A 124431-nucleotide genomic window follows, 5' to 3' on the forward strand; every position below is an offset into this window, starting at 1 on the left:
TTCACTAGAAACATCTGTTGTAACAGTTACAATAATCAATAGAAACACCTGCTGTTGGAACAGTCAACGTTATCAAAAGTAATAATTGTAAGTATGACTCAGTTTACATTTTCGGTGCAAACAAACAAAAAGCAGAGGACGCTTACCCTTCCGGTGCACTTGGTCCATGCTTCTAGTATAAATGAAGTTCGGGTCGCTCATTTACATTTGTTTCTTTGTGTTGTTTGGTTAGTGTAGACCCTGCGTTGTGTGTGTCCATTTTGCTTTTTAAGTCTTTATCCTTGAAATGGAATTAATTCGTTTGTTTTCGCTTAAATCTGTTCACTTAATTATTATTTCAGTACAAAAACCATATAGATCTATACTTCCTAGTAATTTGTTGACTCATCTATCAAATAAATGAAGGATTTACTTGGCTTTAGTGCCTCAGGTCACTACATTAATTCAAACTCCAATTGTAGTTCTGTCAAGTTGTTGACTTGAAAACGACTATGATTGAAAAAGAGTCATCACATGAAAAATCAACGACATAACCAAAAGTTGACGAAATCGAAATTATGCACCATCGCAACATATCAAATGAACACTACTTCCTAACGACAACGAGTTAGTATTGGATATAAGATTCAACGTTATATTTTACTGTTAAATAATGTGTATAAATATTGTATCAATCAAATATGTATAGAAGAAACCAAGAAACTAGCGGAAATGAAATGAATGTAATCCAGGGACAAACTTCAGACATAGAAAACAGAAACACACGACAGAACATAAAACGACCGAAATGATACACACAAACTAAAAAAGGCAAATAAACAACTCAAAAAGTTACAATTCAACACAAATAAGCTAAATGATACATACAAAGTAACATGAGTAAATGAGCAACTCGGACTCCACTAAAACTGGGAGTATGGACCAGGTGCACCGGTAGGGTAAGCGTCCTCTGCTTTTCTTGAACCATCCACCGCATTGCTTATCAAACGTCTAACCCAGGACAGGCGAAAGAGGAACTGAATAACAAAAAAATATCGTATATTTTGACAGGGTAAACACAAATTAATACATTATACAAGTTTTCAATACATATACATCATACACATATGATAAAAAAATCTACCGTAACGATCCACGAGTTCATGATGACGACCACAAAACTTCTGTAGCGATGACTAAAATCGTATATCCTTTATATCAAGTTATTTGGGTGAGATGTGATCTATATACTCCCCGAAACTAGGATTGTTTAACAATAATACGTCATCTATATAGCGGAAACTTAAATTAAGGATCAAGCTGAACAAAGCTCTTTCTTGTCGATCAGATCAGCTATTAAGTCACCCTCATAAGAGTGACGATAAAGGTCAGCTAGTAGAGAATGTGTTCCCATTGTAATACTGATCATTTGTTGAATAACGCGCCCGCCATACTGGACATATATGTTTTTAGTCGTGATTTTAAATGAGAATGTTGAATAGAAGTATAAAGAATTGAAAAATCATAGGTTTTAATGCTATTGTGTTGTGATTAAAATCTTCAATTGAGGGTTTCCAAAAGATCTTTTAAATATTTCAGAATCCATAATGAATTATTACCAATAAGGTAGTACCAAGTGTCGTGATAGGTTTAGAGACCCTCCCGCTTTGACAGCTGTGAGTATAGAAGTTGAAAAGTTCGAAAGAGGTTTGGCGGTGCATTTGCAAATCAAGCTATGCAACGTTGTTTTTATAGATTATTGTGGAGTTTAGGAACTCATTACATAAACGATAGATCACTTTCATCGTCTTTGGTAGAGAGACCAAAAGAGGATAGCACAGATTTATGGTTTTCCACTGTCTCTTCTTTGGAGAGTGTTGTAACAGTAAAGGTCTTATTACTGCTATTATTTTCTACGTCTACCTCTGATAAAAAACAGTTGATGAAATACGTTTTTCAGACAAAAATCAATGTTGTTTTGGGCTTTGGCTGCTGGTAAGACAACATATGTGTCATTATATTAGACAATGTTTTTGTCACATCAGAGTCTTTTAAATCTAATGTAGCATGGGTACTCATAAAACTTTCATACGTTTCATAATGAAAGACCTCGCAACATTTGCCCACTCTGACTGTGAATAGCAAAGAAGGAGACCATAAATTGAGAAATTATGCATCTTAGGTAATGTATAGTGACGATTTTGGCCATGACTCCTTATCCGCTTTGGATTTTTGTCAAATAAATTCATCACATTTACGTTATTGTTATATTGGCTTGAACAATTTTCTATTCGTTTGATGTTGTCATTGTCAAGCAAGGTATTGCAATAACCAATCTGCGTTTCCAGCATCCCTCTCTTTTCCTACTATATTTTTCTTACGTAGAACAGAACTGTCCGTTGGATGGTATACTTTTTCAAGAATACAAAGTTGCATTGAATGATCTCGTTGGTTAAAATGCTTGTAAACTGTCGAGATTTGTTGGTATTCATTCCGAAACGGTGATATCAGATTCATTTGATTATTCGTTCATACGTTTCTCCAACATATACTAGACCGTATTAGTTGCACTTCAATCCGTAGATTAAATTCGTCGATAAGCAATTTGTCATCATGACTTCTTGGGTGAAAGGTTTTGTTCGTAAGAGTACTAATAAATGAAGAGTTGGTTCTAAGACGTTTTGCAATTTTTAATTTCTCGCTTTGATATAAAGTCGAAGTTCACTCACTCGATCACCCGGAATTTTTCGAACAAAATTCAAAGTACCAAACTTTTCTCCTGTATAATCAATAAAATAACCTTTGATTTCTCGAACTTCGATTTTTCGAACATGCAAACTGACTATTTGGTTCTTCTGATTATTCATCTTAGAGAATAACTCAATTTTTTTTATAAAATAGAAATACAGACATAATTGGGATTAAAACATGTTCTTGGTGAACCAGAAAGATTACTAACATGATTACTAATTAGGAAAGAAAAAAAAAACAAAAAACAAAACAAAACAAAACAAAAAAAAAGAAAAAAAAACTAGAATAAAGAGATATTGCAATACCTGTATGGGGTAAAGTTCCATTTAGATACGGCATAGAGCAATAAAGAATGAGGTATTTATAAGAATGAGTATATTAAGTGAAATTTGGACGGTTAAGGAGGGGTAGAGTGAGCGCTTTGAACGGGCCACCCTCTAAACCAGTAAAATGTTACTTAATTTACTCTAAATAGCTTAGACTGTAACATTTTTAATTGGCCTGCATTTTGAAGGCCAATTGCGACGTCACGACTTCACAACACAAACGTCAGGTAACATTGAATTTCGATCTCGGAGACTGAATGATTTGAAAAACCAGAAAGAAAATGCTACGTTGTCACAGTCGCTGGACATCCAAAAGCAACGATTTGTTGTGGAAGAAGTTACAACGACAAATAATCGTTTTGCAAAACCAGTAAGTAGTGCCGACACAAAAGATTAACAGGACCAGTGCATTCCTGAAAAGACACGACACGCGAACAACTGGGCACTAGAAGCATCGACAGACTGGGTCATGTATGGATACTCGCGACCGGCCACCATGATTGAATCCAATGGAACTTTAATTCCTGAAAACATTTGTGAACTAAACAAAATTCTGTATGCAAAGTTTATTGTTGAAGTGCGGAGAAAAGGTGGAATTGATTATCTGCCATCCACATTGAAATAAAAAAACAAATTTTTAGAAAATGTGTGACTTTTCTATTTTCATTTTCAGGTGTTTTTTTTTCTACTGTGACTGATTTTCAGAAACAGGGTTTGTCTGTTTTCCATGGTCCATGTCCCTGGATTACATTCTTTTGTTTTTCGCTACAATCTGTGATCCATTGATAAATATTTCCTTATTATTTGTTTGATTGTTTGTTTTCTTTTAATTCCATCGTTTTTATGTGTTTATGTGTATCAATACTAATTTTAATCTAAACTAATTCTTAGGTGTTATCCCTGTAAGAATCAGGCAGTGGGTGAAACATTTGAAAAACACCATTATGAAAATTTAATTAATGATGACAATTTGCACCATCAAAATCAAGGAAAACATCATATTTTCCATATCACTTCGGTAAATTGAGTTGATATTTGGTAGGCATTATCTAAATCATTGAGCACCGTGAGCTTTACCATACATGTACCGTCTGTGCGAGACTCGTAAAAATAATAAAGTACATTACAAATAGGGGGAGGATCTACCCAGATGAAAATTTTTGCTTCTCAAGCGCAATATTTTTATTTATATTTAAGCAGCAAGCAAAATCAATATTTCTATTTGAAAATCTATCTTGTTAATTAATGGGGGAGGTTTTTTTTTCAATAAATAATTTGAACATTCCGCCCCCCCCAAAAAAAAAATACAACCCAATACCCTCCTTTCCCCTCGCTCTCATAATGGTCAATGACGTTACAAAACTTTGCAATACTTCACATATTTTGTAAGGGCATCTCTAGCAATATCCATTTCAGTTTTGGCCTGTCAGATCAATCTGTAAAGATACCGGAAATACTACAGTTCTCCACGGATGGTGGGAATATTTTACACCTATCATGTGAGGTAAACAAATTTCAGACGACAGCTGCAAATTCAAAACTAGAAAATGATTGCCTTTCCTCCTTTCCTATCTTAGAAAAGCTATGCTTCGATTTTGATAATATAATCGGAGTTATTTTTTTCCGAGGTGGATTAGGTTCTTGGCAACAGCAACAGTTGAACAGCGGAGATACACGTACGCACATCCACATTTTTCCTGAAGTTTTTATAAACATAACATTCACTTCTTTAGATAAGTGAAACAAATTAGAAGAAGACTTGAAAGCTATAAGAAAAAATGAATTTATTTTTACTTAAACGAAACCTTAACCTATATTTTTTTTATTTGTTTGATTGAAGGAAATGATGAATTTTCGCCGTAAGGACAGTCACTTTTTGTTATTTCCGGGACATAACTTTTTTGTTAGTATATTGAGGAACCTTAAGGGAAATTTAGAACGTACACGTGATAACGGTAGAGCTCAGACCGCTTCGCGGTGCTCGCTATCATTTCCTTTCAATGCATTGCAAATGAATATTTCAAGCGTATATATTAACTGTGTCAACATCCTTATTTCTCTAACATTCTTTTCACAAAGTTTGATCAAATCCAGTGACCAGAGATCAAAAATGGTCATTTCACATCGATACATGTAGTTCATCCTTGAATGAAATCAAATTATCAAATGGTGTTTTTTTTCTGATTTTTCTAATTTTGTCTGAGTCTTACAAAATCTTAAACATACGAAATATGTAACGCACGCCATTTTGATTATCCCCACTTGCCATAACTTTGTATCTTCTCCATTAATGTCAAAATTAGAAAGAAAATGTCTGTTAAATACTTAAGCACAGAAAATTATATTTACACATATTTTACTCTCAAAATCTATACAAATGTAAATAACTAAATATTCGATTACCTGCTACTTAAACTCAAAAGGAACGTTATTTAAAACTGTGTTTAGTGATCCGCTCGTGATCAAAGTCGCTTTAACAATACATTTTGTTCATCGCTAGCGATTTCGAATACAAATGTGTTATGCTACAATTATTGTGTTATCACCTTAGACAACACAATAATTATAAGTTATTTAAAAGTTTCTATACATATAAACAGCAATGTTTGTCTAAATGCTGTAGTTTTTGTTCTCTTTTTATTGTATTCAATTTATTAATTTAAAATACAAAAAACATTATCAGTAATGCTATTCAAATATGGATGCTTTGCAGTTCTTGCATTTATGAAATACTCAGACGGTGAGTTTTATATTATATTTGTAAACATTATTGCAATGTTCAATGTCCCTTCCTTCAACACCATTCAATTTATTTTACATTTACAAGAAATTTTGGTCTAAAGACTGGCCAATCAAATTAATTCTCATAGATCCCATATTTTTTGGAGAAAATAAAAACAAATCAAATTCAAGATAAAAGTCAATTTGCACATAGTTTATAAATAAAAAAAAAAAAACATTTTTTATATTGTTAATTTTGATGTGGTGTACAGTGTACACGTGTCTCAATGATTAACATTAAAATTAAATATGTAGGAAAATCCTAATCAAAATATCAATTGTATACAAGAAGTATTCATAACCAACACTGTCGGAAGCCATCACCGAGAGGTTCTACTATATGTAATACAAGGGATGAAGCCCCGGTGTTTTACTTATTTTTAAATTTTGAATACTTTAAAAAAAAGATTTCGTAAATAGGGTAGATAAAATATGATATTATTCGGGGTCAGACAAGTCTGACTACTGGGTTGGTGACCTTGCCATCTCCTTAGATTCATTTCTCTTATAACGTTTGCGAACAAACTGTATTTAATCAACACTAACTTCAATGTTTTATCATGGAAGAAGTTAGTGCTGCTACAAAAGCAAAAAAATGAAAGTCAACCAAAATCTAGCATGTGATATTTCCTAAACACATTCTCTGTATTAGTCGAGAAGTTTCTAACTAACTCTAAGTGAATATAACATGTTATAATCTGAATTACATTACAAGACCAACGGGTAAATGGAGATCGAGGGTTGACACGGCTTGAAATACATATTTGGACATGTCGTTTTCATTTTATCATATATTTCAACTTCAACTCAACTGTATTCTAAGTATGGATAAAATTTAATACAATTATTTGTTATAACAAAGTTTTCATTATGTAGTTCTCTTTTACAAAATTGAAATACACACTTAATTGTGGTAAACAAATATGTTCGTGCTGAACGAGAAAGATTATTAATATGATTACTAATTCGCAAAAATATACTAGAATAAAAAGATATTACAATACCCGTCTTGGGTAGGGTTCATATTATAAACGATATAGAGCAATGATGAATTGGGTATCGGGCAATAGTGAATGAGGCATTGTACAAAAGCGATGGGAAGTATGTAATAGTTTATCACATATTCATGATTATCTCATTATAATTCTTATCATCAATTTAAAATTGTTTTCCATAAATTTATAAAATGAATTAATTTATAAATATGCAAGACCCAGATATATTACGTATTTGGCGATGGTGAATATGCATAGGGTGTGAGACATTGAGCATAGAGGATCGGGAAATTCATTATGGACAGAAAGTGGTAATGAAGTTGTGGGAAAAGGCGATTCGGCAAAAGGTGTTTGGTTGGGGCAGTTGGAAATAGAGAGAGTGGGAATTATAACCCATATAAGCGCTGTATACTAGAACAAATTTTCTAGCGTTTGCATATTAGAGCGTATAAATGTAAATAGATATTATAATGTAAAATACGCTCAGCTCAGCCAATAAAATTGCGAAAGATGTCACTGATGATCCCAGGTGTTTTTTTTTAAAGAATCTTATGGAACAGAAGCAGTACTCGTATATTCAGATTACACACCCAAAAGAGCTATGGGTAAGAATCATATGTATCCAGGACATTATCTGCATGATCTAATGAATCTTAATTATATTCAATATGACGCTTTTTGATATGTGGTGTGATGAAAAGTAAGAGATTTACCGCAACACTAACTCAGATAATAATGATTTGAAAATAAATGTAAAACTGAACAATATTTATAACTTCGTTTGTTGTTTAAATCTATTCTTTTTAGCCTTTTCACATTGCTCTGGACAAACAATAGGTGTTGGTACTCCGTCGTCGTATGCTTTCAACACAGACACTTCTGGAGTCGGGTATCTTTTAGAGGATGGAATATATCAGGTCACATGTTGTGGATATATTAGTCGCTGGGACGTTTTTACAAGCGCAACTGGGACTGTTAAGTTACAACTTTGGCGTAGAACAGGCACTAATTCGTACACTCTAATTGGTAAAAATGAACTAACAGCAAGTAAGTCACTATTTTATTAACTTTTTTAAACTGTTGCTGTATATTGAAAATTTGTTTTCATATCTTTATAATAATAAACTTATCAAATTATTTTGGAGCGTCTCTGAATGTGCCGTCGTCATTCAGTAAATTGGAAATATGATTTTTGGCTTTTCTGTTTACTTCATTTCATTGCAAATCTTATTAATAAAACATAAAAACGCTACAAAATATTAAAAAAAAAATGGTTACAAGATTTGTTAAAAAGTTTTCCATCTGTAACCTGTTTTCTTTTTATCCTGTTGACATTTTTTTCTATCCTTTGTATTTCGTTTGTTTTTTTTTGTACAGAACAAGATATTTGAAAAGAAATCCGTCAAAACATTGAGAGTAATCAGAAATGACGTCACGCATCAACAGTTTGTGCTTGTTCAATAAGTCCAAAAACTAAAAGTACATTAAATTGATCTAAAATACAATATTTATATTACCGATAACCAAAATAATTAATTACTTTCAATTTTGATCCTGACAAAATAATGTGGAATATCTCCACTTGTGCTCTCGCTCTCGTTGAGATATTTCACGTGATTGTGTCAAGATCAAAGTTGAAAGTAATAATATTTTATATGCATATCTTCTTCCTTTATTTATCTTTACTGCTTTAGCTGGTGGATTGGACTCAGTTGTTGTTGCTAGCACAGACAGAATTTATGTGAGACATGGCGATATGATAGGATGGTATGTAAATTTCGATAATGCAAATATTCAAAATGACTCAGGGATAAATACACTTAGCCTTAACAACTGCAGCAAAAACATAAGGCAAACAACAGTTGGCTTCGTATATCCAAATTGTTCAATAAAGTGAAAAACAAACAAAATTGACCAATGGACAGCAAAATAAAAATGCTTGTTATATAAAAACCCCATCTTAAGCTACATTCTAAATTAAAAAAAATACCCCTAAATGACCCATTATTTGGAAGTCAATATAGTTCAGACTAGATTGTAACACAGGGAACAATGAGCAATTTTCAGTGAGAATGTAATAAATGGCAGCTTCTCCGAATTAGTAGGTTAAGAATGCATTAGACTTTTGATATCAAACGAAAAATCAAGTATATTTTTCTCTTACTGCTTCTCTTAAGTTACTGCCCTGGATTTGGTGTAATCAGAACATACATCAAGATATTGGTCCTTTTATTGGATACGATACTATTTTCTACATTTTTGTTATTATCATGTATGTAAACGTGAATGAATTGATTTGTGCATTAATAGGTATGCCGCTACCAATTTAGTAATGCATAAAACATCTTCTGGATATCCTGCCACTAACAGGGTTTCCACAACTATCACGGACGTCATTATCGGAAGTATACATGACTGGAGTTCTGAACGAGTAGTCGGATCAGAAATGAAATTTGCAATAAATGCAATATTGTCTGAAAGTAAGTTATATTAGACACAACCACAGTGAAATTTGTCTTAACCAAACCCCGCACGAACAAAACAAAACAAAATAAAAAATATCAAATACAAAACAAAACAAAAACAATCTAAACAAGTGATTTGTGAATTTTAAATGAATTAGTAGAAAATACTTCGACTTTCAATGTGTAACGTCATCATATGTTTAAACTCGTCGTCGTTTTCAAAGACCCCGATGTAGCAAAAACATTGTCTACAATACATGACAAATATGCTGTCGTACCAGCAGACAAAGCCCAAAACAACATTGTTTTTGTCTGTTTTATATCCAATGTTTATTATCAGAGGTAGACGTAGAAAATAAAAGCAGTGATAAGACCTATACTGCTACCACTCTCTCCAAAGAAGAGATTGTGGAAAACCATAAATCTGTGCTATCCTCTTTTGGCCTCTCTACCAAGGACGATGATTGTGATTTCCAGTCTATGTACTGGATTCCTAAACTTCACAAGAATCCATACAAACAAAGTTTCATAGCTGGATCTGCAAAATGTACCACCAAACCTCTTTCAAAACTTCTATACTCACAACTGTCAAAGAGGGTCTGCAGTCCTACCACAACACTTGTTACTCCCGTAGTGGTATTAATCAATGAAAAATTCGAAAGATCTTTTGGAGACAATCAGTTCAAGACTATTATGTGAATATAATGGCATTAAAACCTATGATTTTTCAACACTGTATACTTTTATTCCCCATACTCGGTTAAAATCCCGACTTCAAAACATTATACATCGTTGTTTCCCCCCCCCCAAAAAAAAAAAAAAAAAAATGGTACACCTAGATACAAATATATAGTTCTTGGTAGAGATACTCTGTAAGAAATAATTCCAAATCATCTTCCAAATATACAGAGGAAGATGTTTACAAAATGCTGAAATTTTTAATCTACAAAATATTTGTCCAATGTGGTGGACGTGTTTTTCAACAAACGATCGGCATTCCATTAGGAACAGATTGTGCTCCTTTATTACTGACCTATTCCTTCACTCTTATGAGGCTGACTTTATAGCTGATCTGATCAGAAAGAAAGAATATCGTTTGGCTAGATCCTTCAATCTCAGTTTCCGCAATACAGATGACATATTATCTTTAAACAATCCTAATTTCGGGATTTGATACATTGCATCTACCCAAATGAACTTGAGATAAAAGATACTACAGACACTGTGAAGTCAGCCTCATATCTTGACATACACTTAGAAATTGATGGTAAAGGAAAACTATTGACCAAACTTTACGACAAACGTGATGAATTTTCATTCAGAATTGTCAACTTTCCTTTCATCTGTGGCAACATCCCTTCGGCTCCTGCGTATGGAGTGTTCATATCACAACTCATACGTTATGGCAGAGCTTGCCCAAACTACGCAGACTTTTTGTATCGCGCTAGAACTCTATCAAATAGGCTTCTGGAGCAGGGTTATGTTGCTACAAGATTGAAGTCATCACTACATTAGTTTTATGGTCGTCATCATGAACTCGTGGATCGTTATGGTGTATCAATCTGCTCCATGAAAATTGATTTGTATAACGTGTCATAATTTTCTTTTCTTCGTTTGTCTACCCCGGACTTGACTTTTTGTCAGCAACTCGGCGGGTGTTTTTAGAAAAAAACAGAGGACGCTTAGCATACCGGTGCACCAGGTCCATGCTCCCAGGTTTTAGTGGAGTCTGAGTTGCTCATTTGCTTTTGTGACTTTGTATTTATGATTTTAATTACTTTTGTTTTTTGTTGTGTATGTCTGTTTTCCATATCTGTTTTTTTTTTGTCCCTGGATTACATTCTGTTGATTACCGCTTTTACCTTGGCTCCCTTGATTAATCTTTAACTTACTAACTTTGTTATTGTAACATTAAATATGCTGTTATTTATTTATTTTTTTTTGGGTTTTTTTTTTTTTTATAAAAAAATAGAAAAAAAGAAAAACGTTTTCTTCATCAAAGTTAATAAAAGTCAGTTTTTGAATTAATGGATATAATACATGTAAGTCTTACATGCAAAGGAATTTGAAATAAGTCATAAAATATCCTTTACGTTAGAACCAAATTTTGCGGTTTATTATCCCACGAAAAACAAGAAAATTGGTACCAAAAAACAAAATAGTTGATATTTGTATGTTATTTACTTTATTATGTTTGATTTTGTTTATAATCTCATCAAAAATAAAGAAAACCAAACACCTAATGGTTTAGACACTGGTTAAATCACTGTTCTATTTTTTTTAAATATCTTATATTGATATCATATTCCTCCAGATCTTCCACCACAATTCACTTCGGCTTCACTTGTTTCCATTACTGAAGAGACAGCTTCTGACAAGAATATACTGACCTTGACCTTTAACGATGACCCCGGGGACACCATTGTTTTCTCAACATATGACAACAACAGTCCTTACTTGTACATTGACGCAGACAACGGTGAGTATACAGTGTGACCGAGATAAAAAAAATGTAAGACATAAACAAAACTGGTTGTTACAGAGGATTATCAATTCAAATGAATCATCTACAAAAGACGCTATGTAATTAACAGTAAATTTGGGAAAAAACACAATTTTCCAAGTACCAGTCCATCTTAAAATCAGACGACGCTGGAAGAGGTGATTCATGGTATAGAAAAAACCAAGGAACATACAATGCTTTTCCAGTATACATTTTCAAATAAGTATAGTACTTTCTGTATTCAAATTTGTATTTTTGAGAAAATCTGACATTCATCTTTTTGACAAAATTTGGGATTACCATTCAATCTAAACAAATTGACCGCTACAATCTCAATCACGGAAGAAAACAAGTCGTAGTAAAGAAAGTACAAATAACTACTATTCATGAAAGAGTAACCAAGGAAACCACGATTATAGCGGAAATCAAGAGAACGCAAAGCGAGATACGGATAACTGCCACAAACAACAAATAACATAACATACAATAACCACAGTATTACATACAAAATAGCAAAAGTAAATGAGAAACTCGAACTCCACTAAAAGTAGGTGCATGGGCCAGGTACCGGTAGGGTAAGCGTCCTGTGCATTTCTGGAATGAACGAAACAAAGCAGGAAAATCCAAATGTCAAAAGACGAAGAAAAAACACAAAACACAGGGAACTACTCTTGCAAACCAAAAACAAAATAAAACAACGAAAACAAACTACAAATATAGCAAGAACCCCTTACAAATGAGACTAAGTATAAACACTAAGATGTCTAAAGATTGTTATTACAACTTAATGGTGCTGGAAGAAGATCACTGTAAAAAAAAATGTACAACATAAGAAAAACCATAAGTCTGAGAAAATTACAAACTGTTTGTGACGACATCAGTTTCAAAGACTTTGATTGGTGTTACCATGGAATTTAACAATACTCTAAAACTAGAGTTTTTCTTTTGTTAAACTTTAATGGTGCTGGGGCAAAACATTTTAAAAGGTGGAGAAGATCTTCATGACCATTATATTAATAAATGATCACAAATACTTAATAATATTAACAATGCAATCATGTTGATTTAAACTGTGCATATTGTTTTTGTATTCCATAATGCACAAGAAATACATATTACTAAGCTCAAAGGGGTGATTACCCCGACGTTCAGCAATGCAAACAAATGCATTGAGTAGTTAGAAAATATCATAATACAAACTACAGGATCTCAATCAAAAACAAGAAAGACCAGTGTAAAATTTCCAACTAAGGATTTAATTAGAAAATAAAAGACGAATGTATACATTTCCCCACAGGACAAGTGAAAACATCTCAGTCCAACATACCAGAGGGATCATATTCAATTACACCTATGATAACTGACTCCTGCTACAGAACAGCTACGACTGTTATAACAGTCACTGTCACCAATGTAGTAAGTATAAAACAGTACAATTACCAAATCTGAAGCATTTATCCGGAGAATGTTTGTGGTTATTGCGCTTAAGTCAAATCATTACTCTGAATTCCAAACTGAAATTCTGCGTGATATTTCAACTGAAAACTAAAATGATCGAATGAAATCCATGAGGTGCCGAACCGCAATACTGTGTTCAATCTGATATAAGTATTGTTATATTTTGTCAGAAGCATTAGTACCTATTGACAAAACAATATTTCCAACATACTAAACCTTAAGAAGGCAGACCGAAGGTAAGGCACACAACTTTCTCAAATCATTAAAATGTTTGTATTTAGCATTTTGTATTAATCTCATGTAAGCATCAAAGTAACATGGATTGATTTCATTATGTTTTAAATGAAAGCTTGAACGACTTTGCTGAAATTAAATATGATACAAACATATCACTGATATCAGGAGTTATGCCCCTTATCCTAGATCTCCATCCATAAACACATTATCTTTTACTCTTTATGTGTACGATATACTTCCTCGAATATATATGCATTTATTAAGTGGGGTTGCTGTCACTTGCACAATGAGTGATAAACACATGTTTCTGTTTACATGTATACGCTAGAATTGCAAAACACGAAGTGACCCAATCTTCGATATTAAAAAGCAAAGTATGTAACAGTAATTATAATCGATCAATCTTTTTTATGTTTGGTGTCGTTTTAGATAACAAACATTCATTGTATTTGTTTCAAATGTTTCTTATGTGAGGTTACTCTTTGGAAAAAACGTGTACAGCATACCGTAATGTGTATTTTAAATATACAATTTGTTTAGTCTGCCTACCAATTTGATTCATTGCCATCCAGGATTTACTCGTTTCGTGCGAAAAATGACATTTCATTTGATAATACCGAAATTTACACTACCATATTCTGTTTATTGCTTGATTTGATACTTTCTTCCAGGCCATAATATACGATGGATTGTCGGAGACATCGGCAACAATATCGGTAGACGATTACCTAGAGAAGAATCTGACAGATGTTCTGATTACTGAAAACCAGGACGGATATTATTGTTATTTTACCAGTTCGTCTTCATTCCCCTTTGTCATAAGACAGGCCGACGTCCTTCATCCAGGTTTTTTGAATTGTTTATAACTTCTTCAATCCGTGAACGATATAACTAAATTTACTTATTTGGTCATTGTATCACATTGTAATGATACAGGCCAACATCCTTGATTATGGTATGTTTCATCGTTTTTTAGTTGGTCATCATATCCCTATGTTATGACACAGGCCAATGTCTTTTATAAAAGGAATATCACATCGTTTTAAGTTGGTCATCATATCCCTTTGTAATGATACAGGCAGACCAATGTCGTTTATTAAGGTATGTTTCTTCGTTTTTAGTTGGTCATAATGTCCCAATGTTATGAGACGAGCCAACGTCCTTTATAATGTCGTGTTTCATCGTTTTATTGGTTCATTAGGTACGAAACAAGCCAATGCTTTTAAAAAGACATATCTTATTGTTTTAAGTAGCACTCCAGCTAAGAACAACTTAATTACAAAAATAAAAATATGTAGCCTGTTTTCGGGTGTATCACATTTTTCATATTTTGCATGATTCTTAAAAAGACAGCTACTTAAGTCGTTTATTAAGATATGTATCATTGTTTTAAGTTGTTCATCATATTCCTATAATATGCCAATGTCCTATAAAAAAGGAATATCTCATCGTTTTAGTCGGTCATCATATCCCATTGTAATGATACAGGCACGCCGACGTCTGTAATTAAGCTATAATTCATCGTTTTTAGTTGTCATAATGTTTTAAGACAGACCAACGTTCTCTATCCAGGTATGTTACATTGTATCGTATTTGCGGAAATAATGAGGGACATTTCTGATAATTTCCTAGTTCGTCATCGTCAAGCTCCAAAACAGCGTCTGACGTTCGAAATTCACACCAGACGTTGCAGTCCAACCCCTCAGAAAATTCAAGAATCTTGCAAAGTCGGGAAATATGAAATGATTTTACGCGATGTTATCCGATTGTCATACAACATGTTATTTGAAAAGTGTCCGAGAATTTCAATAGGACTGTCTGAAGCGGTCAGTAAAAGATTGAACGAACGTCTTCCGCTTCGTGGAGTTTGCGTCATCGTAAGCCTTTGTAATAAGACAGGCAGACGTCTTTCATTCTGCCTCTATGATATTCTTTATTATCTCCGAGAGTCAAATCTAGGGTTGATTGATATTGGAAGTGATTGGGATTCGAATACGTCATCGAAAACCCATACCATGTCTTGTTGATGATGTTTACGAGTAATCAAGGGAACCAAGGTTATAGCGGTAATCAAAAGAATGTAATCCATAGACAAAGACCAGACATGGAAAATAGACATACACAAAAAGAACATAGAGTAACTAAAATCATACAAACAAAGTAACAAAAGCAAACGAGCAACTCGGACTCCACTAAAAACTTGGCACAGGTAGGGTAAGCGTCCTCTGTTTTTCTAGAAACACCCGCCGAGTTGCTCATAAAACGTCAAGGCCGGGTATAGACGAAAGAGGAAAGGAAAACTATGACACGTTGCACAAGTCACTTTTCATGGCGCAGATGGATATACCATAACGATTCACGAGTTCATAATGACGACCATAAAACTTTTGTAGTGATGACTTCAATCTTGTAGCAACATAACCCTGCTATGTTATAGGCAACTTTATGTTTTGAATCTTCAGTCGTTTTTTTTATTCGATTAAAACCGACTTGCAATGACTTGCTGCCTTGTTTTTTAGACTTTTATCATATAATACGCTTTTAGGTCACTTGTTGCAGTTTTTTAATGTTAGTGTCAGTCTTGCATTGCTTAGTAATATAATTTCAGGATATTCAATTTACCTACAAGATTGGCCAGAGTTACATGGCGGACCATCGAGTTATACTCTCAATATACAATGTGCTGAAGCATCTGGAACTTCGCCAGCGAGTGTTAGCGGAAGTTTCTCTGTTTCCGTTGCACCGAATAATGGTCCATCTATGGCTTTATCTACAGGTAAAATAAAACAAAAACTTGCAAAACATATAAGATTATTTATCCCCCAAATGTCATAAATAAATAAACAGTTTGATCGTAAATAATGATTTCACAATGCGTTTTATGTTATTACATTACTTCTTACGACAATTTTTACGGTTCCTTTTCATTCTTTGTTTACTTGTTTGATTTTGTTTGTTTGTTTGTTTGTTTATTTATTTTTTAAGGGGGGCTCAGAACTCTTCTGGTGGGTTTCCATTGAGATTAAGTTCTAAATGTGTTGTTTTATTGGCTTCCATTTTCTTAGTTTGATGTCGGTATATGCCCTTTGTAGCTACAGTTACGGTCGATGCTGAAACAGAGTGGGTCGGAAGTGATGTATACACAGTTGTAGCCAGTGATCCAGAGGATGATCCTCTAACAATGAGCTTGGCTGGTGGTGGGCCATTTTCAATAACAGATGGTAAAAACAATAAAACGTCCACACATTATTATATAAACGTTGCAGGTTTTAACAAAATGAGATGTAGGAAATGTGATTTACGAATTCTTACCGAACCATATAGGAAACAATCGTTAAACTTAAAACATTTTTAAGTGTCAAAAAGAGATTCGACAATCTCATATATGTAAATCTTAATATTAATACATGTATAAAAAAAGAAAAATACTAAACATGCGAACTCCATCATCACAAATGCAAATAATAACAGTTGTACTTTGTAAATGGACATACAATGACAATAACGATGTATTTACTTATAAAAAAAAACAAAGAAAACAACAACAACAACAACAACAACAAAACACAAAATAAAGCAAAACAAAACATAACAAAAACAGTATTATGAATGGTAGTAAAAGTCTTCATGCATTTTTACTTCACACATTATCTGTTTTTATCAATGTTAATTTACTTTAACGCAACGTGTTTATTTACAATCCGCACCACTTCTGTACATTGGTTTGATACTAAGTTAAGCATTGGTTGATACAGGGGTCGGAAATAGGGCACAGTTTTATAGACTGTTTATGACAGAAAATAATCCAAAAATATAATGTTGATTTGATGCATTTTGATTACTCAAGTGGAACAATTGAAGTTGAAACATACTAAAATATACAATACTGATAACAAATTAATCACGGGTTGAAAGGACAACTCATGAAAATTCGAAATTAAATGTACAACGGTAAAATCAGTTTACGCAAAAAAGTCAATAGTTGCCCATTGTCAAGTTATTGCAATAGGCGGCTATATAATAACGATTTCGTTAGAAACATTTAATATATATATATATATATATATACCCATATATATAAAAGTATGGGTATGCTTTAGTTCATCAAGGAGTTAAGATTGAAATATTCTTCAGTTTCAAGACTTTCAATTTATGGAGAATATAATTACAATTGTACAATATAAACACTTTTTCATTCAGCTGGAAGAATAATGCTAACGAGCAATATGATACGTGGATATTCTGCCAGTTACAGTCTAACTGCCACAGTAACAGATACGGTCTCAGGAGAAACTGATTCAATGACTGTCGCTGTTACCATTACAAGTGAGTTAAAACAGAATTAATGATCTAACAATTATTGGGAGTAGACATAATTCTTTAAGGAAATCGATAAATTTATTATTAGTTGGTAAACAAATTTAAGGAGAAATGTCATATTTTCATCAACAAAAACGAGCTACTTTTAGACTCGATCTTAATTCGTGAAATATCGTCGATTTTCATATTTGAAGTATACGTGTTCATGAAATAAAACATTCCAAACACAAAAAGATCAACAAAATGTTAAAATGTGGGAGACAATGACAAAGGATTACAAAATTGTGTATCCAAATTTTAATGGTAGTTCAATGAATATGTATATTTTTCAAAAAAGGTTGCGGGAAGTCTACAAAATCTACATGGAAGTTTTAAAATGCCTCGTAACTTTCTTTACATAAGATATTTTTTCGTTTCTTTGTATTTCAGCGAATATTAAAACAACCGCTACCGATATATAACTTCCCGCACCATTTTCATGTTAAATGAAATGAAGTGTAAATTAGGTAAATCGTAATAGAGCATGCCATTGCACTTTTGCATTTTCTAAACTATATATTTTTTCACTTAGCGACGACATTGAAACAGTCGCACTGGCGACCTCTGTGACGTGTGACGTGTGAATAATTGATTTAGTTGCGATAGCAGACTACGGTTTAAGTTTCTTGTTTTTTGAAAAATAAAAACATTTTTCATTGAATATTGTAGTAATTTATAATATAATTAGCAGAAAAGTTAATTACTTGTGTTTTTTTCTGCTGAACAAAACATGGTTACCCCCTCCTTCCTCTGTATGGTATCTTATAAAATATCCCATATCTAATAATATCTTGGCAATATTTCCTTTCATTAATAATTTGTTATGACTTGTCATTCTCCGAAATCTGCATAAATGAATACAGAATATTTTTTAGATAACTTAGTATGTAGCGGCGTAGCATTTGGTGTTAATTTTATATGTTTAAGACATTGCATTAGTGTACATGTACAATTTGAACTCTCTGAAGTATTTGTTTTATAAGGAAAATGAGGTATCATCATAGATATTTTAAGCTGATGTACAATTTGTCAGCTAAGAAGAGACAACATTGTGGTGCTTTGCTCCATACAAAATAAAATACTTAATTCAAATTTTGACATTACCCACCTCACACACACTTCACTATAGTACCAAATGAAGTATCAGCATTCAAGGAATACATGTATATAACAGTGTTTTTAAGAGGGGACATGATAAGCTCAATTTAGCATAATATATGTCTGTACATCACTAAATGAATATATGTTTTAAGATGTAAGAGCTAAGTGTTTATACATGTACATGTGTATTCATGGAACAGATCAATGATTTTCATTTATATGATATGGCTATTAACATACTTCAAGGTCTGTGTTAATGTTCATAGTTAACACGTGTATGATTAACAGGAAGAATCATGCTTCTTAAAATTTTCCAAGTTTTTTTTATTATTGTTCAGATTAAGATTGTAATATATATATATGAGTTATGTTTTTGTAACATTGTTTTTCAAAATAATTATGTATGCAAAACAATATTAAGTGTTATCACAATAACAGAAAGTTATCTTAATCACATTGATTACTGTACCTGTCCTATATGATATGATTCCACCAACACCATCATCCAGTCATTGGAATGCCTTTCAAACACAATTCGACAATTTTGTTTTTCAAATACACTTTCCAATGAACACATAACTACTTGTATTTCATTAATTCATCCAATTTCAATGTTTCAATGTATAATGTACACATGAATTTTAGCAAGTAAATGCTTCCTTCTGAAAATTTTGTTGCTCATTTGCTTTTGTTACTTTGTTTGTATGATTTTAGTTACTTTATGTTCTTTGTCGTGTATGTCTGTTTTCCATGTCTGATCTTTGTCCCTGGATTACATTCTTTCGATTACCACTATAACCTTGGTTCCCTTGACTACTCTTTGTAAACATTTCTTTGAAATCAAAATTGATTCATGCATCTAAGTTCCAGGTTATATTTATTCACAAATAAAAAGTCAAATTACTTGTCACTCTCAGTTGAAAACTGTTGAAGTTCGGTAATATTCTATACTAGAGATTCCATATTGACACCAAAGTGATATCAATCATAAGTAAGGTTAACCCTGCTGCCTATGGGTTTGAAGCATGGAGTTGGGAAATATTTCTGTAAAGACTATAAAATTCAAATTAGCATACCTACCTTTTTATGCAATAATATATCTGGTCAGTCTTTTAAAAAGCCACGCGTATGGCCACACGGGTGGAACAATTTGACATGTCATTGAAAATTATTAAAAAAAAACAATATTTGCATCCCTTGCTAGAAAGTATTTGTTTAAATGAAGTACAATTTGATTAAAACTATCAAAAGAAGATTATATAAACAGACATTTACTAGTATCAATTTACAAATTTGCGATCAGTTTGTAATTTTGGTTACTTAGGGAAAAAAATAATCCAACTTAAATCGTTACGTATTGTGTGCGTGATCAGACGTCAGCCAGATGTCCAAGAAAACTCCTTAATATACCCGCTTCAATATTTTCAGATTTAAAAATTTCAAAATACTTCAAACACTGAGGCTTTATTCCCTATTTTTCACATTGTAGAACCTCTTGAGATCACACTAAAAACAAGAAACAAGAAGTTGTACTTTTTGATATATTGTTAAATCGCTTACTCAACATATATTTCCCTTAAAAAAGGGAGATAACTCAACTTTTTGTGTATTCCAAAAATCAGGAACAATGCACCATTGAAAATTGTAGAAGCAAAACGGTTGTCTGCATTAATCAATAATGTGACATTTTCTCATGAACAAAATGCACATTGTAATACGGCTGACAAATAATTCACAACTGTAAGTATTATACCCCTCATATAACGAACGTCTTATTGTGAGTATGGTGTTTTTCCGATCCCAGATCTAATCCACAACTCCTCTGAAACCGCTTACTTTAATATAATGAAATTTTCATACATTTGTGCTAGAATATGCCAGTGTGAACTTCTCATTGTTTCTTCTTATCTAAATAATTATTTTGGTTTTCCTGGTGCAAAATATTGACTTCATCATTGGCTAGACTTATTGGGAAACATCTTTGATTCTACAACTCCTCCGAAACTGCTAAACGGAATTTGATGAAACTTTCACAATTTTGTATCACATGATGTTATTCTCTTATTTTTTTCCGTTCGAATGCATTTAATCATTAATAGGGTTTCGAATTTGTTTACTGGGGGAGTGGTGTTATTACTTTGCTTCTTGTTTTCTAGCTTATATTTGTTAATTTTGAATATGTATCGTTGTAGACATAAATGTAGAGCCAACGATAACGAACACTGTTGTTTCCTTTAATGTGAATGAAAACGAGGCTGTTGGTACTTCCGTTTTTCAAGTTAACGCTGTTGACACGGATCCAGTTGAATACTATGCGCAGTACAATCCTTCCTACGGTAGAAAACTATTTTCACTTAACTCCACAAGTAAGTGTAATAACATTGTTAATATTTAAATATTTTCATGTCACAAAACGTTGTAGTTTAATTGAACACCTACAACCATGTATTTATGTTCATCTAGACAATATTATTTGAACTAACATTTGGACAGACAATTGTTTTTTGAAATATGTAAAAATGCAAATATGTTTTACCTTACTTATGTTGATGAGATTTATCTTTTTTTCTGCTGATAAACATATACAACACAATTTTTGACAGGTGGCATACTGACAACATCAGCGCATATTGATTATGACGTAATAAACGATCACAGCTTTACAGTCTACGTCACAGTGTCTGATGGCAAATGGTACAGTAGGAAGACGTTTACAATCAATATTCTCAACCAAAACGAGACTCCCGTGCTTGGACAAACGTACTATAAAACTATAAGGGATGAGGGGGTGGTAAGTACAAACATGTTTGAATTTGAAATTGAGTTTATGGAATTATTAGAAGCATTTAGAATGAATTCGATATTCAACATAACCTCTGTAGATTAAAATGTTTGTAAGACTTTAAATATTACGACATTGACACGTGTATTTGTCATGCAACAAATTAATCTGAAATAAATAGGTAGTTATATATAATTCATAATCGACAAAAATTCTATGAACATATAAACATATCTATGACAACAATGCGAGTGAACTCCCCATCAAAACGTTACATACAAACAGAACTAAAGTGCAAATCAAGAACGTATTCTATTTCTTGATACAACATACACGTATAACCGTCATTTCTTAGGATTTAAAAGCAAAACACATGTCTTGACACTACTGTAGATAGCAGTTTTATATACTATTGGGTCAATTGTAATCTTTTTTACAAATTATTCGATATAACCAACTTGGGAATAGTCAATGAAAACAAGTTAACTGTTACAAAGTTTCGCACGCATTACCTGGTACATAGGTACATGTATTACTATATAATTCATTTTCAAAATATTTCCCGTCTCAGTTGAAGCTTTTTATAAAGATTTAAAAGTATACACGGTCTTTAGAGTACATGACAACGCGTGAACTTTTTTGTTCATACACCATAATCTTATACCGCCATTGTTGGATCAATTAATCAAGGATACTTTTTAATCCATATCTCACACGGCTAAAACATGACAGTTTTTATACTATTGGATCAATTTGTTTCGAAATAATGGGTTCTTAAGAACTTGGGACCAGTCAATTGAAAAACATTTACTGTCCATAAGTTGGATGCTCACGCACACCGATTAATACTGTATAACGTAAGTTCCAATAGTTTCCTGCCGAATTGAGACTTATTTTTCATCAAAACGGAAATGATATATAGCAGATTTGAGATACAGGAAAATTACTTAGTTTCAAAAACAGAGCAGACCCAGTAGAACTGGTTGTTCAAATCAAAACGCATCATTCTAGATTTATACATAGTCAATAAGTGTGAATTATCTACAGCAAATATAATCTACTGACTTCAGGTGTACGTGAATACTTTGTTCCTACATCGAGTTGAGTGCGATATTTTACTGCATTCCTATTGAAGTTGTTTGTTGATGTATCTTTTAGTCAGGAGCTACGTTTCCAGCGATTATTTATAACGTTGATGACCCGGATATTGCGTCAGTAAGTGATGTAATTACTTATACAAGAGACTGTGGTGCAAACGACTTTAGAGTTTCATTAAATCCATCGACAGGGAGGTTTTCCTTTGCTGCAGATTATGACCTTGAGAATCCAACGAATCCGACAGACTTCACGTGCACTGTTACCGTGACTGATCACGGAGGACTTACTGACACATGTATAGTGGATATCCATGTGGAATACGTGAACGAATTTTCTCCCGTGTTCACAGTCTCTTCACTTTCAGCAACAGTCCTATATACGGAAGTTGTTGGTAGTATCATTTCCAGTGTACATGCTACAGATGACGATTTAAGTGATCATGGGATATTCTACTACGAATTGGAAAATAGTAATAATGTCTTTTCTATCTTACAAAACGGAAGTATATTTGTAAGTGCTGATCTTTTACCATACTATCCTAACGGAGGTACGTTTAACATCGTCGTAAAGGCCATAGATACGGGTCAAAGGTCATCGACGGTCCCTTTTACAGTGACTATTCCCGCAACAACAATCGTTGCTGTTGAATATACGACAGAAAAACCGATGACCTTCTATGATTATCAGATGAATATGGCGTCCTATGAAATAGCGGCTCTAGTTGTGTTTTCTTGTCTCTGCATGTCTATCTTTCTTGTGATAAAATACTGCCGTTCTAAGTAAGTACATATGTTGACATTATTTGAAAACTATCAAAGAGGAAAAAGTAGTAATACCAAAGATTCAATCGAATGCCGGCAATCATGTGAAGAAAACAACACGTGTAACTCGAAAAACCGCATTTTACACAAGAAAAACAAAACTGACAACATAAAAGAGTCAAAATGTACATACAGAGGAACAAACAGAATGAAACCATACCCAATCGTGGTTAAACAGAATTACACATCTCCTCACTAAACAAAGTTTGAAATTTCTGAAAATGATTGCTTTATGTATATGTTGGTCTGTGAATCACGCAAATTATGATTCAGTCACAAATATATATAGTAACTGAAACATGTTACTAATTACATACAAACAATAAAAAAACATATTTATATATGTATGTGTAATTAGTTACATGTTTCAGTATAACTGAACGATTTTATCAGATTTTATCATCACTCTTTTAAATTTTTTTGGTTTTGCATTGGTATATACATTTCAAAATGAAAGATGGGTTTCATCACTCGTGGGTAATGGGACGATGATGAATATCTTCAAATAGACTCTCGGAAGGATGAAAGCGCTGTTCAAGTTAAATATATCAATTTTTGTCCCATAAACCTCCTTTTGCAATCGCACGTACATCGACAAAAATCTCAATAACATATCGATAAGTGAATATAATTGGTAATAAAAACGAGGGTCTAAAGTTCTCCTGGAATGTCTTTGTTGTTTATGCTCACTAAAGTATTATGTTCAAGTCTGATATTACATTCAGCATGATTGAAACAGATGTCTATATACAAAGTTGCAATTTCCAATATCTTAAACAATATATAATGTAAATCTAAACGCCTAAGTATTGATCATTGATTTTAGCAAATTTATAATCACTAAAAATTCCCTTGAAAACAAACAGTTCCGCCGTTTGTTTGATTGTTTGGTTGTTGGTTTGTTTGTTTTTCTTTCATTTTAACTCATTGGGTTTTTTGCTTTATTTTCCTTTTTTCCCTTGGTTGCTCTTTTTATTTTATTTCTTGAATGTGTTTTTTTTTTGTTCTTTCCATTCTTTGTTGTGTGTGTCTGTTTTCCTGATTAGTTTATTTTCGTATCTTGGCTCCGCATTGATTACCCATGATTGTATACCTACAACGTGGTGGCATACACTGATAGGAATGTCCATCCTTCCGTCCGTACTTCCTTCCTTCCGTTACACATGTTATACAGGAAGAACCCATCTTTAATCCGTTATTCCTCCTATAACAATACATTGAATATATGTATAACATGTTCTCATTGTACACCTCTTTTTGAAGACTTTTTATCTTTATCAATTTGGGGATTTCACATAGCAAAACCTGGACTTTATCATTTATGCATATGGGGCTTTGGGGGCATGTCTTTTCCGTTACTCCTCCTATACCGCTGAATTGAATTGAATGAAACTTTCGCAGAATCTTTATTACATCTGCCCATTGTGCAACTCTTATTTAAGATTTTGATCCAAATAAATATGGAGGTAAAAAAGTACTTGTTATTAAATTCAGGGTATGGGGGTATCAAGTTGGTGAAAATTTTTTTCTTGTTTTTTTTTTATCAGGAAATCGATATCAGATATACGGTTATTTATTCTAAATTTTAAAAAAAATTGTGATTCGGCAGGCAAAGGTTTTACATGGAATATATATGCGTCCTTACTTCTGAATAACATTGATACAGCCCTGTAATGGTAGGAACTTTCTGTTCACGCATTTATGGTAGAGAATTCTCTATGACTTATAGAAACGTTCTCACCCCCATATAATCTTTAAATCACTTATTACAATATCAAATTAAATTCTATATTTTTTTTATTTTCTTTTAACATTGAAACTGTTATTTTAATTAATTTTAAAATACTTTTCATATCAATAAGCATTTTGAAAAATCAAAGCACCATACTCTACATTCAAAATTTAGCTTCCCCATACACCATCCCCATATATACCATAGAAAGGGGGGTTAACCCATATTACATGCACTACTGTATTTCAGTTAATAAGTTACTAGGTTAACGCGTTGCTCTTTTACGTATGATTCCTAATGAATTTAAGTAATATACTTGAAATGTCACACAATCCCTTTCCAGTACGATTTTTTTATATTCTTCAACAGGTCTCCAGCAGTGCAAAATCCACAACCCGTCAGACCGGTCACTTTACCATCAATACCAAACTCGAATAAAGATCATCAAATATGTGATGCAATCTCACGACATAACCAACGAGGCACCCTAACTTCAAATATGGGTAAGCTTATGAAAGAAAATGTTAGGATATTTCCGCTTAACTTTTCATTTTCTGGAAACTCTGATTGGTACGTTTAATTGAATATTTGTTTATAAGGCAATATGAAAGAACATCAATTCTCACCTCAAAACAATTTAAGCCCTTGTGAGTATTTACATGACAGATAAATTATTAAATTTTACACTATTTTAATGTCTGTTCATGCTATCGGATCGGCCTTTGTTAAAGTATATGATAAAAAAGAAGATGACAAAGAATCTCACCCACTATTTAGCAAATATTTCATTTCCTAAAAAAATTTGTAAAACCTGGTCTCTGGAATCAGTTCCGCAAAAACAAAACTGAATATAAACGTATTCTGATTTGTATGAAGACTCTCTCTCCCCGTTCCGATAATAATGAAGACCATTTATCTTGCAATGTAGTACATAAATGCAAGACAGCTGATAAGGAGTTTCCGCTGAATAAATCATCTCTTACTTTAGTTATATCTAAGATCAGGAGCCGCGGATGTCATATTTAAAAAAAAAATATATCCCAAAAGTTTATGGGCTTCCGGAGAATTTCATGTCTAAGAATTAGCAAAATAATGCCAGGACTCGTAAGTAATGTATATATCACCCGATAAATAATTGACTCATAATTGACACATATACTTGTACTTGCATAAGATTAAGGTTCTTGCAGCTGTCGAGACGTTATGCTAATACTAAATGTGCATGCATATAACATGCTTATTTTTAAATGAAACATTTACAAAAGTCTTTTGTAAAGGAATATCTTTACACAAGTTCATTATCACAAAAGAATTTGTCCTTCAAATAAAGTTTTAAAACATAACGAGGTTCCAGGAAAGACATAGATAACATAATATACTGCTTATTGTTGACATTTACTTAAATGTCTACATATATTAATCCATTTTACTCACCTGAGATCGTTTAAAATATTACACGAGGATATGTCCTTACGTATAAAAATTTCAGTTCAGTCCCTCTGAAGGATTTTAAATTAAGTAATTGAAAAATACCAATCACATAACTTTGGTTTTCTGTTCATGTGTTTAAAGAAGTAAAATCTCATTAGCAGCATTATAACAAAATTGGCAGGTAGATGTAAACGTAAATAGATACAACAAAAACTGTAAACCAAACAAAAAATAAGAAAATTTAGTCAAATGCAGTTTTGACTTCGTATTATTGTTACAAACTGTCGCAGTAGAAAATGACAAGGTCGTTGCTAAGGGTCGTTTTAAGCTATTAATTCAAACATGCACAAGCGAAGTGTAATTTTTCTATCTTACTACTGCTGAAACCAGATGTGTTGTGCTAATATATAAACTATATATGACTCCCCGGTCGAATCGCGTATTTGTTTATTAATTTTCTTTTTTTTTTTTTGTTAATTTTGTTCAAGAAAATATCCTTGATATAAATTGTGTATGCAAAGGAACATATTGGCATACTGCATTTTTAAATAGCTAATGGCATTCCTTATGTGATATATCAAACACATTTGGCAGATTAAGTGTTTTTTCTAAGATACAAGAGCCTTTACAAACTTCTAACTCTTGGGTATTTATAGCGTTACAAACATAACATGAAAATATTTGCTTAGACTCTAGAAGATTGTTTGCCTGTCGTTGTGCTATGGGGTGTTTTTATGTGAAAGGTTCTAGTAAGTTGCAGTTATTGCAAGTATCATATTTGAATATTTGTATTAAAATGTGTGCAATTTTAGCCAATTAAACGGTGTTCAGAAAAAAATTCCAAACTATAATGTGTACGTGGTAATATAGGTGATGCTTGTTTTTTACTTTCACTAATTTTACTTCCGGTTCGTTGCCGTTAATCTGTGTCTCTACAAATCGAATGTATGTTTAACTAATTATGCATTACATTTATTATAAATATATAGTTAATACACTCGATAAAATGGAATATTGGATGGTAACTGATTTTTAGAAAGTGTCTCAATTATCTCTTCTTTATGTAAAGATTCTAGGGTTCCTACTACGGAAGATGAACATATTAAGGTCGACCAACTGTTCACCATAAGAGGACCAAAACCGACTGAATATAGTTCAAACATGCGGAGTCCATCTTAGTGATCTTGTACTGTAAATTCTGCAAACATTGTAAAATAAAAACTTGCAATAAAATGTCTTGTTTTATAGTCTCACAATTTGAAACTAGATTGGCTAAATCAATTACTTAAAATGTTTGCCTAAACCGATCTTTTACGAAGTTCAGTCTATGGTTCTGTCCAAAAATCCAGATGGTGGGTGATTCATCACATCTCCAGATAATCAATACCATTGGTCAAATACATTTGTTAAACTCTAAAAACAACTTTTTATATTCGTTTCTTTGGAACTGCTATATATTTTGAAATACTTTTTGACTGATTATAAAGTAAAAGTTTTGGCGGGAAATGTTTACGTATGTTTCTGTAGCACAACGTTACTAAATTTTAGATGCAAATATCTTCAGTGAGTAACATTCATTTGCATTTTCATTTCAAAACTGTCTATATAAGGTCTTCGTAAGGATTTCAGATCAAAGGGTATTTTGGGGTAATCATAAGCTTCTACCTGGTTCTAAGTCAAAGCTCTACTTAGAGGTCGAATGTACAAGATACTACATTATTAGCATTATAGTTATTTGACTTTTTGTTCAGTTTAAAAATACAAACAATAAATGATTTAACTGCCGATCCAGTGATGCATCATAATAAATAACTTAGTGCTTGAATGGATAAAATAATACTACAAGAAATTATACTGTTTTTGTTTTACTTTTCGCACATTTAAGTTGCATTGGATGCTGAAGAATATATATTGATACATTATAAACACCACCTTAAAGTGTCATTTCCGTCGCAATCAACGGGTGCTAGGTTAATAATAAAATGAAATACCCTCAATTAGACAATGGTATTTTACTATTCACATAAAGAAGACTTTCTTTAATCAAACATCGGTCGGTATTTACAGTGCACATGAACATGATGAATGTTTCAGAAGGTTTGACTTTTGACATATTGCGTGATTCTTAAATAGATAGACTTGTACTCCAAAGTATCTTCCTATTTCAGCCTTTATATTTGTGTAAATATTATTCTGAAGGTATTTTGAAATTATATTTGGTTTATTACAAACTGTACATGCATTATTGAAAATGCAAACCCTAGAGATAAGAACAATATCATTGTTACAGGTTTCAATATTGTTTAACAGAGAAATCTGGCGAAAGCAAATTCATTTTAGACTTTATTATTGAATTTGGTTAAGTCTCGTTCATAAATTATTTTCTGTGTGACATGACGAGTTAAATTACGGTTTGGGACTAAGTTTTTTGTCCGTGAAATGTTACCCTAGTCATTTTTTTTCAAACTGGCATACAAAATGCTGAATGTATCAGCATTTCTTGATTCTGTTGGTTTATAAAGGTTCAAAATAATTTAAAAACTGATAAAAAAAAAAAATTAAAATGTGGCTTTCGCAGTTTTTTCGATTTTTTCAGGATTTTATTTAGACAGGTTTTATCGTGTATATATCAAGGATCGTGTACATTTAAAGCTTTTTTTTAAATATTCGTCTATTTTTTGTCAAAGTGATTGTGTTTATGCTCTAACACAATCAGATGTTGGTGCTGATGCTCTAACACGATCAGATGTTGGTGTTGATGCTCTAACACGATCAGATGTTGGTGCTGATGCTCTAACACGATCTGATGTTGGTGCTGATGCTCTAACACAATCAGATGTTGGTGCTGATGCTCTAACACGATCTGATGTTGGTGCTGATGCTCTAACACGATCTGATGTTGGTGCTGATGCTCTAACACGATCTGATGTTGGTGCTGATGCTCTAACACGATCTGATGTTGGTGCTGATGCTCTAACACAATCAGATGTTGGTGCTGATGCTCTAACACGATCTGATGTCGGTGCTGATGCTCTAACACAATATGATGTCGGTGCTGATGCTCTAACACGATCAGATGTTGGTGCTGATGCTCCAACACGATCAGATGTTGGTGCTGATGCTCTAACACGATCTGATGTTGGTGCTGATGCTATAACACGATCTGATGTTGGTGCTGATGCTCTAACACGATCTGATGTTGATGCTGATGCTTTAACACAATCAGATGTTGGTGCTGATGCTCTAACACGATCTGATGTTGGTGCTGATGCTCTAACACGATCTGATGTCGGTGCTGATGCTCTAACACAATCAGATGTTGGTGCTGATGCTCTAACACGATCTGATGTTGGTGCTGATGCTCTAACACGATCTGATGTTGGTGCTGATGCTCTAACACGATCTGATGTTGGTGCTGATGCTCTAACACAATCAGATGTTGGTGCTGATGCTCCAACACGATCTGATGTTGGTGCTGATGCTCTAACACAATCAGATGTTGGTGCTGATGCTCCAACACGATCAGATGTTGGTGCTGATGCTCTAACACAATCAGATGTTGGTGCTGATGCTCCAACACGATCTGATGTTGGTGCTGATGCTCCAACACGATCTGATGTTGGTGCTGATGCTCTAACACAATCAGATGTTGGTGCTGATGCTCCAACACGATCTGATGTTGGTGCTGATGCTCCAACACAATCAGATGTTGGTGCTGATGCTCCAACACAATCAGATGTTGGTGCTGATACTCCAACACAATCAGATGTTGGTGCTGATGCTCTAAACACGATCTGATTTGAAGCTTCAGTAGCTCAATTAAACCGACAAATGTCATCAACTAAATACATTCATATCATTATCTCAATTAGTGAATATAAAATTCTTTTTCGTTTTTTTTCTAATAGTAATTTAAGCTTTATATTGGTTGGAATTCATAGCAAGAATACGGAATTAATGACAATGCGGGGGATAACATAGAGAGAAACGTATTGGTATGAATAACGACACTGTTACTACAAGTCAAGGAAAAATCAGGAACGACAAATCCGCATAAACATACGATATCCATGTCCGAGTTAAGTTTGACACAAACTAAGTTGTACAAGCATTTGGAATTAAAATACGTATTTATCATTGGTCATCATTGCTGTGCTTGCTTTTTCGTTTCAGTAGTGATATTGTTTTATACTGAATTAATAAGAAAATAATAAAAAATTGTTTCCTGTCCATCTCTTATGACTGTTAGGGAGATACAACAATAGACTCCCCCACTGCAACTTACAGGGGTTTTAAGTAAGGTTTGGATGGACCCTAGTTAACATTAATTCTAAACAGGTGTTTCAAAACGTATATAAATGATCTTACGTTAAGGCAGATTTATAATTTTCTATAACGTAAAGGGGTTTAACTATACTTTAAATCTTTAGATAATTCTTACAATATTGTGCAGGTATTGACACATTTCGCAATTAATCTAAAATTTGATACCCTGGAATTACCTAAACATTTATTTTTATGTATTAAGAGGAAGCGCCCATCTATTATATGATATCGAGATCTATTTTTATACTACCTGTTACTTCGTACAATCGAATGATAAAACAGATTTAAATTACCGATGTATTTAAAGTAACGCTACCCGGAAAACTGAAAATACGGTCACTGTGGTGACTCAATGGGACAGGGTTCTTTCTATTTTGTGGATCTGTTTTCTTTTCTAATTATATTTCACTACTTATAATAATGGAACAAACATACAAACATTATATTGTAGATACAGCACAAGACATCGTAAGTATATAATTCGTACCTACTTTAAGCTAATGATTGCCTTCTACTAAAAAACAAAAATAATTTAATAATATAGAAATAAGTAATCTTGACAATCCCATGTAAATTCATTAAGAGTTGTCTCTACTTAAACAGTTTTTTAAATCATTTGAATGCAACGTTTTAATGTAAATTCAGTTCGGGTGCAGCTATTTCAAAATAATATATTAAAATATTTTATTCTTCAGTAGCAGTTCTTGAAAGAATCATATATAAATTCTGAAGCATGTGATACACCCCAAAAAGACTATACATTTTTATTTTTCAATTGTTTTATGGGTCAATATGAAGACATGTATAATCATTCATTGCAATCTGTCTGTTATTATTAGATAATCGGTATTGAAAATCCAATCTGCTGTACTTCTGTGTCATTTTGAAAGTTGTTTTCTTTAAAGTTGAATTCTAAAGTATATTCCTTATATTTTATATCTCTCAAAAACATGGTTTATATAAAAAGCCACATGTCGTTTTCTGTATAGTATATAAATTAAATGAAATATCAAAATAAAAGTATGCAGGCCCTTCAACCATGAATAAAATTTTGCATGATTCGTACATGTAGCTGTAGTACTACAATAAAGAAGATAAGTAAGGTCCTTAATTAACAACAATTTACATTTATGTCGACAAAGGTATCTGACTTGATGTGCTTATCTCTGTTTAGGGTTCTGTCTGTTATAATAGTATTTTACTGCTTTAGAGTAATCAAGGGAACCAGGATTCAACCGGAAATCAAAAGAATGTAATCCAGGGACAAAGACCAGACATGGGAAACAGACAAACACAACAAGGAAAATAAAATATCAAAAATCAACAATGAATGAGCAACTCAGAAGCCACCACAAACTTGGAGCATTGACGATGTAGGGGTACTGTTCTCTGCCGTTCTAGAAACACCAGCCAAATGGCTCATATAAAAAGTCAAATTCGGGGTAGACGAAAGAGGAAAAGAAAACTATGACACCTTGAAAAAATTACTTTTCATGGTACAAATGGATACACCGTAACAATCCACATATTTAATATGGCGACCATTAAAATTCTGTAGTGATGACTTCGATCTTGTAACGACATAACCCTGTTTCAGTAGCCTAAACAATGCTTTCACTTTCTTTTTCATTTCTTAGCTTCAATAGAATTTTAAGAGAGATGTTCCATTCAATGTTCATTAGACTGATATCCTAACAGCAAAACTTTTTTGAAATAATGTTTAGATATTTGAAACAAAACTAAAAGTTCTGATTAGTTTTTTGTCTACTGGAATCGTTTTACTTTAGCAACTCAAATAGATTACAACTATTTTCAATTAAAGAATAACCGAGGAAAACGAGATTCGAGCGGAATTAAATTCTTAATTCATATCAAAAGTAACAATCCCTATTCCACTGTAGCATAAACTATACAAATCCTTTGAAGGAGAGATGAACATATGATGTAAAATATAGCCAAAATATTATACTCTTAAATGTTATATTTTTCTTGGAATTACCTCCCTGCGTTTGAATACAATTAGATATTAAACAAAAAGTATGTCCATAAAGATACAAAAAAATGTACACAAATTGTACAAGGTACAAGCGAATGTGAGTTCATTTAATATATGGGTATATTATTTAATCCAAAGATAAAATGTTTGATGGGTTTTAAATTTATCTTTTCCAGAAATTCAATTATGGTCAATTTGTGTTATATTGTTCTAATGTGTCTACTTTTTGTGATTTTCCAGAAAATTAAATGGTCGATTTTGATTTTTGGTTAGTCCGTCGTTCCATCTCAGTAAAAAAAAAAAGTGCACCCTTAAGAAGAAATGTTCAAATCAAAATTTCAATGTGATCAAGAATAGAATTTATGGCAATAATATTCCTTATGGTGTAAAATTCTACGCCAGGTTATTAAAAGCTCTGTTTTCGTCAATGGTTGTATCTGTTAAAATCTAAAAGAAGAGCTGAAATAAAAATTATAATCATATGTCTAAACCTGTAAATCTATCACCATTCTTTTATATTTATACAAGGATATTACTTCCTTTCAATTAAGTAAGGATCATGTAATTTCTGAAAAATATGATACATTCCTAAAGAGGCTACACATTTTTTTTATTTTCGTTATGAAGTTGCTTTATAGGTCTCTATGATGAAAGGTATAATTATTCTTTCCAACCTGTCTGCTCTTAGTAAACAGTCCACATGGAAATTTCAACAGTTTATTTTGTATTTTTTGTTTGTCATTGTTTGTTTATTTCTGCTTATTTTAAAATTTCATACAGAATATCAAGATAGAAATGTGTAGGCTTTCTAACAATGTATCACATTTTGCATGATTCTTAGCTGGAGTACCACTTAAATATCATATACAGTTTTCGTCGAAGATCGGGTTTTGTAAATAAAAAGTTAAAAAACGTTAAATAAGGTTCGACTGATAAATGATACTCAAGTTTGCAATTGAGTCCTCTTTCAAATTTGTAAATGTTATAATCATTTTACATTACGTTGTAAAACTGAAAACCCTTGAATTACTTTACTACATTATTGACTTCATTGAAATCTCCAGTCATTGAAAATATATAGTAATTGACGACAACAAGTAGCACAATTAGATCAACCAATGATTATTAGTATTCAGAATGTTCATTCTTTACAACTTGAAGAAATGATTACCGATGCTATCTTTTTTTAGCAATTAATCGCAAATATATTTCTAACTGATGTTATAATAAAAAGTCAAGGATCTTCCGGCTGTATAGTCTATAGAGTATGGTTAATGGGGCAGATAAGTAAAAGGTGTTTACATAAACGTCTAAGTGTAACTTAAAAGCCAGTAAAGGCGACAAATATGTGTGTGTTTTATAAGTCATTTTACGCGACAATCTTGTTTTAAAAGCATTTTTTAGCGACATTGAAACTATTGTGAATTTGTAATAACTGTGTATTGTGGATAACTTTATGTTCTACACGAATGTTTGTGAATTAATCTTTTAAATTTATCAGGAAAAAAAATTATCATTTAGATGAGTTATTTGAGGTAGAAGAAACATTAAATGATTTGATGAATGAAAGAAGGAAAAACTTTAAACTTTTGTCAAGTTTGTTTCCAAATCGTTTAGAAGGGATGCTGGGAACAGAACAACGACAGAAACATATTTTGTAATGACGTTACTTGAATCTTATTAAATACTTTTTACCACATTATTTTGACAACAAAATCAGTAGATTCTATGGATTGTTGTTTTCCCGATTCGCCTTAAAAATAAAATAGATCTAACATAACGACGGCATTCTAAATAAATTTTCACGTTCATGGACGTAACTGTATTTTTCCCTTAATAAACACAGCTAGAACAAATTATGTTTATTCCAATTATTACACCATTTACTTTTCGGGTTATAAAAAAACTTACTGTTTGGCAATCGAGCTTATGTCATAAGACTTATGTCTTCGTTGTTGTTTGTAGAAAACATCCATTCCGATAAAAGCCATTTGCTTGTTGTTTTTTTTTGTTTGTGATATGCCGTAATAAAGCTCAATCTTTTTTTTATTTACGAATATTTTTATACGCGCCTAGAAAAAGTAAGGTACATGTTGGAAATAAATACATACCTTTTGACCAATTCCCTCGTTCGAAATCAATTTCTCCTATCATTTTTTTATTTGCATTTTTAATCAGTTCAAACTCCTTTACCAAACCAAATACAAATAGAAATTTTACAAATGTAAATACAATACAATATTGACAAATTTTATGAGCAATAGAACATATTTGATTTAATGAAAAATTAGGTTTCGTCTAAATACGTACATGCATTTCAGGTTAACAATTATATCATTCATCTCTTTCTATGTAGCATTATTGATACAATGCGTGTGAATTTCGTCATTTTAGACCAAAAAGCGATGCTAACTACGCATGCTGTCTCTGGCTATAAAATTGATTAATGATATTTTCTGCTTTAAGACTTCTTGTCATTTAAATGACCACATGCAGATTATGACATAACATAATAAAAGAATGAAAATGGATCTTGTTTACAGTTTATTGATTTCAATGTGTGAAATGAATATTTACTAGCAATATAAAAAATGGACAAAATAGAATCCTCAAATCACAAGTACTTACATTTTGTATTTAAGTGGCATACTGAGAAAAACTTTTTGATACGATCTATTAGAAGTTAATAAATCAGTCTAGAATATCTAAAGCATATATACTGGCAACAAACAGTATAAATCATCCATTTTGATAAACTGTATTAACCATTAGTTAAGATATGCAAATGTGTATCCTGTCTTTGAATAAATCTAGTGTGCCCTTCTTCTCTATTGCGCAACCATTAATGCTATGGTGATATATCGGGAATGTGCATAAATCAGAAAAATATTTCAGAAAAGTCTTGTTCATTAAGGTTACAGACCACCAATTCAACCAATGAGCATTTGGAACGTAGGCAAAAATAGTCCTACGCAGAAATTACCCCTGTTCCTCATAGTGCTGTGAAAAAAGTTCTCATCTTATTTAAAAAATTTAAACAGTTTCTGAAAGGAAAAACATTTCTGTACATTTTATAGGTGCATTTTGCGTCTTGTGATGTGAGGCCTAATCTCCATAATGATTTTTAAATATACCCCTATCTTGTGAAAACACTGGTATTTCCCATGCTATTTATAGACCCTTCACTTCTGGTGACCAGTACTGCACTGCAAGTCTGCTAACCCCACATGCCATTCTGAGGATTGTGAGCTGACATATGTAGAATCATGCTGATATATAGTCCTCTGCAGGTTAAAGTTAAGGTAAAGTCCAGAGAAGCCATTGAATATTGTGAAATTAGCATAGAAGCCTATGGAAAGTGGAATTGGTGGTTTTTAGCCTTAAGTTGAAGCCATGGCAAAATGAAAAGTTTCTTGAAATAGCTTTAAACTACTTGAAGATCTTGTTAACTTTGCCATGAGAGGAATACACTACAAAAATCCTTCAAAATATGCATTTTTTTAAGTTATAGGTCCAAATTATGGAAAATTGGTCTTTTTGGCTGATTTTCATGTCCTATCTTGTAAAAAGTGTAGAAAATTTAGTAAAAATATCAAATATTAAACTTTGAGGGCTATATTTACCTAAATATGGTGGTAATAAGCACTTGAAATCAAGTTTTGTGTAGATTTGAGCAAACATTAGGTTAGAAATGAGGAAAAACTCACTTTCATTACTGCGGTTAAGGCCATATCAGCATTCCCCTATGGCAACATGGAAAATCCATTACTGAGTACTTTTTTTTGCTTTAGGTGCCCTTTACTGGTCATGTTTTAATGTGAAAACACTGTATTTACAAATGTAAAGCCAAATATATCACCTTTCGTGAAAATTTAAAGATTTAGGATTTTTGACATGTGATCAAGAAAAAGGGGGAGGCATGTCAGAAATAAATTTTTAAAAATAGACCAATTTCTCAGAAAATGATTACTTTTAAAACTATTTCTTCATTAATATTGTTAAAAAACAAGTTGTGATTGATATTTTTTATTTGAAAAGTCAGAAAAAGTTCTTTGCAAATATTTAATGCATTTATGTATGGTAGAATATTGTCACTTTTTTGCTCGCACAACTTGGTTACCCTATATTTAAAAATCAAATATTTAAAAAGTGCTTGTCACATTTCACTGAAACTTTGCAAATGCATTCAGTATGTGTGTAGGAAGATACCTGTATAGTTATTTATTTTTTCTAAGACAAAAAGTGACTCTTTAGGTTACAGACCACCAATTCAACCAATGAGCATTTGGAACGTAGGCAAAAATAGTCCTACGCAGAAATTACCCCTGTTCCTCATAGTGCTGTGAAAAAAGTTCTCATCTTATTTAAAAAATTTAAACAGTTTCTGAAAGGAAAAACATTTCTGTACATTTTATAGGTGCATTTTGCGTCTTGTGATGTGAGGCCTAATCTCCATAATGATTTTTAAATATACCCCTATCTTGTGAAAACACTGGGATTTCCCATGCTATTTATAGACCCTTCACTTCTGGTGACCAGTACTGCACTGCAAGTCTGCTAACCCCACATGCCATTCTGAGGATTGTGAGCTGACATATGTAGAATCATGCTGATATATAGTCCTCTGCAGGTTAAAGTTAAGGTAAAGTCCAGAGAAGCCATTGAATATTGTGAAATTAGCATAGAAGCCTATGGAAAGTGGAATTGGTGGTTTTTAGCCTTAACGGGTCGGTTTTGATTTCGATATTGCTTCTATAGAACAATTCTTGCAATAGTTGTTTTTTATATGAACGGAATGCAAGCCAATTAAGTAAATTTGTCAAATGGACGTAACTCAACAAAACACGACAACCATTGGGGAAAGTAGGAATAGTACTTATTTAGTTCTTTTAAACTTAAACGATTCGGTAAGTAGATCAAGGGTTTGAAATAAATCATTTAAAAGTATCCAAGTACTTACCTAAGTCCTAAAAAATCTAATTTGTTTACTTAAAATCTACTGCTGTCTATTGCTCCAACCAGAGAGTAAACCAGTCTGTCGGGTTGTAGAGTCACTTACCTTTGCTTTAAATTATAAAAATCTATGTTGTGAAAGAGTAATCAAGGGCACCAAGGTTATAGTGGTAATAAAAAAATACAATCCAGGGGCGAAGACCAGACATGGAAAACAGACATACACAACAAAGAACATGAAGTAATTAAAATCATACATGCAAAACAACAAAAGCAAATGAAAAACTCGGACTCCACTAAAAACTGGGAACATGGACCAGGTGCACTGGTAGGGTAAGCGTCCTCTGCTTTTCTAGAAACACCCGCCGAATTGCTCATAAAAAGTCGTCCGGGGTAGACAAACGAGGAAAGGAAAACTATGACCCCTTCAACAAATCAGTGTTCATGGTGCAGATAGATACACCATAACGATCCACGAGTTCATGATCACGACCATAAAGTTTCTGTAGTGATGACGTCAATCTTGTAGCAGCATAACCCTGTTTCAGAAGCCTATTTCTTAGAGTTCTAGCGCGATAGAAAAAGGCTACATAGTTTCGGCCAGCTCTGGCATAACTTATGAGTTGTGATATAAACATTCCATAATTAGGTGCTGAAGGGATATTGGCACAGATGAAAGGAAAGTTGACCATTCTGAATGAAAAGGCATCACGTTTGTCGTAAAATTTGGTCAATAGTTTTCCTTTACCATCGATTCCTAAGTGTAGGTCAAGATATAAAGCTGACTTCACAGTGTCTATAGTATCCTTTATCTCAAGTTCTTTTGGGTAGATGCGATGTATCAAATCCCCGAAATTAGGATTGTTTAAAAATAATACGTCATCTATATAGCGGAAACTGAGATTAAAAGATCTAGCCAAACGATATTCTATCTGTCGGATCAGATCAGCTATAAAGTGAACTGATATTCACTTAAAACAGTCCAACGTCAACAAACCTTCTTTGTACAATAAATTGAATATTAAGGTTATTTCTGACGTAATTATTTTGCATCGCATTTATGTTAAGTAACAGTCCGCATAAAATTCAGACACTGCAAATGGTTAACTGATTCATTGTGTAGAAAAAAAAAATGCTTTTTCAGTCTGCATATACTATACTTTCACATGACGGTAATCATTTCTGCATTCAGATCTGCACTTGTTAGAAATATAATATACATGTGTTCAACTCCTACTGAAATCAACTAAATAAAACCAAATCAACATCGATAACTCTTGAAAAATGCCAATATTATGTACAATCTATACATTGTTTATCTCAAAAGCGCAACAACCAAAGGAAAAACTATGACTTGTTATTTCCTCAATACATATTCATGATCAAGAAATAAAACCGAATTCGATTTGTGACATGTGCAAATCACCTTCCGTCTTTTTTATGAAGACTGCTACGTAAGTCTTTTATTTAACGACAAAGCAATTGTCTTTTGATTGATCGGTAATTCATAATAAAAACAATACACTACATCAAATACACTACATTACTTAACAATGTTCATACGATACTTGTAGCATGACAGTCTCACTAATAAATTAAATTTCTCATCAAAACATATTTAAAATCTTGAGTATACTCCAGGTATCAAAGTAATATGATTATATGCTATACCTATGATGGACTGAGCTCGTTCATTGTTTACGGTGTATCATTTCATCGATGAGGAGGTGAGGAATTTTTCTGGAAAACTTAATACATTTCTACACAGCCAATATATTTCCAAATTATTATTAAATAAATAGATATAAAATCGTATTCATCGATCAATATTTAGCCATTTATAGCTCTGGTTTCACAATCTACAAATATAGGAGGTCAATGAATTTGAGTGGCCTTATCATGTTGTCATGATGGCATATCGATATAATGTGCTAATATTAACTGTATCTTGATTGTATGTTGTTTTGCTATGTGTTTATCTTATACTATTTTTTTTTAATTTTCAAATCATGAATATATTATACATTATATTATATAATAATTGTGTTTGGGTTTTCTCACATCCACATAGTACTACGACAATAAGAGATATATAAGTTTTTTATAACGCATTATTAAATCTTTATATATTTTAATTTACATTCGAAATACATTAGTTTAGAAGTCTTCTCTATTTAATGATCAAGTCACTGCTATAAAAACAACACGATTTATCACACATAGATGACACATTATGTGCAGCTGTGTTAAGACATAATAGAAATTTACCACTTACATCATTTACAATACACCATCTCCCCTATTGAGCATCCAAAAACAGGAACTTACAAAAAACGTGTTTACTTATACATTCACGATCCGTCATAATATATCTACTTAAATGAAGTGGGTTTTCTTGTTTTTTTTTTTTTTTTTTTTTGTTTTTTTGTTTTGTTTTGTTTTGTTTTGTTTTGTTTTGTTTTTGTTTTTGTTTTTTTTTTTTTGGGGGGGGATGGTTGTATAAGGTATAAAATATAAGGGTATTAAAAAGGGAGATTCGTATTAGGAGATGTTGAGTGGGGTGATAAATACTTTACATATTTTTCAATATTTAAACTTTAAACACTATTTAAATGCTAGATGTTTCATAAATGTATTATTCAGATAGCCAATATACATTTAATAAGGAAAATATAATTTGTGGGTTTTTTTTGCCATCAGGCATGTTGATTTGATTTATGGTGTAAAGTGGATGCTTAAATCATTTAAACTGTGTACGTTGTAAATATGTATTTGCATCTAGATCTATATTTTAGAATTATCCACACTTATAAGGATCCAGTGATTTGTAAGAGTTGTGTCTCTTTCCCTAGGTCTACTTCCTTAAATCAACTAATAAAACCAAACTAAGAATGGCAACTCTCGCAAAATGCATAATTTATATAATCTAATGTCGAAAGGGACAAATTGGACTAGTTATGCGGTCTATAACTGCTTCCGAATAAAAGAAAATCAATGGGTTTTAGTATGCATGAACCCACCTCCGTCTTTTTCGTATAAAAACTGCTACTTAATCAGTATCTAAGTGCTTTTTTGTTTTCACAAAATAACATGAGTATCAATAAAATGCTGTGTCGAAACGGATATAATAATTTAACATTGTTAAAACACTCATCATTAAATGAATTGATAGGTAACTAATATAACTCAAGTGTTTTATTGTGATCAGTCGGATATTCCTGCATCTCGAGTCATAATTCATTGACCCGTGCACTAATATGCGGTCTTCTATGTAATCGGTGTAAATTTTCAAAACAACGGATTGGTATATACATTAACAACTACACCAAATTTGATGCGTTTGAATTTTTTTCAAAGATAGACGAATGGATGTATATAAACCACTAAAAGTTGTTGTTTAAACAGAAAAAAAATTGTAAGTCATTTCACAATACACATTAGTTTATTCAATATCAATAAGCGACATATTTTGTGAATTAATGATATCCGTTTATGAGGATATTGATTACTATATGTAACTACATGTATATGGTATGTAAGTCTCGTCACCTGACTCCGTGATTTCATGAAAATGGGTCCTCGTCTACTATTCAATTTCATTGAGATTCGTCATTAAAACATCAATGAGTTCAATACTAAAATACAAAAATCTTTTTTTGTAATGATACTGATAAAAAATGACAAATATCTAGTTCTGTAAGATAAAAATGTTAAGGAAAACATAAAACAGAAGGTCTTGCATTGTGATACAGCGTTTCGATTTCCCGGAAGTGAACAATCAAATGCAGATCGGTCTTCGGATTTTAATACGTTCTTCATCGGAAATTCCGGAAGGGGAATTGAAACTATAACGAAACTTACAAATCCCATTTGGATGAATGTACTTGATGTATTCGAAAATGCGCAATTTCGAAAAGAAATAATACTTTAATAAGAAAAAATATCATGGGTGTGAGCTCGAGAGACATAATTTAGAACATTCTTCCTCAGAATTTTGTTAAATTTACACCTTCGATTTTTACTTAAAGAATTCGAATTTCAACAGCATTTCGGGTAACACATGAGCCGAGCTATTGATACTTCCTATCATTGGCAAATGTTACTTGAATTATCAATTAATTAACGCATTCAGATAGAGTGAATATTATTTAGAGCGGCGAGCGTATCCCCGGAGGATAGCTACATTGCAGATTTGTAAAAAGCACTATATAATTTAAAAAAAAAACCGAAAAGATGTCTACACTAGACACTATTAAAATTAATGCGTTTCAGTTTAAATGTATTTCCAACCTTAGTTTACCGAATACAAGCCTAAAGCGAACAGGTTCCACAATAAGTTTAAAGATGCTTCGCTGTAAATAAAACTTATTAAATGCCAGGACATACTGACTGGCTTAATTTTGAATATGATTTTATGATTGAAATCGATGAGGTGTGTTTTATTCAAAAGCTATCGTGTTTTAAAAAGAACAATCTATAAACAAGGAAATTATTTTTTTCATTTTCTAGATAATTTACGAATCATAGTATGACCCCTCATGTAATTAGTCGTAAAAAGCAAATACTTGGATTTATCCTTTGACATATCACAATCGAGGATAAAAAAAACTGTAGGAGAAGGTCAGATGCCCGTTTCAAACAATGTTGTCAATTGTTTACATTGGATCTAGCTCTTGCAGGAATATGTCGGGAAATGTTAACAGAAGAAAATGTGAACTTTGTTGTAATGAAAATAATGTAATGCATGTGATGCTATGTTTTTCTAGGCATTTCTGCGTTTTGATTTTTTTCACGTTTTCGGGGCCATTCAGGGTTTGTTTGTTCAGGTTTTCGAGACAATTCAGGGTTTTGTTTAGACATTGTTTAATGCTACAATTTTTTTTAAAAATGAGGTTTGTATAAACTACATGACTATATAATTTGAATTAAATCTGTAAATACACTTCTGGTGGTTTTATTTGCTTTTGTCTGTGCGAACATTAAATCCCAAATGAAATATTTATTTCTATTGTTTGTAAGCGTGCAATACATGTACTACGGTTTCTCAATAGAATTGTGTTGACAATAAAGTGACTAAAAATGGCACCATAAAATCTTATATGCCCGAGCAATTGATTGAAACCTTACGCCTTCAACAATTGTGGACATTGTTACTGTTGTTAGAAGTTAAATATTTAAATGCATTTTAAAAGTAACTGATTTTCACGGTTACCACTTTACTGTAACTTGATAGCTTTAAAGATGTCCTTGTATGACGGGACATCAGGTAATCCGATAATGTAACCCTAAGTATCGTATTTTTCCAACCTACGTTCTGTAAAATAACATTGTGTTCATACAGATATTATTCCCCAAATGGTAAGTACATTTAATGCAATAGATATTTTTGGCCGTTTTGGAAAAGTTTTGTCATTTTTTGCGTCGTAATTCACCCTTTGTGCTATTAAGGTTTTAGATGTTTCATTAATTTCCTTACAGACAAACAAATGACGCTAACCCTTCCGGGGTACATGATACAAATTAGCTTGCCCTAAATTATTGGTGGAGTACAAGTTGATCATTTAGTTTTGTTTCTTTATTCCTGCAATTTTGGTTGTTTTATGTTCTTTGTTTTGTGAGTCTGTATTCCATACCTTGTCTTCCTCCGTGGATTATATTCTTTTGATTTCCTCTCGAATTTTGGAGCCCTGATTAGTAGTGTATATATACAAAATCGATCAGAACAATGTTATAATAGATGGTAAACTGATTGTTTTTTAACCAAATTTATCGTATTACAATGAATTAGATTTAGGTTTCTTTTTTCAAAAATTAATTTCCTGAATGTTGCCTCAAATGGCCTAGTATGGATTTTGTTTTCAATTAAGATACTAATTTTTGGAATTGATATTAAATTGATATATATTAATAACTTTTACAAATTAATTTATGTCATTGAAAACAATTAGTTCAAATTCTTAGCACTGAGTTACAAAACGCATTTATATAAGTAAATTGTAGTCGGTTGAAATTAATTGATTATTGAATCTATTGTAAGTTGACACATTTACAATTTTTACCTGCGTTTGCGTTTGTTCCATATTATCACGTGTAATGAATGATTGAACTCAAGGTCAGCTTGCAGTGTTTGTCTTAATGAATAGGAACATTAATTTATTGCACACGACTTGTGTTGCTTTTGTGATGTCACGGACCAAACCAAAGAACGGCCCCGTATTACTCTAAAATAGCTGTTAGAATATACCAAGAATGTTAATGACTGAAATATTTGCCAATGTTCAATTCGCCATCTCTCAAAACAGGTTTTTGTTAAAGTTATTTATGACAATTTCTAAAGTTACTGAATCAAAAAAGGAATTTGAAGCTTTGGGACTCGGTGACCGGTGATAAAAATCACACTGTAATGAATAAATTTTCTTTCAAATAATAAGTTTGAATTGAAAATGAAACCTGTCGACAAAAAAAAAACCCATTTAAACTGTAAAGGTACGGTTAAGTTAGTTGCAAGGTTTACCAAGACAATTGTACAAGGAAACTTATAAAAAGTGTCTGAAAAAGTGTCTGGTTGATACAGGGTTTATTCTGATTAAGGTTATGACATTCTTTACTCAATTTTTGCAGCAAGCATATAATGATGTAAGGAACTGTTCGCATTCCCCATCCCTTCATTTTCCACTCAACATCACTGTGTTTCATGTATAGGAATTTGTCCAATACAAGTATATTTATGTAATGTACATGTAATTTCCACGAGTGACAAAAATACATATTATGTAACAGACCGTATACATTGAATATATTTTAACAAGGAAGCGAAAATTTATATTGATGTAGAAATTCTGAAATAGGTTAAAATTAGTCACGTGTAACTGTGGAATATGTTTTAATCGAAACTGGAATATTTTGAAAACTCATTAAGTCTAAGCTAAACATTTTTGGTACCTAGTTCAGTTGAATCAATTCGCCCAAGTGTGAATAGTGCCTCAACAAATTTTACACTCCTTGTATGAGAATAACACTGAGAGATACAGTGAAACCTTTCAAAATCGGACACTGAATAATCTGAGATATTGTCCAAACAAAACTCGTTCAAGGTCATTTCATATCAGTTTAAATAAATTTTGAACATTATTGAATTGAGTACTGGTCTGCACCGAAAATAAAAATCCGATGTGTTTCGGTTTCGACAGGTTTTACTGCATCTTTCTTTTTTTTCATACACAAAAGAATTTCCATTTATGGGCCATTTCTACCTGTATCACTTCACTCGTTTTAAAATTTAAATTTACCTTCCGAGAGTGCAGAAATCTACTTTGGCAAGTAATGCGCAGTAAGATGTTTCTTTCAGAGACATTTTACATGTACTTCACGTGGAAGCAAATCTTAAAGTGTTGATCTACTAATTTTTAAGGTTATAAAGGAGAATCGTCGTTTTGATGTCAATGCAATTAAACATTTACAAGGTAGAATACATAAACAGAAAGAGGAACATCTTTTTTCAAAAATATGTATGCGAAAATACGCAGCAATTATCGAAATTATGTTGTAATATTTATAGTAGTTGAATACCATCATCGGCGATAATGCTTCATCAGAATACTTTATGGCAGTTCAGGGCATGCTTGCCCTTCTGAAGGGAAGTAGCGTCGTTTACACTTTTCGTGGGAGTTAATGGGTCTTCCATCTCTTTTACCTTTGGATGTGCTGTCTTGTTGTCTGTATGGTCCGTGTAATAAATATGAATATATATTTCCAGTTATAAACAATACAAAGAACATGACAATCTGCTTATTTTTTTAAAGACTTTAGATGTTTTTAAATCAAAAATACATGTATCAAACATATCTGGAAAATAAAAACATTACATAATGTAGCAATTGAATTCATTCGACTGGGCATAACCGAAATAGTACTTTCTAGATGTTTTAATATTTGAATTAGCATCATATATAAATCTATCAATTCACGCTTTCTTTTCTGTCCTATTTGTGTGCTGAATTCTTTCGGATGTCTATAACATAAACATAATACTACAATGTTCTCATTTACTTTTGTTACTTTGTACGTATTTTATTTGTTATTTTATGTTCTGTCTTTTGTGTGTCTGGTTTTTCCTGTCTGGTCTTTGTCCCTAAATTACATTCTTTTGATTTCGGCTATAATCTTCCCTCGATTTCTCTTTAAATAACGATTGCAAAAAGATTTACTAGTGTTTATCCATTATAAAATTATGAACGTTTCGATGCTAAAACTTCATTCATAGGCATTAGCCACCAATCGAATAGTTTTTTTTTACGGATTTAAATGCAGCGATTGAAAGATTCACAAAAACGATATTCCTGTGTGTACTTTTTGCATTTTAAGTTTTGCACAAAAAATAAGGAAGAAAAGCGTTACATAAGAAGCAGTTTTAACATAATAAAATTATATCGTTAAGTATTCATTTTAAAATTTGGTAATGATAAAAAAGCAGTTATATAATACAAGTGGATTTGATAGTGCATTACACTTGTTACTGCAAGGAATTAGGATACTGATAGAGTTTGCAAGATTTTTTCACCAACTATTTGCATAGGTATCAATAACCGATGAGTATGTTTACTAACAGTTAAAGTATTGCTCCGTCTAAAAGTCATGCAATGTATAATTCGCTGCATCATTGATCATTTGGTCTAAATAGATGCGTTTATCATAAGTTTTATAATTGAATACTAAGCTTAAAGTATTTTTGATCGCTTATGATGCTGTTTTATTTTATTTTGTTTTTTGTTGGGTACAAATCATTTGATTTAAAAAGTAACTTATTGATATTACTCACAATGCTGCAACGTCGTCAAATGGGTAAAATAAAAAAAAAAACAAGTATGACTGTATTGTAAGTCAAATTCGCCAAACCTCCAATTCCGATGTAGCACACGTAGAATAATCATACAGTCCTTTTAGTGCGACTCATGGGATTAGGGTAATATTGAACGATATTAACACCATATTCATTCTTTAGAATTTTAACAGAATTTTAACTTAACCATAGACAAAAGAAACAAAGGAATTTGAAAGCTGATGTCCATTATTGAGGTTTGTTATAACAAAGTCCTACAGCTCTTCCTCTGGCTAAGCATAGATCTTTTATATGTATAACACGGTATTTGAATTGAAAGGCTTGTAAGTTTAATTGGGAAGTTCATAATTAGCATGAGGAAGTGATATGATATAACGGCAAAAAGTACTTAAGCGTAAACAATTAGACTATTTAAATACGTCACATTCCAAGTACAGGGCCTGAACGTCACAACTATAGAAAACATAGACGATCTACATACATAGCGTTGCAAATCAAATAAAATGTATTCCATTTCAAGACTTAAGATAAAGAAACAAGACGTAACACAAAGCAATATGAACTCCATCAAAGTAGTAAGAGTGACATCAGGTGATACAGAAACGTAAGCATGTACTTCCTCATTTTGTCTTTTAGCAAAGGAGAATAATTTCATATAATTTGGGAATAGGAATATCATAAATCTGGTATTGGGACATTGGTTAGTGTCTACCGAAATGCGGTCAACTGTTCGTTGTATTGTCATTATATTGAGGAAGAATCGTTATCGAGGAAGTGGATCCGTGAAAATAACTTTGCTTCATTACCCGATTCTTGTTTTGACCAGAAAAAAAAAAAGAACTGAATCGACTTTAAGTGAAATTCGATATTTGTATCGCATGATGACATCAGTTTAATGTTTTATAAATTGTTTCAATGCTGAACGATATGGCGCCGAAGGTATCTTTTATTTGGAAATAGGATGCATAATCATGTACTAAAAAGGATTTTGACAATGCAAAATGAACTTTATAGGGATAGAGTTTCAAATAACAAAGAAAAAGAAAAAATACTGCAAATCAAATGTTCAAAACATTTTCGTAACATGCATTATATCCAATCAGGAAGTCGTTATTAGAGAATTTTTTATCAATACAATATTGGGAAAAACTTCCCATTCTATGGTATGGGGGAAGTGGGGAGTTGGGAATTCAATGGTGAATGGGGATGGGGACAATGAAGAATAGGGGGTTAGTATAATGTTGGGGACAATGGGAAATAGGGGGTAGGATATGGTATAAATGGATAGTTTATACCCTTCAAGAGCTGTAACTGGATTTTAATAAAAGAATGTAAAATAAAATGTTGAAAACGGAATCAATAAGAACAGTGTTCATGGTCTCTGCCTCGCAGCAAAAGTAATATTTCATGGAATTTAAGTAATGAAAAAAAAAACAACCTTTGGGTATAAAATATTTTTCATTAATATACGTGACCGTGAGCTTTGACCTTCTCCCGTCAAAATTAATAGGTGCCATTCGGTGGAAGTCTATTAAAGCCCTCAAAAGTTGTGCTCCGAAAACCATTTTTCGCCCATATATATATGACCTTGAAATTTGACGTACCGACATCCTCATTAGCCTTTAACCATGTAAGTTTGGTGAAAGTCAGCCTGGATGATCAAAAGAAATGCCTTGGAAACCAATTTTAAATCGTCTGCGATGTCACTTATAATCAGAATAACGTCATTGCTAAAGCACCCGACATATAATTTTTTCCGTATCATGCCAAATGTGACAATTTCTATTTCAATAAAAAAAACTGATGTTATTTTTATAGACTGGAGATTATTGCTATAAATATATTCTAACGACCATTTATTCTTTGAAAAATATCTAGATGAACATGTGAGTTATTTGCAATTTGATATTTTATTTTGTCATACAGTAAAACCTAACTAAATGAAACCCTGAATGATCCAAAAGCTCCAAGGCACTTTTTGAAGACCCTATGACTCAATTTTAATGTAATTTTACCATGGGTAAACCGAACTCTTTTCTCAACCCCCCCCCCAAAAAAAAAAATAAATAAATAAAAAATAAAAGTCCAAAAGAGGTTTGGTTTAGACAGGCTTAACTGTAAATGAAAGCGCAGACTAATGAAATATCAACCTGGAACAATTATTATAATGTCAAGCATTTGCTATGGTGTAGGAATATACCTCTTTCATTTTACCATAATTGTTAGTTGTTACAATTACACAAAAGGTTCGCTTTCTTCGTGTCGATTCATATTTGAATACACAATACAATAAACGTTTTAGATTAAAAACAAAGTCATTGTAACAATATCAGAAAATACAAATATATCTTTATACCATACGTAAAAACATATAAATACAAAAATAATTCAATTGCTCTTTCATCAATCTACCTGCCAAAAACCCTGATTAGCAGTTATGTGCCAAATTACGGTTCACAATCTATATTTCAAATTGATACATATTTCAGTTAACGATATTACCACTTTCACTATCAAACTGAATTCCACAGGAGCGTGAAATGTTTATGAGTTTGATAGCATTTCCTAGCAGGTGGTTTTATATATTATTTGACCGGGGCATTCCTTTGTTATTTCTTATCTAATTAGAAATAGTATATGTTTGGTTGGATGTAAGCAGTTATCAAAATCCTTTTTTTTTCTTTTTTTGTTTTTGTACGAAATTCCGTCAGCATTTATTGTTGACTACTGCACAAAGCTTACGGTAAGATAATGTTGATATATTCGCTGTAGCGCTGTAGTGTCTTCAAATTTAACATTCATTAGTTTTGTTAATTGCATGTACAAAACGTAAGACATGCATTTCGTTAATATAAAAAGACGTATATGAATTAATCAGACATTTCAATTTTACATTTTTTGTTTATATTTTGTTTATATCTTTTTCTACTTCAGATAGACTAAAACAGACGAAAATTCACGACCATGGCTACTACTAATAATAATTTATCATGCCCTGAGTGCAATGTTACAAACCTGACGGATTCCACTCAAGTTTGCCATCCATGGGTAGCCGAGGAATTTATCGGAAGGAACTACACTATTGATGAAGTCAATAGCGTCGTTATGCTAAGAAACATGGCGGGAATAGTTTATTTAGGAATTTGTATTGTCATTGGGACGATTGGAAACTGTCACGTGATACTTGTTTTCAGCAAACGTACATACAGTTCGAAGATAAACGTCGTGCAGCAACGTATCCATGTTAATTATAGAATATTTATTTTATGGCTTTCGATTTTAGGACTCGTCAGTTGCGTTGTTGTTGCTCCACTTTTGATTGTGTATTTAGTATACACAGTGACTTACCCTTCGGAACTTTTGTGTAAAATCTTCCGTTTTATTCTTTACTTTATTCCTGTTACCATGAATCTAACCTATATATCAATAGCAATAGACCGCTACTTTGTAATTTGTCGAACTTTCCAAAATAAGTTGACGGAAAGACATTCACTTCTTATGTGTTTAGCAACGGTGATAATTTCCGTTATACTAACGTGGCCTGCACCTATCCTATTTGGTAGAGGTCAAACTAAAACGGGAATACCTGGCCTAATTGGTTACCGCTGTTACAAAGGGGACGGAGATAGTGAATTAACACTGAAACTTCAAAACTACTTTCAAGCAATTTTAGTTGTATTTTTCTTCGTTGTGTTAATTGTTTTGTTTATTCTATACACGAAAGTAAAGAATACTTACAGAGGTATGTTGCGTTTTAGGAGAACTTCGCGTCGTTATTCAGCGTCTACTCCAGAAGCTTTCAAACAGGAGCAGGAAAAGCAGGAAAAACAGCGCCTTTGGATTTACGGTTCAGTAACAATTGGGTACGTGATTTGTGCACTACCCTATCACATCTTATCAATTTTATGGTTTGCAAAGGTCATAAATGATTGTGATTTGACTCTCCCGGAAGCGCAAGGTTTTTATCTATTCATTTGGTCTTACTTCCTCAGTCCCGTTTTAAACCCCTTTATTTATGGTTTCCAAGACGACGGATTTAGGAATTCTGTTAAGGCATTTTACCATAGCTATAGACGAGTTTCACTTAAAAAACATTTGTTTGAACGAAGTTCTGGTGATACTTCATCAGAGACAAACAGTGATAATATTCCATTCAAGCAAGGATTGGGTAACATAGCAGTTGAGAATACAGCCAATGTGGTAACCGCAGACATAAAACCCGGAAGTGAATTAGACGGAGTTCTCTCCGACATAGCATCAACAACTTTAGATATTGGAGGGCTGGTTATATCTGCCACGGGATTAGAACCTTCAAATCAAGTATAGTGAGCGACAGAAGTTAACGGAATAGAATTAAACACCGAAATCAACTCCACTATGTGAAGTAATGAAACTCGTTTTGGTATAAAATACTAAGAGTCCGAAAATTCCAGAAGTATTTTATTTAAAAGTGTAAAATGAGTTGTTTTTTTCCCTATTCAAACTATAGTAATATTTACTGGTTTCTTCCTGACAAAAATTACACTTTTTTATTATGTGAATTCTGAAAATAAAAATTATGGTCAACAAATTAATATGGTGTATTAACAATTTATTGTATGATATAACTTTTAACAATTTTCTGTTCTTTTAAATTATTTCAAGTAAGTAAAATTGAATATTTTTTATTGTATGTAAATAGGTTTTTGCATAACAACAAATTGTTAGATTTTTCCGATCGTTATAGATAAATAACAAAATCAAATGGTATTTCAACACGAACTTAAGCGCGATTTATCCATTGAATCGGATAAATCTGATAATCAAAGAGTTGTAATGTGAGGTACTCTCTCGTTTATTAAAAGACATAAAACTCAGATATAGTTTTTTTTTTTTTTATTCTCCAAACCTTTATAACGTCTTTTTGCGAAATAACATAATAATGTTGATACTGTTGCAGATCTTGAATGGTGAAAATATCCCATTTGCACCCTAAACCATCCCCCATCATTCCCCATAGAATAATCTCTATCCCCCATCATTCCCATTCCGCATAGAATAATCTCTATCCCCCATACCATCCTTACCAATTAAAACATTAATTTAAATTATATATTTTTCAATTCTTCAATATTTAAACAGTAATGTTTTATAATCACATTCAATATTAATAAGAACTAATTATTCCATCTTCCCAACACAAAAACCCCCATCCCTTACACTATCGGCATTCCCCATTCCTCAATTTACTTTATAATGGGAAATTTTCCCCAAACAAATACTATATCGATGTTTACACAATTGTTTTAATTTGTCGTAAAAAGGGATAACTTGTTGCAATGTTGATCGAGATTACAGTGACTAAATACAGATTAACAGCATTCTTAACATTTATAAACCAGTCACCCAACATTCAAAAACAGTTCACATGACATTAATGTGATTCCAGTTTTACGTAGCAGTCAGTATAAAACTCAGACCGGATAAAAATTATATATTAGTCTAATGTAAATGAAGGTGTCTCTTTGTAAGAGTTCTTGATTTGAAATAATTTGGTTGATATTTGTCCAAGATAGATGTATGGTTTTCTCAATAAGTGCAGACCAAAATTCAGAAAGGACCATCGTTACGTAAAAAAATAGTATATGTTGAATGAAAAAGTAATCAAAGGAACCAAGATTCTATGGGGACAAAGACCAGACATGGAAAACAGAGAAACACAACAAAGAACATAAAGTAACTAAAATAATACATACAAAGTAACGAAAGTAAAGCAGCAACTAGGACTCCACTAAAAACTTGGATCATGGGCCAGGTGCACCAGTATGGTATTTGCCCTTTGCTTTTCTAGAAACCCCGCCGAGTTGTTCATAAAAAGTCAAGTCCGGGGTAGACGAAGGAGGAATGGAAAACTATGACACTTCGTGCAAATTAGTTTTCATGATGCAGATGGATACACCGTAACGATCCACGAGTTCATGATGAAAACCATAAAACGGATGTAGTGATGACTTCAATCTTGTAGCAACATGACTCTGTATAGCAGAAACTGAGATTAAAGTATCTAGCTAAACGACGTTCTTTCTTTCGGATCAGATCAGCTATAAAGTCAGCCTCATAAAAAATCAGGAATTGATTAGCAAGTAGAGGAGTACAATTTGGTCCCGCTGAAAAGAATCATTTGTTCGGTGGGTTTCTACAACACAAATCACCCATACTTAAGGCAGTGTCTTAATTGTATATGGACGTCACAAAATTTATTTTCTCTAATAAGAAACACCATAAATTAATGCGAAATACGTATAAAAATGTTATAACACCATTCCCGAACTGATATATATATACTATATACAGTACTTGATGTTCCCATTTGTATAAAAAAATGGGAACATCAAGTAAAAACCGGAAAGTTGAAAACCATCGCAGTGAGCCAGATTTAGTACGGGCATTTTCGATGAAAATGGTTGGTTAAAGCTGGACTTGATTAACATGAAAACAAAATTGACTAAGAAATGATTTTATCATTTATGAGTAAAATACCTTAAAAGTGTAATACTCCTTTCAATATGACATGGGATTTTTGATTTATTAAATGTAAAAGTAAATAGAGTAACTCAGGCACACTTACTTATACTACGTGGTTGTTGCTTGGTACTCGGGCAGAAATTTATATTACACGACCTTTCCGGTAAAATTTATATTCTATGAGGGCTATTTTTCCCCAAATATACATGCAATTACAACTTCAGTTCATAGCAAATGATACAAATATATTACCACAATGTGATTTTGTTGTTGATGAGGTAATAATTTTGAAGAAATTGTGTATATTACAATATCAGAAAATATTTTACGGACCTAAATTTATACCTTGATAAACATGTATCTATGGAAAAAACACATACTGCTATAGCACAACTAGAGCTTCTTTTTACCTATATCAAAACATATCTTCCCCGTTCCAAAGTGTAAAGGGATATTACTCCCAAAACTTTCAGTGATTCATGTCCTAACAACTTCGAAGTTTCATTAAATTTGGTAAAGTAGTTTCTGAGGAGTTGCGCTTGCAAAATAGTAAACGAGAGACACACAGACAGGGAACAATGTTTGACACTGTGACATGTGTAATTCGTAATTGGTAGATATAAGGAGATAGTGAATATGGGAAATAGGAGAAGTGGAAAGTTTACATGTACCTCACAAAAGGGTATCAACATTAAAATTTTATAAAATGTTACAATATACAGAATGTTAATGTTGCCATAATTTCAACATAAAACAAATTACAAACAATCAACTTATGAATCGCCAAGTTCGATCGCAGTTTTCAAAATGGTTTTACAACAAGATAATAACTAGAATTCGTTCGTGTACAATGCAAATGAAAAACTACAAATATGAAAAAAAATTAACACAAATAACTCAACATAAAATGAATTAAGAGGCTTAAACCAACCAATCAATTAATTAAACATTCCGGTAGTCCGACTTGTCTGACCCCAAATTATATCAGATTATACTTATCATATTTATCCAAATTTGCAGTATTAAAATTGCAAAATGTATAGAACAATGAGGCTTCATTCCTGGTATTACATATATCAGAACCTCTCAGTGATGGATTTGGCTTCTTTTAGCGACAGTTTTTTTTTTATTTGAGTACTTCTTGTTTACAATTATTTTTTTTAACTGAGATCGTTCGACTTAGAATTACTAAGCAAAATCAAACTATCGAGGAGAGAGATAGGGATTTGTTTCGTCTGATCCTTGAAATCCCCGATTATCGTGCATAGTTTTAGAACTACTTGTTCCAAAAGAAACACCCGGTACCAATCGTTCTTGTGTAAACCTAGAGTCTTGTGTACTATTACTAATGGATTTCGGAGTAAGATACGGACTTTCACCACCGGTCGCTACTGTGTTATCCGGCTTAGGGGCCAGAAACTTAGGATTCAAATAAGGACTATTTCCTGGTCCGCTTCCGATGACGTCGATATAATCTGGCGGTGGGTCATTGGTTTGATCATCAATGGGCCATCGGCTATATCTATGAGATGCGCTGGATGAACTTATGTCCTGCGCAAATTGTGTTTTCTCGCGGAACAATTTGTTATCATCAATTTCTTCGTATGTCTCTTCACAATCACGTGTATTTAATATGTTCGAATATCCAGAAGCGCTCAAGTCTCTTAAATGATCACTGCTTGAACTTGCTTTGTATACGACTCTCATTTCGTTTCTGGTCTTTTTTGTCTCCTTCCTCATCCTGTTAAAATACATGCAAACCAGTAAGAATCATGCAAATTCTGTAATATGCGATACTCCAAAAAGGCTACATATTTTTAAATTTCGTTATCAAGTTGTTTTATAGGTCTTCTATGATGAAATGAATATTTATTCATTCCAATCTGTCAGCTCTTAGGAAATGATTCCCGAAAATCCAATAGCTTCTATTGTATTTAAGTGTCTTTACAGAGTTATCTCCCTTCATTTTGAATTCCACAGTACATTCTATATAATTTGTATCTCCTACGAACAAAGGTTATATGAAAACCCATATGCTGGTTTTTGTTTACTATAGTATTTTAAGCAACATATCAAACATAAAAATACGTAGGCTCTCTAACCATGAATCAAACTTTGCATGATTCTCATTTGGATTGTTACTTTAATGGAAACAAAGAGATAAGGTCATCAATCAAAACTAGTATCTGGAATTCCTTGAAGCAGTATAACATAGCACATACTTTTCCTTTCTTAGTGTTTTTTTCTTCTAAAACAATAAAAGAAGGAAATCAAAGGAATCAGGAATCTTATTGAAATCAAATTCATAGCTTATAAATATCTTAACTACGAAAAACCGCAAAACAAAAAAAAATCAAAACAATTCAATGAACGTAAAACAAAATTAAATAAGCAAGCGATCCTCACTAACATCCGGGAACCTTGACAAAGATAATAAAATATAAACAATACAATAAATCTATTATCGTATATATTAAACGGTGCACATTTTACGAGGTACGTGTATTTTGTCGCACATGTGTATCCTTAACGGCTTTTTCTAAAGTGGTTCTGAAATGTGCACTGTGGAATCCTCGTTGGAACTGCTTGCACTCCTTTTGGTATCATAACAGGGTATATGATGGGAATCATATGGATATAAGCAATGTGTAATGTAACTTGTAGGTCATTCAAAGTCATCTTTTTGGTACTCAGAACATTTTTTCATTAAAACAAATGAAGAAGTGGGGCATTTCGTGTACCTTTACAGTAGTTTGAAAAATGATTGTGTTAATGACAGGAAAAGAAAAAAAGGAGGTTTTTTTCTATACTTTGTTTGACAGTTATCAAATCCAAAATTACATCACGGCTAAATTGACGAGAAGCCGTGAAGTGAGACAGCCCGTTTTCAAGTTTAGATTAATCAACACAATTAAATAAGGAAGTGCAGTGGAAGTGTATTCAGTATAATAAAAATATTATTTGTCCATTTTTTTAAGTATAGCTTAATCAACAAAATGAAATAAGCATGCAAAACCAAGATTCGAGAGGAAACAAAAGAGAAATATTCCAAGGATAAAACATGACAGGGGCAATAGACACACACAACAAATAACAATAATAAACCAAGATTAAAGGACGGTTGTTGCAAGATTTTTCCCATTAATTTTACTTAATCCCAGTGTTTTTCAAAGTAAGAAATATCAAACTTTAAAGCGAAATGTAAAATAAAATAGAATAATAACAATAATAATAAACACATTTTCTCTTCTAAACTCTGAATCAAGTATTCATTCTTTTTGACGTCGTAACTTACACGTCCAGCTGTGTAAAACTTCAATTAAAATATGAAGTTTGTATCTTTTACGTCATGTGTACTCATGCTGTTCTTACTAAAATAGCTCCATTTAGTTAATATTAATGTAGAGATTTATCAGGATAAAAAAAACAAAACAGTTTCGATTATCAAGTACAGGATCGCCTGCATCACGTACAATTTAATGCAGTAGAATTTGCATTTCCGATTATCAAGTTCAAGGTCAACAATAAAACGTAAACATTAATTAATTACCATTATTATTATTATCTTTATAAGTTTTGACAATACCAACAATATGGATGTTTTGAAGGAAACCCAAAGGTGTATATTTGCCCCAACATAATAAAAAGTTTTATCAATATACATCAGAAATCGTATGAATAAAACCCCTAGAGGACATATTAGTATGTATAAAGTAACTCACCAGAATATAGTTACGGTCACAACATTCACATACCATTAGCCAGAGGTATGGGTTTATTATGATCCGAGGCGATCAAATACACGTAACATGTAACAATACGAATGAAGAACATTCATGAAGCAATCAGCACGAAATTTTGTATGCGAGTAGCACGACAAAACTATACTCAACGCATGAGTTTATCTGAAATACTGATATTTATATACATTTTTGAAAAACAGTATTATGCAACATTGGAACTAAATTATCTTTAATCTAAAGTTGTTGGAGGCTAATCAAGAAGAGAACCAAGATTCTAACAATCCAAGATTGTGTTCAGGTGCATAGACCAAGAAAGCTAATTTCTTTCGCTTAGTTATTACAGTATAACATTTTCCCCACGCATTCAACCAGTGATTATAGTGGGGAGGAGGTATTGAAATGAGTCACTAGAAATTCACATTCTGTACCACTCACAAAAGCTTTACCAACTAATAAGTAGTCGCATCAATACATTGTAAAAGGTGAAGTGCAAAATCGTTGAACATGTTAGTAATAACTTTTACTCTTACAAAGAATATCACTAATGATTTGCACAGTGATTTATTTTGATTGATTTTATTAATCCAAAAGAATCATTTACAACAGTATACGCTACTGTTTTCTGTAAACATCGTGAAAGGGAAGGGAGGTAACAAAATAAGTCACAACAGCAACAGAAGGCACTCAAATTGAAGAAAACAAAATTTCAAATTTAATGATCCTCATCTTGTAAAAACGGAAGCTAATCATGTCGAAAGAAAGAAAATAGCTTTTTTGCCCCGTGCAGGTCCCGGTGTCAAAAGAATAGGCCTGCAGCAGCGCTAAGCTTGTAAAAAGCGACTAAATAGTGCTCAGAACCCTAGTTGGGGGCTAGGGCGCTCTGCTCATAGAGCAATTGGGTTGTGTGCCCGAGATGGTGGAATGTGATACCCTTGGCGTGTTACATGCTGGGGTTGTCAGGCTACAATACGGAAAACCTGACCGCAAACCATAGTGGTGCACCACGTTCGGAAAGATGCTACGTTCCTCGAACCCTGATGTGGTACTCGACAGGAGTAGGAACGTTTGCACACCGACAAAGGAGGCTAAATTGTCTGACCCTGACCATCCCCCTTATATCTTATGGCAATCAAAATGAGTCAATTATATTATCCTTGTGTCCCATCCCATTTTTCATTTCATCACATCATCACTTCATGTTCATTTTATCACCCATATCAAGTTCATCGCCCCGACTCCATTATCTGTTTTTTTGTGCGTGAATCATATTTGCTTTATTCAAGGAGTTACATATTCAAAAATTTGTTTGCAAAAATTCAAAATCTACCTGGTTATTCAAAAAATGATTTGTACCGTGCAAAAAGTGTCTAAATTTAACTCTTTTTCGGTTTAGACAGTTTTTGACTTCTTAAGATTAAAATACATTTAAATTTATGTAAAGGAGCTTAAAAAGGAGCCTGGATAAGGCAAACTTTCGAATTAATCAGGATTCATAATATATTATTTTATTTTATATATTCAAACATGTTTCTCGGTTATGCAGTTTTGTTCGAGACATGTTACTACATCAATTACTCACTTTTGCAGTTGGAATACGACCACCATTGCTACGACAACCACCAAAATAACGATTCCTCCACCAGCAAGACCCACAATAGCTCCTATACCAAGGCCATCAGATGCTTTTTCTGTGTCAGTTGATTTTATTGCTGTGTGAAAAAGAATTAAGAAGGAGATATATTTTTGATACGAAAAAACTTTAAACCTACATCAGAATGAACACCAAGTAGCCCACCTTGTAGTGCTAGATTAACCAACGTCTTGTACTGCAAACTTACCGAACAAGTTGATATGGGAGAGCATTCAAAATAAATTCTTTCAATACGACCACCACCGGTACGAAACCACCAAAAAAAAACACGATGTCGTTATCCTATGGACATGACCTTTATGAGCAACTCGGTAGATGTTTCTAGAAAAACCAGAGAACGCTTAACCTACCAGTACAATACCCTTTTTTCTAATTTACGGAATGCAAGCCATTTTTTTTAAATGGACGCAACACATGCACCAGCACACGAGAAGAATCGGAACTCCTCAGCCTTTCTAGTTACAGAAAAGTAAAACCCCGATCGGAGGCATTTGCATTCTAGGAAAAACCTGTCCGGAATTTTACCGATTCGATTCTAAAATAATAATTTTACTGGTTAAACTTTTTACCATAACTTTTTTCCTAGCCCCTCGCTTCGCCCAAAATTCTTGAGAGAGTTATTGTTATTTATTTCTAGTGATATCTAACCATTTTCTTTAATCAAAATTGGATCGTCTGGGTGTATCCACCTGCGCCATGAAAGCTGATTTATTCAACGTGTCATAGTTTTCCATTCCTCTTTCGTCTACCCCGGACTTGACTTTTTATTAGCAACTCGGCGGGTGTTTCAAAAAAAGCAGAGGACGCTTACCCTACCGGTGCACCTGGTCAATGCTTCCAGTTCTTAGTGGAGTCCGAGTTGCTCATTTACTTTTGTTACTTTGTATGTATTACTTTGGTTATTTTATGTCCTTTGTTGTGTATGTCTGTTTCCATGTCTGGTCTTTGTCTATGCATTACCGTCTTTCGATTTGCCATAGGATCTTAGTCCTCTCGATTACTCTTACGCATGACCTATCTCGATGAAGGCATTTTTGCAATCAATTCACTCATTTTGAGGCAAGAAAACTGTAATGTGGACAAATAGAGGAACAGACAAAGAGGTTCCAGCATAAAAACAACTTGTTGAATTCAGGTATAATATACCACAAGTATGGAATTTTTGCTAAGAACGTTAACATCTTGAAAAACAATATTTTCAAATTGCAATCAAGTTGTTTTTAAACATTTTGATATCACTCCACATTCGAAGTTTATTGCCAGATATTTTAAGCATTAGAATGCATTTCGCTTTCCAAAAGAATATATCAATTAACTGCAAATTTTCTAAACTAAAGTTCTTCATTGATGAAGATATGTATGTTATGGTTTGCATTCTTTACTCCCCATGGAATCTACCTATATATTTATTATTTCCAGGCAAATAAATTTTGTTTTATATCAAGCATTTTTACTTATATCCTATATTAAATAATCAGCATCCTAAAATGTAAATAATGATAAATATGAAACCATCATTTTTCAAAAATGGCCTCATAAAATTATAAGCACATAATTTACACACTTTTCAAACTTCATGCTATTTTCCTTACTGGCAATTCAAAATAGTTACCTAAGAATAAAACATATACCTTGACATAATTTACCGCTCTCCACATCCCACTCTTCATTTTGCAGACAACTGATCAAAGAGTAGTCCGCTGATTTTGATGTTCCTGCCTTACATTCAAACGAGCAGGACGACCCTGCATATCGTGTACAAGATGAGCTCAGTATAACGTCACCAAACTGGTCAGGACACTGTACATCTGCACAAAAATATTTTATTGTTATTAATTACAATATCATGTCATATTATACTTCAAATAAAATTATACATTTTTCCATGGTTTACAAAAATGAGTTTTTCTGGTATACCACCTGCCTTCATGAATACCACCCGTTCCAACCGTAAGTCGTTATTACCTTAAGACAGACGTAATTATTAGAATTGGTTTTTGCAAATAGCCTTTTAATTATTTGCATGAAGAAAATATCAGTCATATATCGGCAAACAAGGACACAGAGTGAACACTTGGAAGTATGCATTGAGGACTGGGATCGTGCAGTTTTTTGTGTTTTCTTTTAAATACACGGTATATCAAATCGTTTTGATGAGTTATCCAAACACGAACTTTACGATATTTAGTATAATATGAAATATACTGCATGTAGTTGAGGTTAGTTTACTAGATCATCACACTTCGAAAAAAAAAACAATATTCCGAGACTCATCTTGAGAGATATTCTTCCTCAATTAAATGCCTGCATTATACGGTCATTTCTAACGGAATATCGTTCAGTTTTATATATTATTGTGTTTTTGTCATTTTGGTACGTTTAACAAAAAGGGATATTCTGATTTATTCCATATTACAAATTATCGACCTGTTAAAACCAAGGTAAAAGTCAAAAGGAGAAGTCAAAAAGAAAGTCCGTATAACAAATAACAATATCAAAGTTGGAATCTACCGCAATGACCCCGACTTAGTACAGGTTTTCCCAATATGACAAGTGGGTTACACCAGGTTCTATATTACGCTAAGTTCTTTCGTTCCATACAATTCAATATTTAAAAACAATTGGGCAGCATAACATTGCCGCTAGAATGATAAAATCAGTATTTATAACAGTACAGAAAATATGAACAATAGATAAGTGAAATAAACTAAACAGAATTAAATACAATAAAAATTACGTTAATCCAACTTAGATCTGCCTGGACTAAACTAAGCGTCGTACGACTTATTGCCTGATTCATTGCATCAAACAGTAATGTACACCATACAAAATCCTTTTACTAAAGTAACTTGCTCACATAAAACCAGTGCCGTTTATGTGGAACCAATGGAACTAACACGAACAGTAAATCGAAGTAAATAGTAAATAGTTACAGTATGCGAAAAAAATTAAAATTATGGAAAAATTGTCTATATTAGATGTATCGCCATTGTGCCGATACGGATGATGGGATATTGAAAACGCCAGAAGTTGATTTGCTCTAAGTGTCGCTGAAAAGTAACAAGAGGCTCCCAGGAGCTGAATCGCCACCTAGTAATATTTTTTTCACATTAACAAGGAGCTGTCGAACAATTTTGACTTAATGAAGACTTAATTAGGACTTGTTACAACGATCATTCCATCAATTGTATGTTTCTTTCTGTATATTACGGTATTGAAGATACTGTTTGAAAACTTCGAAAAAACATCATTTTTCGCCTTTCAAATAACTCTAACAAGGAGTTGTCCGATAACTTTGCTCCCTTCTAGACTTTTGTAGGACTTATAATAAGGATCATTTCGACAATTGAAAGGATTTTGCGAAACCTAACGGGTTGAAAAATATTTATGAAAAAATTCTGTCTGACCCCTATCTTCTATTTTGGTAACGGCAGCCATGTTTCTCGGCGGATCAAAAATCCGCATATCAGTTATATGTCGAATACCCAATAGAACATTGTTACCAAGTTTGGTTCTAATTGGTCAAGTTTTAGTGATATATGCGAAAAACTTCTTCATAACCTCTATGCTCTAATATAAGTAGCCATGCTATTAGACGGATCATAAATCCCTGAATCTTTTCTTGGCAGGACTACCCAAGGAACATTCAAACCAAGTTTGGTTCTAATTGGTCATGTAGTGTCAGAGGAGAAGAGGTTTGAAAAATTGTTAACGACAAATGATGGCCAAAGCTCGAGTAGCCTTCGACCAGGTGAGCTACAATGTACAAATGAACAAATTTATGATAAAACTAATCGTGGAAATTGAATACAAATGGAAACTAACCTCCGATACACTTTTTACCATCGTTCCCTAAATTTACACTATCAGAACACTGGCACCTCCTCTGGTTTTCTCCAGTTGGTAAACACAGTCGGCTACATTGACCGTTATTATATTTACAAAGACTGTGTTCTGTTGATAAGTGAAAACAAACAAGCATTGGTTGGTATAAAATTGACATATACTGTATAGCAAAATTCTACATATAATAAATTTAAAGATGTTTTTTATAGTTCGGTGCCATAAGAAACATTTTTTCTTCAGTCATTTTTCATTTATTCTCTACAAAAACTCTTATTTTGAAAACCATGGGAAAGTAATTCTACTAGCGATCTGATCGATCTTTTGATAAAAGTAAAAAATGAAGTGAAAGAACAAAGTGACGCCAACATTAAAACGTTTTATTAGCTAAAAATCCTTAATTTAGACGTGTGACAGGAAAGACAATGTGATTTGGTGCATGTTCAGTACTTGAGAGGGTCAACTTTCCATTCTACCGTTTATTAGGGAATAGAGGATGGGGCGAGGATGGGATTATGTCTTGGGAATAGGGATTTCGAACAAGAAGAATGGAAAAGTTGTTTTTAAAGTATTTGTTGCTATAACAAATGAATTATATTCAATAAAAATAACATCAAATTTTGAAAAATTTGAAAGAGTAATCAAGGGAACCAAGGTTATAGCGGTAATCAAAAGAATGTTATAAAACAGACATACACAACAATGAACATAAAGTAACTAAAATCATACTTACAAAGTAATAAAAGTAAATGAGCAACTCGGACTCCACTAAAAACTGGGAGCATGGAGCAGGTGCACCGGTAGGGTAAGCGTCCTCTGTTTTTCTAGAAACACCCGCCGAGTTGCTCATAAAAAGTCAAGTCCGGGGTAGACAAACGAGGAAAGGCAAACTATGACCCGTTGAATAAATCAGCTTTCATGGTGCTGATGGATACATCATAACAATCCACGAGTTCATGATGACGACCATAAAACTTCAATGTGATGACTTCAATCTTGTAGCAACATAACCCTGTTCCAGAAGCCTACTTGTTAGACTTCTAGCGCGATACAAGAAGTCTGCGTAGTTTAGTAAAATACAATTTAACATTGTGAATATTCGATAAACAGAACTTAATGGAGATGAGGACAATGGGGAATATGGGGTGGGGGTAATTTATTGAGAAAGTGGGAAGTTTATTTACCATTCAATAACTGTAGTTAAAATTAATAAATCGAGTTGGGGTTAAGAGTAATTTTTGGATTGTCAACGAAAGATTAGAGGTGGCAATAGGGATAACATGCAATCGTGCTTCCCTGTTACAATAGTTTTCGTTTTGGTATATAAGTGATGCATACCTGAACGCTGATTTTCAGAAACTTTTAACAATGATGTTAGTCTTCCAATTACTATATTTTCAAATACTGTTAGTGATCCAGTACCATCGGCTTTGTTTATTCTCCTTATTTCTCTGAAATTAAACAATGTCCATTAAAAAGAAAATAACATGCATTCAATGTTAATTTTATGTATTATCTTCTAGACTCTTTAATGATGTAATCAGAATACTGTTTCAATTAGGTTCGATGCCTGCTTTGTTGAAAGTAAGTTTGTGATTTTGCATGTACAAGAACTTATTTTTTACATGGAATTTCCTTTTCATCACGTGATTATAATAACCGATGAACAAAGAAGACTGTTACATGTAATATATACCAATATTTAACTTGACTATTCATTAAAATACTATTTATACTTTATAACGTCACTAATTTTCTCCCTTTGTAGCACGTAATTCACTTCCATAACGCTATGAAGACAACATGCTATAAAAACAACCAAACGTAAAACCCAAATTTAAAAAAAAATGATATGATGACAATTTCTATGTCGAACACAGAGGTAACTATCAGAACTTCGAGTCATTCATGTATCACTTCATTTGTGCAAATAAATGTCATCAATATATGTCCCTACATTATATTTATCAAGTAGATTTTAGTCCTGTTTAGTTTGATCTTCAGATTGACATAAAACAATTATTTAATTGTCTATATAGGTCTATAAACAATTGTGGGTTTTGGTAAAAACATACAATAATAGGTTCTTATATGAGTGAAGATTAAAAATCAGGTTTTTATCTTTCAAGACTTTTAATAATTCAAGTCGTTTGCATGGAGCGTAGCGCAACAAGTGAAAAGGCCTAGAAGTGCTGTAACGTGTGAAAGTCTTGGATATGTAACCTGTAAAAGTACCTCCAAAACCCACACACACATACATATGTTATTGTTATTATTTTAAAGCAAATATTTATTAGCAGTTGTAAAAATCGAACACCGGATTATTATCAAAAAAGCACGAGTCATCGTTGTTGAAGACACATATTTGATTAGATGTTATACGCAAGTAGCAGCTCATCTTTGAGAACAGAGAAGCCGCCAATCATAGCGTGATTGTTTTTATTGATTGTAGAAGGTGAAATGTAATTCGTTCAAATGAAGGTTAATTCATATACTGCATAGAATAACGTGTTTTTATCTGTGCAGTTTTATTAAAGATCCAAATTAGTCAGATCAAAAACTCTACAATACAATCTTTAATTCAGGCTTTCTTTGCAATATTTGTAATATCGCAATAAATACTAAATATCCTGCATTAGTGTCAGTCTATGTAAGAATCAGACTGTAGGTGAAATATGGTATCACATCATTTTGATAGTGTAATTTGACTATTTGCACCATCAGAATCAAGGAAAAAAGGCAATATTTTCCATATCATGTTGGTGTATTGAGTTATAATTTCATTGGAATGCACTGAAAATAAATATTTCAAGAGCAGATAACTCTGTCGAAATCCTTAATTTTAATGCTATACAGAGCAACTGTCTAACTGTACCCTCTATAATCCAACACAACCCTGTCTTAACCAGACACCTTTTAATACAGTACTAAATCTAATGTGTTTTAATTTTAGTTAAGCCGTCACCTGTCTAAACCGAACCGATTTTTCAACCAGGTGTTATTATACCCTATTTAGTTTCAGTATAATGTCAATTGGACTTTAAAGCATAACGACAATTTGTTATAGAATAACGAGGCTAATTGAGAATTAAAAAACATACACATTATATAGGAGACTAGCACCAACCTGCCAACAGAGACAGAAAGATGGTCTAATGCTTTAACATAAAATACTTTTTTTAAAAAGTTTGTTTTAAAATATAACCTGAGAGGAGTATCAGTCCTCTCGCTAATGCGATCTTTTCTAATATGGAAAGGAGAGAGTGTATCGAAAGCAAATACATAATTTATTATAACTAATTAAAATTCCATGCTCTAATTCTTTTTTATAAAAAAAAGTCTGAACTAAGTTTTTGTAAGAATCAGGCAAAATGTTAAAAATCAGGAATTATAACTCAATTAACCTACGTGATTTGGGTAATCTTGTCTTTTTTCCTAGATTTTAAATGGTGCAAATGGTCAAATTAAACTTTCAAAATGGTGTATGTTTTCGTACCATGTTTCAGCCACTGCTGATCCTTACAGAGACTGACTTTTTTAAAGACTTTATATTTAACAGAAAAGTAAATACAAAGGCTGGGTTACATGTATGAGAATAACTATGAATTATCATCATTTTTGTGTTTGATCTTGTTATATTGTCATCACAACAACACATGCACCCATTTATTGTATTATTGAATTATACCGTTTTTTTTCTTACTGTCTGTACATTAGTTTCACAGAATAAAGTACGTACAGTGAAAGCTATTGAAACCGAACCCCTTTAGAACAAATATATTGGTTCGTTTAAGACAGGTATTCGGGTTACCAAGGTTAGAAATGAACTCATATGGAGGGACTGGTTTAGACAGGTGTTTGAGTTACCAAAGTTCAAAGTTCATTTAAACAGATATATAGGACCTTTAAAAAGATGTCAAGTTCGACGAACATGCTTTAGAATTACCCGAGGTTCTATTTAGGCAAGTTTCACTTTTTATTTTATTTTATTTTTATTTATATATTCACCTTTTACCCAGTCCTATGTAATAGATGTAATCAACGTCAACATCAACAGCAATTGGGAATTCTCCTGTCCCTGACATCAAATTAAGTATATTGTTGTTATTGGTCAGACTGATACTTTCGATGGTATCGCCCTTTGCATCCGCCAAAATTAGACGGTTTTCTTCACAAAATAAAAATAAAAATTGCAATTTTACAAGTTATACACAGTATGGCCTTGTAATGGCGCCTTATTCCATTTAAGTAGATTATTTCAACTTTTGACTTCATATTAATACAATAAATTACACCAGTAGTAAAAAATTATCATATTTTTTTCTAAATTCAACCGTAATTATAATTTGTTTTATATGGACGACTGTGTGGTTGTTATTGTTATACTTAATTTAATTTATTATTGAAAAATCACTTTTTGTGTAAAAATACCGGTAAATTACGACATTTATCTACTTATACCATTAAAACTAGTAATGATCCAAGTGTTCTACTCTGGAAATTCCGGAAAAGGAAATAAAACTAAAACGAGACTTACAAACCCTATTTGCTGTCAATAGTATTCAACTTAATAATAAATAAAATATATTTAAGACAAAAGTACGAACAAAGTTTAATAGTTTCAATTATATGAAACGCGTTTTGTGTGCATTGTAACAGATAATTGCTTCTTTCTTTCAACTCGATCTTTTTACATTTACATCAACACTAAACTTTATTTATTCTTTCTAAAGAAGTAGTAAAAAGTCTTCAATAAAGCACAAACATATAAAATACAGTTTAATCATATCAAAAAGTACATAAGGGCTAATCATCATTTGGCAATGTTATCTAAAGGACGGCCGAATAATTTCTGTAAAAGAATAATCGAGGGAACCAAGGTCATAGTGGTAATCAAACGAATGCAATCCAGGGACAAAGACCAGACATGTAAAACAGACTTACACAACAAAGAACATGAAGAAACTAAAATCATACATACAAAGTAACAAAAGAAAATGAGCAACTCGATCGGACTGTACTAAAAACTTGGAGCATGAACCAGGTGCACCGCCTCTTATCTCAGTAATTTCCGTGCGACTTGCTGATTAACCCGAGACGCATTTTCAAAGCTTTTTCCTAAATGACGGTCAACACATTTTTGAACGAGTTCAGAGGTCATTGCATATTTTGTAACACTTTCTAGACAATTCCGAATAATTTGCATTTTCTTGGAAATTGTAAAATCTGGAATTCTGATGATACTCCAGTTTCACTTAAAAACTCTTGTCCCGCTCCTGGCATAAAGATACCCCTTTGGTATTTTTTTGTGTTCACCAAATATATCATTATCATCTGTTAGCTGAAAAGAAATCAAATTTTACCCCGTTTGTCAATAGCTAAATCAATTCTCGAGTCAGCATCATAGGAACGTATATCGCTGGGGACACTTCCGTCCATATAAGCTTGTCTAATAATCAAATTTCCGTTGACATCATTCTCAGTCCAATACATTTTACTAAAACAGATGTAATGCTTGGCAATAAAATACATGAATGTACAAACATTTTCAACAACAAAAGATAAATATGTTATAAAATAATATGTAATTCTGCAGATTATTGTTTAATCTAGTAAATGAGAAAATAATTGTTATACAGGCAATATTTACAACAGGTATAAATCAAATCTTCTTAATGATACCACTCATAAATAGTAGTTGGAAAGTAAAAAAGACAAAAGGACCGAAATCAAATGAAAAAAGATTGGTCGTTTCGTGAAAATATGAGGATTACAATAAGAAATTGTAAAATTATTGAGCAAATCCAGATTTGTGGTAAGCAAATTATTGTCTTTTCAAATAGAGAAAGCATCTTTCCGTGAAATTTTATTGTCAGATCGGTGGGTTTTTGAAATGCATGTTTTTTATTTTCCCGTCTTGTCTGATTCTTACAAATAATTACACTTAAGCACTAATACTTCATTTCTTCTGTTAACAACTGTTATGAAGGAACTTTTGTTCTATGACAACCGTCAAATCATTGAATACAGTTTAATTGAAGTTTACTTATTCAAAGAGTAATAAAGGGAATCAAGGTTATAGCGGAAATCAAAAGAATGTAATCCAGAGACAAAGACCAGACAACGAAAACAGACATACACAACAAAGAACATAAAGTACCTAAAACCATACATACAAAGTAACAAAAGCAAATGAGCAACTCGGAATCAACTAAAAACAGGGAGCACCGGTAGGGTAAGAAACTCTTCATTTTATGGTAGATACAAAACCATATCGTTGTCTGGGTAAAATTTAAAAGCCATAGAACAATGATGTGAATGAAGTTGTTTTCCTTGATTAAGTGACAATGTCTTCATTAACAATGATGTTACGTGAATGGAGTTGTTTTCCGTGATTAAGTGACAGTGTCTTCATTAACAATGATGTTATGTGAATGAAGTTGCTTTCCTTGATTAAGTGACAATGTCTTCATTAAAAATGATTTACGTGAATGGAGTTGCTTTCCTTGATTAAGTGACAATATCTTCATTACCAATTATGTTATGTGAATGGAATTGGTTTTTCGTTATTAAGTGACAATGTCTTCATTAACAATGATGTTATGTGAATGGAGTTGCTTTCCTTGATTAAGTGACAATGTCTTCATTAACAATGATGCTATGTGAATGGAGTTGCTATCCTTGATTAAGTGACAATGTCTTCATTAGCAATGATGCATTGTGAATGGAGTTGCTTTCCTTGATTAAGTGACAATGTCTTAATTTACAATGATCTTACGTGAATGAAGTTGTTTTTCCTTGATTAAGAGTAATCGAGGGAACCAAGGTTATATCGGTAATCAAAAGAATGTAATCCAGGGACAAAGACCAGACATGAAAAACAGACATACACAACAAAGAACATAAAGTAACTAAAATCATACATATAAAGTAACTAAAATCATACATACAAAGTAACAAAAGTAAATGAGCAACTCGGACTCCACTAAAAACTGGGATCATGGACCAGGTGCACCGGTAGGGTAAGCGTCCTCTGCTTTTCTAGAAACACCCGCCGAGTTGCTCATAAAAAGTCAAGTCCGGGGTAGACAAACGAGGGAAGGAAAACTATGACCCGTTGAAATAATCAGTTTTCATGGTGCTGATGGATACACCATAACGATCCACGAGTCCATGATAACGACCATAAAACTTCTGTAGTGATGACTTCAATCTTGTAGCAACATAACCCTGTTCCAGAAGCCTATATGTTAGAGTTCTAGCGCGATACAAAACGTCTGCGTAGTTTCGGCAAGCTCTGGCATAACGTATGAGTTGTGATATGAACACTCCATACGCAGGAGCCGAAGGAATGTTAAGTGACAATGGCTTAATAAACAATGATGTTATGTGAATGGAGTTGCTTTCCTTGATTAAGTGACAATGTCTTCATTAACAATGATGTTATGTGAATGGAATTGTTTTTCGTGATTAAGTGACAATGTCTTTATTAACAATGATGTTACGTGAATGAAGTTGTTTTCCTTGATTAAGTGACAATGTCTTTATTAACTGTTTCAAGTAGTTATTTTAGCAAATTAGAAGTAGATACACCCTCAGAAACTCCTTGCCCAAAGTTACCTTACAGGGCCATAATTGATGATTTATGGGGGACAGGCCTGGCTCTTTCGTGTTTAAGTCCGGCTACTTGTTGATTCCATTTGTGTTTCCAAAGAAAGATAACTCTATAGCAATATTTAGTGAAAAGGTACTAAGTAATATCAGTGTATCATTGTGGTAAACATTCAAAGTTTCATGTAAACACACTTATGGTGTTTAGTATAACAACAAAACTGAAAAAGGTACATGTAGTTAAGTTGACGATTGAGAAGTAGTGATAATGGTTTTATCAGACATCAATACTTGTATTCAATTTGTTCAAAACCGTAAGGTATGATATCATGACATTATTATTTTTAAGATACAAACCCTTTTTCTGGGTAAACCTCTATGCTGTTTGCACTTAGTATATCAGAAAGAAGTGTCCGCTTAGTTGAATGACTGGCAGAATAAACTTTGACAGCGTTTTTTGTAGTGTAGTAAATGTTCCCTGTAGAACTGTCTACATCAACGCTGGTTAAGGAGTCAGCTGATTCTAACACATGCAGTATAAACAATTGAATTTGTTTTTTGCCAAAACGGCTGTGATAATAAAATTAGCAATTTAGGAATGCAAAGGCTCGTAGATCACAATTGGGACATATAGACAATACAACCGCATATACATTTGTATCTCTTTACGAAATGCATTTTTTGGGTTAAATGTCAACACTTTGAACTCGAAATTTACAAAGCAAACAGTATGATAAAATTCACCAAGAGTGCATGTTTCATGTGTTATTCTTTTCAGACAGCTCAGACGGATAATGGCTGAATGTTTTCTTTTTATATTTTCCCTTGTATCAAACATTTTGTTTCGTAACAGTCTCTACATCAATATTACCTGCTGTAATTGTGACTTCATTTGACCCATCGATTCCGACAGATTTAATTGAACTTCTTTCGTCTATCCATATGACATTTTTTGAATGATAATCAACCGTAGTAGATGTCGGTATTACATGACCGGTGTCGAGCGCCACTATTGTTGAACTTCCATTCAATTTCAGTAACTTACTGTTCAGGCTGTCAATGGCTAAGAAGAAATTGGATTCTAAAGTATCTGAAAGAATAATTTATCAATACAATGAACGTTACAACCTGTTCGGTTACGACAATTTGTGTTTTATTTAACATGATCCCAATGCATTCTACTTGAAATAAGGGGACATTATAAAGACCCTTGTTTAGACAGATGTTCAGATTTTTCAGAGTTTGGTTCGGACAGGTCTCCCTGCATAAACTTTCATTCTATGAAATGTTCGATGTCACAGTTTGACGCATAAAACCCACTTAACATTCGCGAAACTACGAATCGTTTTACGAATCTCCGAAATGTACAAGATTTGTAATTCTAACACTCATCCTTGGGATCGATTTACGATTTGCTTAGAGTGGTTTGCAAGCTCATTGTGTATGAATTAATAAAAAAAAGATAAATTCGTATTCGTATTAAATTAATGACATTTCCAAAAAAAAAAATCATTTCCGTTTGCGAATCGATAAATGTTTGAATGCATTCGGATGTCTACGAGTTGTTAATAGTTATTTACAAATGCTAAAGTATAAAATACAAATACATGCAAATGATAAAAAATTGCATATCCATTAGGATTCGTAAGTTAGATTCGATTCGTGTATTTAAAGGGAGTATAAAGTAAAAAAATTATAGTAATTCATTTTGGGAATTTTCAAGATACCTGTTCCCCTTTAAGACTTTAAATTTGGTCCGGTTCAGACCGGTGTCCAGTTTATCAAGGTCCAAATATATACAGATATAAATGGATTTAAATAGGTGATATCTGTCTTAACCGAATCTCTTTCTTTATAATTTGTTTGGTATAAATAACCGCTGGTTTACACGGGTTTAAAATACCTTTACTTTCTTAGACTTCAAATTTGGTCAAATTTCGCATCATTCTGGGTTTGATTAAGATCATTCTTTTCTGTAATTCGAGTCATATTTATCATTTAACGTCAACCGGGTTTATTTACAAAATAAAGCATAATGAATGTGAAGCAATCCATTTGTTAAGTAGCACTGTATCTGAGAATGTTCCTTAAATGTTAAAGCGTTTGTTACACTAGCTATGTTATTTGAGTACAAGCTTTAATGAACTAATTTGTCAAGCCTCTGGGACAAGGTTTTGTTGCCAAACATGTACAAGATTGAAGACATCACTACAAAATTTTAGACATTCATTGTTATTGTGTATCCGATTTGCTCACCGTGTCATATATCACATTTTCCCTTTCATCTACCCTGGAGGCGAAATTCAATGAGCAAACTGTTTTTGTTTTACTACAACAGTAGACAATAACCCTACCGTTGCTTTAAATGGTTTTTGGGTTGCTCGTTCACTTAGGTTTCTATGTAAGTATTTGTTCGTTGAGTGATGCTTGTCCTTTCGGTACCCATGGGTCTTGCTCCCAGTTTTTAGTCGCTTCCGATTCTCTTATTTACGTACATTTATGTCTTTTTACATTGTACGTGTAATTTTTGTAATTCCATGTTCTGTGTTTTGTGTGTCTGTTTTCCCTCTCTAATCGTAATGCCTGGTTGTCTTTCTTTTGCTTTTCGTAAGAAACTTGGTTCCCTTGATTATTTCTCATTTTCTTGGATGTTGTTTCTATTGCCGTCGTTGGTTACCTGATTTATATTTAAGGAGGTAGACCTAGGGTAAGGGGCATAATTCTTGAAATCAGTGATACAAATGTATGCTTGTATCATATTCAAGCTTTCATTTGAAACAGAATGAAATTAATCCAAGTTACATTGATTTTAACATGAGATTAGTGGAAAAATGCTGAATGCAAACGTTCCAATGATTTGTTAGAGTTGTGTCCCTTTCCCTACGTCTACCTCCTTAACAAAACAAATAAGCTTACCTGCCAAACACGATTTTCCATCAGCCTGAAGGGAATAACCAAGATGACAGTCACATATCGGATCTATACCATAGACATAACAGATCTGTTGACATCCACTATTTTCTTTGATGCATGGGACTGAAAACATTCAACAACTTTCTGATTTAAAAAATGTGTGCCATGGATCCATCTCAACTACAGCCACACATCCTGTGATTCTTTTATCTTTAAAGTTTATATTTAATGTTACTTTTTTGTACGAAATATGACCTGTAAAATTCAGTATTGTGTTAATATTTCATATGTATAGCATAACTCTTGTTCATTTGTCAAATGAATCATAAGAGTATTAATAGAATGCTAATAATGATCGCGGGAATTATGTTCGTGTATCATGGGAATTATGTTCGTGTATCATGGGAATCATGTTCGTGTATCATGGGAGTTCTATTCGTGTATCATGGGAGTTATGTTCGTGTATCATGGGAATTATGTTCGTGTATCATGGGAGTTATGTTCGTGTATCATGGGAGTTATGTTCGTATATCATATGAGTGTATGATCATTGGAATTATGTTCGTGTATCATGGGAATTATGTTCGTATATCATATGAGTGTATGATCATTGGAATTATGTTTGTGTATCGTGTATTATATAAAAGTATCATGGGTATTATTTCCGTATATCCTGGATGAAGTTAGTTCATCGTGGGAATTATTTTCATGTATCCTCTATGATATAAGTGTATCATGGAAATTGTGTTCGTGTATCATATTAGTGTTCCGAGAAAATAGCGTTTATGCATCGTGTGAATCATGCTTATAGTGAACGTGTATCGTGGAAATTACGCATCTTTACAAAATACAAAAAAAGTATCATAAAATAGGTATAAATATAAATATAAATTATATTATGTAAATGAAATTTATATTATGTAGCTGAAAATTAGATGTGCAGAATATCAGCATAATTTATATTTAGAGATCTTTCAAAAACATTTACATCCTCAATTGAAAATTTAGCAAATATGAAAATAAAAATTCAAGTTTGTAAATATCAGAGTAAGACTATTTCATAATTAATTAAAATACCAAAACGATAAAATTTTGAATATTACAGAGATAACATTAATTAAATATACCATTTTTCTCAGGTTGAATGTTCTTGTCAAAGAAGACAAATGTTTGTGGGCTCACTGACATTCCAGGCATCGGAAAGTTAAACATTTCTTGGTCAGAGTTAATGTTGTCTACATGCATGGCTACCGCAGTAGGAGACGATTGTAGCCACATAACATAGTCCTGGATTTAGAAAATAAATATGAAATTTCTTATCTCAATCGCTGGGTTAACTCGTTAAAACAAAATGTGTCATAATATAAAGAAGTGCATCTGTCTTATATTTCAACATGTCTAAGATACTACCCTTTTGGATTGTAGAATGTGCTGGGATTCGGCAGATGATTGATTTGCCTGGTTTTAAAATACATTTGTGCTGTTATGAAGGGCTTTTAAAAGTATGTGGTTTATTTAGGGTTCTGTCTAAACAGGTAATTGTTCGACAAGTTTCACTGTACAAAAAAATACCGAAGCGTCAATACAAGGATGATATTAAAAAAATGGGCTTTTTAAAAGAAGGGAAAGGGATATTGATAATTAATGATATATGTAGCTCAATGGAGCATTATAAATAAATGATGTTGCGAATGAAACTGGGGATGAAGGATGAAAAATTGTTCAACGCATAACTCCGAGGGGTACATGAAAATGGAAAATTTTGGATACGTCAATGTGGAAGTATAAATGGGGACCAATGAGAACGAGGATATTTAAGATAGCTCAACTGGGAAAAACGGGAAAAGAGAACGGAAAGGTTAATGGGAAATTACAAAAGGAGTATTAAGAAATAGAAAATTTGGAATAGCTCAATGGAGAGTTACATGTATAAAGAAGTGCAGGTTACTAAAAATGGGGAATTGATTAACGGAGAATCCCGAAGGGTCAGAGAAAATCGATGAATGGGTAATGATGATTGTTGTGAAATATTTACATTGTTTTTAAGATACGTTTTTTGGCACATCTTTCACTCATTAAAATTTTATGAGTCACTTTCAATCAACTTCGGCACAACATTTCACACGTTGTGTACAACCGTGAAGTATACGTCAAACTTTGTGTACAACCATAAAGTACACATGTCAAACGTTGTGTACAACCATAAAGTACACATGTCAAACGTTGTGTACAACCCTGAAGTACACATGTCAAATAACAATCACTGACTTACAGGTTGCATTCCTTTTTCTTCGTTAAACCAAACGCTTCATAAACTTTTATACAAAACAGGTTTCAAAGTTGACCTATTAAACAGCTGCAATTTGTATGTGTACGATAAAAACAAGTACTATCTTTACAAAAAAAATAGCCGAAGCAGTTTTTTCGAACGCAACTAATTTAGAAGTATTTGATCAATCGGGGAACAGAATGGCGATTTCCTTGCGTTTCCTTGCATCTATAAGGTCAAAGGGTAAAAAGCGATGCTATACCGACAGCGTCGGAAAGAGAAAACTAATCCTAACGAAGAAAGTAAAATATCGAACTTACAATTTTTGTTCAGTTGCTATATTTACCTTATATACACCTATTCCATGTAGTGTATCAGAACCGCCGATATTTTGTTTGTGGATACCTTTGCCCGACGACGACATTGATCCTATAGATGTACCGTCGATCCAGTATACCCTAGTTAAAAAAATGGTACCAAACTCACAACTTTCACAAAATTTGTTTAAAACAGCTCATAAAGAAGCAATCAATATCACATTTGGAGTCCCGGATGGGAAAGAGCAAATCAGGTACCAATTTTGCAAGACAAAAAAATCAGATAAACTTAGTAAAGGCAAAAGTAAGATCACTTGCCAAGCCCTACAATAGACACCCCAAGAAAAAAAGGGGGACACCAAAGATTAATCTGCAGGAGAGATTTTGATAAAGAATGAATAAGAGTTGGTACGGCTGGAACAACATACACCAACTAGCGAAGAACAGAGTGAGACAGAAAGTAACTGTCATGGGTCTATGCTCCAAGTAGGAGTATATAAGGCTACGGTCAAAATAGTCAAGCTCTTTTTACAGTTCCATCGGAAACCGGCTCTAAAAGAACGGTCCAACTAGTAGAGCCAGTCATTCTAGCAGTTCTAGCAAAGCAAGCTTTACAAGAACAGTCCCGCTAGAAGAAGCAGCTTTTCTGACAAGTTCCGACAGAGCCAACTCTACAAGAACAGTTCCGCTTGTAGAGCAAACTCTTCTGACAGTTCTAGCAGAACCGGCTCTACAAGAACAATTCCACTAGTAGAGCCAATTTTCTGACAGGTTTGGCAGAGCAAGGTCTAGAAGAACAGTCTGACAGGTGCTCTGGTAGAACTTTCAGAGGAGCTGGCTCTAGAACTGTTCTATGATACTTTAAGAACTGTCTCGGAGGAGGCTCTTCTGTCAGTTCCTCTGACAGGTAATAACGGTCTATCTAATAGACCCAATACATGATCCCATTAATGATTACATGTATATTCTCTATGAAAGCGGTTTACACAGACACAAATTTATTTCACGTGATTTTAAACCGACAATAACAAATACAATTTGTTATACTTTTTACTTAAAATTCACATTAATCGAGTCAAAATGTGAATTGCGAGTGAACATTTTAAATGATGATGTTAAGTGAATTTCCCCTGAACATCGCATTAATAATATGTGCAGTCAAATCGAATTCCTTTCAGGCTTTAAGATTGTTTCGGTTCATAATTTCAGTTAACCAAGTTTTTAAATATATTTTAGGGGAGGGTTGTAATCACGCTTAAGTACGCTGCATTCTTGCGCCAGTCCCAAGTCAGGACTTTTTGGCCTCTGTATGTCTAAGACTTGTTTCGTTTTCACCTTAAGTAATTTCTTTTATATTACTTGAGTACATAGGGGCAACTCTTTTGCTGTATGTCTGTTTGACATACACACAATACCTGTTCTCGTTATATTTAATGAGTGCATGTGTTTGGTTTATTCAGGGTGTCTTTTAGAAACGTTTCAATGCAGTTTAAAAAAAATACAGCACATATTTTGTGGGAATATTTTCCGTAAATTATTATGGTATAGATCATTTGAAAATTAGCGGGAAATATCTATGAAGCCAAACTTCACTCAAGCATTCATTTTTTTTAAACATTGTCAATAAGTATTCTGCAAGCGGACAAATATTTCTGCAAAACATATACATGTATACACCTTGATTTGCATTCTGGAAAATCAAGACATGATGGTTATTTTACTGAACTGAAAGATGAAATTTTTTAACACAGTGCAGTGTTTTACCTGTCTTTTGGTCTGTCATATGTCAGCCATTTTGGATCAGTTAATCGGGTACTTTCTAGTACTACCGATGTTCCATTCGGAAGAAAAATTGATTCAATTTTCTTGCTCGAACTTCCTCCTGACACCACGAAAATGGTACTAAAATGTTATTGAAATAATCACTAAATAAGAGCTAGTAAATGTGGAAATGCAAGTATAATGTACAGGGTATTGTCATTATATCTGAATATTTGATCAAGGTTTTCGGCAGTGAAATCCTCACGGTAGCACAATGTACTACATAATGATAGATTATTCATGAAAATTAATTTTCCGTCATTGTGCGATAAATAAATGCCGGATATTTTAGTTTAGTTCTGTAAGTTTCAGTGATAAACGGTAAGTCAATAACACTTACAACTATCTTCACTTGCGAACATTTCAAGTCAATATACCAAATCACCATCAGAACTTCTCCGACATTCTCGTTAAACAGAAGAGAAGCGGAAATGCCCGATTATTTCCGAATGTAGCAAATCTTTGATAAAATCGTGACGCGATACCTGCGCATCTTTTGGAGATTTTTTTTTTTTGCGTAGTAGTACAGATGTGATCTGTTTATTAACTAACACATGTAATTATGGATATTTGTGTATTGTGTTAATGTTCTATTATGTATGATAACGAATTCGTTTATAATAAAATTGGTAACATATTATAAATATCAACATTATTGCCATTACTTAAATTCTGTTTAACTTCTTACTTTCGATAAAGTATTCTTTATCAAATAACAAAATAAGACAAAATCAATTCGGCTGATTGCAGAAACAAGTTTATCCAGTACTTACTCGTCAATCGGACTGGCTGTTAGGTATGTTGGATTGTTTACTTTGACAGCTAGAGTTTCAACAGTTGATGGTGAGTTTTTGTCCAAATATTTGATTTGTCCTGCCTTTGTCCAGTACAAACGGTGTGTTATCCAATCGAAGGATAAACCTTAAAGCAAAATACAAAAAATATGGCAATATAAAAATTTAATGTTACCTCTTTGTAACTAACAGGTCTGGAGACTCGGGATTTCAGGATAGTTGTGTTAATTAGACATAAGGCCTTAGCGAGCAATGCAAGGCAATTTGGACGGGGAAGAATTCGTGAAAAATTAAGATTGCACACAAAACAAATTCAAATTCTAGCGGTTGTACGTTGAATCCGCTCTGTTAATCCGTGCATGACTAAGGATATTACGGTAACTCACGCATATTGTACGTTTTGCATCGTAATAGGGACTGCAATGCTCCAAATATCTAAGTGGTAGTCTTTCATATTGTAAGAATTAATCACGCAAATTCTGTAAAATGTGATACACCCCAAAACAGGCTACATATTTCTAGTTTTGTAATTAAGTTGCTTTGCAGCTATAAATGATGGAATTTATAATTATTAATTCCAATCTTAGGAGATAATCCACACTGAAAATCCACAGTTTCTAGTGTATTTTAGTGTCATTTACAGAGTTATCCCCCTTAATTTTTAATTCTACAGTACATTCTATATAATTCTTATCTCCTTCTTATAACAAGGGTTGTACAACCATATGCTAATTTCCGTTAACTAAAACATTTTAAGCAAAATATCAAAAATAAAAATATGTAAGCTTTCCAACCATAATTAACATTTTCCATGATTCTTAGCTGGAGGGCTGCTTAATTGAAAACAATTTATATTTGTGTTGTTGCTGAAATAGTATGCCTGTTACATGTAAGTCTATACAAAGGGTTGACCGCCTGAAAATAAAAATTTATAATCAGTCCTCCTTTCTTAGATGTTAATTACAGAATAAAGAAGAATGAAAAAATGATAGAACAGAAAAAATGCACAACCGGGAACAGCAAAAGGAAGAACGGGCCAAACACAACACGAAGGATCAACAAAGAACTTACAGATAAAACGAGCAACAAGACCACAAACAAAAACAATTAGCAACAAGTAAATACTGACACTGAGGCAGCAACTCTTCAATTTTTAGGAGGGGCTGCGAATTTTTGTGTGTGTTTTTTTTTTTTTTTTTTTAGAAAAATAGCTTGTCCCCAGTGTGGCAAAAATGTGTGTTTTACTCTCATATTTCAATAGTTTAAATCAAACATGTAGCTGCCTTTTCTAAAAACCCTGTTTATTGAATACATCTTACATGTACACATGTAACTTACCCGTTATTGGGTCATCTTCGGTATGCAAAACGTTCGTTGTTTGGTAAAATGTTTGTCTGTGTATTGTGTTTCCAACGGAATAGAGTAACTCTTCATTCTGGACATCAATTGCCAAATGAGTTATCGACCCTGTTGTTACGCCACCTAGTGTGCAGTCTGGAGAAATGTCCAAGTATTTATGAATGTTGATATGTGTAATTGGGAGGCTGCAAATGTTGCTGTTGTTTACGAAAACAATACTTCTTACCAAGACCTTGTTCTGAACTGAAATACAAATGGCGAAATTCGACTGTGTGATACAAATATAATGAAGTATCACTATTCCGTATTTTTTGGTGATTTAAAACATATAATTATGCTTAAGATATAAGACTATAAAACATCGAGAATATAGCTTTACATTGCGGATTCAGGTGTTATAGAATTATTTGTAAATTCCATGCATTGTCGAGACAAAAAAAAACAACACAATAAAACAGGAAACCTGGGAGATACATGTACTATCCCCTTTCTCTGTTTTAAATAAATGAACCGCACAAATTCTTTAAAAATTGTAAACAATATAAACCCTGCGTGTACAATGAAGTGAGAAAATTTTGGAAATTGAGTTGGGTACCCGGTTGTAGAGAAAGGAACATTCTTATTTTTTTTCTAGTTTAAAAACCCAAGGAATGGGGCAAATGATTTAATTGATATCCTATACTAGAAAAACAAGTGTATTTGGCACGTACCAGTACATTTTTTGCCGTCGGAGTCTAACGAGTAGCCATCCTCGCATCGGCATTCTGCTTGACTGCTAGATTTTACTAAACAAATTTGTGCACAACCTCTTGAACTACATGCGCCTACAAAATGTATAATACATGATAAAATGGGTAATAAGAAAGAAGCATAGGTGACATTCTATATAGAAGGGGGTCTGAAACATGAATGAGCAAAATTCGTTCTGTCAGAAATGACGTAATCATCCGGAAGATAAAGTTCGACTTTTGATCGCAGACGCAGAGCGGATGTTTGATTTTGAGTTTCTGTTTTGTTTTTTTTTGTTTTCTTTTGTTTATTTGTTTTTGTTTGTTTGTTTGTTTGTTGTTGTTTTTTTTTTGGAGGGGGGTAAGTTTGTGTTTTCTTGCTTGTTTTCCTATGTATTATTTATATTTTTGGTCAAATGTAGAAATGTCGTTTACATATAAGATTTGATGCAACGTGAAATACTACATGTACACAAAACTAGAACTTTTAGATTTCTTACTATTACTGATAAACTGATTTCCTTCAGTAAAGAATGCTATGGATGAGACATTATAATATCCTGGACTGTAGGCGTTGGTTACTTTGTTTCCATTTGTTATATTATAAACAAGGATTTCATTTTTGGTCTGCTCCGAAACTATTGCAAAATTCTGTAAAAATAGATCCTTGAGAATAATAATTTTTGCATGTTTCAGTACCTGAACCGATCCATGCAACAAAAAAAAACAAAAAAATCAGTTTCCGGTCAGTCAACGATCCGTCAAACCGATCCATTAAACCGATGATCGCATCACGTGACCACAGAGCGGTCTCTGTATTTTACAGTTTTTGTTCTTTTCTTTGTTAATTTTATACATATTTATATACTGTAATAGATTTAAACATCAATTTATACTTTTATTTTACATTTATTTTATTTCAAACAGATCTTACGTCTTTTCACATAACAAAACTGCGATCAGATCGGTCACCGGTCATCGGTCATTGATCTGTCAGCGATCAATCAGTCAACGGTCATCGGTCCGTCAAATCGTTGCGCGGATCGGTTCAAGTACCGTTTATGCTACATCTTATGTTTTTTTTAACTTTAACCGCATTTAAAAAGTTAACTGTTATATGCAGAAAAAAACAAATACTTATATTTTTTTTGCATGAAAGAGACGGATAAAAAATTTCAAGATCACATCTTTTATTTGAGGCGGGAAATTGTAACTGTTTATTTATAGTAGCTAAAAGCAATCGGTAATACTGGGAATTTTGGGAAATAAAAAGTCTGGACTGAATATTTTGGTATTATTTTGAATATTAAATATTGTTTCTGACATGAAATCTAGATTCTTCATACAGTGAAATGAAAATGAAATATATTGCCCTAATTTGCTTGAAAATAGAATTTCCGATCCGCAATTTTTTGAAAATACATTTCTTGACCTAATAAAATTGACAGTCCTCCTAGAATCAAATGGTCGTCCTCGAAAAAAATGAAATAACAAATGAAACTTACGGAAAACGTCTCGATTCCATAATACTTTGCATTTACATCTGTTTTAATGACTTTCCGGTGTTTGCCGTAGAAATCGCATAGTTCGATAGTTCCTCTAGCTGGATCAGTCCAAACAATGTTGGCTAGTTTCGGATCTGCTGTGATGGAAACAGGCTTTATTATCCCATGAAGGACAAGCACATGCCTGTTAGAACCGTCCAATCCGGATCGTTCTATTTTTGGCTGTCGACCTATGTCCGTCCAGAATATCCACCTTGAAATACATTTTTAAAAATATGTGTACAATGTACTAGTCACAATCAGTTACATAAATTTGCATTTCTAAAGTTTGTTTCCAAATTTATTTCGTTAAATTGCCAAGTGCCCATTCCTAAAACTAGAAACCAAATACACACGTTTACATGTATTTAAAGTGAAGCTTTTCATGGCATGACAATGGTAAAACAAAAGTATCTAGACCAAAGCTCGGCATTTATCATACAATTATTCATCGAAGTTCATTTTATTGGTACAGTTTGCTTACAGAGAGTAATTTTCAGCTCGGGGAAAGAAACTTACATGTATAAATGCTTAAAATCTAACTACATGTACAACAAGTAAACTCGCCCCAAAATTAAATTGTCCCAGAACTACTTTCTATAAATACATTTACCGGTTCAAAATATTTAAAAAAAATCATTCCCAAATGTCGGGATAGTATTATACGGATTAAACAGCTATTTGCGGTCATGGATATATGAATGGATCTCTCCACTCCCAAACATTACATGAACGGCCTCCGACCGTTCATTGACTTTGGGAGCTCCGAAATCCGTTATCCGTTCATACAAGCATGACCAAAAAAAGCTGTTTAATCCTATGGTATACATTAAGTATCTATAATCAAGACTACAATTTATCTGGATAATTTATGGCACAATTTCTTTTCTTAACCACGAACGGAAACAAAATCATTTTCGATACAGCCTTGAAATTTTAGAGATGAAATAAAAATCAGTCTTCTTTATTTACATGGTATGTACTGTATTTCTATATTAAACAGAATTCTACGTGTAACGTGCTGCTGATTAAATCCTTCTACATGTAACTCAACGAAAAATTGATTCCTCCGCCTAACCTCCCAACCCCACCACCTTCCCCAGGCTTACTCATGATCTGGCTGAACAGCTATCCCCGACGGAACATCGAGAAACTTTTCGGCAACCATCTTGAAGTCTTTCTTTATTCCAGCATCAATTATATCCTGTAGAAGCGAGACCATAGCTATCCAACCAAACGTCCCATCGCACCAGTATATATTTTCGGAAAGCCAGTCTACAGCTAGGTGGCCAACACTAGATGATGTCCCGACATAAACAAATGCACTTCTCTTATTTTGGCCCGAAATGTCTGTGAGAAAAATTGATTTTGCACCCATGTCACTAAACACTAAATAATTCCTCTGGAAGAAATATGATGTGCCGTGAACTCCAAGAAATTCCTGTTGAAAATTTATGACGGATGTTTTCGGATTTTGCTTTAGGTCTATCCATTCCTTTGTTCCATTTTGAATCCAAACGTGATTTTTACCAGTTGTTCCAAATAGAAAACCATCTGTAAAATTTTGTAAAACTAATAAATAGTTTGATGATACATATATTTCTAGATGCATGTATATGTAGTGAATCTTGTCTTAACTAAATCCCCTCTAAACTTTAAATTTCATTCTGTTATATATTGTTTCAAAAATGTTTATTTAAGGGATACCTAACATTTTCTGTAAAATGTATTTGGTTCGTTCAAAGTTATTGAAATTTTATTCAGTATTTCACTATAATAATAGAACCAAAATTTTTTAATTTAAAACATTCTATACACAAATTTCATGGAAATAATTCCAGTGAGCAGCTCCATAAACACAACTTTTGATAAATAAGATTCTTTGAGTTTGATATTAACGTGTCACAAAATAAAATGTTTTGTTGATTTTTACAGAGTTATTTCCCTTACGTGTTGCGTACCATCTAAATGAATTTAAAGAGACATTTTTCCTTTTTTTTTAAGAAAACACGAAATGAAGAAAATGAAAAATATACAAACCATATACAGCTTTATATCTAAATTTAAGGACGAAAACACTTCCAAGAAAGAATGTAAAAATTATTTAAAATTAAAAAAATAAAGTACAATGTCAGTTAAGAATCAGGCAGATGCTGATATTTTCAACTTTTTAATAGAGTTAAACTATAATTTGGTTAGCAACTGATGAAAAAAAATGAAAATTAGGTTGAGAGAGAAAGAAATATACCAAGAACATCGTGGTTGTTTTTTTTTTCTGTCTGCAGTTTATTTGTAAGAAATGTGACACTTGAAACATTCTTTGTTTTCAAAACGTTTTCTTTTCGATTTGTCGCCTTTTATTCATTTATGTCTACATTGTACATGACCACTACGTGAAGCTGTACTGACAATTTTGTTTTCTTTAAAAATCGGGCTATTAGTAATTGTAGGATGCATCACTCTTATAGTGTAACTACGGTACACATACATGTACATGTATGTAAATGCACTGTCCTTTTTTGTTATAAGCAAAAAATGCACTAGAATCTGCAAGGATATGCTAAAATTACTGATAAATTGTTCAACTGTTTATGAAAGTTGTCGTAACCTACATTTATACAACTCACTAACACGTGTGTATATGGATAAGTGCGCGAAGAGTGTCATAAATTTGATAATATGTGCAGAAATTCACCCTTTGAACTTTGCACATAAAGTATATCACATTGGATTTTAACACTTAAATTTTCATTTGATTTTAAATTCATTACGGAAAATAACAGGCGAAATAACCAAGCATGATTCCATAGGTTATCTCAGTACCAAGGAAGGAATATCAGACTGAGATGAATAATAACTGAACCTTGCTGAATCTTCACGTGGAAGTCAACTTAAAGTGGAACAAATCTGAAAAAACGTTGTTGTTTGTTACCTTTGTGACGAAACTAATGAAATGTGTATGTTTCCCTGTTTTATAGAGGAAAACTTGTCATTTGATTAGGACACCTAAATTTAAAAAGAAAAACGTTCGACGTCAACGCTTTGGTGCATACATGTATTTTAGGTTCAGCAAGTCGTATATGTACATGTACATGTATACAGACGTCATTATATCAACGTTGTACTGTTTATAACAACAGGACAATGTAGTTTTGAAAGTAAGAAGTTACTTCATACCATATTCCTATAACGATACCATAGCCAACCCAGGACGGGTCTAAAGATTTTGATTGGCAATAGTCTATAAATCGCTCAAGTTCGTTGAAATTTGCACCAATAACACAGCGTCTCCAATAAACAACGGGACCCTTCTTTCATGGATTAGCCACTGACTGACCTCAAATAAGCTTCCAGCGACATTCTTTAGTAAGCAACGACCGAACGCTTTTTAATAAATGTGTAGGTATCAGACTTTTTTATTTTTGCCTAAATCTTAAAAAGAATGTTACATTGTACTTCAAATAATGTGTGCACGCAATAAAAACTTCACATGAACTTTAAAGACCCTATCGTCTGTGTGTACGAAAGAAAGCATACATCTATTTTAAAAATGCCCAATAAAAATCAAAGTGTTTATTTGATGTATTGAAATATGGGATTGTGTCATTGTTCTTCGTAAAGTAATTTAATCCGGTGGTTTTATGTGTTATATAGACAATAGTAAGAAAGCAGATAGAGTGTAGTAAATTCAATTTGGCAGCTCACTGTTATAAGACTTATAACCGATAGTCTGCAAACATTATATTTGTTCGTGAGAAATTAAGTATCAGTCTTTGTAAGAATCAGGCAAATTCTGTAAAATGTGATACAAACGAAAAAAAGGCTACACATTTTTATATTTGTAATTAAGTTGGTTTGTGGGTCTATATAATGAAATATATAATCATTTATTCCTATCTGTCTGCTCTTAGGAGATCATTCATATTGAAAATTTTATAGTTTCTATTGTTTTTCATTGTACATATTTATCTCCCTTGATTTTGAATTCTATAATACATTCATTATAATTTGTATCTCCTATGAACAGGGTTATATGAAAAGTCACATGTTAATTTCTGTTTATTATAACATTTGAAACAAAATATCAAAAATAAAAATATATAGGCTTTCAAACCATGAATCACATTTTGCATGAACCTTAGCTGGAGTACCACTTAACAAGAACGACGTATAAATAAAAACAAAAAAGAATTTAAGTAAAAATGTAATAAAGGAATAAAGACCAGACATGGAAAACACCCACACAAAACAAAGAGTCTAATATAGCCAAAATAGTACGTACAAGTCAACAAAAGTAAATGAGCAACTCGAACTCCACTGAAAAGTTGTAGCATGGACCAGATGAACCGATCGGATAAGCGACCTCTGCTTTTCTAGAAACACCCACCGAGATATCTCATAAAAAGACAAGTCTAGGGTAAACGAAAGAAGAAAGGAAAACTATGACACTTTGAATAAATCATGAGATACACTGTAACGGTCCACGCGGTCATGATGACGACCATATATTTTAAATATAATATTTTAAATTATTTCTTGCATAACTCGACGGTCTTCATATAGTATTGATTCGGAATTTTTAATGTACCGAAAACCGATTTATATTTAGTTTGTTACACCAATCAGTTCGGTCCATTCTCTCCATGCATAGTTACAATAATTTTCTAGTCTGCGTTATCACCAAACTTAATTAATAGAGTGAAGAAATAATAAAGCGTTTGTTTTGTTTTTGTTATCATCATATTAATGCATAACAATCTTCGTTGGTAAAATGTATGCAGTGTTAATGTAGTTCTGATTGTACCATTCCACGTGCTTCTGAATTAGGGACCCATTCGTGTGTGCTCCCGTGGTCATGTGACGAGACTAACAAGCCCTATAATTTAACAGTAGCGCAGGATGCACTCACAACAGTACCAGCTGGAATTTGAAAGAGTAATCAAGGGAACCAAGGTTATAGCAGTAATCATAAGAATATAATACAGGGACAAAGACCAGACATGGAAAACAAACATTCACAACAAAGAACATAATGTAACTGAAATCATACATACGAAGTAACAAAAGCAAATGAGCAAATCGGACTCCACTAAAAACTGGAACTTGTACCAGGTGCACCGGTAGGGTAAGCGTCCTCTACTTTTCTAGAAACACCTGCCGAGTTTCACATAAAATGTAAAGTCCATGGTAGAACTACCCCACCTCTTTTGGTTCTGTTATTTAAGCCAATCGCCATTATCTACAAGTACATTGTACCTATTCAATACTGAACTAAAGGAGTGCCCCAGTAGCACACCTACAAATGTTATTTGAGCGTCTGCATGTGAAAGTAAGTCACCTACTCGTACAGTCACAAATGTACACATAATGATACAGAAAGTGGGAATTTTATTTTCAGTTGCAATTTTCAGTTTCAATCTTGTTTTATTTGAAATACAATGTCATGTAGTTGTTACATGTAATCAATTAAAATTTTGTTTTATTTCAAATTTTTTATTGAAATTCGTTGAAAGTTTAAAATTGTTGCAAATAAAACTTCATACAATCATTATAGTGAGTTCATTTGTTGTCTAAAATACACAGTTAATTATGTAATAAGAATCCTTTTGAATTATACAAAGAAGATTTAAATCACAAAGTGCGTCACAAAGCCTGTTACTACAGTTTAGAATTTCCAATATTATATTCCAAGAAACACACAAAAAAAATAACCTGTTCTATAATTTACGGGGATTATGGAGGGGATTCTGGGCTTCGAATGATCACCTGTCACGGAATAGAATTTCCCTTAAAAGATGTTCCAAACAGATCATATGTTCTTAATAGATGTTCAAAACAAAACATTATGTTTTTAAAAGATGTTCCAAACAGAACATGTGTCATGCAATTTCATAATATTTTTAAATGCTTTAAAGAAATTTTGACATCACTGACTATTACACGAGAGGCCCTGGTCATGTTCAAACGTTACTTAAGAACGAGAAACCACTATTTTTTCAGTGCTCACTACATGTATAGACCAAGAGGCCCCGGTCATGTTTAGACGTTACTAAAGAACGAAAGACCCTGGTTGTGTTCAATGCTGACTACATGTATAGACCGAAAGGCCCGGTCATGTTCAGGCTCCGGTAATATTCAGACGCTACTAAAGAACGAGAGTACAATGCTTTCTACATGTATAGACAGAGAGGCCCCGGTCTTGTTCAGATGCTACTAAAGAAGGAGAGACCTCGGTTGGTTTTAGTGCTGACTTCATGCAAAGAACGAGACGACACTGCCGTCATCGTGCACTGATAAAAGAATTAGGGACTAGGTCGCGTTAAGCACTGACTGTCACGGGGGGGGGGGGGAGTCACTTCCTATGTACCAGTTTATACAGACGTGCCGCTGAAATGGGTGTTTTTTTTTTCTAAGTTTAAATACATGATTGGGTCATGAATATTTCACTGTCCTATGTCAATGGGCTGTCATTTCTGAGGTATACTATATCAATGGATCACAATTCTACAATTTTAATGTACAACTTATTGCTAAGACAAACTTTCCAATTATCACCAATTGATCTTTAGTTAGTGTCTGCTGCAGCTTCTGTAACAGTGTAATAGCCATGGGGAAAATCTTTGTTGATTAGGTGACGAATTGATAAATTACAGATGTATTGGATTATATCAAAAGATGAAGCAATTTTGTGCCCCTTCTGCATCCTCTCGGAGATATTTGTTTTTATTTATGTTCTCTTCATTCAAACAGATGTTTGGTACACAGTAGTAGAATATATGAATGGGTAATATATATTTCGCGCTGAAAAAAAATATATGAATGGGACTCATTTTCCTGCAGACAGATATATAAATGGGGAGGGGTGTTTTTCCAGCTCCAGCTGCACCCCGTACCAAGTTTTAACCAAAGTGACTCCCCTCCCCCCGTGCTGACTGTAAGACAAAACGCAACAGTCATACTCAGTCCTAGCTATAGAATGAAAGGTCACGTGCCCTTTGAAATTAATGGCGAACTTATTCGAATTCTATGTGTATATAACCAAGGTTTCAAATCAATAAAGTACAATACAGTTACAATTTTTGCATTGCAATTGATAAATGCAGGCTTTTATTGAGCATTTAAAGAAGTAATTTGATGATAGACCATTTGTCAAAATTGACTTCGTTTATATAAAACATGTACCATTTAAATGCATTGAGTGCCTTCAGCTCATTTGTGTTTCGTTTTTAGAGTATCAATAGATATAATTCATCTGTCTGGCACACGAAAGAATGACATCGTTCGTTTATCCGTGTGTGGTCAGATAGTGTGCCACCAATCGTTCACCCGTCTGTGACCAGACATTGTGCCACCCATCGTTTACCTGTCTGGTGCAGGACAGTATAACACAAGAGCATTAAAGATGTACATGTACACTTTTTTGTAAAATGGCGCCAATTTTGATGGGGGGGGGGTAATGTGCTAACAAATATTATCTTAAGAACTTGTACATGCACGTATGTCGTTGCTTGTACATGTACCACGTATGCCGTTGTCAAATAAATTCGTCTTGATATTAATTTTGAAAACTGAATATTCTATCAGTTTTATCTATAATGTTATAGTATTTCCTAAAATACGACCAAGTTATATTTTATAAATTCTGTAGACCAGAAAAAATATTATTTAAGATCAAAAACCAATCCCTTCTCCTCTTTTAATTACAGAAATGGTTGTGCCGGGATCGTATTGTCATGAAACGAAACATGTTTTTTTTATTAGGGTCATGTCCTTTGTTTTCAAAATAAAAAGACATTATTGGCGTTTCTCTATGTTTGAATACACCGGCACATGATCAATGAAAGATTTATCGCTTTTAAAAATTCCTTTCTACATTTGTACCTGTAAATGGATTACATGTATTAGCTTTTTCATACATATCGAATACCAAAAACGGTTACCCAAATGTATATTGAATATGTTACGTTACAATTGCAACAATGCGAAGAATTGCGACAACTTTGTAGTCAATGCAATGTTATACATGTACATGCTGAAGCCTGAATGGGAATTTTAGGTGGTAGACACAATCTTAGCAATCATTGGAACGTTTGTCTTCATCATTTTATATCAATCTCATGCAATTATCAAAGAGACTTGGAGTGATTTCATTCTATTTTAGAGAAAAGCTTGAAAGGCTTTGCTGAAATTGAATATAATACAAACAGATCACTGATTTTAAGAGTTACAATGCATGTCCCTTACCATAGGTCTACCTCCTTAACAGTACATCTAAATCTGTATTCAGGTTAACCCTAACAAATATCAGCAACTTTAATTTTCTGCATGTATAAGTTATAATATTCAGTGTTGGATTTAGATATTCTCTTCATGTACAATGTACATATAGATGTAATGAATGTATTATTGATAGTTCAGAAATTCTGAAAAGGTGGGGGGTGGGGGTGGGGTGTGTGTGGGGTTGACTTGGCCGAAGTAGATCCGCTCCAATTATTTCCAGTTTTTTTTTTCCATATCCCCAATCAAACTTTGGGGTATAAGGGTCCCCGGATCCGCCAATGATTTGAAATCATTATAAACCAACGAACGAGGTTGCCATTGAATGCTATGTATACCAAGTTTGATTTCATTACAAGAGCTTCCCAAAACAACAAACAAAATACTATATACATGTACTACTGATCAATATGTGTATTTTAATTTAAGCGCTTACCTGCTCCAAAGATTGCACACATTATCCATAGAGTGCAGATAACTAACGCTATATTTGATCCCATGTTCTACCAAGCCTATATTCTACCGAGTGAAGGTACATTCGGAAATTCATTCGATACCCGAACTATAAAATATCTTCCTTGTTCGCACTATGTGGTGAAATTTAATAGCGATATGAACCCGAAGAAGACAATTTATTTGGATGATTGGCCGTAACCCATTATTTGCGTCTTTTGACTGATTTAATTTGTAAAGGTATGTTTGTATTCAACAAACATGTATCATTTACCGTAAACGGATACACTTTTACCTGAACGCAAAAAAAAAAAAACCAAAATGTATATAATTTTTATTGGTGCAAATATTTAAATGATACATTTGTACATGTACATACGTATATTGGAAATACATGTACATGTAAGATCTGGTATCTTGAGGGACAAAACCGAACACCAGTATCAATGGGTTGTTTCAATTGATTTGACAGAAAATTCGTTTAGGTTATTACTATTCTTGCATTCCATACATGTACATAACAAAAAGGAATACACCAGTCCTTAGGAGGGAATCAAAACTCGTTTCTGGGGGTGAAATAAATGGTTAATTTTGTGTATAATTTTGGCAAGTTTTGTTAAAGATAGCCTCGAAAGCCCCTTTTTACATAAAAATCTGGATCGGAACTCCGCTTATTGGATACATGTATCTGCTTCCGCCACTGACTAAAAAGAGGAATAGCTTCATTGAAACTAGTTAAAGGCCTACTAGAGTCCAAACTAAACACAACACTAGATTGCTATAACAAACTTCCCATTTACACCATAGACCATTCCCCATAGAAAAGTCCCCATCCCCCGATAGAATTTCCATTGCCATTCGACAAATTATCAAACATTTACATTATCTAATTGAATTTATATAATATAAATTCTTCAACGGCTAAACTGTTATTTTTAACTGAATTTAATATATATAAAGTCTAAAGGAATCTGCCAACCAGCAGAGTTTATTTAAGGCGCTGAAGAAGGTAATTTGTTGACTGAAAATTTTGCTCATGTTATATTTTATTATAGTGTATTAACATCTTTATCGGTATCGTTGTACAATCCTTTAGACTTATATATATATGTATATATATTCAAGTCTAAACTACACCCCAACTCTAGAATCGATGCGAGGTTGCAAAGTTGGTCGCTCCCTCAGCGGGATTCGAACCCCTTCTCTTCTATGACAACACCGCTTTCACTAAGTCCAACGCTCTAGACCACTCGGCCAAATAAAAATAACATATATATATATATATATATCTATATATATATGGGTCTGAAAAATTCCCAACGATGTTAGAACTGTGAAAATTGCGAAGCCAATTTTTGGTCGTTCCCTCCGCGGGACTCGAACTCGTACCGCTGTGACATCTATGGCAACACCGCCTGCACTAAGTCCAGCGCCCTAGACCACTCGGTCAGCTAGGCTATATAAAAATATAGCTTTCGCTGGCCGGGTCACTCCTCCTCGTAGGATTAATCTAGGGCTGTAACTTAGTACACGATGTATGGTAGTACGAGACAGTTCATCTAGGTGTTATTATGTAGGATAGAGGATCAAATTAATGATGCATGTCACAACAAATCAATATTATACAACGTCTCAGAATGTGACGACTCTATTCGCTACACTGCTCCATCGGATCAAATTGATACAATTGATAAAAGATAACGTAAACTTATAGAAGGGTCTGAAAAATTCCCAACGATGTTAGAACTGTGAAATTTTGCAACGTGCACTGCAAGAGTGCTAATGTAATATATTTGCTCCACTGTCTTATTTGTGGCCTTCAATATGTTGGTGAATCTAAACAGCCTTTTCACAAGCGCTTGAACGGACACAGGAGCGACCTAACAAAAAAGCCTTTACTCCCAGTGAGTCAACACTTTAGATTACCTAACCACTGCCTCGATGATTTCAACAAAATGAAAATCTTCATCGTGGAACAAAACACGATCTGGAGCGATCTACACAGAGTGAAGCGGGAGGGATTTTGGATAAAAGAACTCCGTGTTTTACATCCACACGGAATTAACAAAAAACATTAAGTTCTTCCTATTTTGTATAGTTTCTTATAACAGTATTTGTAAATATTTTTCTTATTTTTATAGTTCAGTATTCAAGATCAACACACAACGTGTGTCTATAGCACAATGTTCAAGATCTTTGTTACTGTCGGTAAAAAAAAAAAATTATACGTCACAGGTATTCACCTGATTAGGTAGTGAGTTGTGTTCACTGACCATTTACTTTCATACACACTCAGTTTATTTAAGGCATTGAAGAAGGTCATTTGTTGACTGAAAATTTTGCCCATTATATACTTTATTATAGTTAACATCTTTATCGGTATATATATATATAAAGTCTAATACATATATTGATACATATATCAATTATATGTATCAATTTGATCCGATGGAGCAGTGTAGTGAACAGAGTCGTCACATTCTGAGATGTTTGTTTAATATTGATTTGTTGTGACATGCATCATTAATTTGATCCTCTATCCTACATAATAACATCTAAATGAACTGTCCCGTACTACGATACATCGTGTACTAAGTAACAGCCCTAGATTAATCCTACGAAGAGGAATGACCTGGCCAGCGAAAGTTATATTTTTATGTAGCCTGACTGGCCGAGTGGTCTAGGGCGATGGACTTAGTGCAGGCGGTGTTGCTATAGATGTCACAGCGGTACGAGTTCGGAGTCCCGCGGAGGAAACGACCAAAAATTTGCATCGCAAATTTGACAGTTCTAACATCGTTGGGAATTTTTCAGACCTTTCTATACGTTCACATTCTGAGACATTTGTATAAACGTCTAAGAATGTGACGACTCTATTCGCTACACTGCTCCATCGAATCAAATTGATACAGGGTTTGTTTGTTGAGGTTTAACGTCCAAGCAGCAATATTTCAGCTATATTCAGACGATGAACATGAAATCGATAATAAAATGAACATGAAATGAAAAAGGGATGGGACACAAGGACAATGGGGTCGAGAAATTTTGATTGCCACTGTAAATAGGGAGAGATGGGTAGGGTCGGGCAATTTAGCATCCTGCGGCGGAGCCCTATGGTTCCTGCTCCGGGAGAATACCACAGTAGGGTTCTTTAACGTGCGAGGAACGTAGCATCTTTCCCAACACGGTGCACCACTATGGTTTGCGGTCAGGTTTTCCGTATTATAGCCTGACAACCCCAGCATGTAACACACCAGGGGTACCCCATTCCACCACCTGGGGCACACATCCCAGTTGCCCCCGACTAGGGTTCTGAGCACTATTTAGTCGCCTTTTACGACAAGCTTAGCGCTGCTGCAGGCCTATTCTTTTGACACCCGGACCTGCTCGGGGGAAATATATATTTATACATATAAATTAATACTTTAAAAATTAATTTCCCTATGTTCCCCATTCAAAATACCCATCCCGATACACTATCCCCATTCCCATCCCCCAGCCTCATTCCCATCTCCGCATTCCTCACCCGGGATATATACCTTAGAATGGTTTCGTTCTATAACATGCATTGACTTTATACTTTCTTTTCTTAATAAAATGCGTATTTTCCAAAGCAGCCAGAGAAACATCCAGTTAAACCATATGTACACATGTGCAAGTAAATAAAGCGGACGCAAATACATTTCACTATAAAACTGAAATTAATAAATGTATTTGAAGGCCATATTATACAAATGTGTGAAAAGTATTTGAGATAAATCATAAATAGGAATTAAATTATGTTCGTTTCGTCAATGTAATTCGTATTAATTTACATTTTAAATGACCCTAACGCCATAGCAGACGATAAGAGTGAAAGCGTACTAGGTCAACCGACAATATACGTCACGTTTGTCATGTTCACATATTCCCCACTCTTCTGGTGGTGAAGTATCTTTTTGTTCAGTGGCGGATCGGGAGGGGGTGTATGGTGTAGGCACTCCTACTTTTAATTGGAAATTTTCTCATTTTCATGTGTAAAATTGCATGACAAAAAATGGGAAATAATGACCTAGCATCCCACTTTCTGAAAAACCCTGAGTGGCACCTATTCTTTTCAAAGTATCTGGATCCACCCCTGTTTGTTGCCTCTATGATACATTTACATGTCAAGATGTCTGTCTGTCCATATGATACATGTCGGGAAAAGACTTCATAAGTAAGATGTACTTGTGTCTAATCCCTTTTGTACGTTATTCGACAAATAAAACATGTTTAAACTATACATGTACATTCCTTGGAAGGTCTGGTCAATATCGAGCATTAATAATAGACTCCTCCTTTTTCTTTTTTCTTGGAATTCGTGCTCGTTTTTTTACATTAATTTGTTTGTTTGTTTGTTTGTTTTTGGGTGGGGATGTATTTTGTTTGTTTGATTTTGTGTGTGTGCTTGTAGTGTTGTTACTTTTAATTGTCTGTTTTTTTTTTGTTTTATTGAGCACATCCGTATCTGATGAGAAGAATCCACCCGATGTACAAGCATACGTATTTTGTTACAATCAATCGAACGCCCCTTGCTACTTATTATTATTATTATTGAAGTAAACGGGACAAAACGTTTATTTATCGGCATCCTATCGCCCATCTACATTTATTTCCCGCTTACTTAAAATGTAAAAATAATTATTTATTTTCAATTTTTGCACTTGAATATATACCTGTACATGTAAGTGGTCGTGATTGGAAGCGATTCCAAGCATCTATAACAGCAGCATTTTTTGCAAATGTTTTGAAATAATGCACATAGGCTTGCTCCCTTTATCAAATATGCAGCCCCACTAGTTTTTTTTGTTTGTTATATACTAGTGGGGCTGCATAATTGAGAGTTGGAGCATGCCCCTTTGAATGATAATCGATAAAAAAAACACTATGCACCCATTTACACTACGCATACGCCTTCATGGCATTTTTACTGTCTTGAATCGTGAATCGTTAATTTCAGCTCCTGAATAATTTTTAGCAAAGTGCATATACTTGTACACGAAGTTGATGCAGTTACATGTATGCACTACTAATCCTAGTTGAGCATGTATATGTGACAGTATGTATCACTTTCATAAACATGTACAGAAGGCAGTGGTAAAAAATGCAGACAAGACTTTTCTTAAGGGTACATGGAAAACTGGGATATTCCCGAGTGTGAAGTTCTGTAAAATTTTTAATGTAAACTTTGAAGTAGATAGTATATATTGTTTTCACTGTTTGTCTTTCTTTGATCATATTCCCGATTTGAAACGGAACAACATTACGTGGTCAGGATGTCCGTCCGTCCATATGTCATTTTCTGTATATTCATTAACTTCTCCTAAATTGCTCGATGGATTTTAATGAAACTTTCAGGGAAATTTATAGACAATAATTATGTACCATTTACTTGTGTACTGCTGCTACTGTTTAGAAATTTAATTCCAAAGAAATTCTCATTACCATTAATGGATGAAACATAGGCTTTGTCATTGATATAGATGCATGTACATGTAGATGGTAATTAAGGTAGTTAAAACTCCAGTGGGAAATCTAAGGGCTGAGAGTTCTGGGGTTGGAAATACCTCTCCGTTCAAATTGGAATAAAAGTTAGATTTTTGCAAATGTTTCGGAAAACACTTGACCAACTATTGCAAGGAATTGCAATGCATTACTGGGCACTGCAATTAAGATGTTTGATCTGAATGAATTCTGTGTTTCTTTAGCTTTTATGTGGAATTTGTAATCAACTGAAATAACGCATACAAATGTTAAAATTTCTTATTTGATAATAATTTGAATGTGTTTTTAGTTTATATCAATGTACACTTTGTAAACTGCATGATTTTGGATTCATTCTCATATGTGAAATTTTGAATTGATAACATATGATTACATGTATCATAGGATTTCCATATGTGAATTTTGGATTGATAACATATTGTGACAATGCTGTATTTTACGGTCTTTAGAAAACAATAAACACTATCTCAGGTTCTAATAGGTTCTTTATTCGTTAAAAGAAAGTATGGTTATAAAACCCTGAAATAACAATAAAGATATTCTAACTATCTATTCAACAATTACTATAAAATACCTTATAAATCTAGTAATTATATATGATACAGGAAAAGTACAATATTCCCATAATTACCAAATATGAATATATTAAAAATGTATACGGTAATATCGGTTCTGTTCAAAATGAGTATGATGCATTCTGATTGTAATCTATACTTGTTTTACATAGTTAAATGCACATCTTAAAGAATGCATCTGCACATCACAGTAAATAATATACTTGCTGTATTCGATCTTGTTTTAAATGTTGTGTAGTAAAAATATAAAATAACATATTAGTTAAGCAAAAGCAAATGTTAAAGCAACATTACACTATGTTAATAAACAATACATAATCAAAGCAAAAGCACACATAAGTACAACAAAACATACCTTGCAGGTTTTGCAAAGGTTAGGTTTACAACCCAAGATAATCTGCTACATAGTACACATTAATAATAACGTACACTGTATCCACCTGAAGATATAAATATTAAGCTACTAAAAATCTAATCAAAAATGGACAAAAATATTATCTCCCTTGTCTATTTATCCAGTTATTTTACATATTGAGTTTATATGCTTATTTAAGTATTAAAATCATAATCAAACACTCATTCAATATGATAAAATCCTAGTTAATGGTTTTTTATGTCAAAATTATCATTTTAACCATTATTTATAAATTATTTACAACAATCAAATAATTTATATACCAGATTTAATTGATTTATCTGTATTAGTTACTTTATGCAGTTTAATATATAAGTTTAAAAGTTTATATCAAGTCACACACACTTACACACACTTTTCATACAATCAATCAGCCATTCACACTATGTCATTCATAACTCTCAATCTCACAACTCAAACCAGTTAAAATAAGGTTTCATAGATATGTTAATAAAGGATTGAAGTAATAAGACTAACCTTCAAAAGAATAGGAAACTATCCATAATAAGAAGTCCAAAATATGAGTTCAACTTAGACAAACAAAATAAAGGCTTCCATCAGTCAAAACATATAAAGTCAAGTGACCAAAACAAAGACAAAGGATTCCCGCCTAAAATATGACACATGACTGTCCCACAATTCCTATCACCAAAACTGACCAATAGAAATAAATAACCAAAAGTACTGTTATAAATTACTACTCTGAAAATAATTATTACAAGATTAGAATTACTAAATTAAGACTAACTGCTATCAGGAGAATACTATCAGCTGAAAACATGAATACTATAAATTAACTGTAATCAGGTAGATTCAATCAGCTGAAAGCATAATTTCATAAATTTAATTAAGAATAAAATTAATGAAATACTAAACTATAATTAACATGACAATTAATAAAAATATGTACAAAACTTGACTCTGCCACACACTCCCCCCAGCAGTGAAATGACGTCCCGTCATTTTCTAGTGGTGGCTAACAATGTCCAAAATGGTATGAGCTACATCTCTCTCTAAACCTGAAAATAAAGGAGTATTAGATAGGGAGGAGATATACTCTACCTTCTGAAGCCATTCTGGTTTCGTCGGTGGATCAGGTGGGTTGACAGCTGACATGACGTACTGGTCAGACGAGAGCCAAGCAGGTGGTTTCCGCTCTCTTGTCGAACGTCGTACAGGGACCGGTGAGACGGGCTGGTCTAAAACAGGTGGGTCAATCTCTTCTTCAACATCCGTCAAGTCGGAAGCGCTTCCTATTACGTCATCCAGGTCCAACCGTTGGTCTTCCGCGGGCTGGGCGTCCCCAATAGGATCTGTATCATCATCATGTGCTGTCTGTTCTGGAACTGATTTCTCAGCAAGTGAAGCTCTGCTGTCATTCCTTCGTTCTAGCACATATCCAACTGTAGATCTGTCGTCATCTGAAGTGTCACTTGATTCTTCATCAGAGTCGGGTACAGTTGTCCGGTCTTCTTTTGTCCGCTGTCGTGTCCTGGGTTTAGGTACGGGTTTCTTCTTCCTAGGTTTCGGAGTAGGTGCTTCATCTCGAAGAAATCCAATAGGTAGAAGAAGGTTCCTGTGTAGGGTACGTGTCCTGCCTTCACCATCTTCTCGTACTAAGCTGAAGACTGGTATGTTGGTGTTGGGTTGGTCTAGGACCACGTACGGTACATCTTCCCATACATCTGCCAACTTGTGTTTTCCCTCTGGATGTTTCACAATCTTTACTAACACCCTGTCATCCTTCTGTACATCTGCACCTCTAATCCTGATGTCGTAGTTGTCCTTCTGCTTGGCCTGAGCTTGTCTGGAAGCTTCAGCAGCTAACTGGTAGGCGTGGCTCAATCTGTCTCGAAGCTCTGAGATGTACTTCCGAGTAGGCTGCTTAATGTCCCGCTTGAGGCCGAAAGCTAAGTCGATTGGTAGTCTCGGATGTCTACCAAACATCAGGAAGTAAGGAGCGACTTTGGTGGATTCATGTCTGGTACAATTGTAGGCGTGGACCAATGGTGCAAGGTGGAGTTTCCAATCAGTCTTCTGGTGCGCCTCTAAAGTACTCAGTAATCCAATAAGGGTGCGGTTAAATCGTTCACACATCCCGTTCCCCATGGGATGGTAGGGTGTTGTCCTGGATTTCTTCATACCGGTCAAATCACAAAGCTCTTTGATGACATTACCCTCGAAATTGGTACCTTGGTCGGAGTGGATCCTTTCTGGAATTCCATAATGCAGAATGAAATTATCAAAGAGTACTTTGGCTGTGGTCTTCGCTGTTTGGTTCCTGGTGGGAATCGCTTGGGCATATCTAGTGAAGTGGTCGGTGATCACTAATATGTTCTGGTGACCTCTAGACTGCTCCAAGGTTAGGAAGTCGATACAGACAAGCTGCAGCGGAAACTGAGTCTGTATACTGACCAACGGTGCTCTTTGACTGGTATGAGGGGTGTTCTTCACACATCTTCCACAGTGTCGTATCTAGTTCTCAACATCTTTGTCCAATCCTGGCCAATAAAATCTGTCTCTGAATAGTGATGTTGTTCTGTCTTTGCCAGGATGGCCCATATCGTTGTGGAGTGCTCTCAATACTGTATCCACATTTGCTGGTGGTAACACAAGCTGGTCTATTTCGGCGCCATCTACGATCACTTTCCTGAACAGAACGTCGTCCTTGAGATGGAGATGGGGGAACTGGCGTATAAGTGGTGTTGGTCCAACTTCCGCAACTGTAGGTCTTCTTCCATCTCTGACGTATCTGGCAAACTGTTTCAGTAAGGGATCCATTTCCTGTGCTCGTTTCCAGTCAATGATGTCTTCTGGTATATCTTCATCCTCATCCTCATCAGATGGTAGTGATGATGGGTCGACTGCTAAACTCTCGACTAATGCTGAAGTGGCTGATTTGCAGATGGCTTGGACTGATTCCTTGGAGATGGTTTCCATGTCATCAGGTGGCAAACGACTAAGCGCATCTGCGTCTCCATTGGACTTCCCTGGTCTATAGAAGATATCGAAGTCAAAGGCGGCTAAGCTGGCTAACCATCTATGTCCGGTGGCATCGAGTTTAGGTGAAGTGAGGACGTAGGTCATCGGATTATTATCTGTCAGTACTGTAAATGGTGCGCTGTAGAGGTAGTCACGGAACGTCTCACAAACGGCCCACTTGAGTGCGAAGAACTCAAGTTTGTGCGCTGGGTATCTTGCCTCTGACTTTGTTAATCCTCTACCGGCATAACTGATGACCTTCTTTCCATCTTCCTGGTTCTGGTAAAGAACTGCTCCGAGTGCTGTGCCTGAAGCGTCGGTATGGAGCTCAAAGGGTAGCTTACTGTTGGCATATCCTAGGATAGGAGCTGACACTAGCAGGTTCTTCAGTCTTTGGAAAGCATCTTCCTGATCAGTACCCCATGTCCAGTCTTTCTGTTTGTGCTTCTTGGATTTCTTGGATGTTGGTGAGGGCATCAAGTCTGTCAGGGGTTTGCTGATGACGCTGAAGTTCTTGATGAAACGCCTGTAGTATCCAACGAACCCAATAAAGCGACGGACATCTTCAGGGCTGGTAGGTGTTGGTCAGTTCACTACCTTGGCTGTCTTGTCGGGGTCTACCTCAACGCCGTCTTTGGAAACAACATGTCCAACATACTTTGCCTTTCTCTTAAAGAAGGAACATTTGTCTGGGCTCAACTTCATGTGGTGTTGTCGGATCCTGTCGAAGACTTTGCGAAGGTTTTCTAGATGCTCTTCATACGTTCTTCCAAAAACAATAACATCATCTATGAAGAGGCAGCAGATCTTTAAGTGCAAATCCGATAGGCACTCCTCCATCATGCGCTGGTACGTGGCCGGTGAATTGGTCATACCAAATGGCATCCGGTTATATTCATAAAAACCGAGCGGGCCAGCTGTGAAGGCGGTTCTTTCTTTATGCTCTTCAAGGATCTCTACTTGGTGGTAGGCACTCTTGAAGTCGACTGTGGAGAAGAAGGAGCTGCCTGATAATGAGTCGAGGAGGTCTTCAATTCTTGGCAAGGCGTAGCTGTCTTTCTTTGTCTTCTGGTTCAGTTCCCTATAGTCAACACATATCCTCAACTTGCCATTCTTCTTCCTGACCAAGAATAAGTTGGATGTCCAAGGACTGTGTGAGGGTCGAATCATGCATGCCGATATCAGTTGACGAAGGTGTTCTTTGACCTCATCATACATGGCTGGTGGTATACGCCTGTATCGTTGCTTGAATGGTCGGTCATCAAGTAAATCAACTCTGTGTCTCACTTCTGTATGGCCTATATCTTCATCATTTTTTGAAAATATGTCGTCGTATTCCTTGATTAAGTTGACGCCGGTTTGGAATTCTGTATCTGTCAAGTCACTCTGAGTTAGCTCTATCTTGTCAAATATGGATGATGATGTTGATGATGTTGATGTATCAGGTGATGGAGGTTGTAGTGTCACTGGTTGTATCTCACAGAAGACTTTTCTAGGTGGTATAACGATGGTCTTTGTAGAGAGGTTTGAAATGCTGACGTTGATAATACCATTCCTCTTGTAGTGGTACTGCACAAGACCAGGTTCTATCTCTAAATCTGTATTCTTTGGTTGTAGCTTAGATGGATGGAGCTTTGCTGTAGTGGTACTGTAAGGCAATTCTTTGTCGAAGAAACCTAATATCTCGCATCTCTCGTTTGACTGAAAAATAAATGCTAGTGGTATAAGCGGGATAACTCTAATTACCACTATCAGGCTATCTACAAAATGAAATATACTAATAAATACTAATATCAAAATAAATGACTAATGTATAAATATATTAAATAAGTAATACTAAATAAATAATAAAGTAAATATCAAAGCAGAAAAATATAAATGAAAATATTAACTATATTACAAAAAGGATACATGTATCTGCATACAAAGTAATCTGCGCTGCAAATAAATATGTATACAACAAATAGTGTTTACCTGCTGGATACAGTACCTAAACTTGGATATGGATTTGAAAGCTTGTACGTTACAAACCCATGTCAAAATAAATGTAAATATATACACACAATTATTATATACAAGAATATGGCAATCAAGTAGCAAGTCAAATCTAGTATGTGCAATAACTCAGCACCCAAATACAACCTAGTCAAAAACTTCACCTAACCTAACAATCTTCACTATCAAAGATAAAGTATACCAAACCTGAACCAAACTAGCAGTAAAGGTATAGATACTATAAAGATGTCAATATGTTAGTGGGTAGTCATGGTATACAAGGGTAGGAAAGGTTAATAAATGTTAGGATGTACAAATGTTAGTAGGGTTGTAATGTATCTCTCTACTCTATTATAATCCTGTCAAATAAATGGTTTAATACCTATTTACTATATGTAAATATAAATGTTTATATGAATCTTAATTCCTATTTATAGTTTGAGTTTACTTTGACTTTTAAAGTTATCTTCACTTTATAAACAGTGTAGTCAATTTTAGCATGTATACAAAATTGACAAAGTACAACACAAATAAACATGTAAACATTCAAACACATATGAACATATACAAACATGTAAACATAAACAACATGTAAACATAAACCACATATAACACAATATCAATTCATTGTTTATGTATCAACACCAATTTATTTGTAAATAATATTTCAAATAAATGATAAGTAATTCAATGCAATACAAAAATGAATGTGTGAATGTCAATGAAATGCAAAAGTACTATCTCAAGGTGTATATGTGCTATGCAAGTGTATATATGTCAATGTACAATGTACCTAAGTGTAAGCAAATGTGTCTAAGTTTATTCCATATCTACACAAGTGTATGCTTAGGTGTATCAGTATATGCATGTGACTAACTCACTAAGTGTATCTCATGTATCTCAGCTTACATGCACATCAAAATGTTTTCAAAGTGTAAACAAAGTGAATGTGTGTATCTGTACAATATGTATGTTTACAAATGTGTCGCTCAGAGACTAAGTCGATAAACGAGAAAAATCGACAAAATATTTGTTAATCACATGTCGGTATGTGTGTACAATATGCTAAGTTTTATTTGTTGTTAAACTAAATAAAGTGAAAGTGAAAGTAAAACCAAATATAAATAAATTATATTGATGCTTCCGGTTGACCTTGACAAAGTTGTCGCTACACAGTACACTAAACCAATACTTCTGATGAATTCACGTTGGGCGCCATTGTGACAATGCTGTATTTTACGGTCTTTAGAAAACAATAAACACTATCTCAGGTTCTAATAGGTTCTTTATTCATTCAAAGAAAGTATGGTTCTAAAACCCTGAAATAACAATAAAGATATTCTAACTATCTATTCAACAATTACTATAAAATACCTTATAAATCTAGTAATTATATATGATACAGGAAAAGTACAATATTCCCATAATTACCAAATATGAATATATTAAAAATGTATACGGTAATATCGGATCTGTTCAAAATGAGTATGATGCATTCTGATTGTAATCTATACTTGTTTTACATAGTTAAATGCACATCTTAAAGAATGCATCTGCACATCACAGTAAATAATATATTTGCTGTATTTGATCTTGTTTTAAATGTTGTGTAGTAAAAATATAAAATAACATATTAGTTAAGCAAAAGCAAATGTTAAAGCAACATTACACTATGTTAATAAACAATACATAAGCAAAGCAAAAGCACACATAAGTACAACAAAACAAACATACCTTGCAGGTTTTGCAAAGGTTAGGTTTACAACTCAAGATAATCTGCTACATAGTACACAGTAATAATAACGTACACTGTATCCACCTGAAGATATAAATATTAAGCTACTAAAAATCTAATCAAAAATGGACAAAAATATTATCTCCCTTGTCTATTTATCCAGTTATTTACATATTGAGTTTATATGCTTATTTAAGTATTAAAATCATAATCAAACACTCATTCATTCAATATGATAAAATCCTAGTTAATGGTTTTTTATGTCAAAATTATCATTTTAACCATTATTTATAAATTATTTACAACAATCAAATAATTTATATACCAGATTTAATTGATTTACCCGTATTAGTTACTTTATGCAGTTTAATATATAAGTTTAAAAGTTTATATCAAGTCACACACACTTACACACACTTTTCATACAATCAATCAGCCATTCACACTATGTCATTCATAACTCTCAATCTCACAACTCAAACCAGTTAAAATAAGGTTTCATAGATATGTTAATAAAGGATTGAAGTCATAAGACTAACCTTCAAAAGAATAGGAAACTATCCATAACAAGAAGTCCAAAATATGAGTTCAACTTAGACAAACAAAATAATGGCTTCCACAGTCAAAACATATAAAGTCAAGTGACCAAAACAAAGACAAAGGATTCCCGCCTAAAATATGACACATGACTGTCCCACAATTCCTATCACCAAAACTGACCAATAGAAATAAATAACCAAAAGTACTGTTATAAATTACTACTCTGAAAATAATTATTACAAGATTAGAATTACTAAATTAAGACTAACTGCTTTCAGGAGAATACTATCAGCTGAAAACATGAATACTATAAATTAACTGTAATCAGGTAGATTCAATCAGCTGAAAACATAATTTCATAAATTTAATTAAGAATAAAATTAATGAAATACTAAACTATAATTAACAAGACAATTAATAAAAATATGTACAAAACTTGACTCTGCCACAATATGATTATCATAGGATTCTGTTATATGAAATTTTGGATTGATGACATATAGTGAAAATCCTGCGATAATCATAATTATATAAACAGAAACATGAGATAATCATATCGAGCTCGGTTCATATGATGCATGCACTCATATATTGGATACCGTATGAGTCTCATTTCGTTGTGTACATGGGGATACATAAATATACCGAGATTAATCATAATGAGTAGCAAGAAAAATCTTGATTGCCAACTTTGGTGATCACGCAGGTCATTTTCTTTGGTGATCACGTGGGTCATTTTCTTTGGTGATCACGTAGGTCATTTTCTTTGGTGATCACGTGGGTCATTTTCTGTAGGTCATTTTCTTTGGTGATCACGTAAGTCATTTTCTTTGTGGTATAACTGAAATATGTTGAGAACAGGAAAGATAAATTGAAAGAAAATAAGAATACAACAATTTATGTTTCGCCTGTTTCCATGTCAGGAATTGTTGGCATTTTTATGCATTGTTTCGTTTTCACTTTCAGTTTACTTTTATGTTGTTGGAGTGTATAGGGGCAACTTTTTCACTGTGCCTGTTTATAATGATGTTTGAGGTCATCTGCAGCCTGCCCTGTGCTTTGAATGTTTTCCCGTTGTTTATTAAAGACCCGTGGGTGGCCTTTGCCTGACATTTTTCGCAACGATTTGGTTCGTTTCTCTATGACATATTCACCATACCCATTCTCGTTAAATGTATAATGATTTTACGATATTGATATCAATTGCCAGGAAAACCAGACAGAAACAAATGTATTGATCAAAGCGGAATTGAAAAGTTTGAAGGACTGATATACATGTGGGAAAGGCATTTAGATATATGGTATCACCATTACATGTAATATTTATGAACAGACGGACAGTCAGATAAATTATAGACGAATAAAGTGACAGTGACAATTCCTTACTTTTTCTGTTGCGACATTTTTTTTCTTTTTTTTAGGGGGAGGGGGTTCGCAATTCTTGTCTGTCTAAACCACAAATGCAAATATTTTTCACGTGAAATTCATGTTAATCGAGCTTTACATGGCATTAAAGTGAATTTCACTTGGAATTAATGTGATTTTCACGTAAAATGCACTTAACATGATCGTATATGACCTTTGTTAATACTGTAAACAGACAAGCAACAGGCGTACAAATAAATGTAATACAGATATTAAAGGACAAACTGGTGTGTGTATTCTTCTTAGCGTGGTAAACAGCCGGACAGCGGGTATGTTAAAGATATTTAAAGGAGTAAACTGACAGATGTTGTCTTATTACCAGAGAGACAGACATATGCTTCAATGACGCAAACGAAAGGAAGTTTACTGGCATGTATGCCTTATTATTCAGCATGATAAAAACACGGATTTACCATTGTGTGGAAACTGAGCAATTAAACATGGATCTTCTAAATTCAATGACCTTTCTAGCAGTTGAGCAAAATGTCCATGGCAATGGGGTTACAAAAATATGACTCCATAACATACATTTGATACAAAGGTTTGAAAGGGTAATAACAAAATGTCCACAGTTAAAAATCCAAGCCAATAGTCAAAAAGAAAAAAGTCTGTATAACAAATTACAAAATTAGGGTAAAATCCGAAAGTTGGAAACGGTCTATTCATTATCTGGTTCCCTGGTCAATATTATAAGCGACCCTAGGATCGCTAAAATATACTCAGGTCACCAACAATGGATTTGCACAATATATGAGTAAATTGCCGCTTATGGAATTAAATAAAAAAGAAGAAATTTCCTAAATTAATTTGATTATTGTGCATCTGTATCGGAAGATGATATAAATAATTTGAAAGAAATACTGTAACTTTTTTTAAAATTTTGAAATTTGAATACTGACGTAAATGTAAACCACTTCACTCTGAATGAAAAATAGTATCCACAGTCATACATGTAAACCACTTCACCCTGAAGGATAAAAAGTACCCACAGACATACATGTAAACCACTTCACCCTGAATGACAAATAGTATCCACACTCATACATGCAAACCACATTACTCTGAAGGATAAATGGTATTCAAAGACATACATGTAAACCACTTTACTCTGAAGGATAAATAGTATTCAGACATACATGTAAACCACTTTACTCTGGAAGATAAATGGTATTCAAAGACATACATGTGAACCCCTTTACTCTGAAGGATAAATAGTTACCACAAACACGTAAACCACTTTATCCTAAAGGATAAATAGTATCCACAGTCATACATGTAATCCACTTCACCCTGAAGGATAAATAGTATCCACAGACATACATGTATACCACTTTACCCTGAATGACAAATAGTATCCACAGTCATACCTGCAAACCACTTTACTCTGAATGATAAATAGTATTCAAAGACATACATGTAAACACCTTCACCCTGAAGGATAAAAAGTATCCACAGACTTACATGTTAACCACTTCACCCTGAAGAATAAATAGTATCCACAGACATACATGTAAACCACTTCACCCTAAAGGATAAATCGTATCTACAGACATACATGTAAACCACTTCACCCTAAAGGATGAAATGCGACGACCTTTATGGTAAATATAAACACTATACGTGTACTGTAAGACCACCATGATCAACATTTCGTGCAAGCAGTGAGTACAATGGAATCCAGTTAAACACCCTCCTATGTCACACACACCGGTATCACGGTTACATGACGTCAAGCAGTTAGAGCATACATCACATTTCTGACCGTATCGTTTATTGTTTCAACCACTCGAACACACCCCGTTGTTATCACATTCACCTTGTAAGCAGATGGTTGTACAGCTGACTAAACACTTGTTACAATACCAACCGGATTTACAACCAGTCGTGCATGTTACCATAGTTTTATTACAACTATTTGTAGTTTTAAAGTTGTCGCTACATTTCACACACGATCTACCAGAAAGATACCATTCATGCAGACAAGTAGCACAGACAGACGGTATATTTGACATGCAAGAATCACAACCCGACACCGAGCAATTAAATGTGCTACATCGAGGTCCCTACCATCCAAATATCCAAATCGACAGTTTCCTGTCTCTGGGACTGTAGTACTATCAACATGACATCCAATATTACATAGAAACACTGTCTTTTCACTCCATCGTAAACATATTCAGGTACACATTCTGAACACACCGTAATTCCGACTGTAGCAATCGTGGCGCATTTTGTGCAGAGATTAAAATTCGGCGCAAATTTTATCGCAGTTGTCTCCGACGAATCCATCTATGCATCCAGCTTTACAATTTTGAGTTGCACGGTCAGTTTGGCAGTCCCATAAAGCAATTGACACAAAACGCAGGAACGCATTCGGCAGTAGTTTGGTCACAACCGTAGGAACACGAAGACAGGCAAGGCACACGACAGTCACTCCCATGAAAGCCTTTACGACACCCTTGTGTACATTTTCCAGACGTTTGGGAACGAGAAAGTCTGGGACTTCTGCAGGGAAGCAGCCCATGTCACAATCAATTATGCATGGCCAATCTAGAGTCTTTAGCTCTTTAGCACCCCAAAATATATCAATTAGGCAAGAAGCAATCTATGAGTAAGTTCATGAATGTATATTATATCTAAAAAAATTCTTGCACACTTCTATAGAAAATAAGGGGTGACAGGAGACAACCTTGGAGTATTTCTTGTATGTTCACTGAAGGATGGTGAGAGTGTGGAATTGTGGATGACTTGGCATTGGTGTTTTTGAAAAGTCCTTGGATATTCTTTACAATTTGACAGGCATTCTACAGTGCCTTTGTACCTTCCAAAGTGCATTTCTGTTAACTAGGCTAAGGCCTTCTCCTCGATGATGACACGTAATGTGGCAATTTGGTCAATACTTGATCGAACGCATCGGAACTGGAGAGTAGCTGAATTCCTCTCCAGTTTTTGGCAGTTGCTCAGGAAGCATAATGATGTAGCTTTAACTCCACTCTTCAGGGATTTCGACTCTTCCCAGATGTTTTCAAACAGGGCATGCAAGGTGATGTATTGCCCTGTGCAGGTCCAAGTGTCAACAGAACAGGTGAAATATTAATGCTCGGGTGTTAAACCCTAACAATCAATCGAGATGTTGTAGGTTTTTTTCCGGATTGACCTTCAAGACCTCAGGTGGAAATTCGTAGGACTCAGTTTTTGTGTCATTTCTGCCCATTGCATTCTTTGCTTTTGAGCGAGCTCGTTGCTGTAGCTTCTGTTATCCTGTCTGTTCCTGTCTTTTTACTTGTTTCCCACTTATGCTTATACGTTCGCTCGTCAACCATCCTTTCAGCAATCTTGTCTTGACCTGGTCAAGTCATATCTTAACAGACCTACGCTTCACAGTTGTCTCGATTGTATCGTCAGATAAATATGGCTTGCTTTCCTTCTTTGAGAATCCAAGTTCTTCTTGGCATGTGATGTTATATGTGGATTTTACTCTTTCCAATGGTTTGTTTACTGCGCCTCATCCTTATGCTATACTTTCGCCTTCTAATCTGATCTTGTCTGGTCGCCATGGGTATCTTGATCTTTAATTTAACCACCACAAGATAATGGTCGGATGCTATATTAGAACCTCGATCATCTCTATCGGCTTTCATATCCTTTCTCCATCTCCTGGCGACTGTAATGTGGCCTATCTGGTTTCTAGTTTTCATCTCTGGAGACCCCCGGGTTGTTTTGTGTATATCATTGTGAGGTAGTTGGAATGTCGTACCTCTTATGGCTAGATCGTTCTAGGAGCGAAAATCTGCATTCTGAGTTCTCTATTTTGGTTGATGTTACCAATTTATTCCTTCCCCGTGAAGAGTTCTCTCCCTGCGTTATCTTTTCAAAATTACAATCAAGATGCCCCAAGAGTAGTTCAACCTTGGGTAGTTTGGATCTAGTTGTAAAACTCTTCTTTGTCTTCTTCCTCTGCTACGTTGGTAGGAGCGTAGCATCGAATGACATTACTTTTTGTTTCTTTGACATCAATCTTGTCACGATAAATCTTTAACTCACAGGATTCCATTTCGAAGAATGATGATTTGGCCTTCATGTTGAGTAAGATTTCTATTCCATGTTTGATGGTTGCCATCCTCGGTTTGTGGTCCAGAGTACAGTAGAGTTTGCCCTGAAGATAGTATGACTGCTCCAGATGATGTCCATCTAACTTCATCCCAAAATATCAAGGTTGTAGCGTTCCATTTCTATTGCAGCCTGGGCAGCTTTTCTGGTTTCGTATAATGTTTCCACGCTCCAGCTTGCAATAACTGAGGCCGTCTTAAGGGAGAAAAGTTTCATTGGCGTATAATATATATATATATATATATATATATATATATATATATATATATATATATATATATATATATATATATATATATATATATATATATATATAGTGAAGTGAAATTGAATGTATTTTATAATACATATACACATATCACACGTATATTTCTGGAATGTTGCATCGGCTTCAGAGTATATAGTGAAAATATTAATTAGTTTCTTTATTAAATGTATTATGTTAAAGATGCATATATAAAGAACGGTATATACATGTGATGATTTTATCTTCAACAGATAAAACGTGCTATGGAGTAATATTTATACTGGAATTCACCTCAGCCTGTTTGCAGTTTTTTTTAAATTATCTTTTAAGTTACTCATAAGTTCCTTTAAAAAAATGCCATTTAATTCATGTCGTTCTGTACTACAACTTTCATACAATTATTTCTCGTTCTTACCTCCAAGATCGAAATATTTCCATATTTATTTTTTCTACGAGAATTTTGCACGGAACGTATTGTTTATCCGCCATCTTGTTTCTATGGATATTTTGAAATGTTCCCTATTATCTCACAATTGAAGAGCTGAAATACCATGATTTCCCCCCATATTTTTGCTCTTTATCTTTAGTGAAAGAAAAACCCAGAAGTTCCGAATGAAAATGCTACAACTGGTACTTAATATGAGACTTACCACATAAAGTATTGAATTAGCAGGGAACCAGAAATATGGCATAAATTTTGAATTTTTTCAATCTCGGAGGTAAGAACGAGCAATAATTGTATGAGAATTGTAGTACAGAACGACATACATAACATGGCAAGTTTTTTAAAGGAACTTTTACGTAATAAAAAAATTAATCTAAAAAAACTGCAAACAGGATGAGGTGAATTCGAGTATATAGTTTAATTGTTCATGAAAGACGTGCATTGTAAAGGTTTGACCTGGGTCCGCTTTAGTGGTGGCTAATAGTTGAGAGCATGCAGGGTCATTAATCATATAAGATCAGTGCCGCCTTAATTAGTTCATTAATGAACATGCTTGTATACATGCGTACATCAGTTCCTTGGTCTTTAACTATAAGTAGCAAAAATAGTCAAGAAGGGGGAATAATCGGACGCCATTGTATTCTTATCTTTTCTCTTTTGGAGATAAAATCTAAATTGATTATAATGTTTAGTGGTAGTTTTTTTTCCATCTTTCTTATAGTTTGTTTAACAAACTGGATTAATAAAACACAAAAGTCTCCAGGTATTGATATCCATTTAGTTGCTCTTTATAACATTATGAATGCTTCGGCTATAAACCGTAAAGACATTTGTTACATACGGTACTTCTTCATACATAATTTAACATGTTGAATGGCGTTTATGGTACATGCACTATATGTACATGAGATTCATCTTCTCTCCTTTTTTTCTTTCTTTGTCTACCTAAACTTTTTTAATAAAAAACAGAATACAAAATTTTTTCGTTTTACCATTAAGCAACTTCATTAATTTTGTTCTTGCCACAGGAAAATTATTTTTTAATTTTTTTCTTCAAAGTGAAATCAATATAAAAATGTTTGGTGCCTTAATATTACAACCATATACATTGTATATATTCAATTATGGAAGTCTAGATATGATATAATACAACCAATGTATAGCCTACATGTACCTGACACCACAGTCCCACAGAACAAAAAATATACATATATATAAGGTACATGTATTACAAATAATGTGTAATTTTGTTTAAGTATAACTGCTATAATTGTGCACAAATTAAAACGCAATCGAATATTTTATTAAATTTTAAAATAAAACATTTTACACAGCCCCTAATCGATTTAAGTCTTTAAAGCTTTAAATGACAACAATGGGAGGTATTTCTTGCTCTTACTTGGAGGCACAGTATTTTGTTTATTAGTCAACAACAATTCAAAATGTCTCAAGAAAATGCTTCTTGTTCATTTTATGGCAACTTAACCAAGGATCAATTTTTATTTTAAAGATTTTTTAAAGATCTATAATCGATCAGATTTCTAATGGAAATCATCAATCAAACTCCTTTGGGATTTTGATTATCGACAAGTGTTCGACTAAAAGAGCTGACCAATCGATTTGTGACCGATGGGTGGTTGACGATTTGTTTAATCGATTAGTTGTTAGCGGACGTAAGTACGGCATATAGTAAAGTATAATACTACATTCGTATATAAGTTACAAATGTTCTTTATGGGGTTTACTCAAAAACTTCGAGAGATCATGATAAACTTAATTGTGTATTTTGTAATGGCAATGAAGTCTGGCTTTGTTGTGTTTCATGTACGATGATTTGACCTTCACAGTGATCCTCTTAAAACGGTGGCCCTTTTAACCGGAATATTGAAGTACACGTAAAATACAAGTCACGAACACTCAATTTTAATCACTTTTATGGACACAGGAACCCCCAATCAGAAAGCATGGTAAATTCGCACACTCTGAGCGCGTGTTCTGGCATGTAACATTATAGTAACTAAATTTACATCCAGCCAAGCAAAAACCGGAAGTACAATCGCATTTCGTTCAGTTACAATCACTGCTACAAGAAAGATCGCACCTCGCCCCATAATATCCTATGACGCAGCTTACAGGACCAGCCCCGTCTGCTTTCTGACATTCATTTTGAAGGCATGCTATTTCGCATGGTATGCTACATTTACTTCTATAATATCCTTGTACTGTGAGGTACAAGCACCTCCTTATTTCACACATGTTCGAGGTTTGCAGTTAAACAGAACAGTCAGAATCACAATATTCTCCAGGTGTTTCTCGTAAATGGTTTCTCGTCATGTATCTACAAAACAACCCTAAATTTGTCTAAGTATGGACCTATACACTTACTTCAATCTTTCATTTGCTCATTCCATGGCTCATTTGCTTTTGTTACTTTGTATGTATGATTTTAGTTACTTTGTGTTCTTTATTGTGTATGATTTTAGTTACTTTATGTTCTTTGTTGTGTATGATTTTAGTTACTTTATGTTCTTTGTTGTGTATGATTGTTTTCAATGTCTGGTCTTTGCATTCTTTTGATTACGGTTTTAAGCAAGTTGTACAACCCTATTATTAATTCACTAAAATGTTACAAAATGACAAGTTTCACACATTCGACCATTCGAATAAGGAACTTTCAAATAACGTTGACAGGAAGGGATAACCGAGTGTATACGAACCTGTGCACAGTCGTGTTTGTTAAGATGAACAGAATCTGTCACCTTCAGGTTCACGAAATTGAAATGGAAATAGTGACGGCCGCGCTAACTACATCCTAAATATGTAAATTCAACTCGAACTTCAGTAAACAAACTTGAATCATGGATCGTGTATGTTCGTGGTGTACGCGTGGTGACGAATGCAGTAAAGGACTGATTGTTCTACTTTTTATGTAGTGTTATTTTCATGAGAACTCCACAACTAACTATGTACTTATCTATTTCATTCTGGGCAGCTACCACATATCCTGTAATTTTCTCGGGATGTTAAATGAAGCGTATCTTAGAAGTCTTACTAAAACGCCAAACATAATCCGCAAAAAAATACTCTGGACTGGACAACGTGTACAACAATATGTCTGCCAAAATAAGGAAAGCCAAAAAAAATCGGTTATCCAAATATTGAACACCCATAAAAATACCAGCAACGATGTATCACCTGTTTAATGTCCGGTAAGTTTAAGCTTCCCAAGTACTACATGTTTAGCGAGAAAAAGTCCCATTACTCTTTTGTTAAGCATGCTGAATTTATTGTATATCGGAATGGCAAATTTGTCTCATAGATAATTTTAGCTTAGTACATATTGCTCCATCCCTGTTACGGAAAGTCTTGAAAAAAAAACTCAATTTTGAAACACTACATACAGGTAACGCAAGCGTCATCAAATTGTAACCGATTACAGAGCAAAAACTACATTGAACATGTGACATATACTGTGCCTCCAGGTAAGAGCAAGAAATACCTCCCATTGTTGTCTTTTAAAGCTTTATGTTAAGACTTAAATCGATTAGGGGCTGTGTAAAATGTTTTATTTTAAAATTTAATAAAAGGTTCGGTTGCGTTTTAATTTGTGCATAATTATAGCAGTTATACTTAAGCAAAATTACACATTATTTGTAATACATGTACCTTATATATTTTTTTCATATTAAAAGGCCTAAGTGACATTGTATAAGTACATGTATATCACACGTGACTGTGTTGCACATATTTATCCCTGCCATTGTTTTTCATCTTTATTACAATAACAATAACACAAAATTCATGCGAGACTGAGATTCTGATAAACATGCGTAACAGAAGAACTTCCGGATTCTTGATAATTGATGGAGATTTCATCATATGTATGGTCAATGTCACGGTTTAAGTGTATGACATCGGTATATCCGTCTGCAATCGCTTGTGAGCGCATTTGTAAATGCAGATGTCCATTGTTACCATTTTGAGCGACTCTAAGTGCACCTCTTTTAGCTGCTTCTTTCCGAATTCTATAACAAAGAAAAAATAACGTTTCTCTGTATAGAGGAAATAGAAAAAAAATGTGAAGTAAATGAGGGGAAATTGTCTTTGACACAAAAGTCAGTATACTAAACCAGATGATAAAACAAAACCAAAAAAGACCACATTTATTAGGATCAGTTTTTAAATCCTTTTCTAAATCCATTGTTCGACGAGTCGAACAATATAAATGTATCTATCTGTTCGTTCTTTCAGTTTATCACTGTTGGCTTTTGGGTGATGTACGACAAAAACGCATCAACACATTATTTGTCAATGACAATAAACTTTAATTTTGATTGTGGAGTACAATCTTTTTCATGTTGTTTGGTCCTTCAAAATATCATGAATTAAAGTCCTTGACCATTTGATCTGAAATGTGTGTGTGTGTGTGTGTGTGTGTGTGTGTTCAGAAAAAAACGCTGGTTTAAATGATTTACAAGTATGTTAAATTTCAAATGTAATAGACGCAGATTGAATTCACGTAAAATAGCTAGGGATGTTTACAAGAGGCAATAATTCAACTTTACATTCAGATTCATGTAATTTGTGCAGGAATATCTTTTTGTAAGTGTGTACTCCGTGATTAGCAATACCCACTTCCTTAGTTGATAAACTACTATAATGCCGATTGCAACATTTAGTATAACGATTCTTGCAACAGCCAATCCTATTATGGTTCCTAAGTTTATTTCATCTGTCGCATTGTCTGTCTTTTCTGTCGTTACACCTGAAATGTAAAGTTGTATCACAAGTACATGTATGTACATACCAATACAATTATTCCCTTCAAGTATATTTCAATGTAATTTGCATGCGAGATAAATTCAGTACCTTTAAATTTGAACAACTCCCGCCAATACGTTTCAACACTGTCATTTGTAAGGTTTTTTTTTTGGAATATCAATCCGCCGAACACGTGATTGACTCTGTTTCCTGTAGAAGAAAGAACGGTTACGTTACAAATGCATGTGCAATATTTATAACATGTATACAAAAACCTTAATAGCAAATGCATTCAGATATCACATAAAGTTCCTAAACAAGTGTAAACACACCTTTAAGTAAGATATGGAGGATCCCAGACGACAAATAAAATCCACGGTAACAGAACCAAAATATTTTCCAATAGTTTTTGAAGGAAGCTTTGGTCAAAGTTTTGTCAAAGTTGTCTGTTTACATAATCAATTTTTTCAAGTAGTAATTGAAATTTTTATGCCATTTAGAAAACTCATTTTTATTGGTCAAATTCCATCAATGTCAATTAAAAATAGGACGGACTTCTATTCAATCAAAGTCCGTCAAAGTCCATCAAAGTTTTTTGTCATTTTTTGTACTGGTTTACACGGTCAAAAAACGTTGACAAAGATGTTGATGGAAAACTTCTGTAGTGTAAACTGGCCTTTATACTACATAGACAAAATGAGATTATACTTGAAATTGCTAGCCATTACGGGCCCATTACGGGGCGCCTAATGGGACTCTTGTGGTTTTGTACTCAAAATTCAATTTCGTACAGACAAAAGTTAATTTTGTTCAACAAAAGTGAATTCAAATTAACAAAATTTATAAAATACTACAAATTTTCAATTGTGGGTAACAAAAGTCAATTCTGTGGCACAAAATTCAATTTTGTGTCACAAAAATCAACTTTGTGTCTCAAAATTGAATTTGTCTCAAATTTGTGAGCAAATCAGTTTTTTACAGAATCCTTTGAATATGCAAATGAATTCCCACATCACGATTTTGTCCGAGCACCGCAGTACGGTTAAGGCATTTGAAGTTGTATCTACTGTAAAACTGTTTTGAAATGACAAAAATTGCTATTAAGCGTTTCCTATGAGATTTGATAAAGTTTGATAAAAAAGGTTTTAAAATACGCGATTTTTCTACTTTCGATTTACAGGAATTTCTCCTGGTGAATCACGTGATCATTTATCTTTCAACTCAACTATAAAATGCTTTGTCCGACCTGTTAATCGCAACCAAATTTGTTAAAATTTGAAAAGATAATTTGTATTAATAGATTTTTCCCCAATTTTGCTGGTAAAAGAAATGAAATGTCAGAATAGCCAAGAAAATCATATAAGAAATATGTTGCGCGGTGAAATTTGTTAATCTGTCCAAGTCGGCGAAAGATTATTTTGTTCCACTATCCCTCAAGATTTATTGCCAGATACAGATAGATTCCTTATTTCATTCCGATTTTATTGATGTATGACACAAGAAATTCGGTTGAGTGGGACACGTCGGGCTAGATGAAAAACCGACATAGTACGTGTTTAACTTTCGTTTCCCTTTTGTTTACAAACGCTCAGATAATCTATCTTTAGATTCAAGATTAAGTGACAAAGTGGGTATTACGATTACGATATCCGATATTTCCTTCACTTATGTGCTTTATTATAACCGTGCATATTCGAACAATATCCACTGTATTGCAGTGAATGCTTTAAGTTTGTAATACACGTGTACATGCTGCACATTTTGAATTAATTTGCATATTCAAAGATTCTGTAAACTAATTTACATACAAAATTGACTTTGTGACACAAAATTGAATTTTGTCTCACAGAATTGAATTTTGTGACACAGAATTGACTTTTATGACACAGAGTTGAATTTTGTCTCACAAAATTGAATTTTTTGACACAGAATTGTCTTTTGTGACACAGAGTTGAATTTTATGACACAGAATTGACCTTTGTGACACAAAATTGAATTTTGTGACGCAGAATTGTCTTTTGTGACACAAAATTGAATTTTGTGACACAAAATAGACTTTTATCTCACAAAATTGCTTTTGATCACAAAAAGATCAAGTCCCATTCGGCGCCCTGTAGCCATTACTCAAAGCTGTATTAGAACATATTGGAAAATGACAATACCATCACAACTACATGTATCAGCATTAGAGATAGTTCCAGCAGACTGTATTTGGGGTAGTAACGTCAAGTACTTAAATAGACAAGATTCGATTTAGTGCAATACTGAAAACTGACTTGGTTTTTACGTAAGGATGCAATTAGGGGTTGAATATCTCCATTTGTGAAAACAAGGTTAAAAATAGACAATATATCAAAAATCGAATGCTTTACCAATAATTTAACAACTGCACCTGCAATGTCATTTTAAAATGTTTAACAAGATGTGTTTACGTAAGTGGTCAATTGAAAAGCTTGTCATTTCAAGAGCTGAAAAAAAGTATTCATATTTTAAGGAATTCAGATATCTATATTTATAATGAGTATGTAAATGTACGTATAAAGTGTACTTTCTAATATTTCTTAAGTTATGATGACTAACCGCGCTTACTATCGAATCTGTTAAAGTGATAATCGTAACTAATTTCTTTTACCCAACTTGTTCCGTTCCTTTAATTGACTTAGCAGCAATTCAAAATTAAATTCACAAATACATGTTGTTATTTTCTTTTTAAAATATATTACATGTATATTGCAAGGTACTTTAACAAACACTTATCAAATTCCGCGCAGTAAAGAGAATTGTGATATCTAGCAATCGTTCCCGCCATGCCGTTCTCTAAAGAAGCTTCATTTCCGATTATTTCATCTCAAGCAATTATTCCACAGAAAGAGGGATAATGGTACATACATGTATGCATAGTGGCTACAGGGATAGAAAACAATAGTTTTTTTTTATAGGGATGGGAACACCCAAACAAGGTCAACTTTTCTCTGACACTTTTTTCGGACGATACGATCATAAATTTTCTGCTACTTAGGGAACGTTTCATCTAATGTTATCTTTTTCTCATATGAAATTGTAGAGTTGCACGGTTAGAGGTTAATCAGACTCAAAAGTTGTATATATGTACATGTATGAAGCAGTGTGAAGGTAGCCGTCAATACCAGCCCGCATGGAAGCTAGCCGTCAATAACTTAGCCGTCAATAATAATCATGAATATTCATAAGATTTGGGTGCGTTCAAACAAGATTTTAAAAATTTGGAATACGCGAATTGATTTCGCTATTCTTAATATTTTGCGTACAGAAAAAAAAAAAGAATAAATCTGTTCACAATGGCGTACTTATACATTTGTAATGATGTTATGAAATATGAAAAAAAAATATGTTAAGTATAATACACTAAGGTATCGAATACGCAATAGAGGTGGATCCAGGATTTCAGGTTAAGGGCACAATATGAACGCTAAGTAAGAAAATTATATTGGTTAGAGTTTAAAAAGTCAAGATTTCAACAAAAAAAAATAAAAAAAAATAAACATTTTAAGGGAAGAAGGGGTTTGTGGCCCTTTTGAATCAGCGCCAGTGCAGTTACTTTTTTCAACATGTACACGTGCATATTTCTCTGAAAATTATCTTTTAATCCTAAGAATTAGACTGTTATGTATAATAAACAATATTCAGTATCTTATTAGTTTTGAATTATAATAAAAAGAAATACTTTGACCCTGGGAACTATGATAACTTCGCTTATTGTCTCCCTTGAAAGTCATTTTGCTAATAAAAAAAACTCTGTCACTAATAATAAACTTCATAATTTCTTTTAAAACTTTATAACAGAAATAATGACTTTTCAATAATAAAGTACACTACATGAAATTTGCTGGAATTGTGAATTATTTGGAAGATTTAAAGTTTTCTTGCACTTCACTGTTCAAAATGATTGTATTAAGAAAGTATTCCTTTCTGCAACAAAAATTGTTTAGACAGAGCTGTAAATCCTCAAAAATAAACGTAACAATTTGAAGCATGAAGTTACTACATGTATGTGGAAGTAACTCTTGTTTGATTTCCAAATAACTCGTCGTAAAGATATAGGCATAAATGTCCAATGAATAAAATTTATGAAACAAAAAGTTACATCTACTTGTTACATAAGCAGTTTTTTTTATTTCAATAATATGAGGCATATAAAATTGCATGGCAATTCTTTAAATACGTTGGAATACAGAGAAACGTCAACTATTCAAGATACTTTCCAGTGCTGATAGCATTTCAAACTTTCCGTTGTACATGTATTGAGAAAGACTTTTTGACAAAACATACAATTTTGTTACCAAAATAACTCCTTTTAATATCCAGTTGAAATCTCGAGCATGACAAATTAAAGATAATGTGTATCTTTTTTTTTTCAATTTAATTTTTTTCTAATACAAATCTATATAAATATTTTCTTGCAGTCAAAACAATGAATTGGTTCATTCTGATACTTACTTTTATTCAAATTAAATTTATACAGAGGGCTTCATTAGGATTTAACCCCTGGGTCCCTACTAGGGCTAAGCCTCCACATACTGGTGACCAAAATACATGTACCTCGCCTCGTTTTGTAAAAAAGCCCCGTGCAGGTCCGGGTGTTAAAAGAATAGGCAGTGCTAAGCTTGTTGTAAAAGGCGACTAAATAGTGCTCAGAACCCTAGCCTGGGGCTAGGGCGCTCTGTCCACAGAGCAACTGAGATGTGTGCCCCAGGTGGTGGAATGGGGTACCCCTTGCGTGTTACATGCTGGGGTTGTCAGGCTATAATACGGAAAACCTGACCGCAAACCATAGTGGTGCACCGTGTTGGGAAAGATGCCACGTTCCTCGCACGTTAAAGAACCCTACTGTGGTATTCTCCCGGAGAAGGAACTATAGGGCTCCGCCACAGGAGGCTAAATTGCCTCTGCCCTACCCACCTCTCCCTATTTCCAGTGGCAATCAAAATTTGTCGACCCCATTATCCTTGTGTCCCATCCCTTTTTCATTTCACCATCATTTCATGTTCTTTTTATCATCCATTTCATGTTCATCGTCTGAATATAGCTGAAATATTGCTGCTCGGACGTTAAACCCCAACAAACAAACATCGTTTTGTAAAAAGGAGTTAGTTCTAGTATCGCTTCTGCAAAAAAATAAAAAAATAAAAAAACGTCAAAAATGTAATAATGAACCAGAGTCGTGATCAACTTTGGGGACCAAGGTCTATTAGTCCATTAGTTTATCTAGGGACTGAGATTTTAAGCATAATTAAAGACTATCAATTCCCAAAATATTTGGAATTTTTCTTTGTCCTTTAGACAATTTTAATAAAAATATTTGCCGAGCGCAGCATGATACGACCACAGTGTTCGACCCTGAAAGGTTGGGCTCTACATTAGTTTTTGACACATTTACGCATAAGGAGTCTTACAATTTATATAGACACTATATTGTAAAAAGAGTTAATTAAAAATTTTCAAATCAGACCAAATAAAAAGTCATTTTTTGGTGTGTGGCTTCCTTGACTTATTAAACCTGGACAAACAGAAGAGATTTCTATGCTAAATGCAGGCAAAGGTTTCTATTAGGAATCCAATAAAATTTTATTTTTCGAAATCGGACAAAAAATTAAAAAAAAAGGTTGTTTTTTGGATGTGGCCCCTTTTTACCCCACATTACTCGGAAACTGTACAAGATAGCTAAAATCTTATTGAAAAATTAAGGCTGGGAGTTTTTTTAGGGATCCAATAATTTTTTTTCAATCGGACGAAAACTTTTTAAAAAGTGGATTTTTTTTTAGTGTTGCCCCTTTGAACCCTTATAGCTCAAAAATCGTAAGAGAATCTGAAATCAGATTGTAATCACAGGCAGGGGTTTGTATCAGGAATCCTATTCTTTTTTTCTTTTTGTAATCGAACAAAAAATGAAAAACATATTTTTTTCCGGATGTCGCCTCTTAGGGCCTGTATCAATTGAAAACTTTAAGAGATATCTGAAATCCGATTGATAAATGCAGGCAAGGATTGTTATAAGGAATCCAATTAAAAAGGGGATTTTAAAATCGGATTTAAAAAAAGTTGAATTTTTTGGGCGTTGCCATACTTTGACCTCCTATAAGTTAAAAATGTTCAAAAACATGGAATCAGCGGCAACATTTGTTGACAATAATTCAATAAAGAACACAAAAAGAACAATTAAAATCGGAATAAAACAAATATTCTACATGGGTTTTAATAAAAAAAATAATTTCACTCTTTTTTATCCCTTTCCCGAAAACATTGGGGGCCACAAAGTCCCCGTGAGCTTAAGATGAGCTTTTTGGCCTACTTGAGGACTATTGAGTCCCAAAATATTGAGAATTTTCATATCTTCCTCTGTCGTTGAGAAAAAAAAGGGGACCCCTTCCCACTTATGTACCAACTTTGGCGTCGGTGGCTAGGACAATGGTCCATTAGTCCATCTTGGGACTGGGATGAGTGTTTGGCATATCTAAGGACTATCAACCTCCAAAATATTAGGAATTTCCATATCTTCCACTGTCGTTGAGAAATTTTTTAAAAGGGGACCCTCCTTACCACTTATGTACCATAAGTTGGTGTCGGTGGCTGGACCAAGGTCAATTAGTCCATCTTGGGACTGAAATGAGATTTTAGGCTTACTTAAGGACTTTCGATTCTCAAAATATTGGGAAACTCAATATCTTTCTCTGTCGTTGAGAAAATTTTAAAAAGGGAGCCTCCCCCCTTTACCATTTATGTACCAACTTTGGTGTCGGTGACTGGGACCAAGATCCATTAGTCCATCTTAGGACTTAGATGAGATGTTAGGCCTACTTGAGGACTATCGATTCCCAAAATATTAGGAATTTCTATATCTTTCTCTGTCGTTGAGAGAATTTTTAACAGCCCCCGTTTACGACTTATGTACCAAATATGGTGTCAGTGAATGGCCCAAGGTCCATTAGTCCATCTTGGGACTGGGATTAGTGTTTGGCCTATCTAAGGACTATCAACCCCAAAAAATATTAGGAATTTCCATATCTTCCACTGTCGTTGAGAACTTATTAAAAAGGAGCCCAACTTACCACTCATAGATCAACTTTGGTGTCGGTGGCTGGGACCAAAGTCCATAAGTCCATCTTGGTACTCGAATGATATTTTAGGCCTACATAAGGACTATCGATTCCCAAAATATTAGGAATTTCAATACCTTCCTCTGTCGTTCAGAAAATTTTAAAAAGGCCCATTCCTAACCACTTATGTACCAAATTTGGTGTCGGTGGCTGGGACCAAGGTTCATTAGTCCATCTTGGGACTGCAATGAAATTTTAGGCACAATTAATTACTATCGATTCCCAAAATATTGGGAATATCCATATCTTCCACTGTCGTTGAGAAAAAGGGTCCCCTTTACCACTTTTGTATCAACTTTGGTGTCGGTGGCTGGGATCAAAATCCATTAGTCCACCTGGATACTGGAATGATATTTAAGGCATACATAAGGACTATCGATTCCCAAAATATCTGAAATTTCCATATCTTCCTCTGTCGCTGGAAAAATCATAAAAAGGGGGTCCCTTTACCATTTATGTACCAACTTTGGTGTCGATGGTTGGCCCAAGGTCCATTAGTCCATCTTGGGATTAGGATGAGATTTTAGGCCTACTTAAGGACTATCGAGTCCCAAAATATTAGATATTGGCAATTTCCATATCTTTCTTTGAAAAAAAAATTAAATAGCTTCCCCCCCCCTTTATCACTTATGTAATAACTTTGGTGTCGGTGGCTAGGGCCAACGTCCTTAAATTCATTTTGGGACTTATATGATATTTGAGGCCTACTTATATTAAGGATTATTGTTTTCCCAATATCAAGGGGGTCCCCTTTTTAAAACTTTCTTAAGTAGGCTAAAATCTTATCCCAGTCCCAAGATGGACTAATGGACATTGGTTCCAGCCACCACCTCGAATTTGGTAAAGAAATGAAAACTTTTGGAGTTGTTTTAATCGGGGTTCTAATTACCTTTTTTAGGTTTTCCGTAAAACAGTGAAGTCATATTGATTTTTTGTTTCGTTTAATTTTTTTGTATTTATACTTCTATTAATTTTTCTGAATTTTTTCTAATAAATCTGCGCAACGAATTAGAGAAGGTCAACTTCATTTTAAAAATGTAGTTTTAAATAGGGATTTTATTCGAGGTGCACGAAAAGTACTGGCAGGTAAGGATAATACCAATCCTCATTTTTCGAATCCGTATTTAATTAAGATAATGCAGTAGCAATAGATTGTTAGTTTGTTTGTTTACTATTTGATAAACAATTTGCAAAATATGTAGTATTTTATTTCTCCATATAAAGACTATGTTATCGTATAAAAAACTTTTTATAAAAAAAAGTCAGTACCATTTAAATGATAAGTAATAATTGTTTATTAATCTCTTAAGAACACAATCAATCGTGAATCACCCTTAAAACTCCAAATATCCACAAGGATTTGTGAATTAATTATTGTAAGGAATTTACATTGTCTTAATATCTTTGTTAGACATTCGTTTCCTATCTTTAATGAATCATCAAGTGATTAATTTACAAATTACCGCTTTCTATATGTATATTTAATTTTATATAAAGCTCTAATACAATTTACATGTACATTGTACATACCTCTATGAATATCAATTTGAACACGTACTTGGATGTTTGATTCTAAATCGGACATTGTTAATAGACTTAATTTGTAGTAGATCCACAGGGCGGAGCCGAATCCCCTTTTTGTTGGAGAATTTTGTTAATTCTGTGCGAAATTTGGCTAAAAATGAATAAATAGCCTGGAAACCCACCCCTTCTTTTTCGCGAAACCATCTAGAATCCCCTATCTGGACCCGATCCCGTCATTGATAGTACCATTGGAGACAA

General features: G+C 33.5%; 4 protein-coding genes across 7 annotated transcripts; 2 read left to right on the plus strand and 2 right to left on the minus strand.

The window, feature by feature from the left end:
* The first annotated feature begins 5647 nt into the window (after window positions 1–5647).
* Window positions 5648–28052, plus strand: LOC148597714 (uncharacterized). 3 transcript variants are annotated; one of them, XM_088561038.1, is made up of 16 exons: window positions 5648–5796; window positions 7378–7437; window positions 7640–7879; window positions 8527–8599; window positions 9143–9312; window positions 11612–11776; window positions 13098–13216; window positions 14167–14341; window positions 16104–16271; window positions 16588–16716; window positions 17696–17821; window positions 21148–21321; window positions 21559–21746; window positions 22896–23614; window positions 25758–25891; window positions 27889–28052. In XM_088561038.1, exons 1-16 carry the CDS (start codon window positions 5742–5744, stop codon window positions 27996–27998), a joined length of 2805 nt encoding a protein of 934 aa, XP_088417164.1. In that variant the 5' UTR covers window positions 5648–5741; the 3' UTR covers window positions 27999–28052. The 3 variants fall into 3 exon arrangements, 2 of the variants coding, with proteins under 2 accessions (XP_088417164.1, XP_088417165.1); XR_015918453.1 differs by lacking the exon at window positions 22896–23614; XM_088561039.1 differs by lacking the exon at window positions 7378–7437.
* Window positions 28053–31442: 3390 nt separating this feature from the next.
* Window positions 31443–51789, plus strand: LOC148597715 (prolactin-releasing peptide receptor-like). 2 transcript variants are annotated; one of them, XM_088561056.1, is made up of 2 exons: window positions 31443–31613; window positions 49868–51789. In XM_088561056.1, exon 2 carries the CDS (start codon window positions 49898–49900, stop codon window positions 51257–51259), a length of 1362 nt encoding a protein of 453 aa, XP_088417182.1. In that variant the 5' UTR covers window positions 31443–31613; window positions 49868–49897; the 3' UTR covers window positions 51260–51789. The 2 variants fall into 2 exon arrangements, with proteins under 2 accessions (XP_088417182.1, XP_088417183.1); XM_088561057.1 differs by lacking the exon at window positions 31443–31613 and adding an exon at window positions 43328–43452.
* A 2331-nt stretch (window positions 51790–54120) lies between these two features.
* Window positions 54121–90968, minus strand: LOC148597716 (low-density lipoprotein receptor-related protein 2-like). Its single transcript, XM_088561055.1, has 20 exons — window positions 90744–90968; window positions 83140–83584; window positions 81992–82244; window positions 80987–81137; window positions 80469–80582; window positions 79738–80001; window positions 78379–78526; window positions 77549–77686; window positions 75814–75925; window positions 74326–74485; window positions 73202–73321; window positions 71157–71375; window positions 70643–70808; window positions 68038–68171; window positions 66683–66842; window positions 64013–64125; window positions 62657–62785; window positions 60463–60639; window positions 58760–58889; window positions 54121–55178 (listed from the first exon to the last, which is right to left on the minus strand). The coding sequence occupies exons 1-20, from the start codon at window positions 90805–90807 to the stop codon at window positions 54641–54643; spliced, it is 3735 nt and encodes a 1244-aa protein (XP_088417181.1). The 5' UTR covers window positions 90808–90968; the 3' UTR covers window positions 54121–54640.
* Window positions 90969–96690: 5722 nt separating this feature from the next.
* Window positions 96691–99418, minus strand: LOC148597717 (uncharacterized). Its single transcript, XM_088561058.1, has 2 exons — window positions 97217–99418; window positions 96691–96805 (listed from the first exon to the last, which is right to left on the minus strand). The coding sequence occupies exon 1, from the start codon at window positions 99416–99418 to the stop codon at window positions 98243–98245; it is 1176 nt and encodes a 391-aa protein (XP_088417184.1). The 3' UTR covers window positions 96691–96805; window positions 97217–98242.
* Between the last annotated feature and the right edge of the window lie 25013 nt (window positions 99419–124431).

Source organism: Perna viridis, chromosome 14, assembly GCF_037379345.1.
Source record: "Perna viridis isolate PV_CMFRI_1.1 ecotype Kerala chromosome 14, ASM3737934v1, whole genome shotgun sequence".
NCBI lineage: Eukaryota > Metazoa > Mollusca > Bivalvia > Mytilida > Mytilidae > Perna > Perna viridis.

Coding starts and splice junctions, on each gene's coding strand:
- LOC148597714 (XM_088561038.1), top strand. CDS start 5,742: ATGCTATTCAAATATGGATGCTTTGCAGTTCTTGCATTTATGAAATAC. Junction 8,600..9,142: donor CATGGCGATATGATAGGATG/GTATGTAAATTT, acceptor GTGCATTAATAG/GTATGCCGCTACCAATTTAG. Junction 16,717..17,695: donor GCCATTTTCAATAACAGATG/GTAAAAACAATA, acceptor TTTTTCATTCAG/CTGGAAGAATAATGCTAACG.
- LOC148597715 (XM_088561056.1), top strand. CDS start 49,898: ATGGCTACTACTAATAATAATTTATCATGCCCTGAGTGCAATGTTACA.
- LOC148597716 (XM_088561055.1), bottom strand. CDS start 90,807: ATGGGATCAAATATAGCGTTAGTTATCTGCACTCTATGGATAATGTGT. Junction 71,376..73,201: donor TGGAAAATCGTGTTTGGCAG/GTAAGCTTATTT, acceptor TTATTCTTTCAG/ATACTTTAGAATCCAATTTC. Junction 62,786..64,012: donor TTCTGAAAATCAGCGTTCAG/GTATGCATCACT, acceptor ACTTATCAACAG/AACACAGTCTTTGTAAATAT.
- LOC148597717 (XM_088561058.1), bottom strand. CDS start 99,418: ATGAAGAAATCCAGGACAACACCCTACCATCCCATGGGGAACGGGATG.